Raw genomic sequence first — 113732 nt, forward strand, 5'->3', positions numbered from 1 at the left:
GGGAGTCGACGATTTGAGTTCGAGGACTCATATCACCGTGCATGTCAGGATCATCGCAATCTTGGATGGCGCAAAGGTGGCCTTCCTTGTTGACGAGCTAAAATGCAAAAGTCGGCGGGGAAAAGTACTCGAGAAGTGTGTTGGTTTTCGAGGCGTCAGCCGTCCGAGTAGGGGCTGCTTGGCGTATGAAATCGTCCAAGGCACCCAGAACCCATTCCTCGAAGAGAAACATGTTGTCGGGGTCATCGAGGGCCTCTCTGAAGCTATTAAATCGATGTAGAAGCTCCCCTTCGCCTTCCAGCTTTTCCGCTGTAATGGTGACAATGAATCGGGTACCGTCGTACAAGAACGCGTAAATAACGTCGTCGCCATGCACTGACAGTTCCAGCATGCAAAAAGAGGGTGTAGTAGCGTCGGCTTCCAGAGGTTCCATTCTGAAGGTTCGGAAGATGAGCGTCTGCAGTATGGTTCCACTGGTGATGGCCAACAATGGCAATTTATTTGATGAACAGGTCAAGCTTCTAGTAGTAGGCTTGAAAAGAAATGAAAAGGTACGTAGTAGCATGTCGGTCCTTCGCCACAAACCTCGTCGCCACAACGGGACTAGCGTTAACGGAAATCAGCTTGCTTTCTATCAAAATCGATGATCCTCTGTCCGCCCTGTGAATCTTTGATACGGCTACAGAGCACTACGGCTCATATAAGTATACAGCAGAAGCAAACGACCTTGATCAGTTTCTTCACGCCACCCCAATATTTCTTCTGGCTAGTATTTTAGCCTGTCAGCAGTTAATCAGCTTGTCTTTTCAGTCAGATTAATCTCACAACACCCTTCTTTCCCACATGTGTGGACGAAGAAAGGTCCAGTTTCGATGTGGTTGCCAGAAGTACACTGGTGGAATTATGTACTGCCCGGACGCAGGCAGATCCTCTAGTGGTCGCCCAGTCATGTGTGGCTACCTCTACAGTTATATCTACTGATAACTAAATATACATACTTACAACTATAAAAAGAAGAGTATATAATAGACTTAAGCTTATAGCTTAAGTATATATAAAGCACTATATTAGTACTTTATTAGACTTATTAAATACTTATTAATATATATATTAAAACTTATATATATATAATAGCATAAAAAAAGAGAGCAGAGAACTTTCTCTTTTTCTCTCTTTTCTCTCTAAGTTTATAGTTAATACTAGTAATACTTATATGCAATTGCCTATGAGGCTAGTCCTTAACACTTAACGCAAAAAAATATATATATTATAGATAAGAGGCTTAAAAAAGAGAGAAAAAAAGAAAGGAAATTAAGAGAGTGTAATAGACTGGCCCTATTGGGCCATAGCGGGTGCCAGCCGCAGTCATCCCGGTGGTGTGCCGGACCCTTGGCTATTGAGCTAAAAGAGTACGTAATGAACAAGCTACCCAAGCTCGCTCAATCTGGCACTATATAGGCCACAGGCTATGTCCCCTATCCCAATGCATCGCATCGCATCTTTAAGGTCGAGGATAGCTCAGACTATAACAAATATATACTGTTATAGCTAAATATAAAATATATATAGCTATAATTAAGCATTAAGCTAGAACTAAGCTAGTATACTTAAGAGATAGAGATAGAAGTTATATATTATATAGAAAAGATATATCTTTAGTAAGAAAAAATACTAAAGTAGAAAAATAGTAAAGTAAGTATATAGAAGCCTTAGTATAAAGCTAGAAGTAAATAAGAATTATAAAGGTATTATACCTCTTAGAATATAGCTAGCTAAGCTAGTAATAACTTTATATATATAGAAAATAAGCAGCTTCTAGCTAGCACTAAGCTAGAGCTAGCTTAGAGGTAAGATAAAGAGAAGTATGTAGAGTTTTTCTTTCTATTAGAGAGTTTTCTGCGCCTAACTTAAGAAGTAGATATAGTAGTTATATAGCTAAGCAGCTTTCTAGGGTATTTAATGTATATATAACTCTACACTTTTATAAATGTAAAAATCAGAAAATTGCAGTGGCAGCGTTTGCAAATGCGAGCTGATGTGCGACCGTAGACGTGGCCCACGTCCATTTCCCAGTGTGACTAGAGGTGAGCCATTAGTGATTGGTGGTGGACCTATTAATAGGTGGAGACACAATCTTAAAATAGGCAAGGTCTAGGGTTAGGGTTGTCGGGGATATAGACCAACTACATTGTGTAACAAGAATAGTCCGGTCATCTGCAGCCTCAATCGTCCGTCATTACCAGACCTTTCTTGAAGAAGATTATGAGTAACTAGATAATGGCAGACGGATTGCATGTAGATTTGGCGTCCTGAACGGGCTGCGCGGCGGCTCAGAACGTCCTCGGCGTCGTGCTTTGTAGACGCTCTAGATGAGTGCAATAAGACTCAAGTCCGGGGCATGATGATAAAAACGGTCAATCAAGTGCTATGCAATCAATAGTCTCAAGAGAAGACAAGATTGGTACTCGTAATGACACAGCAAATGTAACGAGTCGGTGAATTGATAGACAGTATAATCTACTTGAGTAGCCTATAATGTTAGGCGTCAGGCCAGGAAAAGCGTTACATGTTACACGGAAAAACCTCAAGCACATGACTAGCTGCAATGCACAAAGGCTGCAGCTATCACGATGCCCTCATAGGCCGCCAGTGGGCTCAGACACTAAGGCATCAAGGCAATAAGGCACAAAGGGCATCACCCCTTTGTTGCCTACTCAGGTTACGCACGCAAGCACCATCATGTATATAAAGCCCTCAATGATCGGGTCTATCAGATTGAATAACCAAGTACTTTTGAGACCCCACGATATTACGTGTGAAAATGAGCCATTCGCTCCAAGCCCTGGTCTCCAAGACCAGCCCTTGTTACATTACACGACACCAACAAAGGCATCACGGGAACAAGACGTTCCAGCCGGCATACAATAACTGCAATACATCTGCACCCGCTGCCGGGTTCAACGTAGGCTGCTAGCCTAGCTTTTTAGAAGCTGATTCCTAGGCTTAGTTGCGTCTAGTTAGTTGGATGGCTGATGTCAAATATCGAGGCTCATGTGCACACCTTGGATAACTAGAGATTTTCGTTGATAAAGTCGGTATAGTAGCCAACGCTAGTATATACCGAGGGAGACTTGTTGCACGCAGATCCTTCGCTCCATTGCATCCGCGACGCAATACCGATCAACTCTCCCGTTTCCGGACTAATAAGAGGGCCGCTACTGTCCGTATAGCACATGTTCTTTCCCTCGCCACCAGCACACACCAATGAGTTGTTGTATGCGTCTTTGACAACCTGGCTGCCGAATCTCGGCAGGTTTTCGTCCGTCTTTGCACAGTCATCACCCGGATGGACTGGAACGACGACCTTGCGAAGATGATCAGAAGCCGAGTGATTAGGAGTCCCGTCGAATGGGATTGTCAGGCCCCTTGCTAGCTAGTTGGTCATCTTGTTTCTCAGCACATTCTGTCGTGCTAGCCTGAATAGCACTTACCAGCCGGCAACTATTGCAGTAGAACTGGCCAGGGGAATGGGACCTTTTGGAGACGGTTTTGCAAAGACAATCCTATCGCTCTCTTGAATCGCAGAAACTAGTTTCAACATGCCAATGTCATGGAGAGCGTTGCTTTTGTAATTTGGGTGCTTCTTTCCCGATGCAACCTTTACAGTCACCCCGCAGGCCTTATGATTCTGCAGATTTGTTAGCCTCCTGCCGCTGGTAAAGATTCCATCACTTTGCACCTAAGGCACCAGGGCTCGTAGGGGCGACGGAAATAACGGTGACAAAAACCAAAGTAAACTTACCAGGGTTCCTGCCTTTACATGATGAGCTTTGTCAACGCAATGAGCAGCAGTAACAACAGACCTCTCATTCAACAAAGTGCCTGCACAAAAACGGTCGCCTTTCTCGTCATAAATGGCAACTATGTATCGGAATTCACCCTCCTTAGCAGCCACTCCGCCGACAATCCTCTTGTCAATAGTTGCTGCTGCTGATGCCAAGACGGCAAACAGAGCGGCCGATGTAATGGCGACGTTGTGTATCATTGTACAGATAGGGGCTCATAGGTTGTAAAGGGATAAAGAGGTAGGATAGCTCAGGTCAAGCATTCACTTTTGGTGGCATGTGTTGCCAATATTTGAGGAAAGCAGCCAGCTGTATTTATTCGCAGCTACGAAGGTTAATGTGTGGAGTATTGTGGGTGGAAAAATTGATCGTGGCTTGAGGCGAGTCAGCGACTGGAACACAACAAAGGCACATAGCATTAACCCCTAATATAATGCCTTCCGTCATCTATGCTAGGCTTACACACGCAGGAGGCCTCTTCTTGTACATAGCTCTTGCTAGTCTAGTCCTTCAGAGTGAGGAATTCAGAACCTCGACAGTGTGCGATATCATATGCTCATGTGAGTCTTCGCTCCAAGCTCTAATCTTCGTGACTGGCCCTCATTATGTGGCCTGTCATGATACTACTTGCATGACGACACCTCAGGATTGCTCAAGATGACACGCGCTGTCCCACCTCGTCTTACATTTATGGCCATCCATGCCAAGCAAACATGGCTCTTGGCGGCATGGGCATGTAATCCACGCCACAACTTTTAACTTTTGCGGCTTCGAAGCATGAACGTCCTGCAGAGAGGACTGGTTTCTATGACTAGAGCTTAGCGCATATTAGTCTTAAAGATGCTTGGTTACTTAATCTAAAGGACCTGGCCAACAAGATACAAGAAGATTACCTGTGTGTAACCTGACTAGATAAGTAAGGCACAAAAGGGTTAAGATATGTTAGGCTATAAGGGCATTATAATGCGTGATAGCTGCAACCTTTCTGCACTGCAGCCAAGTCATGTGGTTGGGGCTTCTGACCATGAGTTCCGTGTAATACGGAACTTGCCAAGCTCACAGCGTTTTGGCAGCGCCGAGCCATGGCATGAATCGCCGCTGAAGCACGGCAAGCTGCGATTCTGGAAACGGCCACGTTTGGCCACACGACTGGCACTCGCAGGAACTCGCCGCGGCAGCCGTGGCCGGTGGCAGCTAGTAAACGATGAATAAATGAAATAGAACGTTGCACAGAACTTGCGGTCAAGACTCAAGAGCTGCGATGCACTCTGGCTCTAAACAGCTTGGCACGAAAGCCTGAGGCATCAGCCTCAGTCACCCAGGCCAAGGCTACACGCTGACATCTGGGGTCCCTTCGACGGGAGAACCAACGACCTCGAGACCACACGGATATTGACTACGTGGATTGAGTCTTTTGCTGTGAGCCCTCCCTCACACACGCTGCGACTGAGCCCTTGGTACAATGAACCCCGTGCAGCAAGTCCAGCCGAGTCAAGGAGCAGCCCGCTCGTCAGTCACTGCCTGCCTGCCTCTGCTTAGGACGGCAACGCGGCGCCGGCGGCAAAACACGACGCATCCACGGACTCGAACGCGACTCCTGGCGGCGGGCCTTGTGCACGCCGCAAAGGGACTTGTTGCACTTTTTTCTGGCCGGTTTTCTCCTGCCGGCATTTGGGGCTAGGTCTGTGAGGCTCGGCTCGGCCTCGAGGTGTTGTCGCAGCGCAGGCGAGGGCGTCATGTCGGCACGTTGCCGGATGAAGCCTGGGACTCGACCATGGTCCATGTTGACGTGGAGAGCAAGTACGGAGCGACTACTAGGTAACTACGACACGGTATACTCGTGGCCCGCCCCGCTACTAAAGGCTCGCTGGGGCCTCGCCATCTAATAGACGAGTAGCAGATGGCACTCTACAGGTGAAGAGAAATCGAGCGAGAGCCACGTCATCATTGATAGGCTTGCAAATACGTCTGTACAAGGCATAGAGCGACGACGGCACTCGCTCGATGCTACGCGAAGTCCCTGGCCAAAGCGGCATCGTTGGACTGGACCAACGCACCAAGTCGTCTCAGTCTCAGTGCTGGGCTGAACTGGGCCTAGCAATCGGGGGGAGCGGAGGAAAACAAGCAGGCAATTCGTGAGCCCGGTCGCGCTATTATTGGGTTCGGCACGTGTAGGCGCCGGGAGGCGACGCAGCCGCCACGGGAGTCCAACTTATTTACCGTCGGAAGAACGGACAAGGTGGGAACTTGGCTGGCGGGGACAGACGGACCCGGGAGAAGACGGAGCAATCAGGTGAGGCAGAAATACCCGATGGCGTTGGTTCTCGGCACAAAGCGATCGATGCTGGGGTCGGTGGCGAAGAGGGCAGCGAGTCGCCGGGACCCGTGCTCTCGCGGGTGCCACGTGCCCAAGCACGTATCGTGTACGCGGCCGGGGCAATGGCACAGTCCGTGCAATTTCACTTGGGACTTGGGACTTGAATTGGCGCGTAAACGCCGCTCGCTGCGACACAAGCGTGGGCTGCATGCATGGCGCGGCGGGAAGCTAGAAGGACAAGCCGTGCCGTACCACGGCACAAGGCAAACTTTAACGACGCGGCCCCATAACTCACCGGCGGCGGTATTTCAGTTCGGACTACGCCGTAATTGAGCAATCAAATCATGGGGGAGGCCGTACATGGTCTCTTTCCCCCCAACTGCGGCCGGGGCACGACCGTGGCCACGTCCGAGGCCTACCGTCGCTAGACGCGTCTGGGAAAACCGAAAAGGAAGAAGCAAAAGAAGATCACTACGGTGGCAATCGGGGCTGTGTAAAGTCCAACAAACAAGCAGACATGGAGCGTGGACTGGTGAGTTATTACTGGCCTGCCGATTCGGGCGTAGGCTCATGGCTGCGCAACGATCAAAACACATGGGAGAGGACTCACTCAGAGGAGAGCAGCGGAGTCCCCAGCGGAGTCCCCAGCAATTCATCGGCAACGCCATCCGGAGTAGGCCTTTGCTTCCCTAACTGCTTTGGGGAAATCGTGCGGAGATGGCTCGACGCCGATAGCCCCGTTGACAAAAGAGCGCCACTCCGGCGGGGTGGACACGGTTTTGTTGTGGTACGTGTGCCTTTTTCGTGGTTATAATTCAGGTCCCGAGGGTCTCTCTTCTCCATTACCACCGACCAGACCCCTGCCCAGTATAAAGTCGTGCCTAGCCCCAAGTATTGACGTATCTTGCTCAAGCAGGGGGGCCTAGGACGCCGTGCAGATGCCTCTAAATGGCTTAGGTACCGTCCGAGGGAAATTGGGCAAAATATGCCGATATCATTTGTCTGAACCATCGACTTGGCGCTACGTAGTAACAGGGCGAGGCGAGCGACGCTTGCCGGTTTGTGTTGCAGCTAGCAAGTGGCTACTGCCTATCGCGAACCCTAACCCTGACCCGTGGCCAGGGTTCCTCGTTGGAAATAGTCACAAACAAGGGAGCGTCGGCAAGGATAAAAGAAACAAGACGCAGGTTGAACCATGTCCACAGACTACAGTCTTCTACGCAGCACAGGCCATGTACTACTGCCTCGAGCAGGTTCATCTGAGTTCCCGCCGGCTTCACGGCCCTCTGCTGCGTCGCGTTGACGCCCACGACTCACGACTCACGAGCCTCGGGGCGACGGCAGCGCAATCGTGCCAAGCGACAAGGCAAGGGGCCTCCGTGCCTCTGACGTTTGGCAGTTGGCATTTGATTCGAGGCGGGAAGTCTGCCCGCTGCGCATGTACACTACGGATGCGGCTGGCCCCGGGTCGCAGCGCGCATGGAGATACCAGATGCCGGCTCACAAGTTACAACAGAGTCGCACTCGAGTCCCGGGCCAACGGGCCAACGTGCCCCCGAGACAAGGAGCCCTGACGAAACACTGGGCCTACCGTCTGGTTGAATCCCTTAGCCCGGCGCTGGGGCGAGTGCGAGAACCAGCCCGCCGGTCGTGGCTACTGGCTATCCCATCCCTAGGGAGCAAGTTCAAAAATTCAAAGGTTCCATGGTCCCAAAGAAGCCATCCATCCATGTGTCTAGTACGCCTAGCTTGCCTGTGACGTAGGCAGTTAGTCGCGAAGCCTAAGCCCCGGTGGAATAGCCCATTTTCTTCTAGCCTTTCCAACATGGCCTATGTGAAACAACAGACGACTTAGTGCGAGCAGACATGGGCGCCGCAAGATGAGTAGTGGACACTGGAGGGTCTGTGGAGACACGGCAGATGTGATTCGTTTCATCGTATAGACCGGCCACGGGTTCATTCATATAGCATCATCAGCCCTGCTGAGAGATGGCATGTTGGTGTTGGAGAAGTATAGGACGGGATACGGAGACGATGCATTGAATCGAATCGGCTATATCTCCACGGGCCTGTCGCTCACCCATGCGTATATGTCGCTTGAAGCGTCATCACCACCAGCCAGCCCTCTTGTCGTCTTCTTTTTTTCTTTTTTCTTTTCTTCCGCCCTTTCCTTTGTCCGTGGACTCTCCGCTTCCTCGTTGTCCCGCTGCATCACCACACCATGACTCGCGTCAAGCCCGGTCAGAGGAAGCGTGCCAAGGCCCCCAAGGTCAGGACGGGATGCCAAACATGCAAGTAAGTCGGGGTATATCGTCGCTCTTTGCGGCTTGGCAAGCGGATGCTAACACGGCGACGTAGAGGTTGGCGCTTCCCCCGCCCCCTCCCTCCCGGCAGCCGAGGGGAGGATGGATGGATAGACGGATAGACGGATAGATGCTGACGCCGTGAATCCAGCGCGGAGAATCAAGTGCGACGAGGCGCGGCCGTTCTGCTCGCGATGTGAGACGGCATGCCCCATTCCATCCTCGGCCGCAACACACGCAAAGCGGCCTCGTTGCAGAAACACCAGCTAACCAGCCAAACCCACACGGCACAGGCACCTCGACCGGCCGCAGATGCGACGGCTACGCCGCCCAGGCCGCGTCCCCGTCGAGCCGGGCGATGCCGCTGTCGTCGTGCCCTCTGCCGCCGCCGTCCCAGGACGAGCTCCGAGCCGGTCAGATGTTCCGCGAGCGAACGCTGGCCCATGTCTCCGAGTTCTTCGTCGAGGAGCTGTGGACGACGAGGATCCTCCGCATCGCCCACGCAGAGCCCGGCATCTGGCACGCCCTCATCTCCCTGTCGTCGTACCACGAGCTCTTTCTCAATCCCGTCGACCCGGGCGGCGGCCAGGGAGCCGTGGACAGGCACAACCTGGGCATATACGCCCTGCACCACCACAACATGGCCATCAAGGCCGCTCTCGACATCCAGCGGACCCCGAAACACCCCCTCTCCCACCTCCTTTCGTGCGTCGTCTTCGTCACCATCGAGGTAAGCGGCCTGCCTAGACGTGTCCGTCATGGGCCGAGCGCACGTGCTTTACAAAACACACCGGCTGACCGAGCAGATGATCCGGGGCGAAATTATTGCCGCCATACGCCTCCTCAAGCATGGCCACAGAGTCCTCCACGAGTACCGCTCGCAGCGGACAGGCGGCCAGGTGCTCATGGGCTCCGAGGACGGCCTCATTGTGAGTTTGGTCGAGGCCTTCTTCGCCAAGCTCACCCACCACGCCACCTGTGTGGCTCATCTGACGGGCGTGACAATCTATTAATCGCCACGGCTCATCAACTGGGCCATTGGGCGGGGGGTCAGGGGGGAGTATTGTTGCCTCTCGCGACACGCAACGCGTGACTGAGGGGCGAACTGATGAACAGTACGAGCATGATCCACGACCCTGTGTGCTATTTCCTCATCTATCCCCTTCCTCTCTCTCTCCCCCTCCCTGCAAGGAAAAAGGTCACGCCAGACCCGTGGAGCCCTCACCGCTGCCCGGAATGACGCCGACTCGCCGTGACGCGTTGGACAATCAGCGTGTGCAGCTTTACAAGAACCAGGGACACGAGACCGAGGGATTCAAATTGAACGTCTCTCCCTGGCGCCAAAGACGCCGTACCAGGGAACTGTGTACGGCTTCAAGGAGATCCGGCCCGTTGGACCTCCAAACTGGCACCCACCGAAGAAGCCCCCCTTTCAACGATCCCTCCAGCTAGGAATATCGCCGTTGCCTTCCTCACCGCGGGCCATCTCGAGCCAGGACAGGACGCGTCAAGAGGGTCACGGATTGCACTCGCCTCGTCCGACGTGCAACACGTCTTTACTTATTTGCGTGTTTGCCTAATTCCTAGGCAGCTTCCCCAAGGTGTAGACTAGTATCACCGTCTGGGAAAAAAAGCCCACGACCTGCTAGCCAGTTGGCTAGCAATGGATCCCCAGAGATTCGAGAAAGATGCTCGAACAACAGCCGAGCATGGCCAGCCGCGGTCATTCGCAAAGTCGAACCAAAAATAACAGCACAACAACATGCCGAGAAGCCGAGAGTAGACGAAAACCGGTGCCAAGGAGCCAATCACGGCGTCCCTGTATTTCACCATCTGATTTTTCCAAGTTTAAATTCTGCATGGATCAAAAGCGAGAGGGGGTTTTTTTTTTTTTTCCTTCTGTATTTTCATCAGAAGCCGAGGCGTTGGGCCGGGATCGAGGTCGGCCGTGGACGCATATAGCCTGGGCTTTTTTAGAAGCATTTTGGAGGCGTTTTGATTTTCGCGTCGACTGGGCTGCCGGCGACCAGCGAGGACGTGGCTGCCGTGGGTATTTATGCCTGGCACGGGGGATTTCATCAGACGCTGGATAGACATCTGGGCCCGCGAGCATGAGCGAAGGTGCGGTCTCTTGTCTAGCTGCTTAGGCCCGCCCTGAGTGTCACACCTCAAGGCTGTGGCGAGGACTCAACAGAGTGTCTGGAGCAGCAGCTCAAGTCAAATCTGATAAACACACTTCAGCGGGAGCCTTGGATTTTCGCAAGGACGACATGGCGGAAACGTCTGGTTGAGGCAGCAAGTCCGCTTGGGACGTGTCTCGTGGCCGTGTGACAAAGGAAGCGAGAAGAACCCGGCAGAGGCGGGCAAGTCGGAGCTGTGGTCTACCGTGTTGCAAGTCTTGGTTTGGTCAGCCAAGCTTGCGGAGAGCCCTGTTAACCTGTTGCTGAAGTGAGAAACCGTGACTGCGCATGTATAGGCTTCTGCACACGCGGGCTGGGGGAACACGGGGTGCTCTGTCTGATCACAGTTGCTGTGTTGTGCAAACAAGGAGACTGTAGCTGTTCTACTTGTATTGAATAGTATTTTGCGTCTTCTTGTATCTTGTCTGTCTCTGGCTTGGCTTGTGCATGGTGCTCCGTTGAGCGTTGGCCAGGTGCAAGCAAAGCTGAACCTTGCCGCCTCGCTTTCATTACCATGGCCAGAGCCGGAGTAAGCGGGCTTGGAGCAAGAAGTCGGTTCAACAGTCGAAACGGCTCGTGATTGCGTCGCCGTGTGGCCTTTATTCGAGTCGCTGGGTGCTGCGATAGGTCCCAGGTGGGTTGTGAGTTGTAACTTGGTGGTTGGTTGATAGCCTCGGCTCTTGCCTCTCGGGCCAATCAGATGCGACCAGCTTCACCGTCTTGAAACTTGATGCCTCCATGCTTGAACAAACTCGGCGAGTCAACCGCAACTCCAAGGTGGAGCCACGGTTGGCTAGAGAGTCGTGCACGAAACGCCTAGGCCTGAGGCTGAGCAGCAGTGTTCGTCAGCCGGCCGGTGCATTGTTGAGAGTCGAGACGACGTGGCGCCGGCACGGAGTAGCTTCGACGCATAATCCATGGCGGGACCCCATGAAACGAGCTAGGCGATGGTGATGATGTCGCCGAATCATGATGTCCCGGTCCGTCCGCCCGGAGCCACGGAACACGTCAACGGGCCGAGTGCAAGGCATGACCAACTCGTCGACGCCGCGTTGCACGGCGCTTCTGTTGAATCGAGCCCCGAGGCCCAGAATCCAGATGACTCGCCCGTCAGTGCGTTGGATAAAGGGGCGCGCCATGATGCAGAGTCAAGAAGCACAAAGGAGCCCCGGACCTGGGACCCAGCACCCAGCCTGGGCTCCAGAGCACGTGAACTGGAGTGGAGCCACGACGCGCACGTTGGGGTAGGTAAGCGCTCGCCTCGCCAAGGCAAAGGCCATGTCAGACCAACCGCATTCGGCAGGAGCAATCCATCAAGACCAGTCAACCACAATGATCAGGCCAGATCTGAAACCCGGCTGCTTGAGTGTCGTGTCGCGACATTTTTCCCTCGAGGGCACATTACGGCCAGGACCAGTTGGTCTTTTGGTAATTGCCCGCCACCTTCCGCTCTGCTGTTTTGTTTCAGACTTGTTGACTCGTGTGGTTGCAGCCAGCCGGCCGCATCATGCGCCTTCGGTTGCGTGCATGAAGCTCCAGCTCCAGCTCCAGCTCCAGCTCGCCCTCTGTCTCGATTCATTTCCGGCCCCGTGTTTCCAACGGTACACTGAGTTCCACGCCCGTCGATTTGCCCGCCGAATTGCGTAACCGTGGCGGAACGGGGTCCCCCGCCCTGCACGGTTTGCGTTTAATATCATGTACATGGTTTCCGGAGACTTTGTTACGGCTTAATATCAATCCTTGTGCCCGCGTACCCACAAGCTTGTTCAGTGATATTTTCTCCGACGACGCCACCAGCCCCCTTTTTCCTTTGACAGCAGCAGGGACATCTGAGATGGAGGCATAGCCGCCGGCGTCGAGACTGCGGCATCTCCAAGACTGTGCCTGTGCCGGCAGCGGTCCCTGGCCCCCGGGAATAGCTGAAGCGTCTTCCTCTGCCTCTGCTTCTGCTTCTGCTCCTTGTCCTCTCCTCACGCGAACAGGGCGTACTCACAAGAGGCATAAATTTCGCGCTATCCCACCCTATATCAGCCACCCGAGACCAGGTCACTCCTGTCAATCTTGAAACCTCGAGATGGGTCTTTTCGACATTCCCTCAGCCACGAGGGGGTCGGCAAAGCCAAGAACTTGCTGGGCGGCTGCGCCCTGGCGCTTTCACTGACATGTCCGACAAGATGAGATGCCCGGACAGTAAATAGTGTGTAGGTAGCATGGATGATCCTTCTCCCTCTGCATGACCTTGGACCCTATGGCACTTGGGTCCTTCTCCTGTCACGCCGATATTTTGTATTAAAGAAGCCCGTCTCTTGTCTGGCCATGAGAACGCTCGACTCAGAACCCTTCGGTCCAAAGAACCGTGTTCTGTCTCTCCCTATTTTCTCGTCTGATCTGTTTTATGGTCCTTTCTTTTTTCTTTTCCTTTCCTTCTCTTCTTCCTTCTCTTCTTCTTCGTTCATCCATTTTTCTCTCAAGCCCGAGCTGAACCACACCTGTATATCCTTATATCCTTTGCCCGCACATAGCTTGAAGCAGTCATCATGGTGATGTCGCTCGCTTTCCTCCTTGGCCTGATGGCTTCGGCTTCCGTAGCCAGCCCCCTAGCTGTAAGAGACGGGGCCGAGCATCGCTGCGGTGCCCGGGAGATCAGCCTGACGGAGCGCCAGCTAGGCCCCGGGCAAGGCTCGCCCGGTGAGGGACAAGGAGTCAATGACGATGGAAAAAACATCACCATGGGCACTTATATCTACTTCTGCCCCAGCAGATGCGGCAAGTTCCCTCCGGTAAGCCTCCGTTACAGATACAGAGCACACGCGAGGGGAATGGCTGAAGACATCCATACTGATATGCCGCGTGAAGGACAAGTCAGGTCAGGACGAGATTGAGAGGATAAACGTGGCCTTCCAAGGGTCAATAACATTCAAGCTCACAAAGATCACCCATGTCGAGGATCCGCGGTGCTCTTCCGGCTTGGTAAATGAAAACGACATAGATTCGTTGAAAGAAAAGATCTACCTTGGCAACGTGGGCGACGCCCATATTTTGTACGTGGATACGAACCAAGGCGCAGGCGTCAAGGGCGTGGCTCTTATGCCAACTTCCGGCATGGACATTGCCGCGTCCATACAGAGGAAGGACGGAGCCGCCGTAGCCATGGACACTCTGCCCGGCTACAATGAATTCTGTTCAGGAGGAAGAAACCGCGCTCGAGGACTATCGGAAAGCTTCCTCGGCCGTCTTCTAAGACGTCAAGGCGGCGGCGACAAGGGCGGAGCTTTAGAGGGATCTTCGATAACAGCTGCACATGAGCTGGCTCACACACTCGGCATGGCACATTTGGGAGGCAATCAAAAACGTCAGCTCGGTGGAGGTGTTAGAAACATCATGGAACCCGAGGCGGTGTATGTTTCCCCCTTTCTCCGGAGCGTTTATTGAAGAGACGACTGACTAACTTGACGCTGTCTTGTAGTTTTAGCGCCATGTATGCATTCAATTCAGGTCAATTGAAGGAAATGCGCAAGGTAGCCATGAGTCGTCTGGAAAATAAACCGGTTCCTAACATCAACCCAACTCCGGGGGGATCCCCAGATGGCGGACAAGGCCCTCTGGGTCCGACCGGTGGACAAGGCCCTCAAGGTCCGATCGGTGGACAAGATTCTCAAGGTCCGACCGGTGGACAAGATCCTCAAGGTCCGACCGGCGGACAAAGCCCTCAAGGTCCGACCGGTGGACAAGGCCCTCAAGGTCCGTTCGGTGGACAAGATTCTCAAGGTCCAATCGGTGGACAAGGCCCTCAAGGTCCAATCGGTGGACAAGATTCTCAAGGTCCGACCGGTGGACAAAGCCCTCCAGTTCCAACCGGAGGGAGTGACGGCCCCCAACTTCCAGGTGACGGCCCTCAACCCCCGAATGGAGTACAAGGCCCTGGATTTCCAAACGAAGGAGATGACAACGGCCGTCCGGGGCGACCCGGCCCCGGCGGACCCACCAAGCCCAGACCCGGCTCCGTTCATGGCCCGGAACAAAACCCACCACGTCCTCAGTCTATGCCGTTGCCAGACTCACCCGGAGACAATAGCCTACGTCCCCTTGGCGAGAACTCAGGAGCCCCACAAAATCCCGGCGGCGTCTTGAGACCCATTGGATCCGAACCTGGCTTGAACGATGGCCCGAGTCAACCTCAGCTAGAGTCTCCCGGCAACAATGGCCTACAAGGGCTCGGCTCCGGGAAACCCATTGGATTCGGACCTGGCTTGAACGATGGCCCGAGTCAACCTCAGCTAGAGTCTCCCGGCGACAATGGCCTGCAAGAGCCCAGCTTCGGGAAACCCATTGGATTCGGACCTAGCTTGAACGATGGTCCGAGTCAACCTCAGCTAGAGTCTCCCGGCAACAATGGCCTACAAGGGCTCGGCTCCGGGGAACCCATTGGATTCGGACCTAGCTTGAACGATGGCCCGAGTCAACCTCAGCTAGAGTCTCCCGGCAACAATGGCCTACAAGAGCTCGGCTTCGGGGAACCCAATGGATTCGGACCTGGCTTGGACGATGGCCTGAGTCAGTCTCAGCAGGCGACTTCTGGCGGCTACGGCCAAGAAGGACCCGTCCTCTGGGAGCCGGCTGAGTCAGCACCTGACATGGGCGATTTCATGGCACTGTACTCGCCAGGTCCTGACGAGCTTGCACCGCGGGCAGACTCTCCCGGAAGCGACGGTACAAACGACTTTTCTGAATTCATCTCCAACAACTTCCATGTCCGGGCCCAGCCAGAAGAGGAAGCAAACGAGTCGGATCTGGTGCACATCAACCGACGTGACGGTGCCGAGACTGCACCTGACGAGCCCGCTTTGGTTCACATCAACCGACGTGACGGTGCCGAGACTGCAACTGACGAGCCCGCTTTGGTTCACATCAACCGACGTGACGGTGCCAAGACTGCAACTGACGAGCCCGCTTTGGTTCACATTAACTGACGCGGTGGTTGCAAGACTCGCCCTGACGGGTCCGGTTTGGTCCAAATTTCCCGCCGTGATGATGCTGGAGAAATCAGATGATTCTGAGCTGGACCATGTTGCGCTTAGGTAGATAAGTTGTATTTAGATATGGGGACCGGCGGCAGTCACGCGGGACGGGACGCCGACTGGCCACCGCCTCTCAAACTAGCAATATGACCATTTGCGCACGTATACAAAGTGTGAATCGTCATGGTTTCTCAGATATCATTTGAATGCGGTGCTGGAAACCCACACGTTGCTCCTGAACAATTCCCTCGTGGGAAAGGCTTGGCCGCCCCACCAACGCCTGCACGGCATTGCAAGCAGTCGAGATACCTTCAGTCTTGAGCATTAAGAGACAGCTAGAGATAGTCCACTACCATAAGAGCTGTGCCGTGACCCGTGGAGCATCTTTGTCGCGCTTCCAGGCGAAAAAATATAAGTGGACAAGCAGTAGTGTTTTCTGTAGAAGAGGCAAGTGCTTCTTGGTCTGTTGGCAGCTCATGGTGGATTTGTACATGTCGCGCATAGTTGAGCGTTGCATAAAGAGCCATATAGCCCGAGGATGCGGGACTGTCACGGCATTGGCTGGGCGGCGGCGGCGGCGGCTAAATAGGATGAGGCGTGCATCAAGGACTCGAAGCTGCTGTCGCGTAGAATTAAGGCGGCATAACTTACCACCCAAAATACTGTGGTGTGGCACCCGTTCTTTGGTGCGACAGACAGCTGCGACTTCGAAACGGAACCTGTATCGGCGCAGCAACAGGATCGGCACGACCAAAGAAATCATGATCTATGACGGCAAGCGACAGGGAAGGAATCTGTCACACCAACAAACGGCGTGGCCACGCCACGCTATTTTGTTTGTGCCACCTAACCACCCTATGCGACAGAATCGACAAGGTCGGGTGGAGCGACGGAGAGGTCGAGATGAGGAGGCTTGCAAGAGCAATCTGCGCATCTTGGACAGCACCCACTAATGCCCATGTGGCTCCACCACACAATATGGCTGCGCCGTCGGGCTGCAGAGTGCATCGAGGACATGAGCTTCTTGATCTAATTGCCGAAGGTAGATGCCTTGACTCGGAGTCGAGTCCAGTGTGTGTTGATAGTTCCAAGACAGAGAAATGCCAAATCACCTCGTTTCACTCGACGCATCAATAACATCTAGGCGACTTCGATGTATTTGTTATTGACTAGACGACAACGTGACGAGCTATAATATTCACAGAGTCAGATGCGCGAAACCTAGTAACCATGGGGAATTTCCCGTCAACAAAGACTGGGAGGATAAAGACGTGAAAATTGTGGCAGCACGAACCGCTGTTCCGCAGCGTAGTTCTGTTCCATCTCGTACCAACGCCAAGTCGACAGTCCGGACTTAATGTCGCGTACGAGGGTTATGGAGTCGTCCATTGGCTGAGCGCAGTTATGGATCTTCAAACCGCACTCACAAACATGGGCGTGGGATCAACGAGATAATGAGGGATGCAGTGGTTGTGCTCCGTACGTTGAGGAAAATTCACTCGGCAAGGTGAGTGCCGTTACCGTGGTCACGTGAGGGCGCCTTGCAGCTGCCAAACGCGGGTTTGGGCGCGGTCTCGACAGCTGCGAGCAGATGACCGCACCAGCGACCAATGGCAAGATCCACCGTCGACAAAAGCTTCAGCCCCTTCCATCGTGTACTTTATCAACAAGTGCCCTGCTCTCCACGTCAAGTGCCATGGCATCGCGTTCTCGATCCCCCTCGCGGGGCCGTCAGAGATCCCTCACGCGCTCCGTGTCGTACCGCTCTGGCGATTCGCGCTCTCCCCGACGACGACGCTACGGCTCGCGCAGTCCCTCGCGGTCCATGACCCCGCCTCCTCGTCGCAATGGACGATACGGAAGCGACGGTCAAGGCTGGAGTCGAGACCGTGTAAGGGATAGCAGAGAGGTCACTGAGTCTCCGTTGGCGAGAAGCACAAAGGTCGGCTCGGAAACGCGTCGCACGTCTGTTTACTGGAACCGGCATGCTAACCTAGTCTGCAGATTGTCGTGGAACGCTTGTCCAAGAACATTAACGAAGATCACCTGTACGAGTTGTTTGGCCAGTTTGGCCCCATCAAGGATCTAGACCTCCCCATGAACAGAACTTGTACGCGTTTCCGCTTGCTTCCTTTTTCGTGCGGGAAACCTCTTGCCGAACTGGCACTAATTTGCTTGTACAGTTGGGACAAACCGAGGGACCGCATACATCCTATTCGATCACGAAGCCGATGCAGAAGCCGCAATCTCACACATGCACGAAGCTCAAGTTGACGGGGCCACCATAAACGTGTCTATTGTCCTGCCACGGCGGAAGCTCTCACCGCCGCCCCCGACAGCCCGCCGGGGCGCCAACATTGATCCTCGAATTCCCATGTCAGGCCCCCGAGGCGGCAACGGTCCTCCCGGGCGTGGAGGAGGATTTAATGCTGGCGGCGGCCGTCGTCGAGGCTCGCCATCTAGCCGATACGGCCCCAGATCGGACGTGTACAGACCTTTGTCGCGCTCGCCGTCCAGGTCTCCAGGAGGCCCTCCTTCCCGTGGCGGCGGAGGTGTTCGATACCGCAGCAGATCCAACGCTTCCTACTCTTCTCGTTCTCGTTCGAGATCACCCGGGCCGCGGCGACGAGGTGGGGTTGGTAATGTCGCGGGAAGGTTCGATGACGTCGATGACAGACGACGCAGCCGCAGTTATGACAGCTACAGAGGCCGAAGCCGGTCTCGAAGTCCGAGGAGCCACCGATGATGACTTGGCGGAGTGTGGTGTTGTGCGGTGGATGCGGAATTATGAACCGAAAAAAAAAAGGAAGAAGAAAGGAAAAAGGTCGCCCGCGTTCAGGTCCTTCGTGCAGTCAATCCCCCCCCCCCGGGGCCGGGTTGGGGCGGGCGTCTTGGTAGATCAGCCGTGGATGTCCAAATCTATTTCACAATCAGTTGGCGATGACGACGTTTCTCAAGGTTTATGAGCATGGTCTGCGTTGCAGCTTCTTGCTCTCGGGAGGTATGGACAGTCTACTTTGGTCATGTCATGTTGCCTGCCCTGCCTCGGCTGAAGTACGCGATTGCACCCAAAGAGTGATGATGGATGCAGTAATTTCTCAATGACCCTGTTTAAAGGCCCAACATACACGCACAAATAGCATTTCACGTGCCACTCAGCCCAAATACCATGATGCATCACGTTTCACCTCGCTCGTGCTGCTACCAGAGGAAGACCTGGCCTCTCGGTAAATGTGCCTACTTTGGACCACGGGGGTAAATAATGCAATCGTTGTGCTTGCTCACCGACAACAGACAGTGGGCAGCTTCTCGCACACCGGGGTCCTGAAGCACTTCACCTTGGGCGCCTGGCTGCTGCTTGCGTCCCTCGCGCCTGAGTCTCTCTCTCTTGTTGTCTTGGACCCCTCTTGACGCGTTCCAATCTCGCTGGCCTCTGAGCTTGACGGCTCGGCCGACATGGAAAGACGCAAGCCGGTCTTGCACTCTGCGTCCAGGCGCGTCGTGACAAGTTTCCGCTGACCTGTGTGTGGTGCAGACGTTTCGTCACACGCCCTGCACGGCCAACACCTCGAGTCCGCCCACAAAGAAGGAGAATATATGTAATAAAACCGAGTCGGAGCCTCGTGCCCTAGTCTGGCAACGGACCGCCTCTCGAAACACAACGTCGGCCCCCGGCAGCAAATCTGAGAAACGGTTCGGTGCGCTCACCTCGCACCGACGCCCGTCCATATAACGTCCGGCTTCGTCCTCGACGCACCCAGACGGGCTGCTCGTTACATCCAGGCCACGCCGGCCCCCAGACCAACCATGCCGACGGCGGCAACGACCAAGTGCGCGGTGCACCTCGGCGCGGCGGCATGAGAAGTACGGCTTCTCAGCGACGGGCCGGCGGTCGCGGTCGCGGAGGTCGTGGTCGCGGGCGCGGCCTCTGACGGACCGCCGCCGCCAGCGCTCCCGCTCGCCGTCGTGCTCGCCGGACAGTCGGCCGTGCACGGCAAGGCGCTCGCAAAGACGCCCGAGACGGTCGACACGGCAAAGACGGGCGCCTGCGTGGCGAGGCGGGGGTCCGGGACGGCGGCGTCGGCGGCAGCGTCCGGGTTCAGGACACTGCCGATGATGTGCATGACGCCGTTGGCGATGAGGATGTCGGGCTGGACGATGCGGGCGGCGTCGACAAACTTGCTGTTGGCGTGCTGGCGGACGGCGACGCGCGCGCCGACGGCGAGGGTGGCGTGGCGGGAGCCGTCGGCGAGGCGCGCCAAGGACAGGACCTGGCCGGGGATGATGTGATAGCCCATGACGCGGGCGAGGGCGCGGGCGTCGAGGCGGCGCAGCGTGCCGCCGACGATGCTGTACGCGTCGTCGTGGGGCGCCAGGATGGTCACGTTCTTGCGGTCGGCGGCGTCGGGCATCATGCGCGCCGCGTGCAGCGACCCCAGGCACGACGTGAGCCGGAAGGCGTCGGCCATGGCGGCCACGCGCGTCGGCGGCACCAGCAGGTTGTCCACGACCTGCACCAGGCCGCCGGCGAAGGGGATGTCGGCCTGGACCACGGAGCAGCGCGCTCCCTGGCCGCTGGTCAGGACGACGGCGTCGCGCTGCTTGCTGACGAGCACGCCCTGGCCCGCCGTGACGTTTGTCAGGGCCGGGCTCGTGAGCCGGCTGGTCTCGAGGTACGTCGGGCCGACCTTGAGGGCGGCCACGGAGACTGCGCCGCCGAGGATGTGGTACTGCAGGATGGGCATCGTCTTGTCCCTGTCCTCGGGGTCCCAGAGCGGCTGGAGCGCCGTGTAGGCAATGTTTGCCATGGCCTTGTCCGACGGCGCGACAATCTGGGCCAAACGTTAGCATCATGATCATCGACCGCCCTGATCGCCGATTGCCGCGGTGCCTGCGCCCGAGGCCCATGGCCGCCCGTCTTACCGTCACTCCGTCGTTGCTCGGAAGCTCCAGCAGGACGTCTGGATATTTCTGCCGGCCCCAAGGCGCGCACATTTCCACGTCAGCCGGCCGTACATGTCGTGCGGCGCAAGACACGCCGGGGAGGGGAGGAGAGGGCGCGCTGCCACACGTACCTTGATCAATCCGTAGAACTGGGTCAGGTCCTCGTTCCCGGCCAGCACGGAGCCAAGGTCCTCGTTGTCCTGGCCTGCCAGCGAACCGGCGGCCAAGACGGCCAAGCTCAGCGCGAACTTGGCAGGGAGCAACATTGTGGCGATGGACTGGGCAGGAGCAGCGTCAGTCTGGCTGGCTGGCTGGAGGGGGGAAAGCGGAAGAGAAGAGTGAAGAAGAAAAAGAGCGTTCTATTCCGCTACGCTGCCGGGGCCCCGGGAATGCACCAATATCCGAAGGCTCCGAGAGGAAGGGGGGGGATGGCGCCGAGACAAAGGACCGAAAACAAAGAGGGAATATCAGTCCGGCGCCGCCATCAGCCAGGCCAAGTCCGGTCCGCAACAGCAAGTTGTGACAAGACAGTCCGAGCATGGAGGCGTCGAGCGCTGGCCGGTGCGCGACGCCATCCCAGCAGCCATCGCATGTGGCAAGCGACGGCGGCCAAGTTACAAAAACATGAAACAAGCAGCTCGATGTGATGGCGAGAGCAGAGACGCCAGCCGCCAGCCGCCAGCCATGTGCATGCAAGTGAGTGAGTACTGGGCAAGAAGCAGTCGCAGTCGCAGTCGCAGTCGGCCGGCCAGCCGCCGTCCACCGTCCACCGTCCACCGTTCCCGAGCGCCACCGTACGAGCAGCTCGCGCGAGAAACCGGCCGGCGCGTCGGTGACGCAGACCGACGCCGGCGGTCACGGGACCAGTCGACGGGCGTAACCGCCGGCCGTGGATGCATGCACGCACGCGCGCGCTTCAGCATTGGAACTGGCTGGTCCCCCGTACCCTGTGCTCGGCGTCTCCAAAGTTCCATGCCTTTTCCGCGCACGCCCGCGTCCCCAGAAGAATAGGAGACTATCCTGACGCATCTGCCGGATGAAATTCAACAAGTAGTGCAGGATCAGTCGTAAGTGTAATAGCTGCATGATTATTCCTCGTATTCTCGCCCGCCCGCCCGCCCATGCAGGGCAGAGCAGGGCAGGGCAGGGCAGAGCAGAGCAGACAGGAGACACGGCCGCCTGCCCGCATGCCCAGGCGTGGGCGTGACCGTGACCGGGCAGACGACCCCGAAAACGTCCAGCCGTACCGAGTACCAAACCACCAGGCGGCCAGGGCGTGCATGCACCACGACGCATGCTCCATTCCGCCACCACAAGCTGCTCCGTACCTCTCGCAGCGTCGGGCCCAGGGCCTCCCCGCCCTCGACTTGGGAGCGCAGGCAAGGAAAAGAGGGAAGAGCGAAGAGAGGAAAAAGAAAAGCCGCCGCCGGGCGTAACCCCTCCCCCGCCCCCCTCTCGATCGTCCGGTCTGGTGCGACAGGCGACAGGACGACACGAAGAGGAAAAAAGCCCACGTTCAGCCCCCGCGCCGCCACGGGGTTGCCCCAACAAGTCGCGCGGCAGCGCCGGCAGCAGCATGCGACGTGGCTGCTGGAATACGAGGGCTCCCGCCCCCGTCAAGTCGTCAGTCAGCCCTCGCGCCGTCGCCACGCTTCGTCTCTCGTGCCGTTGTGATTGCTGGCCGCAGAAACCGGGACGCTGGGAAGAAGAGGGGCGTCTCGTTAGCGGGCGGTGGTCATGCCGAATCCTTTCCATGGCAGGCTGCGATGGGAAGGGCTTCAGACGCATGGTGATGTACGGAGCACATGGCCGTGGAGGCGTAGCGCCGCTGTGCATGCATGGGTCCTCCGTAAGCGCCGGGCCCCTCCGGGTGGGTTTGCCGGCCCCGTAAATCGCGGGCCCGGCCCTCCCCGGCTCCCCTCCCGCGTCGCGGCTTGGCGGGGAGTCGGCGGACGCGGACGCGCCTGCCGGACCGGAGTATACGCATATGCCTCTTTTTTTTTTCAAGCCTGATGCCTCTGGTGGAGAGCGATGCAGGAGGGCACTGACGCGTAGCCTATTCACGGTCAATCGGGGCTGTGATGGACAATGGGTGACGTACGGTCTTGCATGTAGGCCGTTTGATTTTCTTCAGTTTACGTGCACACCCCCAGGTTTCGCAATCTCGGTGCCAGGGTAATGGGCAAGAGAAGACACGCGTGGATGGGTTGTCCATGGCGGCCACGGTATTGAACCGGGTTGGCTGGCATGCTGTGCTTTGTGGTTACTGCGCACTGCGCTGTCGTCCTGGGTTGTTGGTGTACTCTGCACCCTGTTTGTTGCATGGAAAAGAGAGATTTTCGCAATGGCCAAGACGGGCTAGAGGGATCGCCGTCAAGGTATCAATCAGATGATGGCTCGCCTGAGTCCGCTGGGCCGTCTGGACCTGATGGAGGCCCCTGTCCTGTCCGCAGGCGGGTGGATAAACTTGGCATACGTACGGAGTACTATCGAACAAGTTGCGCTGGACTTGGACCCCGGTGATGCCGGACTAGCTACCCTCTTTGTTTTTTTTTTTTTTTCGTTTTTCGTGCGTATGTGCGTGCTCGTGTCAGAGTTGACGTGGACGTGGTGGTGTTGACGGCCGGCCGCGAGACCGTGTGCTACACCGTAGAGGGGGAAGGATTTTGGAAACCTCTTCGTATCTGGGCCCATGTCGGCGAACTCTGTTTCGTACGTGCCGGCCCAGCGTTTGCGAACCAAGGGGCCGGGACAAAGGCAAAGGGGAAAAGCAGAGTCGCACCAAGTTTAGCTTTCATGGCCATGTGCCGATGCCATCCATTCGGGAGTAAAGTACGTATGTAGTATTTGGCCATGTGTCGGCGCCATTGCCATCACGTGCTTGGTTCCCGCCATTTACCTTGATACCTTGAAGCTCTCCTTCGGCTTTCTTCTCTTTTCCTTCTGGCGGCCGCATATGCACGACAAGTCGGACACGGACAAGAACCATGATGCCGACACACCAACGACAACAGCAACGACAGCTCTTGGCTGGCAGCCCAACAGCACGCTTACTGTGCCACGTACACATGCGAGTGGTGGTGTGATTCCGCGATGCTGCAGCGCAAACATCAGCAGTCGCGTTGAACGAGGGCGGGGGCGCGCAAAGTCGCAATATTGCCTCGAGCTGAAGACGCTGCCGTGCGCGAGAGCGAATCGAGGCCTCGCTTGGCCCTGCCTGCCTGCCTGCCTGCCTGTATGGGCGCCGCTGGCTCGTGAGCCGTACGGTATGGTATGGATGGATGGATGGATGATGCATGCCGGCTGATCTGTCCATGTACGTAATAAATATTGCAGGACACCGCGGGCCCGTGGACGACGGGGAGAAGCGTCCCGGACACGTTGTGCTCTGCAAGCACCCACCAGGACAGACAGACGGACCTGAGACGACACACAGAGCCGGCCGGCCGTGGCTCAGCCTCCAACGAGCTGGTGCTGGAGGGCACGGCGGCGTGCCCGGTGGTGATGCAGCTCTGCAGCTCGCAGGCCCGGTCCCAAGATGCTCGTTCCCATGGTTCGCACGACATGCGGACGCTCCACGTCGTTTCTGAGCGCCTTCCCTTCTGGCGAGCTGCAGACGGCAACGGGGCCCTCGTCGAAGCGGCAGGGGGCGTGTCTCTAGCGTGGCCGCGGGGTCAGGGGTGGGAGGGGATCGTGGGCAAAGCCACACACAAGCACACGCACACTCCTCGATCGGCCATCAGCCACACTGGCTGCCGCTTTTGCGATGCCCTCTTCCGCTCCGTTTCTTCACCCTGCCTGCTGCTGCTGCTGCTGCTGCTGCTGCTGCTGCTGCCCCACCCCCAAGACCCAAGACGAACTCAAAACTAACCTTGCTCGGGAAGACGACTAAACGGGCACGGGAGCATCTAAGTGGCTGGGGTGCCTGGGCAGGGACGTGGGTATGGAGCACGGAGTGGCTCGTGCAAAAGCTAGCTCGTCCGTCCTTGGCCGTCATCGCACCACCACAACAGCAAAGAGATGGGGAGGAAAAGGGAAAAGGAAAAACGGTGCAAGGACTCAGTCAGGACTCAGGGGAGAGAGACAGCAAGGACGGGTCCGCACGCAAGGGACCTACGCACAAGTAGTTGTTTAAAACTTGCATGTGTCAGTGTCGCAACTGACGACCAGTCTCAGATGTGATGGAGCCCAGAGTCCCGACGGCGTGCGGTATCTGAACATACGTACTTCGGAGTACGGAGTACTTGAAAACAATAATATACTAACCAAGTATTCAATGACGCGCCCCCGTCTGACCACCACATGCCGAGGAGGAGCGGTGGCGGGAGGGCTACGTACTGTGTGCTTGGGTACCAGGTGCGTGGCACTTGCCCGGGAAATCATACCCGACGGAAGCGCCGGGGGTGCTCGGCTTGGCAGAGACGGCGCGTTGCCGCCGGCCAGCCAAAGCCAAAGAGGGGAGGATGGTGCTGACCGTATCGTACGCACGGTCAGGGTCGGCCAGTCGTACAGATATTCATCTCTACATGCGCCGAGCCTGGCTTGGAACACGAGGACGAGGACGAGGCCGCGCAGAAATGGCAGCAGGGAAGAGCCAGCTGGCTCGCCTTGCGTGTGTCCTCGATGGCCGAGATGGACTCGATGATACGTAGTGAGCAGGCTGCGCCGTGCCGTGCATGGGACGGCGACGGCCGACGATGCAGATTCAAGGGCCGGGGGACCGGGTCGAGCCGAAGCTTTGGGAGGCATCGTGCGAGCCTTGGAAGCTGCCAGGATTGATTGCAGTATATTTATTGCTCCCGCGCCCGCAGGCCACGGTCGGGTCGGTCGACGGCATGGGCAGAGACGGAGACGCGAAAATTGTGGAAAGGGGGAAACAAAAACGCAAAAATTGAGTTTTACAGAAACCCGGATTGCTCAGGGCCAGGGAAAGGCCGCAGGCATGGACGGATCTGTATCTGTATGGAGGATCACGAGAGACTAACTTTCAGGCCCGGCGACAGGGGCACGCTGGCCCGAGCCTCGCTCGTTCAAACCGAGACGCTGAGCAATCTAGAAGTAATCAAACGACAGACGAGTTCAATGTTTTTATTAGACTCTCGAGTGCTGGCAGGCGGAGCGCGAGCCGGGGGCCCCCTTCCTTCCTTCCCCGATGGAGATCCACCGCGAGCTGCCCAGCAGACAGTGCAGTTCGTCGTCTGGAAGTGTCTTGACTTGACAGGGACCCCAGCGCGCTGCTCGGGCGAACTGGCGGACTGGGACGGGGACTAGGACTGGGACTGCGAGCCGGCGAGCTGACCGACCACGGGCGGACCACCCTTGTCGGCCCAGGCGTCAGCACTCAGCGGTGCGCCAGTGGGTCCCAGAGCGCAGTGAGATGTACTCCGTACTCCGTGCCATCTGTCCGTCTCTCTGGTCTGGTCTGCGGCTCACACAGTCTTTTGTTCTTCCATCATGTCCCGCCCGCTCGCTCGTCTGCAATCCGTGGCCTTGCAACTCTTCTTCGCCTGCTTCGTTCCTGTAGCCCATCGGGGGTCGACAACCAACGGTCTCGTCACTGACACCCCGGTACCACAGAGCCTCTCGCCCTATCTTGACTGACGAGGACATCGAGCTCGAGCATCACCACCTCGGCCTCTGGGACCCACGACCAGACATCCCGCGGTGCCGCCCCGTGTCCTCTGTCGGGCGGCCCCTGAGCCCGTCTCGTCTTCTCTTCTCTTCTCTTCTCTTGTCTGAGTTTTGATTGTCTCGTCATCTCTTCGTGACTTGCTCCTCTCGTCCCTAGCTTTCGCGTCCCGGCGCCCTCACGGTTTGGCTCGCCATGGAGCAAGACCCGTACAGCCACGGCTACTACGGCCATCCAGTACCGTCTGTGACAACCACCGTCAATCCCACGCCAGTCCGGTCCGGAACCCCAAACACAGACAGCGGCCGCAACCCGTTCGGCGACAACGACGCGGCATCCTTGAACCGCCCCGGGAGAAGCACGAATCCGTTTACTAGCCCCGATGCGTCAAGGCCGGCGTCCAGCTTCGGCTCCTCGAGCGTCATGGGGCCTCGATATGGGGTCAATTCCCAGCTCTACTTCCATTCTAGGCGAGTGAAGAAGGGGGAGGTTGAGAAGCCTTGGTTGGAGAAGAAGGATCCCAAGGAGAAGTGGGTTACCATCCTGCCAATCCTCGGCATCCTGATAGGCTTGGGCATTTCTGGGTTTCTGGTCTGGGACGGCCTTCGCAACGTCGTCCACCACAAGTACTGCCCTCTGTTGGACGAAAATTTCGCCGGCGGCTTCAACACCGACGTCTGGACCAAGGAGGTCCAAGTCGGCGGCTTCGGGTGAGTGCCGGCCCCTTGTTTATCTTGCACCCCGCGAGCCTTGGCTTGGCTTGGCTTGGCTTGCCCGCTGACACGCATCCCCAGCAACGGCGAGTTCGAACAGACCACCGGGGGCGACGAAAACGTCTTTATCCAGAACGGCAACCTGGTGATCAAGGCCACGCTCCAGGATGCCAAAAAGGTGGAAAAGGACAACGTCATCGACCTGCTCAAGGACGGGACCTGCACCTCCAAGGACTGGCACAGCTGCGTGGCCGCCACCAACACCACGGCCGGCAACTCGAGCGTCGTGCCGCCCACCAAGTCGGGCCGCATCAACACCATCAAGGGCGCCCGGCTCAAGTACGGCCGCGTCGAGGTGACGGCCAAGCTGCCCGAGGGCGACTGGCTCTGGCCGGCCATCTGGATGATGCCCGTCAAGGACACGTACGGGCCGTGGCCCGCGTCCGGGGAGATTGACATTATGGAGTCGCGCGGCAATAATTGGACCTACGAGCAGGGCGGCAACAACATCGTCTCGTCGGCCCTCCACTGGGGCCCCGACCCCGCCAACGACGCCTGGTGGAAGACCAACAACAAGCGGCAGGCGCTGCACACGACGTACAGCAGCGGCTTCAACACGTACGGCCTCGAGTGGTCCCAAAAGTACCTCTTCACCTACGTCAACAGCCGGCTGCTGCAGGTGCTCTACACCAACTTTGACAAGCCGCTCTGGAACCGCGGCGGCTTCCCCGACGCCACGTCCAACGGCACGCGGCTGAGGAACTCGTGGAGCGAGACGGGCCGGGCCAACACGCCGTTTGACCAGGAGTTTTACCTCATCATCAACCTGGCCGTCGGCGGCACCAACGGCTGGTTCGAGGACGGCAAGTCGGGCAAGCCGTGGCTCGACCGGTCGCCCGGCGCGCGCAAGGACTTTTGGAACGCCAGAGACACGTGGCAGGCGACGTGGAAGCAGCCCCAGCTCGAGGTCAGTCGCGTCTTGATGATGAAGCAGTGCGATGGCGGCGAGGAGTTGTAATTGTGTAATTTACCACCGCGGCGGTGGTGGGCCACGTCGTCTTTGGGGGGCTGTACATGTGATTCGATTTTCTCTTTCCTTCTTCTCTCTCTCTCTTTTTTTTTTTTTTAACATGTGACGCACGTCACTTCTTCCCTTTGTCAGGGAGCATTGGTAATATCATATAGACTTGAGCGGAGCGGGATACGTAATTCACATTTCGTCTAGGATCGTTTGCAACGGCATCACTCGTCACTGTACTGCATCGTTTTTGCGCCTGATTCATCTTCGGTCCCACGTACTGGTAGCACCGCCCGACGCCGCTGTCTGCTCTAGCCTGTGCACTGCAGCAGTCAAGTCCGGTGGTGACGGCTGCAACAGCACACGCCGACACTCCGTAGATGGTAGCCAGTGCCAGAAGAGAAGCCCGCCACTGAGCCCTAGAGGGCGGCGCAAAGCAAATGAAAGTGTGAAGTACAGTACAGCCACGGCCCTTCCCGCCAGGGCACTCGTCTGCTCCGCAAGCACGCAACGCACGCGTTGGCTACTGTAGGGCCGAAGCCGTCGTGCAGTTACCAAGTTCCGGGACAGCAGGAGCACGCCGCACGCTGTGCGCCACGAGTGTCATTTGGCAGCCAGGAAAGCCGAGATTAGTATTAGTCGCGTAACTGGGCGGCCGTCCGGGCCGGCGGCGGGTGCCACGCATCCAGCCTCCAGGCGTCTGGATCGAGGGGATCGCTCACCGAGGGCTCCACCGGCCAGCTGTACGGGGAACGGAGTAGCTGGCCTGCCAAAGTTGCTGCTAGTTAACTACCAACTTACCACACGTTCGGGAGGGGGGGGGACCTTTGATGCGGTGGGCGCATTTCAGCTGCGCTGCGGACCTGGACGACGCCAGGCAGGCAGGCAGGCAGGCAGGCAGGCAGGCAGGCAGGCAGGCGGGCAGGCGGGCAAAAAGGAAAAAAGGAAAAGGGTCGGACACGACCTCGAATGCCAGGTACTGCATCTGCCCCCTCATCGACAAGGCAGGTTGGCAGGTGCCAAAGACGACGAGGAGTATCTCCGCACTGCTGCTGCTTGTTGATCCGTCCAATCTGTCCAGGAGACAGAGATAACGCGCCAAGGGCGAACCAATCGGCCAGGGCCGTTGCGACATGCTCACCTTCAGATTCGGACGGACCTGATAACGGGCGAAATGTCATATTTCATGACGGATTTATTCCCCGTAATGACGGCGTTCCGGATCCTCCATCTCGTGTCATGAATCATGATGTTAGTCTCCATCTGGCAGGCCGTCTTGGTAAAGCGCCGCAAGTTGCAGCAGCTGACACTCGACTTGCATCATTTTAAGCCGCGCAAAGCCTGGCAACACCGCCATCGTGACTCGTCGTTGTCGACATGCATCGCGACAGAGAAGCACCAGACATAGACATGGTCATTGTCCCCGGCCTCGGGCTGCCAAAGCGACTCGCGAGTGAGTGTCGACTGACCCGACCGTGGCGACCAAGGGGACCGGCTCATCGAGTCGTACCGAGTAATTCCAGTGCGTCTCTTGGGCAAAACCTATTCCCACGACGCGGCCGGGGGGCGAAATTGCAGCCAGAGCCTCACCGTTCAATACATCATGGCTATGGCTACTGCTCAGCAGCCTCGCATCCCCCCCACCCCTTCCACCCAACCCTCCCTGCCTTGCAGTGTCCCAATCGTGTCTTGGTTGTACAAGGCCTTGGCCAGCATTCCACCCGGTGAATTACCAAACCCAGCAGCCCTGACACCTCACCAATCGTCATCTCTGGCAGTTGGCGATATTCCCGACGGAGCCCTCTGGCCCGTGTCACAATGGCAGTTTTTGGCCGATCCACTGTGCTGTACATGTCGGAAATCGTCATCCAAGCCAAGTCGAACAACCAGCCAAAGTCTGTTATATTTCTTTTTGTTTCTTTTTTCGCCGCCGTGTGTTGGTAGCAAAGTGATAAGTGCACGGGTCCAGCTTTCTCCCGCTGTCCTTGGCCGTGGGTCAACCTCACACACAGGGCTTGTGCGAACAATCGTGGACCGTGCCAAATAGGAACAGCGGACAGACAGCCCATAGCGTCGGCGGTCGTGGCCGTGCTCATATATCTTTAGCACTAGTACGAAGCAGCACTGCGGAATTGTTTCACCCTGAAGTTCGCAGGCCGTCAGTGGTAGTTTCAATGGTTTCACTCACCGTCAAAGATGATGCCTACTTTGAAATCCGACTCTGGAAACAGTACAGAGTCGGTGGGACGACAAGTAGTCTAGAGGCGCAGGCCTGCCGTGTACCTTGGGGTCGCAGCGCATGTACGGAGTACTGGCTGTCTTCGAAGAGGGTCCGCCTGGAAACACAGTGACCAGCTTGAAGTTGCTTCTTTGATACGAGCAACTGGTCTCCTTCGCCGTCGAAGCCAAGTGAAGAATTTCGGGTGCAGACAACACGCCCCTCCCCAACCGTCACAGAACGCTCATTCATTGTTGTTCGCGCCGCCCAGACAAAGGGCCCCCGGCTTCAGGTTCAGGAAGCAGCTCGTGCACTGAGGCGGCAACGTGCAGCAATACGAGCCCAAAAATAGGATTGGTACGTAGCGGCCCGATGACTCACGCCCATGCCGATCCTTGCAACGTCTCTCACGCCCCCCCTTCTCCCCAAAAGCACTTTCTCCTGCTGTGGTCTTCAGAACCCTGAACACCGGCGACTGATTGCCCTGCAGCTTGTCGTATTGCGTCAGAAATCAAGACAGCCGCACGCTGGAAGTACGGTTCCGATCGCCGCCAAAACGAGGACTTCGCAATTGATTCGAATCTTTTGGTCATGGTTGATGTCTTGAATCCAATACAGTTTGGATACATGATACATCCAAGGAAGTGGGAAGCGACGAGGGCCTCGAGCGTGCGCGAGGGCAGTCCCTGTGCCCTTTGTCTCTTATTATGCCACCGATCTCTAGCGGCGGCGCCACACGAACGGGTCAGGCGTTTGGAACGGCACACTTCAAACGGTCCTGGCACCACCCAGCCTTCGTTTCGCCATGCCACCGGTCCAAATTTCAGTGCTGTGAAGACGGAAGATGCGGACCGCAGTGACTGTCACGTCTGGCCGGCAGCAATAGCGTCATTATTGTCGGGACGCATTCTCTTATTGTCCGTCTGGATTCCGATCATGGCATGCAGGTTTCAGCCCGCCAGTGGCTTTGACTGAACCTTATCGGCAGGCTTGGAAATGCGGCCGGATCGGCGTTTTGCAGCAAAAGCCAGCCGGTAGGGCAGGACATGGAAGGATACGGATAGGTAGGGCCGCCCCCCCCCCCCTTTTTGGTGGGATGCTGGAGCAAGCGGACCGAGTTGGCAGCAGTCAGTTCGATGCTGGAATAAGCAGCTACAGGCCGGTGTCTGTTTGCCTGTCAAGACGCTTTTGTTGACGGTGAAGGAAAGAAAGTGGGTGATGCGAGGTGCCCAAGTCTCCTGTCAAAGACAGGGCTGTTTCCAGAAGATGGCGAACAAAGGGCAACAACAAACAACAAGCCAGGCTATAACGGAGTCGAGTGGGTGCCTGCGTGCGCGCTGCGTCGGCGGACGACGAAACGTCGAGGCGAGGGTCGCTGCGCCGTGTCGAGCCAGGCAAGACGAGAGGCTGGAAATAAAATTGTCGACATGTATGGTGCAAGCGTTTGCGCCACAGACGGGCGGCGGGGCTCCATCTGGAACTTCCAGGGACAGCCGAGGAACGGTGGCCCTAGTCCCTGGATGCTCAGGTGGGAAAAGCGTGCATGGCCGCTTTTACCGAGCACGCCGCCGCCGACGGAGCAGCAGCCGTGACAAATCCCGCCCAAGCCACCCCACTCAGGCTCATTAGCAGCAGTGAGCTGCGGGAGTTCCTGGACGGACGGCTCCGGCCCAGATTCTCACCCGGTTTTAGATTACTTTCTGTCAGAGCTCCTGTGGCGACGTGGGAACTCGAATCAGCGCCGTCCCTGTCGCCCAAGCGCCCCATGGTTTGCCTACGCCGGCGACGTGAACGGCGCGTGCAAATGAGGTGTAGTGCCAGGAGTGCGCTGCTGCCGGCGCCTGCGAAGCGCTCCAAGCCCACAAGACAATGGCCTCCCTTTTCTCATTTGACCGATAAACCGCGGCGGCCAGGCGTGTGTCCATCCATCCATCCATCCATCCATCCACCAGGCGTTGGCATCTCGAGACTCGACTTGCCAGCCCGTGGCGGCGAGACCTACGTATTTTCGAGCCGAGTGACCAGACGCTCGCTCTCTGGGACGGCACCCGATTCCTGTAGGGCCTGGGGCCCAAGAGTCTGCCCCAATCATGGCAACGGCAACGGCTGTGGCTGTGGCCGGGGCAAGCCGCAAAGCCACGGGCAAACGGCGATGACGAGGACGAGTCTTCAGCGCCGCTGGGACACGCAAAATTTGGGATCCCATCTCTCAGTCGCTGCTGCCCCCCAAGACCGAAGCCCCGAGCAGGGGTGTGCGGTCTGTGGTCCACCCCCGGGAAAAACGTGGGTGGACCGGGGACGGGGTGGCCCTTGGACCTCGTCTCTGTCCCTTGCCCCCCCTCACACGCCCCCTCTGGCTCTTTCCCTTCGCCCCAAGTGAGTCCCCGAGCGGGTGTTGCAGGACACGATGCATTGTCTAGCAGCTTCACCACTGACTCTGGTTTCATTCTCCCTGGCCACCATGACACCGAGGCACCAGCAGGCAGCAGGGCTCTCGGGCTCCGTCGATTCTCACCGCACATCAGTGTAGCCTGCCGCCTCGCCGGTCCATGTAAGCGTCGCTTTCTCGCTCTGCACACCTCTTTCACAAGCGCCATGCTGAGGGACGAGCAGAGGCAAAGATATACTCCTCCTGGCCGGCGGATCCGTCTTGCCGACATCAAGATGACAGGCCGTCCCTTGCTTCCATGCTTCCTCGCTCTCTTGCTCTGACCGAACCCCGTTTGCTCGACCTCTCTATCAGGGTCTTCTGTAGTCGGAACTAGACAACCAACCCCGGAAGTGTCCGCCCTCTCTCTCCGTCCTTGGTCGTTGGTCCTCGGGACGAGTCCAGTCTTTCGGGGAGCCTTGACGAGAGACACACTCCCCCCTGTGCTTATCTGGGCTCCCAGTCGCGACGAGAGATCGCACAGGAGCCACCGATCTTGTAAGTCCATACCCACCTCTCTCGCGCGGCCTGGCCTGGATCCCGGGTTGACTTCCAGACCATCATCAGCGCTCACCGTCCCTCTTTTCTTTTAATATCGTCCCCTCTCCCGTCCCTCATTGCTGGCAGCTTGCGGTTTGCTGAGCTGCCAGCCTCCAGTCCTGCCCCAGCCTGGGTACATTTGGTCGACGATTCGCGTCCCTCACTCTCGTTCCACCGCGACCATCCCTCTCTGTAACAGAGCCGCATCGAAAACATTCGCTACCCCTTCCACACCCTTCGCTGCCTTGAATTTTCGTCGGAGGACATAATTTCTGCGTCTCCGTCTTCGTTACTTCGACATCTGCTGGTGGCCGACTGTTTGTACACATGATCCAAGTGTGTTGAATGAATCCAGCAAAACGACAAAGCATTTTGCTTCGAGCCGACCCCAGTGCCGAACGTCTTGGTTTCACCATTCATCACTAGTTGCGTCCTTCTCTGCGAAACAAAACATAAACCTGTTCGAGACTGAACTTCACACAACTCGAGTTTCGGGTCAAAAGCCCACCATGGGTCTTGCCAGCTACTTCAAGGCTGGTAATAAGTCGGAACCTGCTCCTTCTCAACCAGGTCGACCGGCTTCCAGGCCCAGCCGGAGTCAACAGTCTTCTGCCTTGTCAGAGAAGCGACCGGCTTCTTTACAAATCAACAGAAATGACATGGAACTTCAGCCCCCCACGTATCGCTTCCACTCGAGGCCGCAATCCATGTCTGGTCGATCCACGCCGTCAACAGCAGGGAGCTCCATGTTCCTGGACGACATTAAGCATGAGGTCATGGTGAACTACCTGTATCAGCAACAATGCTCCCAACTCTGGGTCAGTGATGGATCGGGTGAGATTGAGGGTGTTCTTCTTAGAAAGGTGCGAGGCCACTACATGGCCTGCCCTCCTCAACTTGGAAGCTCGCCGTTCGCCCTGGCCTGCTCCGCCATGAATGTGCAGTCAGCCATGACGGTCAACTCTCGGGTTATCAAGACTTTCCTGCAGTGGTCCCCCGACGCTGTCGATGTGCCACTGATGAACGGCTTGCGGGTGCAAATCCTGCCCACAATCGAGGATCTTCCGCGTGCGCGCAAACATCAATTCGCTGCCTTTGTCGCTTCCGAGGGTCTGCTGGTTGTCTGGGATGATGATCCGCTCCACCTCATTTCGCGTGCCAAAGCCATTGAGTCTGAGCTCATGGAAATTGTGTGGAAGGCGGGCAATACGGATGACGAAGAGGACGAAAAGAGGGGCGGCCACGTCGTCGAGGCCGAGATTGATGAAGAGAGCGGCGAAGTCAAGCCCGAAAAGCGACCCATCCACCTCCAGAACTCAGTCTTGGTGTCACTGACACTCATACTCGTGACCGTCTCTCTTGGGGCCGCCTGGCGCGAGCTGGCCATCGAAGTCTCCGTCGATGGCAGCTATATTCGTTTGGCACTCGTGGCCTTGTTCCCCATCCAAATCTTCTTCACTCTCTTCTTCGCCCAGGTCATCGTCGGTTGCTTGGCTCAGATCTTCGGTCCCATCCGGCAGCTCACCATCAACTCCAAATTTTACTCGGCACGACCTCCGCCCCGCCTGCAGACGCTGGTGCTGCCTCACATCACGATCCAGTGCCCTGTCTACAAGGAGGGTCTGCAAGGCGTCATCATCCCCACCGTCAAGTCCATCAAGCAGGCCATGTCGACCTATGAACTTCAGGGCGGGTCAGCCAACATGTTTGTTAATGACGACGGTCTGCAGCTCATTTCAGAGGAGGATCGCCGTGCCCGTATCGAATTTTACGCGGACAATAGCATTGGCTGGGTCGCGCGTCCCAAGCATGGCGAGAACGGCTTCCTGCGCAGGGGCAAGTTCAAGAAGGCCTCCAATATGAACTATGCTCTCATGATTTCTTGCAAGGTCGAGGAGAAACTGCAGGCCATCAACCGGCCCCATGAGTGGAGTCAGCACGACGAGGCACAAGCTTATGAACAAGCTCTCAAGGAAGTCCTGGTCGAGGACGGCCGTGCCTGGGCGGATGGCAACATTCGTGTTGGCGATTACATTCTCCTCATCGACTCGGATACGCGTGTCCCTGCTGATTGCTTCCTGGACGCTGTCTCCGAAATGGAACAGTCTCCAGACGTCGGTATCATGCAGTTTTCATCTGGTGTGATGCAAGTTGTGCACACCTATTTCGAGAACGGCATCACATTCTTCACCAACCTCATCTACTCGGCCATCCGATACACCGTGTCCAACGGTGACGTTGCTCCGTTTGTCGGCCACAATGCCATTCTCCGGTGGTCTGCCATTCAGCAGGTTTCCTACCGAGATGAGGACGGCTATGACAAATTCTGGTCCGAGAGCCACGTGTCTGAAGATTTTGATATGTCGCTCCGCCTGCAGTGCAATGGCTACATCATCCGTCTTGCCGCGTGGGCTGGTGAGGGCTTCAAGGAGGGCGTGTCGCTGACCGTGTATGACGAGCTTGCGCGATGGGAAAAGTACGCCTACGGCTGCAATGAACTGCTCTTCCACCCCATCCGCACTTGGCTCTGGCGCGGCCCCTTTACCCCTCTGTTCCGCCGGTTCCTCTTTTCCAACATTCGTTTTACCTCCAAGATCACGGTTGTGTCGTACATAGGAACGTACTATGCCATTGGCGCGGCCTGGGTCATGACGACCGTCAACTACTTCCTCATGGGCTGGTTCAACGGGTACCTGGACAAGTACTATGTCGACTCCTGGAAGGTGTGGTTCTCCATCATCATCGTCTTCAACGGCCTCGGCAATGTCGCTCTGGCAGTGATGCGGTATCGTGTCGGCGAGCGCAGCATTCTTTACGCGCTGATTGAGAACTTCAAGTGGACCATTATGCTGGCAATCTTCTTGGGTGGCCTGTCGCTGCACGTTAGTCAAGCGCTGCTGGCTCACATGTTTGAGATCAACATGACCTGGGGGGCCACGAGCAAGGAGGCGGAATTTTCCAACTTTTTCATCGAGGTTCCCAAAGTTTTGAAGAAGGTGAGTTCTGATGTGGGGAGAGAGAGAGAGAGAGAGAGGATCTTTTCGTTCCGTCGGTGCCCGGCCCAAGTGGGGGATTGTCGTAAAGGATTTCTCGGAAGGAGTCCGTGGTCCCAGAAAAGGAAGCCTCGTTGGCAATATCGAAGTGCCACATCCCACCGGCCGAGCCCATTGTCGGTGACACAGACGCATGAATTTCTCACTACTTGAGCGGGAGGAAGCAACAGACCCGAGGAAGAAAGCTGCTAACGTGTTACTGTCCAACAGTTCAAGTTCTCCATTTTGTTTTCGCTCCTGGCCACTGCCGGCATGATCATCATGGCCGTCGCGCCGTTTGTGCCTCACGACTGGCGCATCACCGACTTTGTCGCCATCCTGCCCATGGCCACCGTCGCCGCGAGTCACTTCCTGCTGCCGTTGGCGCTGAACCCAGCCCTGATGACGTTTTCATGGTGAATGTGGGCGGATACTGTCGACGAGTGTCTTTTCATTATTTTGTCTCTTCACTTATTCACATATAATTTTATTTTTTTGGCTGCTCTTTTCTCTCTTCCCTCCACCACGTGACATTCACCGGGGGCAGGGGGGCATTGCGAAAACCGTTGCTGACTTTTTTCCTTTTTTTTGTCCCATTGCATAGCCATCATAGACGGATTGGAGTTTTCGAGCCTTTTTTTTTTTTTTATTGTTCATCTTTTGTCTGGATTGTCTGAATACCCACACGGCGCGTTGACCGATGCGCCATCGACTCGACTTTCTACCCTTTGCAATAATCTAGCCGTTTCCCCACCACGTCGAGTCGCATGCTACTTATTGCACGTCCTCGGACACGCGTGGATGGCAGGTCAGAGTGTGCTCGCTGGTCGTCAAACACGCAGTGCTTCCGCGCATCGATGCGCCAGGCCAGTCCGTGCGGTGGGTGGTGGTGAAGATCAAGAGGGTACATAATGGGAGTGCTCGCGTGGGAGTGCTCGCAAGCAAGTATAGTATATAAAGCATAGACAGGATAGGGCCTGAATTCACTCCGTGTACAAAGTCAGGGGCGCCGTGGCAGTCGCGCACGTGAATGCACGACGAGATGGCATTTGAGTCTATCAGAATATCTAGTGCGAGCGCAACAAACCGCAACTGCGGCCGCGTTCCATGCAAAAACGCCATCTATTCCCCCCCCCAATGGGGTTTACTCGTCTATACGCGTCTACTGTTTGTTTCCAAGGTACGCAATGCGGCGGGACGAAAGGGACGAAAGGGACGAAAGGGACGAAAGGGACGAAAGGGACGAAAAGGACAGGACGGGACGGGACGGGACGGGACGGGACGGGACAAGACAAGACAGGCGCGCCCCGACCGAAGCAACGGTCGACCACCAGCGACTGACTACTCCTCCTCGTCGTCGGTGTCGGGAGGATGCGGCGTGCCCTTGGGGCTGTTGAGCCAGTCAATGTGGCGCAGGCGGCGGCGGACCTCGCGCTCCTTGAGCTCGCGCTTCGTCATCTTCTTCTTCCTGCGAGCGCGGAACTTCATGTCGGCGCCGTTGTCCTCGACGCCCGAGTTGACGGCGCTGCTGACGACGGAGCTGGCGGCGGTGCTGCTGGCGACGGCGCTGCCCGGGCGCGAGGGCGAGTCCTCGAAGCGGTCGAGGGCGACGGCGGCGGCGGCGCGCTGCGCGACGCGGCCCTCGCTGACGCGCCACTGCTCCGAGCACAGGGCGCCCACAAACTCCTCGTTGTGCGAGATGAGGATGACGCCGCCGCGGAACTCGCGTATGGCCACGGCCAGCCCGCCCAGCGAGTCGCGGTCCAGGAAGTTGGTCGGCTCGTCGAGCACCAGCAGGTGCGGGTTGTTCCACATGGCCCCCGCGATCACCACCTTGACCTTTTGCCCGCCCGACAGGGACCCGATCTCGTTGTGGTTGGCGATTTCCGGGTCCAGCCCCAGGTCCTCAAAGTGCCTCGAGATGACGGACGGCTGGAGCTCGCGGTACCCGAGGCCCTCGCGGGAGGCCTCGTGGTCGTCGAACTCCTGGACCATCTTGTCGAAGCCGAGCCCCGTCAGGGTCTCGCGCGACATCATGGTGTTGTGCTTGGGGAGGAGGCCGCGCCATTTCCTGCGTCGTGTTGGTCACAAGCCCAAGGAAGGGAGCGGGAGCGGCACGAAAGCAAGGGTTGGTTGGTTGGGTCGACTTACACTTCGTACTGGAACGTCTTCTTGTACTTTTGACGGCCGACGAGGGATTCGACCTGTCTGGGGGACTTGCCGTCCTTCAGGTCGACCCACCTGTCCATCTGCTCGCGATCCTTGTCGGACAAGACGCGGGTCTGCTTCATGTGCACCTCTCGGTCGTCGCCGTAGGCATACCGCCATTGGAGGTACTGGTTGGGCGTCTTCTCCAGGTGCATCTCGACGTGTTCGAGGGCGTGCTGCTTGATGTAGCCGATGCGCAGGTTGGGGTGCTTCTCGACCTTTCCGGAGCTGGGGACGGTTTCGCCGGTGAGCAGCTTGATGAGAGTCGACTTGCCTGCGCCGTTGGGGCCGATAATGGCCACGCGAGACGACAGGGTGAGCTGGCACGAGACGTCTGACAGCGAGGGCTTGGGCGCGTTGGGATACGTGTACGAGACGTTGGTCATGCGGATGATGGCACGGGTCATGGACTTGACGCCCGTCAGGATCCCGGGCGGAGGGAACTTGAACTGCACGTTGGACGCCGACAGGGTGTAGTAGGCCTTGGCTTCGGGGCGGATCTTGACAAAGGCAGCCAGGTTGCCCTTGTAGCAGGCCAGCTTCTTGTTGGGCTCGTAGTGGTAGATGTCCGTCGTGACGTTGTCCAGGAATCCGGAGTCGTGGGACACAATCAAGCTGGTGATGTCGGTGTGAGACTTGAGGTACTCCTCCAGCCAAGCAACGTTGGCCACATCCAGGTGGTTGGTAGGCTCGTCGAGAAGCAGGACGTCGGCCCTCTTCAACATGGCCCGGGCCAAGGCCAGCTTCATCTTCCAACCGCCCGAGAGGGAGCCGACCTTCTGGGCCTGGCGACCCTCGGGACCGGGCGTGAAGCCGAACTCGGTCAAGACTTGCGAGATGCGCTCCGTGCCCTGGGGTCCAATTTCGGGATCCTTTGCGACGAACTCGAGGATGGAGATGTCGGCATCTTCGCCCTGGTTGTGTTCGACGTAGCATGTGCGGAGGACGTCCTGGGGCGGGAACCCCTCGAGCTTGCCATTGGCAATGGATCGCATGAGAGTAGACTTTCCAGCGCCGTTGCGACCACACAGACCGTAGCGGTGGCCCTTGAGCAGACGCAGGTTGGTGTGCGAGAGAAGCAACATGCCGCCGTACGCCAGTGAAAAGTCGGCGTTGACAATCTCGACCTCTCCGTCATCCTCCTTCTCGGGGACGCCGAACCGGCCACGGTCCTCATCAACGTAGTGCTGCTGAACACCATGGGCGATCTTCTGGGCGGCGTCGGGATCCTGCAGAAGGGGCTGCAAGTAAGGCGCAATGCGAGCAGCGATGCGACTGACGAAACGGTAGTTGACATTGGTGGCGACCATGTCACCGATATAAGGCCGCACCAGCTGATAGATATCCTGCTTGGGGGCCGCGACGCCACGGTGCTGCTTGACGTGCTCGTCCACGAGCTTGTCGACATCGTCGAGGGTAGTCCGGGCAATGACGTCCTTGTCGTTGGCCATGGCCTTCTCCATGATGGCGAGGGCGCGCTCAGCAACTTCACGGACTTCGGGAAGCGAGGCCCGATCGGCGACAGCCTTGATGCCGGGCGAGAGCTTGGGGAGGAAAGTTCTGGCTTCGATGGGGTCGTGGACCAGTTTGGTCAGGTTCTCGGTGATGACACAGGTCTGGCGCAGGACTTCCTGGGCGGTGTTGGGCGAGTTGAGAGAGCGTTCCAGGAAAGGCGTCAAGAGCGCCAAGACGGGAGAGGTGACAATGGCCACAAAGGTGGTCTGGGAGAGGGCATGGATGGCCCTTTGAGTAGCCTGAGCCGAAGGGTGCTGCATCGTCTGGACGAGAAGCGGGATTCGGGGCGCGACATCGTCGTTGGAGAGGAGCGTGGTGAGGGAGTTCATGGTCTGGACGGCCTGCTTCTCGACCTCGGGCTTGAGATCGTGCATGCCGCTCTCGACAATGGGGATAAGCCCGGCAAGCTTGGAGCCCATGGCCTCGCGGAGGACATCCTTCTCCTCAGCCTCGTGCTTGGTGGCGCCAATGACGAGCTTGGCCTTGTCTGCCATGTTCTGGAGCAGCTTGTAAGCACCGACCGTGCCCTGCCATTTGCCCGTCTTCCTGTCCAAGTACTTGACCAGGACGGGCAGCAGGCCGGTGACGAGAGCCTCTGCGGCCAAATTATTAAACAGCGCGTCCAGGCCGTACTGAGCAGCCTCGCGCACGACGGCGCCCTTGTCGGCCAGGGCGTCCAGCGCACAGGGAACAAGGTCGTCCTCCTGGACGAGGAAGACGACTTCGGAGACGGCCTGTTTCGGGGGGAAGCGCTCAAAGATGGCGCCCAGGAGGTTCTGACTGCTCTCTCTCCGGAGGCCATTCTTCTTGTCGGCAGCGGCCTTTTTGATCTCGGCCAAGACGCCGTACTGGTTCAGTCCCGCGTAGCCGACCGAGTTGAGGAGCAGCTCGCACAGGCCGTAGCTCGCGTCGACAGAGGCGGCCGAGGTCTGGGCATTGAAGATGGTGTTGAGGAAGCCGGAAACGTCCTCGTGAGACGGCGGAGGGGCGGCGTCTTTGGACACGACGGTCGGCGGCGAGACAGGGTGAGGCATCGTGGGCCTGGCCTCGACAGGTGAAGCCGGTAAAATGATGCCTGTTTTTTTCCCTTTTTTTTTCTTTTTTTTTTCCTTTTGGTTGGTTTTCAAATCTTGTGGCGTCTCGTCTTTAATCCCGTCGTCGTCGTCGTCGTCGTCGTCGTCGTCGTCCCCGTCGGCGTAGCCAGCCAAGCAAGTACCTCAAGAGCGAGCGCAAACGGAACTTGCCGCAGTACACAAGCACACACTCTCTCGTCCTGGCGGAGGAAACGATGGAGGAGAAACGTAAAGGTTTTGCACGGCCGGACCGCGAGTAGCTAAGAAATACTAAGCCTTGCTGCGCCGCGCCAGGCCACTCGAGTCGTTGGTTTGGGCCGCCGCATGAAGTGGATCCACCCACATGCATGTGCCGACTTTCAATGTTTGAAATTTGAATTTTTTTTTTTCATTTTTTCATTTTTTCATTTTTTTTCTGCCCGGGCGGTAAGCACGCAGGCACGTACCGAGTAACTGTGTACCTCGTGCCACCATGTGTCGATGTGCATGTACATGTGCATGTGCACACGCACACAACTTCCACGTGCCACCGCTTTTCCACCTCGACTCAAGTTCATCCTGAAGTATACAAACGTACATCAAAGCTGGTGGTATGGTATTTACTCGAAATCTGCTCCAAGGCCCAACGGCCGGCGTGGCGGTACGCTTGCCCCCTTTCCCAAACATTCTACTTACATTCTCTCCGCTTCCCATCCTCCTCCCCATATCTCTCTCCGCTTACATAGTGGAAACTCAGGTCGCTGAGGGTATAATAGACGAAAGAAATGGAGAAACAATGAAGAAAAAAGCGTACCCAGCACGTCTCTTTTGTACACCCCCGTCCGCCACGCTCCTCGCCAGACTCGACAATCCATGGCGATCCATTACCTCCTCTTTCTAGGTCCATTAAACAAGGTTGTGGCAAATAAAGACAAAATGAAGTAGAAAAGGTTGTAAGATACAGCTGTGCTCCCAAGATGTGTGCACCAACAATGCAGTCATTGCCAGACATGGATACACTTGTCAAAGAGTCACTCATCCCCGGCTCTCTCCTCGCAACGCAACCGGCCCTTGGAATCCGCGTGAGCCAGGTGCCACCACGTCTAATTCGAGGCCTTGCGGGTTCTTTCGTGTCCGCAGGCTGTAGTGCTGGCCAAGTCGCTGATCCCCGGGCCGATATTTGCCCTTGAAGCGATAGTATGCGGGGGATCGAGGGCGGCAGAGAACGACCATCAGGTTCTTGAGCCAGTTGCCCTGGCTGTAAGCCCTGTACCGTTCCTTCTTTGCAAACTTGTGCGAGTTGATGTATTCTCGCGTCGTCTCCCCGCGAGCCATGAGGAATAAGTGGTAGCCCGTCAACCCGCCGGGGTACACGATTAAAGCCACTCCAAGAATGACGAGGGCAAATGCGACCCGAAAGTGGTCGATGGATTCGCCAAACGAGATGTTTGCACGATTCATATGTGTGAGGATCAGTGTCAAGCTCGTGCCAATCAGATACGCGGCCAGAATCGTGGAGGACGTGACAAATGCAAAGAAGTAGCGGTAGTTGCGTTTGCCAACGCAGTTGTTCAGCCACACACAGTGGTGGTCGTGCGTCTCGACGCAATTATCGCATAGCCGGCAGTGGTGAGCTCGAGGCGGCCGCCAAATGTTGCAAGTCCGGCAGTGCTTCACCGGAACTTCCATGGCAGCTGCCGAAGATTCGGCCGACTTGACCAGCGTCCAGTCATTCGTTGGTGGTCCAAGCCGAAGAGGGTCATCCTGGTCGGAGACTGGCGGGAACTGATGGAGGTTCCGAGGCAGAATCTGTACTCGGTCAGCATCGCACGGCAATGACAAAGGGGGATTCCGTCAAACACAACTCACACCAGGGTCTGAAACGGAGGCATGAACAAAGGAAGAGAGGCATAGATAGGTCAGATACGCAAACGTGACGGGAATGGCAGGCGAGACGTTGTGCCACAGCCAGGGTGCTTCAAAGCCATAGAACAAGGCGCATGGGATGACGATGAGTGCCCCGGTTGCAATATTGATGGGTGTGTGTCTGGTGTTCTGCCACCTACCGCCAAGGCAGAACACCGTATTGCCGTCAAAGTATTGGTGAACACGGCCGCGGCTCTGTCCTTGCGGACGCGTTGCCGACGGCTGAGGTCCGGAGCGCGACCCTACCCTGGGCAATCGCGGTGATGAAGCCGTAGAGGAAAGCTTCTCGGCACCTGCGGTGTCCCTGTCCCTGTGCCGGCTGGGGTGCGCCTGCTCCGCCTTTGCTGGTAAAAGAAAGCTTGAGCGGAACGATTTCGTCGACCTCACGGGGCTGGCGTGGTTTGCGAGGTCTCTATAGCTCTTGTCCACGTTTATAGTCAGGTCCCTGCTCTGGCCGGCTCGTGCCTGCAGGGGCCGAACACTGTCGGACATGCTGGCGGCGGGAAAGTGCGCCGTGGTCGGGCTCGCATTGGCAATGAAACGATCCAACATGTCCTCGTCGGTCACTTCAGTCCCTCGCGACGGCGGGGGGCGCAGGCTTTGTCCTGCACTCGCTTTGCGCTGGAGCTGGGCAATGTTGTGCATGTTCCCGCCGCCACTCGCTCCGTCAATGAGGCTGCCGCCCATGTCGGTTTCATTGTCATCGAGGTTCGCAGGCGGCGGACGTAATTGCTGGTTGACGGGGACAGGTCTCGCGCCGGCCCCTCGCTGTGCTTGTAGCTTCTGGGAACTCATGGGTCGAAGGAAGGCACCAGATGTCAGCGACGGTACATGGCTCCGCGTCGTCAAACTAGGTGTGCGTGCCGGTGCCGAGGCACTTGTGCTTGCAAGACTTGCTCTGTTTGATTGAAGGCCAGGCGCCAGAGCCTTGCGCGCAGCCGCTGCCGCCCAGGTAGCTTTGGACGAAGCACCGGTCCTGGCGGTTTCTGGTCGCGATGGATTGGCATTCCCGGCCGTTGCCTCGCCCCCATCGTCGCTGGCAATGTCCGTCATACGTGAAGAGACAATACTTGCAGGTCGCTGATGGCTGGTCCCGCCGGCGTGAGGGAGAGCGCCGTCGTTGTCCCCTAGTGACACGGCCCTGCCGGCCGGGTCCTGGGAGCGCATGATGGTGATGCTCTTTACCTTGCGATCTCGTCCGATGGCGTTAAAACATGACCGAACTTCCGCGTCGTTGCACAAAAGGCCCAATGTCGATGGCTTGGTTTACCGAGCGGGCGCGGCCGTGGTTATTGCTCCAATCCGAGGCAGGCCGCCCTCTCAGATTCAGGGAGTATACGTGGTGTCCAGCAAAGTCCGAATTCCAGCGGAGGTGGGTTGAATAAACTAGGTTCGTCGAAAAGGGCGAGAGCAATTTCCTGAGGGAGCCAGATAGGTCCTGATGCAAAGGTTGGCTGGATAAGAGCGCATCGAAAGGGAGCGGAGCGAGGCGACGACGACGACCAGCGGAGCAGATGTGACGAGAGACGTATCAAGTGTCGTGTCGTCGTGTTTGCCCAGGGCCAGTGCGACGAGGGAAGGGAGCGGAGCGGGCGGTCGCAGGCCGAGAGACAGGACAAAGGGACGGGCTTAGGTCTGGAGGAATGCAAAGGGCCACGACACGGGCGACGATGGACGATGGACGATGGGCGTGTCACGGAGGGCTCTGCCAAGGTGGGTGAGGAAGGGAAGGGGAAAGGAGGCCAAGGCGATGAAAGTCTGGCGGGAGTGATGGTGGTCCTTTTTCCTTTTTCCGCGCCGCAGCAGCGCCAGCCAGTGCGCAGGCCGCGCCCACGCATTACCTAGGTAATTAAGTCGTTCGTTTGCATTACCAGTTGTTGAACAAGGGGTCAACCGGTCGTGGTCCAATCTGGTCTAGCACAACGCCTTGCGCGCGCTAGTGCGCAACTGTCCGCGACCAACACAAGTACTCAAGTACCTAGGCACTTGAGTGCATTACTAACGTACCTTAAGTACCTACCCGGGTACTTAGGTAGGTTCTTACTTGAGTGCTCGGTACCTTCATACTGCCAACATCCAGACAGACAAGAACGGTACACACGTAGCGGCCCAGAGGCATCCCCCTCCGGGCCCTCCAGCATCGTGTCGGCATCATCCGGCCCCGTCAATGCCGGACTCGCCGGCCGGCCCTCGCCACACCTCCCATGATGCCACCGCGATTGCGCCATACCCACACCGCATCCCCTAGCACAAGACAGCCGCCATCCCCCATCCCAAGCAGCAAGCAAGCAAGAGCACGAATTGACACACACGCGCCAAAGGGAACCCGTAGCCATGGACCCATGACGTCCTCGTCACACGTCACCAGACCGTGCCCTAACGTGACCCCCCACGTGACACATCCAATTGGCCAATAGCATTCTTCGCAAGCCGTGCCCTCCTCTCACCTCACCCCAGAGCCCAAAGACATCAAGCTTCTCAATTCCCACAGACCCCGTGAACCCGCCACCTCGATCCAGCATCCGCCCTCGTCACCGCAAAGAAGAAGAAGAACAGTAATAATGGCCTCCCTAATCCCCCGCCGTCTCTTCACCACCACCGCCCGTCGCCTCCAGTCCAGCGGCGACCTCAAGAGCGAGTCCAAGCGTAACCCCGAGCTTATGGTGCGTCCTCCTCCGGGCCTCCTCCAACGCGACAAAAACCCCCCAAGCTAAGAGACCAGATCCTCGGCGGTGTCATGGTCGCCGCCCTCGGCGGAGCCGGCTTCTACTTTGGTATGTCTACGTCGCCTGGGCGCCCCGTCCCCGTCCCCGTCCCCGTCCCGGCAGCGCACACACGCAGCAGCAGCACACGCGGCTAACCCACGCACGTACCGTACCGCCCGACCGGCAGGCCGCTCCCCTACAAAGTCCACGTCCGAAAGCCCCGTCACCATCGCCAGCAGGCCCTGGGAGGGCGAGGGCCAAGGGAAATACAAGTACCACCCCGGCGGCGACCTTTCCAAGGAGCCCAAGGACGCCCCGAGCGCACTCAACGTCGTCGTCGTCCCCAACGTCACGCTGCCCGCGGAGCTGCACGACAAGTACAACAAATGGGGCAAGGAGGGATACCCTTGAGTCCGCGGAGGGGGGAGGGAAGAAGGGCGGAGGGCGCGCTGTATATTGAAGCCGTGTAGATTTGAGAAATGGCGGCCCGGGATGCGCGGCTGCCGGCAAAACAAGGCCAAGGATGGGCCGTGGGGTGTCCACGTAGAGGTAGATGTGTAGCTGGGCGCCGGATGAGCCCCGTTTCAACAGGCAACGTATTCTTTTTGTGTCATTGCCTCGCTGCTGCTGCTGCTTCTGTTGCTGCTGCTGCTTCGTTGCGATTCTTGCGCGTCCCGTCACCGACTCTGGGAACAACGGCAGGTTGAAGAAGAAAGCTGCTTTCTGATGATGCATTACAATGGCTCCTCCTTAACCCATGCTAATGAAAAAAAAATACGCTAGGCCACGACACGAGTCCCCCGCGTCCCAAATAGCTGCCCACCGTCAAAATGTGGCCGCTGTTTTGTTTTGTTTTGTTTTGTGAATGTTTCTCACACCTCCGTACACAGCATCTGTATCTCTTCAGCCGTAAATCCAAACAAGTACAGCAAGTCCAGCAGACTGTCCGAATTCAACCTCGCATCCGCCTCCATCTGCACCCGCGGCTTCGCATTCCACGCCACGCCCAGCCCGGCCTCGCGCAGCATCAGCAGGTCGTTTGCACCATCGCCAACAGCCACCGCCTGTGACAGGTGAATACCCTCCTTGGCCGCAATCTCGACGAGGAGATCGCGCTTGCGCTCCTTGCCGACAATCTTGCCCTTGGCTTCGCCCGTCAGTTTGCCCTCGTCGACGACAACCTCGTTGGCAAAGGCGTAGTCGATGTCCAGCTGCCCAGCCAGCCAGGCGGTTAGCGGTTGGAATCCGCCAGACAGCACCGCCGTCTTGACGCCCAGTCGCTTGAGAGCCCTGATGAGCTCGGGGACGCCCTTGGTGACGTCGACAACAGGCCGCAGGTCGTCAAACACCGTCGCACTGACACCCTTGAGCAGGGCGACCCGTTCGCGGAACGACGCCTCAAACTCCAGCTCGCCCATCATGGCTCGGCGAGTGATCTCCGCTACGCGGGCCGCCAGGTCCGCGGGTTCTTTGATGGTATCGGCCATGAGCTCAATCACTTCCTGCGTGATGAGGGTGCTGTCCATGTCAAAGACGACCAAGCGAGGGTGTCTACGCCAGACGAGGTCTGGCTGCAGCACAACGTCCACGCTCCACTCCTGCTCGAAACGGTAAATCATCTCGTGCTTCCGCAGGTCAGACAGACTGAGACAGTCAGGCGTTGGGGTTGGCGAGAGTGTGAGCTCTACAATGCGCGGTGTCTCGGGGTTGTCGAGGCAGCGGTGTGACGAGTGCGGTTCCCCGGCTCCCCGGGACTGAGGAAAGGTCGACATGAGGTGCAGGAAGGACGCTATGCAGAGTGGCGAGATGTACGAGCCGTAGATGTGGTCCAGCTGCTCCGATTCCTGGGTCGGAGGCTCCAGCGGGAACTCGTCCATGTTGCTCGTGGGCGCCATGTTGGGCGGCAGCGCGTCGTTGCTCTCCGGCAGGCCAGCCGATCTCGTGGAAGCAGACGGAGAGCCGGCAGCAGAGGAAGAAGATGAAGAGCCCCTGTAGAATAAGGTGGCCACCAGGCGATCCGACTTGTGTCCAGCCGGCGGCGCGCAGTTGGGATGCGACAGGCCGTGGCTCACTCCGCTCTCTACTATGGTCGCGGGCATACCGTCCTGGGGCACGCCTCGGAAGGGCAGCAAGGTCTTGGGAGAGGAGGCCAAGGGCGACGGGCGTCCTCCCTCAACCAGCTCGTCGATGCCGTGGTACGTTTCTGGCTTTGGCGGTCTGTACTGCTGGTGGTCGCTCAAGTAGGAGCTGCTGCGGCGCATCCTGTCCATCTGCGGACGCTCCGCGGACGGTTTGCGTCGGCCGGATTCAGCCATGGTTGAGCTCTGCTGGATTCGCGGTGAGGCGGGGGAAAACACAACCAGGCCAAAAGGTGTTGAGTATGTTTGCGTGTGCGCGTCGTCGGCGGCGCAGCTCGTCAAGCCGAGTTGTCTTCTCTTCTGTTCGCAAGCGTCCCGATGGCAGGGCCAATGATGCTGCTGCCTTTTTGCACGGCTGGGGTCCGAGATGTGCTCGCTGGAGGAAGGGCAACTTGAAAGCTCAGAAGGAGGCAATTGAATGATGACTGTGCCTCGTGAGCAAAATACTGTGGCGGCACCTGGTGAGTAAGTCAAGCAAGTGCCTCCTTGTCTCAAATTTGCTTGGCCCGGCTTGGCACTTGAGCGGACGCCCCACCGCTGAGCTTGACAGCAACGTCATGTCCAGGTGTCCAAGGGTTAGGGTTGTCGCTCGTGCAGAAAAGGTCGCCCGTGCAACTTCGCGGCGCTCGGTGCCATGCGCCGACTGCCGCACCAGCGCCGACCAGCCGAGGCCTAGTTTCTCGTCTCCCCGACACTTGATTGGTCCAAAATCTGGTATTATTATATAGCGAGGCATTCGGCGTGACGGCGGAATTGAAGAAATTATGGACTCGCGGTTTATTTCCACCAAGCGCCATCTATTGATTTTTACAATGCGTAAGTTCATACCGTCTAGCTAAGTTTAATTTGGTTCGGAACATCGGCACATGTCAGCGAGCCTTGGCGGCGTGAGGTGAGTCCCTGGTCGAATGTTGCAAACGCTCAACGTTGCCGCGGGCCACCAAGTCCATGCGCTGCGAGGCGGGAAAATAAAAGAAAACCACGTTGCGGTGGAATTGTCAGCACAGCGTGTTTACTTGGCCCCCCTTCTCATCCCTCGACGATGAGATCATTGCGAAGAGCCGCCATTTCTCATCCACCCCAGAAAAAAAGAACCGGGGGACCCATTCGGTAAAGGAAACCTCCGTTTTGCGTGGTGATGGCGTGCTTGACCAAGTACTCGGTACATGGGTCCAGGCAAATCCCGCCGGCCCGCCAGCCAATCACATTTCGCCGCTCACATCGCGGAAGCAATGGCGTCGATGTCGTGATCGCTCCCAGACGCAATCTGCTATCCCTTGGGGCCGCCAGGCAAACCATCGGCGGTGGACGGCCACCTGGGACGGAAAAGGTTCTCGGAAAGGGCATGGATGTGTGTGTTTTGGAAAACCATTGTCAATGCACAAGTAGGCAATTAGTCAGGGCCGAATAGACAATTGTCTCCCTCTTCGTCCGCCGTTTGAACTCACACACTTTCTCCGACTTAATCCACCTCGAGACTCCTTCCTCCCATATCGGTGTGCCCGTCTTCTGGTTTTCCCCTTCATCCCATCTATACAAGGCGGTGTCGTGATTACTGTCCATTCGTCAGCGTCAGAGTCATTCTTGTAGTCTCCACAGCTTGGTATTCGAGTTTCAGCAAAGGAAGAGGCAGAAATACCAGAGCAAAAGATACGGACGGGCACTCGTCTCTCGGCCAGGCCCATTGTTCACCACCAGACACAAACCACGGCTTCTGCGTGTCCCTCTTGCTGCTCCCCCTCGTCCGTCGTCCGCCGCGGAAACACTCGGTTCCATCCAACGCCGCACCAGCAGCGCTCCCAGCATGCCGTCAGTCATGTCAGAAGCCGCGCCTCGGTCGTCCTTCGTTGACGAAAAGGCCGAGCCCGAATCAGGATACGCCTCAGGGCAGTCCGACTACTCGGCCGAGGAGCCCTCGCGGCCAGAAGTCTCGCTGACAAAGGCCCACGTCGAATACCTCAACAGGCAAATGGAGCCCATGCACCCCATGGACATTCTGCGCTTCTGCAAGATCCTGTTCCCCAACCTGTTCCAGTCGACGGCGTTTGGCCTCACCGGCCTCGCCACCATGGACATGCTCTCCAGGATCCAGGACGAGAACCCCGAGTCCAAGCCGGTCCAGCTCATCTTCCTCGACACGCTGCACCACTTCAGGGAGACGCACGAGCTGCTGGACCGCGTAAGGGCCCGCTACCCCAACGTGCCCATCAACGTCTTCAAGCCCGACGGCATCGACACGGCGGAGCAGTTTGAGGCGACGTACGGCCGGGAGCTGTGGAACACGGCCGACGACATGTACGACTGGATCGTCAAGGTCGAGCCCCTCGAGCGCGCATACCAGGAGCTCGGGGTCGCGGCGGTCCTCAACGGGCGCCGTCGCTCGCAGGGCGCCGCGCGCGGCTCCATCCCCGTCATCGAGCTCGACGAGGAGCGAGGCGTCATCAAGATCAACCCCATGGCCACGTGGTCCTTTGCCCAGGTCAGCGACTACGTCAAGGAGCACAAGGTGCCCTACAACGCGCTCCTCGACCGCGGCTACAAGTCCGTCGGCGACTGGCACTCCACCTCGCCCGTCAAGGAGGGCGAGGACGAGCGCGCCGGCCGCTGGAAGGGCAAGTCCAAGACCGAGTGCGGCATCCACAACAAGAAATCCAGATACGCCCAGTTCCTCGCCGAGACGGAAGAAAAGCAGCTCGCTACCGTCTCGTGAATCACCACGTGTCTCCACACATGCTCGCGAGAAGTCGTGTGTGCTGGTGCTGTGCGGCGAGCCAAAGATGTATCTCCCGTGACGATTCCATGGCCCTGTTTTTATTTTATTTTATTTTTTCCTGTACGCAAGGAGTTTGGGGGTGTTTGACAACCAGTGTGGCAAGTCCTGCGCCTGAATGAATGGCAATGTTTTCATTTTCTCCGTTTTCTGCTTTCCGTCTTCGTCTTCAAAACAACATGTCGGGGTGCATCTTGTCTGGCACGGCGTCATCGTCTGCGTCTGCGTCAGCGTCGGCGTCGGCGTCAGCGTGCGTGGATAGACGTTTCGACCAGAGGGGACGTACTCTGTATACGTGCACAGCAGGTAGTTGGCACGACAAGGAAGAAGTAGTAATAAAATAGAAAAAATTCTACCGTTTTTGATGCGCCAGCCACCCGCCATGTCCAAGTTGAGGTTGAGAACCCCCTTCTCCCCCCCCGCGTCATGTCAAGTAACTCTGTCCACCCCCGCGCCGCAACCTGATTGGCCGATAGACAGACAGCACCAGATGCCCTTCTCTTCTTTTCTTTTTTTCCTTGGCTGCGCAGCGTGAAGATCACGAGCAGCAACAAAACAAACAGGAGGAGGGGCTCCTGTCTACTGGACACCTCTACACCGCCCGACAAATGCAGCAGCGGCGGCTCCCCAGGCCGCCACAAGCCTTCACCGCCAAAAAGACCAGGATCCTGCAGCAGCTCGCGGCGCCGGACGCCGAGTACGCAGACCTCTCGCCCAAGGGCAGCGTCGACAGCGGCATCCGCCCCTTGATAGACGAGATCAACTGCGCCGATGGCTTCGTCACGACCAGCAGCTGCGCGGGCCGAGTCAGCGTCTTCCTCGAGGGCGAAAGGGCAACCTCGACCGGCGTCGGGGGCAAGGGAGGGGGCGGAACCTGGCTGTACGTGTCGCACGACGCGGTCGACGGCCAGGACTGGCTGCGCAGCCTTGGGCTCGAGGACGGCGAGGTCCCGGGACCACAGGGGTGCCGGGGCGGAAGGCTGATTCACTTCAAGTTTGAACCCATGGTGAGGACGACTTTGTGCCGGACCCGGCGTACGTGCTAGCGAGCAATGAGCTTACGTTGAGATTTTATTCTTGGGGAAACCACAAGATCCTGCATGTGCTTACGGCTTCTCTTGCGCACGCACAGCTTCTGCTGCGATCGGCTTTGCAGGCTGGCTTTCGGGAGTCGGGGGCTGTCAGTCTGACGTCGGGGGATTCGCGGACCACGGGGCCGATGGTCGCCGTTCGGTCGATGGGGCTGGGGTTCGAGTCTCTGATCGGGTGCGAGGTCGATGGGAGACGGTGTGCGCTGGTGTCTGCTTCGTACCTCCGGACGCTGATGGACATTGGGAACGAGCGGTTCGAAGAGAATACAAGGCGGATTGAGAGGTTTCGCAGCGCATTCAGGGACGATTTGGCTAGCTTGGGGACTGGCGGGCCCGAGTGGGAGGATGCCGCGGCGAGGAGGGAGAGGATGCGAGCCGAAGGGCTGCTGCGGAGGAAGGATGCGAGCGCGAGAGCCGCGGTTGGTGCCGGGGACAATGCCGACGACAATGCCGACGACTTGTATCAAGGCATCATCTTGGACTTGGTTTAGCTTAGGCCCTTCTGGGGACAGAAGCGGTTGCGGCGGCAGATGTCGACGGGCTTGTTGTCACACGACAATATCGGGGTTGCTGTATAATACATTGGTCAAGGCATCAATAACAAATATGCGTGTACAGGGTACTGTACTAGATCAGCAGACAATGGCAATATAAGCCCGCTGTATAATGCATTGGTCAAGCCACCCACAATGTATAAACGTGCACATGGCTCCTGTACAAGATCAGCAGACAATTCGGCCGCAAGGACCCAAGTTGCCCGAGTAGGCGACTCGCCTAGTCGACGACATCAGCCACAATGTACTCCGTACAGGACGAGTTCAACACAACCGGTTTGTACATCTTTATTCTCTACGCCCCTTCTCCAAGGCGGTAATGTACACGGCTAGCCTTTCCTCTACTTGCTTCCCATCTCGTAACCCCCACAGGCGGCTGGCAGCTGGTGCCGATTCAGTGAATCTTCACCAAAAAAAAAAAAAAAAAATCATCATTACCACCACCTCTCTCGTCCGCATGGCATGCTTGCAAAGAAACCCCAGCACCCAGTTTCATGACGTGACCCTGTCGACCCAAGTCCTCTCCAGCTTCCTCACCTCGGCCTTGAAGTCCTCCACCTCCTGCCAGCAATCCAGGGGCCGACGGTCGTGCTCCCTCAGGCACCGAACCACTGCGCCGCGAGCCCTCTCGACGCCCTCTGGTAGTTGGCGGACGTTTCTTCTCCCCTCCAGCTTGCGCCGCAGCTCGTCGACCTCCTTGCCGAGCGAGAAGCTGCTTGGCTCGTTGTCGTCGCTGCCTCCCGACGACGCAATCTTGTCGTGGGCAGCACCCAGAGCCTCGGATTCCTTGTCCTGCAGCTTCTTGAGCTCTTCGGCCACGCGCGCCTGGATATGCTGTTCGATCAACCTGGCACGGGAGGCGTCGGTCTGGGGTGGGGGACGGCGGCGAGCGGCATCTCTGTTAGCGGACGACGGCATTGACACATGTGGCGATTTGTGGATTTGACGGGATGACGGATGACGGATGACGGATGACGGGATGACGGCAGATACGGCAGATCGGGGAGGAGCGACATCAGGCAATTGCAACCCGTACCTCTGGGCTGGACTTGAATGAGTCGAGAACTTCGACAGAGACGCTAGGGGGCCCGGAGCTGGTTTTTTGGAAAAGACAAGAGTTAGCAGCGACTTTGGGGTAGCAGGGGATTTTGTCGCGTTGGACTGACGCCTTCCACTTGTACTGGCCATTGGCCTCTTGCTTCGACGCGTTGGCGCCCATCTTGTCGAGCTCAATGGGGGTTGCGACAAGTTGTTCTCCCGCAGCTCGTGATGCCGGGTCCGCGGCCTGGAAATTTGCGGCGCACGATCGGCTGCGTCGCTCACGGGACAAATCGTCAGTGCCTGAGGCTGAGACGTGCGGGGGCCGGGCCAATCACTCGCAGGCCCCGCCGTGGCTGGGCATGTTCATGTGGCTGTGCGATGAGCAATGAGCGCCTTCGCCATTTCAACGTCGAGTGTGCCGTCATACTTGCGCGTCGGCGTCAGATTATTCCAGCTGTGGTCTGACTTGATGAGGTGTCGAGGACATCAAGGGGAGTGTTTCCCGCACTCTGCACCACAACGTTCCTTCATTGATATATTGTTTGAGGAGAAACGTGGCCTTTAGGCTCTGGCTTAGCCCCATTGTTGCATGACCAACCATTGTCGCATAGCGAATAAAGGATAGTTACTAATAACACACAAAAACTATGTGGCGTGGGCCACGCCCAATTTTTAGTGTGACGACAATCAACATCCTGCAAGCAGCGAGTCGGCCCGTTGACAGCTGCTTCCACATGCCACAGGGATGAGCCAAGCCGTGCTCTCATTAGAAGGACAACAGAATCTTGACAGGAATCATTGGAGCCTGCTTCGCCGCTTGCATGGATCAAATATTCCGCCACAAATAGAAAGCTCAAGGGATGAGCGCCAAAAGAGACCCTCTGAGCACGAAATGAAAAGCGAAAAACAATATTCTTGGCGTAACTCTACCCTGCACTGCCCTTTGGCGGACGCAACGATCCATGTGACGAGTTACTAGTAATATTAGTAGTTGCCTTGGCAAAAATGTCCAAGGGTGGTACCTGCCAGTCATGAACACTAGCTTCCGTCCCTACATGCGCTGCCCTGCGCGGAACTGTTCAAAGGGAGCAATTAGCGGAAGTATCCCGAAGACCCAAGGATCTCAGACATGGGAGCCGGCGAACTGAACGTTGGGAAATACCATTCGCCGACAGCGCGCCATGTCGAGAATGAATTCGTTGCCCCGTCGGAAAAGCGGGCATGGAACATGGTTGAAATGATTTCGCCAAGAAGGTGTCGGATCGACTGGACGGAGTGTGGTGGTGAGCCAAATTCGGGGGCCTGGTTTAATCAGGGCCATGCGGATTGATACGTCGTTGCTATTACTCCTGCGTGTACTCGGAACAATCGCAGTTCCATCGCACGATGGTGACTCGGTTTGGCGATGGGGTTCCACGGATCACGATTCCCGACCATGTTGGTGTGGACTCTGCCTCAGCCATGAAGGAGATGGATATAGGCCTGGAACTGCGGCGACTGGCGAGCGATGGCTCGTCGGATCCACGGCAAAGGCCGGCGGATGGGGGACTTCATTTCCATAGCTTCAGGTGGTTTGAGGACGGCGGATGACTGGAATTAAGACGGGATGACGAGGAGACGGCCACGTCTGTGTGCCTTGTGCCTGCAAGAGGCTGGCGAATGAAGGGCTGGATGGAGGCGATGTCGATTCTTTTGGTACCAGACGCTCCCCTGCATGGATGGCCCCGCCTTCCCTCCATCGCTCCTGCCCTCTGTTCTGGCTGCCTGGTCAGTGGTGGCTGGCCCTGCCCCTGCCCCTGACAGGCTGGGACGGGAAGCGGCTGCATGGGGGCGGTTTCAAGAATTGGGGTGAGCAGCTGGCGCAGATTGGGCAGACGGGGCAGCCAGTCAGCGACGGCCTTGGCCAGGCACTCGCCAGCCACCAAGACCACGGCCATTGGAGCGTGGCCATTGACTGGCCATTGACGAGCTGCCTGCCGAACATAGCTGCAGCCGCCGAAATGGTGGCGTATGCACGCGGACAATCGACAGCCATGACGGTTCCCGTGGCGCTTCGACGAAACGTTGCAAAGGCCAACGAACAAAAGACGTGCATGCGGGCATGGTCAACGGCGAAAAGGATAAACGGTAAAAGAGAAGCAAGAGGGCAAAGAAACCGGCCATGATGATGGACAAGACAATGGTGCCCAGGGGCTGGTGAAGTCTTCAACACCCTCTTCCGGCTGGTCTGTGCGCGCTCAATTTGTTGGCCCTCGCTCGCTTGTGAATTTCATCAAACAGACGGTGACGTTGCCAATGAACACCAACACGGATGACCTTTTTGACGGCGACGAAATGCTCGTGGCACCCAACGCTCCATGGCCCTCCCTTTGGAACCCCTGGCATCGTCTGTCCTTCCTTGGATCGACTGCATCCTGACACGTCCATTGTCTGCTGCTGGCATGACGGCAACAACCTGGCTTGACTTTGGTGCAGAAGGCTATGTTGGATGATGGCATGTTCGTTCGTCGAGCCTCTTTATCCCTGCCCGCCCTGCCCATCCATACAGTACCTGGCATGTTCAAGGGCAGCTGGGGCAGGACTGGTAGGACTGCTGGTCCGTACGGAGTAGATGACCTCGTATTGATTGCCCTTGTTGTTGTTGGACAGGCCATCTTCTCTTTGAGCACCCGACGTTTTGCCTTGCCTTGCTTTTTTTTTTGTCTTCATATGCGACTGAGTAGCATCGCCCATCTTCTTCATCTTCTTGATTTCCGGGTTTCCTGCCCATGGGGTCTTTCTCCCCCTTATTTTCTTTTTTTCCCTTCCGTCAAGTCCAGCCCAGCGACCGCATTTGTGCTTTCGACGCTGTGGGCGGATTTGCCCTATTTCTCCTCGACAGTCTTCAGTCTACATTCCTTAGCAGGTTTTGGCTCCCGCGTTCGTCTCAGACTCATCCACCGACCCTGGCATTTCTCTGCACGGCTGGACGCAAGCCTAGTGTCGTTTGCTTCATTCTGATCCACGCACTTGGCGTCACCAGACATTCGGACGCTATCTCTTACATTGGGTTGGACAAGGGCAATATCGACGGCCATTTGGGCTCTGGCTTCAATCGTCGTCGGCAGTGCTTGACAGCCTCTGACATTGCAATCTCCGTGCTACGTACCCTGTTGCCCTATTGACTGTCTGTTGCATCCGCATCCCCTTCTCACCACTGACCAGCGGCCCGACGCTGCTTGAAACTCGCCTCTCGCCTGCCTGAGCTCGACGGAATACTTGTTTACGGAAAAGGAAAAAAAAAGCAAAAAGGAAAAAGAAAAAAACCCAAGACCTTGACCGCATCTACTGCCCCTTCTCATCAACTCGTCGTTCCGGCACGCGCATCGTACACCGTTTTGCCCATCCTATCTCGTGGCTGACGACACTTGGATCGACACACGCTATCCGACGCCATCGTTTCGCCTCTTGCGCCGCAGGCCATCTGCCGGAGTGCGCCAGACGAACCCAGGAACTGGAACTTTCATCTGGAGTCCGGTCCCAGAAGTCTGCTGCGGTTTCGCGCGGAGAATTCCGCCACATGCCAGCACCCCCTTGCTTCTTGTTTACCCTCAACATCGGCCTTGGCCTCACTTCCCCCAGCTGCCCCCTCACGTTCACCTCACCTTTGGGCCAGGGCTTCTCGGTTTCGGATCCACGGCTCAGTCACTCAGTCGCTCACTTGCCTTGCAACTTTTCTTCTACACGGGCGCGGCTGGCAGGTCCGTGCCGCCGTCTCCTCTTCGCTCCTTCCGTCGTTTCCCATTTCCCGCCGCCGCTGGAAGTTTGGTGCCGGCGTCCGACCGAAACGTCCAAGCGACGCCTCGTCTCGCCGTGAATCGCCTTGCGCGCTACTCTCGTTCCCGCTCGTCCGTTCCCATCACATATGCATGATGCGAACCGACGTGCCTACATAAAGAGCCTCGATCAGCCTTTTTGTGAGCGGCGGACTGCCCTTTTTATCCGTAGCATTCTTGGAGCGACGGGGCGCGGCATCACGCGAGAGGCAGGCTTCTTCCGTACATTCTTTGCATCTGCCCATTCACATTCTCTACACCGTCTTTGGGAACCACCCACCACCCTCCCTTTTCTTCTATTCTCCTTGTCCCTCGACGCTTCCGATTCCCCTTCCTCCTCCTCCCCTCCCCCCGGGCTTCCGCTGGCGCTGGCTCGCCACGCTTTGCACTTGAGAGAGATGGACGCAACCCAGACTTTGGAGTCAAGGGCAGCATCGCATGGATCTGGAGAGGTACAGCCCAGTTCAACCATTGCCCCTTTTTACACCGCGCTAAATGGCGTCGACCAGCCTATGAACCTATTTTTTCGTGATGTTCTCTGGTGGACATTGGGCCTCGCCGGCCTTGCAGTGCTGGCCATTCGCATCATGGAGATTCTGTGGGCAAAGCTCCGACAAGTATCAGCCATGTCGACTCCGCGAGAGAAGCAAGGCTACTGGAAAACCTCGCAGTGGAGCTGGATGCCTGGCCTCAAGAAGCACCTCACCTACGCGCCTCTGTGGAATAAGCGACACAACCGCGAGTTCAAGCTCTCGTCCGCCGTCAACGTGGGCACCCTGCCGTCGCGCCTTCACATGTTGGTCATTTTGTGCTACCTCGGAAGCAATGTTGCCTACATGTTTGTGCTCAAATGGTCAATTGAGAACAAGTACTCCCTTTGTGCAGAGCTGCGAGGCCGCTCGGGCACCTTGGCTGTTGTCAACATGGTGCCACTGATTATCTTCGCAGGTCGCAACAACCCCTTGATACCGATGCTCAAAATCAGCTTTGACACATACAACCTCTTGCACCGTTGGATGGGCCGCATTGTTGTTCTAGAGGCCGTCATCCACACCATCGCATGGGCCATTCCAGCAGTAGCCGATATAGGCTGGAAGGGCGTTTTCCAAGACGCGTTGGGCGCGCCGTTTATAGCGTCTGGTTTCGTAGGTACGCTTGCCCTGGTTGTTTTGCTCATCGCCTCCGTCTCGCCTCTTCGCCACGCCTTTTACGAAACGTTTCTCAACCTCCACATCCTGCTCGCACTCGTCATCTTCGCTTGTACCTGGATTCACTGTGCAACCGCTTCTCTGCCCGGTGGCCTGCCGCAGCTGTCGTGGATCATGTGCATCATGGCCTTGTGGTTTGCGGATCGGTTTGCTCGATTTTTTCGACTTGTGTACGACAATTGGTCAAACAAGGGCTTCACCGATGCCTTTTGTGAAGCCATGCCCGGTGAGGTGACCCGTGTCACGCTACATCTTCCACGATACAAGAACATCGAGCCCGGCACCCACGCCTACCTGCGCTTTTCAGGCATCAGATGCTGGGAGAGCCATCCGTTTTCTGTCGCCTGGGTCGACCATTCCGCCGCGTACTCGCTGCCTATTTCCGAAAAGGAGGAGCCTCTTTACGGGGGCATGGACAAGAAACGCGCCACGACCTCTGTGTCATTTGTCATTGGAGCACAGACTGGGCTCACGCGACAGCTCTTCAACAAGGCCCAAAGGTCACCTGGGGGTATCACAATCAGAGCGGCCATGGAAGGGCCCTATGCCGGACATCACAACCTCGACTCGTACGGACATCTCTTGCTCTTTGCCGGCTCCACCGGCATCACGCATCAAATGTCCTACCTCAGGCACCACCTAGAGGGCTACAACGCAGCAACGGTAGCTACCCGACGAGTGACCCTGGTGTGGATCATCCGAGAGTACGAATCTCTGGAATGGGTGCGTCCATTCATGGACCGTGTCCTGCGGATACCGAACCGCAAGGATATCCTTCGCATCCAGGTGTTTGTGACTCGTCCGCAGAACGCCCGCGACGTCATGACCAGCAGCTCCACCGTCAAGATGTTTCCCGGCCGACCAAACATCCCGCTGCTGCTCTCAAAAGAGGTCCAAGAGCAAGTCGGAGCCATGGCGGTGACGGTCTGCGGACCCGGCGCTCTCGCAGACGACGTGCGAGGTGCTGTGCGGGCGGTCCAGGGCGAGACCGTGGTCGACTTTATCGAGGAAAGCTTTACATGGTGACCTGTCGGTACGCAGGGTTCTCGGCGGCGGCGGCGGCGGCGGCTTCTTGGAGGGTTGAGAAGGCGCACGCCATTCTTTCAAATATTCGGCAGTATATATTCTCGAGAGAAACATGCACAAAGGGGAACGGCATTTGTGTGTCTGCCAAGTTCTAGCAGCAGAGGAAAGAGAAGAACCATCCATCTGTAGAAACGGTTTCATAGACTTGTACATTGAAATGTTGTCGGCGGCACAAGACGCCATCGGAAATAGAAACAGCTCTTGGGAGCCGTGCAGAGCCCGTGGCGAGGGGAGCAGTCCCCGTTCAGGGTTTCGCAGTACAAAGGATACAACCTTGTCATTTTGACACCAGCCACAAGCCAGGCCAGGTCCCGATTACGCAATGCTCAAATAGCCCAGGCACCGAGGATACATTCATTCTCCACAGAATGTCGGATGCCCAGGTGTGTGCGTGTCACGCCCAACTTCCAAGTCCAAGTCCAAGGAGTGCCGAGTCCCGACTCCCAAGGTATACATACATACATGACATGCAATGAACGCAGCAAGCAGCAAGCCCGCTATCGGCCAAGACGCCCAGTGTCGACGGTGATGAAATACGAAAAAAACAAACAGCCCCCGAGCGCGTGTTGTGTTTCAAGAACCGCCCCCCACAGCGGCGGCCTGCAGACTGGCGGTCCACTGCTCCTCGTCGGCGTCGAGGTCGAGCCCGTGGAAGCCCTCCTCGACGACCCACGCGGGCGGCGGGCTGTCGAGTGCAGACGGCGACGGCGACAGCGCCTCGCACGCGGCCCCCGCGACAAGCAGGCCGGGCGGGCGGCTGCCCTCGGCCTCGACGGCCTCGACGACGTGCCGCAGCGTGGTGCGGATGACGCGCTGGTCGGGACAGCTGGCCCTCTCGACGACGGCGCACGGCGTCCCCGGCGGCCACGGCGCGCGGCTGCCGTCGCCGCCAGTCAGCTCCGCCGCCAGGCCGGCGACGCGATGGAGCGCCATGAGAAACACCACCGTCCGGCCGGCCACGTACTCGGGCGGCTGGGGCGGGCGGCCGTCCCTCCCCGTCCCCGTGCACAGGAGCACCTGGTCCGCGACGCCGCGCTGCGTCGGGGGGATGCCCGCGAGCAGCGGCGCGCTCAGGGCGCTCGTCACCCCCGGCAGCACCGTCACCCTGTGCCCGAGCCGGCGGGCCCGGAAGAAGGCCACCTCCTCGCCGCCGCGGCCGTATATGAACGGGTCGCCCTGCTTGAGGCGCAGGACCGTCCTGCCCGACTCGACGGCCGCCAGGGCCGTCTCGAGGAGCTCCTGCTGGGCCTTGTCGGCGTTGCCGGGGAACTTGCGGGCGATTTGGACGGCGGTGCGGCGCGGGACCAGGTCCAGCACGCCCGAGGGCACGAGCTTGTCTGCCAGGACGAGGTCGGCCGTCTGGATGGCGTGGAGCGTCGCCGACGTGAGCAGGGAGGGGTGGCCCGGTCCCGCGCCGGCCAGGATGATTCTTCCCCTGGGACGCTTTGTGGCTGGCCCGGGCTCGGGGAGACGGACCGGCGGCGAGGAGTAGGCGAGGAGCAGCTTGTCCATGTCGCCGTCGGTGACGGCGGCCAGGCGCTTCAGCGGCCAGTACTCGCACATCTGGGCGAGCCAGCGCATGCGGCGGGTGCGGGAGCGGGCGTCGTCGTCGTCGTCGTCGGCGTCGTTTGCCGCGGGCACGAGGGTGTTGAAGAGGGCGCTCTGGCCGAGCGAGTCGTCGAGGTCGCCGGCCGAGACGGGGGCCAGGGCGTGGTGGCGGTCGTCATGGCGGTCGGCGTCTTGCTGGATGATGCGGCGCCGCAGCTCGCCCAGGCGGGTGCAGGCGGCGCCCAGTCCCGGGGGCAAGCAGGAGGCGACTTCGCGCCTCACGCGCGAGGCGAGCTTGCAGCCGCGGCCGTTGGTGGTGACGCCGACCTGCAGCGGGCCGTCGGTGTGCGTCGACAGCAGGCTGAAGGTGCTGAGGTGCGGCGCGTCGACGACGTTGACGGGGATGCGGTTGCGCCGGCACGCCTCGGAGATGCGCGCCGCCAGAGGCTCTCTCGGCCCCGAGGCCACGAAGACGGCGTCGACGGTGCGGCCGACCTCGTCCCGGCCCAGGGAGAACAGGTCCGCCTCGTCAATCGTCTTTTGGTGCCACCGCACCAGGCCCTGCTCGATCTTGGTCTGCAGGTTGCAGTGCAATTCTGCCGCGGCCGGGGCCACGAGCACGGGGTGGGCGCCCGCGGCGAGGGATGTAGCGCACCGCGCCGCCGCGAGCGGGTTCGTCCCGATGACCAGGTGGATGTTGTCGGTGCAGTAGATGCCTGCGAGCATCGTGTTGTGGCCAGCCATGGCGACTGGTGTGTTCATGTTTTGAGGCCTCGTTTTTTCTTGTTGTTTTTCTTCTTTTGCCCCCTTCCCAAGTGACCACGCGGATGATTTGACATGAAGCTTTCGGCCCGATGGCCCGGGAAACTTTTCGAGCTTGAAACCAGACTTGCCCGTCTCATCAGAAATGTTTCTTGCCTCCTACTCCGTGGTCGGCACATTTGGCCGACTCCCGCGATGCCCCCATTTTTTTGGCTTGCCAAATCTGCGCCTGATGTGACGCCATAGGGCTACCCCCGGAAGCCCTGCCCCATCGGACCAATCATGCGCTGAGGATTATGAACTCTGGCAGACGACTTGTGTGCGGGCCGGCGGGGGTCGTTGATGGGCATTCTCATTCTTATCCTTGTCTCATCTGCAGTTTCTCGTCCTCGAAGATGCTTGTTCTCAATTTTCCACCATGCCATTCGGTAGTTTGTCACGTGTTGCCCTTTGGAGCAACATCTATTTCCAGTGCCCTTTATTGCAAGGCCTTCTTGTACAGGTTGTTGCACAGAGAGATTTTGTCAGAGTTGTGCCCGTCTCTCCGCCTCTTCCAGCTCTGCTTCGGCCTCCTCGTCGAGCTCCCTGTCCAGCTGTGCCTCTTCTCTGGCCTCGGCATCAAACAGCTCCTTCATCAGGTCGCGCTGCTTGGCAGCCTTGCTCTTGGGCCGCCGGTCCTTGGGCGCATGCTTCTCCGTCGCCGCCAGTCGCCCGTTGTCCATGGCAACCTCGACCTTGCGACGCTTCTTTTTGTCGGCCGCCGCCGCACGCTTCCCTCCATCGTCTTTGCCGACGCCAGCCCTCACGTTGCGCGCCACTCTTGTCTTTGCCCCTAGTGCCCACAAGTCTCCCCATCTCGACTTTCTCGCATCGTGGTAGGCGAGCTTGCTGAAGCTCTTGGGCACTGTCCACCGCTCAATCTTCCCTTCTGCCGTGCAGACATCCAGTGTGACGTGGCCTTTGCGCTTCAGCGGCGGCAGAACAAGCCGCGGCAGTGTTTGCATGTCAGGCCTTTCCTGTGATTTTTCGTAGCCTTGGAATGCCAGCGCCGTGGCTTCCGGCCCCGCGAGATGGCTGCTCCTGGGCGAGCCTCGCTGGATCGCAACGTAGCTGAACTCGACTTCGCCCTGGTTGTTCGCGTGCTTTCCCAGCATCTGACTGTAGAATGATGGCTGTACGAAGCGTTGATTGAAGCGGCAGTAATCCTTGCGGCCCTTGCTCTGCCCGGGTTCCTGGTACATGGGACATGGGCCGTGGTTGGAGCATGGTGCGACGATGTGACCTGTCTCGAGTTCCCGATGATATGCTGGGTTGAGATCTTCGGCGCTAATCTTGGCCTCTCCAGACTCTGGGAGGAGGAACTGGTTCAGTACGGTGTCCCGAACGTGAGCTACCGCCTCGAAGCCCCTGGGATGGGCTTTTTCGAGGACGATCAGAATGCCGCCATTCTTGTCAAGTAGACTCCACAGATTGTTCAGAATCGCCTGTCTGTAGTGATCCTGCTTCTCCTTGAGGAACAAATGCGAAGCAATGATAATGTCAAAGCTCTTTCGGGTCTGTGGCTTGGCTCCGGCGTCAAGATGTTCGCCTTGCATTTCGCCCGAGTGTTCGTAGTCGGGCAGCCGCGGCAGAAATGTTGTGTCGTGTAAAAAGTGCTTGAGGCGGTGCCTTAATCGATCTGACGCGGCAACGACTGTCTTCCTGCCCGTTGGTCGCGGCCCGATGACCTCGCCTTTCTCCTTCAGCAAGCACCACTCGGCCTTGACGACTTGCTCCCAAGCTACTAAGCCTGCACCGCCAGCACCGGCATCCAAGACGCTGAAACAGCCTTGTTGGCCCTGCTTGAGGCGGGACTGTATCCATCCACCGCCTACTCGTCTTCGAACTTCTCGTAAAATCGACATGACCGAAGCGTACGCTGGTGGTAGATAGCCTGCGAGGAACGCATCTGCTTCGATTTCAGACATCTGTCGTTGGTCAGGCGGGAGCCCAACTCCTCCCATCAAGCCGTTCTTTCGTCCTTCGGGCGTGGAGGGCGAGGTGGGGAGTCCTGGCCCGCCAAAGGCTGCCTCCGCGGCTTGTTTGACATGCTTCAAGTGACTTCTCTCGAGAAGTTCCCGGATAGGCAGTATAAATTCGTCTCTGGGGAGGGGGATTTCAACGGGGCTGCCGTGAAACCTGCCCTCCAGAGTGTATTGATGAAATCGTCTAGTTTCTCCCAGTTCCCGCTCGCCAGAGACTTGTTCCTCTTCCGGTGGCCAGGAAGAGCTCTCGCCCTGCTCCATATGCTCTTGCTCTGTTCCCGCGCCCTCATCCTCTTTCAGGACTCTGCTGTTCTGAGCGGCCTCGAAGTCTTCAGCCAGTCTCTTCAGAGCATCATGTTCCCTCTGGCTTCGAGCGATAACATCCACATACCCAGGACGCTTTTCAACCGTTTCGCTTCCTGGAGTGCAAGGATATTCCGCATCCGCGTCATGCGACTCCTCTATGTGCTGTATTCGTTGGTCGATTTTGTAGGTCACCTCTTCAAACTTGCCACAGTCAAGCTGTCGTAGTAGGGTGCCCTTGTCGTCCGGCCGTGGAGAGACGTGCCCCATGTCCGCATGAGTATCGATTCCGACGTCTTCTGGCCCAGTTTCTCGCAGGGGCGGTCCATAGAGTCGTTCGTACAGCGCGTACTCTTTGTCGTTGAGGTAGCCTGGCGGTAATGTGTCACGAAACCGTTGCTTTGCATCCCGCACTACCTGTTCGATATCTACCCCGGCTATTGTTTCAGGTCTTGTCGATTGCGTTTCTCGCAGCAATCTGGAGACAGAAAAATTTCGCCCGGCGGGAGCTTTGCAAAAGGCGCAGCTGCCATGGACATTTGAAACCGAGCCCCTTGACGACAGGACGAATGATGCATTTGAAGAGGGATTTCTTAAAGACAGCGACGTGACATGGACACATTTAGTGTGTGCATGTCGAATGCCTCGGTATGACAGCATTTTTTGTAGCATGCTATACTGCGGGAGAGAGGCGCGTAGGGATGAAGCTTGGGGATTTTTCATTCATCGCGTCATCACGTGATCGCGATACTTTGTAATGCTGGTCGCATGATTGGGTACGTAGTTCAAACGGTTGCGAAACGTAGTTTCATAGCAAGATACTGCCAATTGCAGAAAAACGATTTGGAATTGTTGGAGTTTGAGAAATTGAGCCTTGCCAGGGACTACGTATGGAGTGCTACAAGGCTGTTGTATTTCGAGTTTGATAGCGAGCTGCGGCTCCAGGTTGGTGCACTCGCCTGCGAGGCGTTGTTGTTGAATCCAATAGAGGACCTGATAAGATATATTTTACCTATCCCCAAATATACACGGAGAAAGTAAAGTATATAAAAGTTTAGCCCGCGACGACGACACAACTTGCATGGTCAGATATTCTTTCATCCCGTTGTGGTTATTCACCTGCTTCAACGAAATAGCCTGGAAGTTGAAGCAGCACTTAGTTTTCACATCGGGTCTGTCCCATAGCCATTTCTTTCGCATTCTGAGTGCATGGAGAAGTACCATCATATCCCCAAACGCCTTGTCAAAAACTAGAACCGCTCACGCTTGTCCGCCTCAATCACAGATCAGCCAACGTCTTAAACGTGGCCCTCTGCTGCGGATGGGCCGTACCCCCCGGAGCTCTCGCACCCGATCCAGCCCCGGCCCCGGAAGCTCCTGGCGACGCGCGCGGAGGGGCAGGTCTCTCCGGCGCTTTATGAATGTTGAACCGGGACTGCTCAGCAGCCCTTTGCGCGTCGAACTATATAACACCCCTAGTCAGCAACTTCACTGCCTTTTACGACTAGTCCTCCTTTTGGTTACGTGCCGAAAACAGAGACACCAGGTACAGGCCAACGAAGGCGATCAAGGCGTTCAACAGGCTGCTGTAGTTGAAGCCGCCCGCCGACGCCGCGGAACGTGCGCCTCCCCCCAGAGTCCGACCGGGAGTCTTGAATAGCCCATCGGCAGATTTACCGCCGCCGGCGAGCTGAACTGCCTTGGCAATGGCCTCTGAGAGAGCGGCTGGGTTGGCCCCTTGGATGGTCTCGATGCAGTTGCCGTTGTGGAAGACTTTGAAGGTGGGCATAGCAGACACGCGGTTCTCCTTGGCGACTTCGGGTTGAGAGTCGACGTTGACTTTGGCAAAGGCAACCTTCTTGGGGGAAGAGTGCTGGCTTGCGAGGCGCTGAAAGTGAGGTGCGATCATTTTGCACGGCCCGCACCAGTCGGCGTAGACTATCATGAATTAGTTAGCCCTTCGGATAGACCCTACGCCGCAGAGGAACGGGCGGGGCGGGAGTCGTACAGTCGGCGACGACTACGGAGGTGCTGGAGAGCAGAGTCTTCCACTCGGAAGGAGACTTGATTTCAACAAGACCACTCATGATGTTCACAGTGAGTGAGTATGTAAAGCCTGCGGTGAGATGAAGGACGAGATGGAGGATGGAGAAATGGATAACGTGATGCCCTCTCCAGAACCAGGGTGACCAACCAACAGGTGGCGTGAAGCCAGGATCGGCAGGCGGTGGCCCGTAGTTGGCTGTTTTCTGCCGGACCTATTGAGCTGTCTCGACTTTTCCAAAATTCACCCTCACCGACCGGGGATCTCAGCTTCCACAGCAACCACGGCTTTAGAAAAAATAAGCCGACATGTCCTTTCACGAGCGAAAAAATAAAGTAAGTGCACATCATCAATGCGCAAACGGCACTGAAACCTGACCGGACAACTAGAAGCGCAAGACGGCCCACAATGGCCACCAGGATAGAACTTCATTCAAGCCCTCCGCCAGCTTCACTCCCACCCCAGGCGGCAGAGATTGGACGATATCCGTCGCCATCCCGACCAGCATCCTGACCAAGTAAGCCAGCCAGTTTCCCCGATACTCTGCCCACGTGAAAGCTGAAAACACTAACAACACGCTCCCAGCCTGGCGACCGCAGACCAACGCATGTCCATCCCAGGACGAATCGCCCGCGCCCTCGCCGTCTTCTCCGTCGATGAAGTCGTGGTATTCGACGACTCACCAGCCTCCCCCCGTCCGCGACAGACAGACACGGCCGGGTACACGGGCGACACCGACCCAGCCCACTTCCTCACACACGTCCTCTCGTTCCTCGAAGCGCCGCCGTTCATGCGCAAGGCCCTCTTCCCACTACACCCGAACCTCCGCCTGACCGCGCTCCTCCCCAGCCTCGACATGCCTCACCACCCCAACCCCAAAGAATGGATCTCCTACCGCGAGGGCGTCACCATACCCGGAAAAACCAGCACAGGGAGCGGCACCCTCGTGGAGGTTGGGCTCGACGAGCCCGTCGAAATCGAAGAAGACATCCCGCCCAAGACGCGGCTCACGCTCCTCTTCCCCGACGACCAATCCAAGCACCCCCAGTGCGTGAATCCCCAAGTCCCCCGGACAGAAGGCGGCTACTACTGGGGGTACACTGTTCGCAAATGCCCTTCTCTCAGCTCAGTCTTCACCGAGAGCCCGTACGAGGGCGGCTACGACTTGAGCATTGGCACTTCGGAGCGCGGAATTCCCGTCTCCAAGGCCCTCTCGTCCTCGAAACCCCTTCATTTCAAGCACCTGCTCGTTGTGTTTGGCGGACCGCGCGGGCTGGAGTTTGCGTCCATGAACGACGAGGAGCTGGCAAAGATGGACGCCCAGGGCGCCAGGACAAAGGAGCTGTTTGACCAGTGGGTGAATGTGCTGCCGGGGCAGGGCAGCCGGACGATTCGGACGGAGGAGGCGCTGTTCATTGCGCTGACTGCGCTGAGGGGACTGTGGGAAGACAAGTAGGCGACAGTAGGCGGATTGATACCCGATCGAGCCTTGCAATAACGTTTTTTGGTGGCGTCGCCATATTTGCTCCAGCCTCACGGAATACAGGCCATTCACGCAGCACGCTCTTACTTAGTCTGATCTCAGACCTCGCTACGCACCGACGTGCATGGTGCATGAGACTTGTGTTCATCTTGCGAAAGGCCACTGTTCATTGTTGAATGCCCTGCCTCTACTGTCAAGTACTCCCCGCAACAAGAAGAAAAACGCCATCTATGCTGTTGCGATATCGATGACTGCGGCCGCGTTCCATAAAAGGGGTCGACCTGCAGCACCACATCTAAATACTGTGACCGCAGGTCACAGCTAGATGGCTGCTTCTTTTCCTTAGAGACACACAGATAGACTCATTAAATATATTAATTTCCCTATAGCATACTATATATTCTCTTATTAAAAACTAATAGGGAATATATAGCATGCTATACGGCAATCAAAATAAGTCTGTCCATGTGTGTCTGTAAGGAAAAGAAGCAACTATCTAGCTGTGACGTGCGCTCCCAATATTCATTTGTGGTGTAGCAGGTCGACCCCTTTTACGAAACGCGGCTGCAGTCATCGAAATCGCAACGTATGCGAACCCTTGCCGCCGATGTATACATTTTCTTCCGACTCCCTCATCTGAGATGCATTCCCACCCGCCATTTATCCCATTACCCAAAATCATCGCGTCTCAGCATCCATAGCCACTGTTTTGGCAATGCTCTCCTCGGCCGTGGGTGACGCCATGCCCTTCTCGCCGGCTCTCTTGCGCAGGACATTCTCGATGAAGGCCTCGCCGGCCTTGTAGGAAGAGCGCACAAGGGGCCCGCTCGCACAGTAGAGGAAACCCATATCCAGGGCTCGCTGGCGCCACATTTCAAACTCGTCGGGGGTGATGTACTTCTCGACCTTGAGATGGCGCTTCGTGGGGCGCATGTACTGGCCAAAGGTGACGACGTCGACGCCTGCTTTTCTGAGCTCTACAAAGGACTGTTAGTGGTTGCGCGTAAAAAAAAAAAAAAAAAGGGATTTCGCACGCACCCCTCAGAGCATCCACAACCTCGTGCTCCTGCTCGCCGAGACCGAGCATGATGCTGGTCTTGGTAATGACGCCCTCCTCGCCACGCACATCCTTGACGTGCCTCAGGACATTCAGACTCTGTCGGAACGTGGCCCTGCGGTCACGCACGTACGGGGTCAGAGCCTCCACGGTCTCGACGTTGTGCGCATAAACGTCGAGTCCGCTCTCGGCCACCATCTTGACCATGTCCAGATCGCCCATGAAGTCGCCCGTCAGCGCCTCCACCAGCAGTGACGACCGCTTCTGCTTGATCTTGCGGATCGTCTCGGCAAAGTGTCTGGCACCCCCGTCGGCCAGGTCATCTCGGTCGACGCTCGTCAAGACGACATAGCCCAGCCCCCATCGCGCGAGGGCCTCCGCAGTATGTTCCGGCTCGTGGGGGTCCAGCGGCGCAGGGGCCCTGTTCGTCTTGACGCTGCAGAAGCGACATCCTCGCGTGCACGTGTCGCCCATGAGCATAATGGTCGCGGTGGCGGCGCTCTTGTCTGAACCGCCCCAGCACTCGGAGATGTTGGGGCATCGTGCCTCCTCGCACACTGTGTGGAGGCCCAGGCCTCGCAAGTCACTCTTGATCTTCTTGAAGTTGTCGTTGCCGGCGGGAATGGGCGTCTTGAGCCACTCGGGCAGTCGGGTGATTGTTCTCTTCTTGCCGGCTGGTCCGACCTCGGCGGTCCGGAGAGAGTAGGCCTCGGACGTGGAGAGCTGCTGGGCTGGGGACGAGGTGGCGATGAAGTCGGAGAAGGATGCGAGATCCGTATCTTTGAAGTAGGTCTTGCGCCTGGGTTTGGGGGCTTTGGCCGAGTCGCTAGGCGAGGGGACGGTGGCAAAAGATCGGACGGCGGTGGGCGCGCTGCACAATGCCCGGCGAACTGGAACTTGTGCTCTCTGCAGAGATGAGGCCACGGGAGCCATGGTTTTGGTTGATGGATCAAGATGCAAAACAGGCACTCTGCCGCAGCACTTGTCATGCCACAGCTTTCCCGCGCTGCGATGGAGGAAGATGCTGTGTTGTGACGGCAGATGGAGAGTTGATGGGGATAACTCCGTAGACGTGCGTGAATCTGGTGGAGGAAGATCCACTCTGCCAAGGAAATTGGTTGGGTAATAGTGGGGTCTGGTGGGAGACGGCAGACGGTTGCACATCAGTACGTACTCCGTACTTCGGACAATAAAGACGTGATCATAAAAGCCGTCTTTGATTAATGCTGTGTGGTCTAGCTGCGTGATTGAGCAACTGCTTCACACTGCTCGCCTGGCCTGACAAGCAATCGGTACCTACAAGTACGCATCTAATATTCCGCAACACATGACCTCCCTCACACGCTCAACTTTTCAACTGCAGCCGCAGCCGCAACGCTATCCACCTCTCCACGGACAATCCCATCGGCCTGAACAGCGGCATCACCGGCAGCACCCGAAGTCTTACCAGGGTAGCGTGAGCCCTTGTTCCTGACCTTCTTCTCCTTCACTGGCGGCGGGTAAGCCTTGACAGCAGCGTCCTGCCAGTCCTTGGAATTCTGGAAAGCCTCCTGTATGGGGGCAAGAAGCTGGTTCAGAGCCTTGGCGACCGCGGGTTTCAGTATTTGCGGGGTAAGCTGCAGTTTCTCGGGTCAGCATCTGTTCTGCGGCTCGAGCCGTATATGGTGACGTAGGCATGGGAGGTTTGCGCAGCGAAAGAGTTAGACATACCACGTCATTTCTGTAGTCGTCCTGTATCTGAGCAATATTGTCGTAAACCAGAGGTTCCAGGCCATCTTGCTCACGGGCTACCGTAAACGATCTCTTTTCACCCTTTAGACCAGAGGCTGGCAACAGTACGAACTCAACAAACGAAAGCACACCGTTTTCGTCAACAACCCGTGGCAGAGCAACGGCTTTCTGGATCTTCTTGGCGACAACTTCTGGGGGGTCCAGAAGATCAATCTTGCTATCTGTGTTCTTGTAAGCTCGTGGTGGACTGGGCGTACGCGGCTGGGTCGAGTGCTCACCTTGATCGCTCGAGCTCATCTTGCCGCCATGAAGACCAGGTACCATGGGGTTGAGCAAATGTGCACGCTCGAGATAAAGTCAGCAACAGGTGCTTGGCGCGGCTGGCCCACGGGCTGGTGGTGGCGGTGTACACGTACTTCCTTGTAATTGAGCTTGGGTAGCCACTTCTTGGCCGCCGTGAACAGTTTTCTCTGGTCCATACCGCCAAACTGCGCGTCAACATCCAGGTACTGCTCGTCCAGCACCTGCAGAATAGGATACAATGTACAGCTGGCAGGGGGGTTGGCAGTCTGCTTGACAATCTCGGAGCCGGCCTTCTTGACGTCGTGCTCTGAAACCAACGCTGACAGACTGAGCATGTCCATGACATAATCAGACTTCAACTGGTAAGAGCTCCCCTTGACGAACCGCAATTTCTCGGTCGACACGCCGATAGCTTCCAGCATAGCGGTGATGACATACTCGTAGAAGCGGACGCGCTGCTCGACAAGCTCCCTAGGGGCTTTCAAGTTGTCGAGGATTGCATGAATGTCGGCGAAGAGAATCTTGACATCGCACCCCGCGGCGAGGAACTGGGCGATCTTGATGGCGGGCACGAAATAGCCACAATGAGGGCGACCGGTGGTGGCAGTGCCTAGTTTAGGAGAAGGAGGAGGCGCATGAGCATTTCTTCTCAAGACTGGAGAGTGTATGGGAGGAACTGTACAAACCCCAGTAAATCTTTGGGTGCCCCCCCTTGTCGAGAATCTCTTGAATGATTTCTGGGTTGAGGACTTCCGCGAGGTTCTCCCGAATGAGATCGAACCTCTCCCTGGCGTTCGCGACTGCCATGATGTCGGGGTATACGTATGTGTCGAAAATCGCAGTCGAGGAGGATGAAGAAGAGAAAGGGGGACGCCGAGGAGAGAGCTGTTCCCGAATGGAGGACGATTTTGGACTGTTTTTGCCTGGAGATCAGTTGTTCGAAGTTGACTCACGCATTGGCATTGGCTTTAAAGAATTTTGGCGGGGCAAGTCAATGGTGGGGGGGTTTTCGAAGTCGGCCGATGGCGGGGGTGGATGTTGCACGGCACCACCAATCAAGTTTCTTCCTCTCGGTCTGGCCGATGGTCGGCAAAGTCTTGCAGCAACCCTAACCCTTTTCCCGCGCTTGCACTCTTGGTCCGTCGCAACTTGCTACTTTGACCTGCACCTATTGGCACGTTTACGTTAAGCTTGAATCAATTATAAACTTGATTACTTTTTGACAACCGACATGCCGAGCCTTAGCTTGATCAGCTCAGGCTCATGTGGCGCAAGACTCGGAAGCATCCCCGGCGAGCCTGAGAGTCGTGATGATTGGAGCGGAGCAATTCGGGCAGGCCAAGACCTACCAAGGTATCCCGTGTTTTATACGCCTTCACTGCGGCCGCCACACCTCCCCACACGTTCTACGTCTGATGGTGATTACTAGTATATGGGACGAGTGACACAGCGCTATCTACGGGTTCCCCCTCCCGGAGCCGCTCGGGGTTGAAAACACCGTCTCGAGACCAGGTTGAAAAGTCCGTTCTGCCGACTTGGGAACCACAGTCACATCGTTCCAACTGCCACGTAACCTCAACGCAAACCCGACTTTCCATCTCCCTTGCGGCCCTCTTCAGTCTGCTGTGCTACAAATTCGCACAAGAGCCGACGAACTGACGGCAGCAAAGCCTCTGTGCCGCTCATTCATTCACGGGCCCGGCTGTGCAACCAAGGTGTGACCATGTCTCCGAGTACGCAAACCCTAACCCTGTCGATGACTTGGTGTTTCAACGTCCAACTGCACTTCATCTTGGCTAACCCCACGAACAATTCGAAGTGCCAGCCGGTGTTTTGGCCGCCGCGGGAGGAATTACCGCCATGACGGCCTACCTGGATGCCAAATTGCATATTTCCAAGGACTGGCAGTGTCTGAGGCGTACCCGACAGGGAATGAGAAACTTTGATGCCGCTGGTAAGAGATGCCCGTCCGACCGTTGCGGACTGAAAATACTAAAGCTTCACCAGTCAGGGCGAAAAAGGCGTCAGTGTACTTCTTATTCGAGGCTGCTGCGCTTCGACAACCAAACGATGAGTGCATCTGGTCCCGGCAAGGAGTCTACACTTGGGCAGAGACGTACCAACGCGCGTCCCAGTATGGCCACTATTTCCAATCGCTGGGCGTCATGGCCTTCCAGTACGTGGGCCTGTACATGTACAACTCGCCCGAGTTCCTCTTTATATGGCTGGGACTCTTGTCCATAGGGGCTGCCCCGGCGCTGATCAACTACAACCTCGCATCCGGCGCGCTGCTTCACTGCGTCAAGGTTTCAGGCACAAAGGTCTTGATCTACGACAGCGCCCCGGACTGCGTGTCGCGGATCCAGGCGTCTGGAGCGGACCTCCGCAGCACTGGCGTCGAGCCCGTCGTGCTGTCGGACGGCTTGAAAGACAAGATCAGCCAGAATCCAGCCACCCGGCCCGTCACGGCTTGTTTCGAGGACACTGGGAGGGTTCTGCCCTTCGCTTTGATGTACACCAGGTATGTCGACTCCTGCAGCCCCTTGGACGCGCGGGCACAAGACCGTGGCTGACCGAGATGTCTGTTGGCGTGTTGAGCGGAACGACCGGCATGCCAAAGGCTTCCCCCCTGGCCGTTCAACGGCTGTACATGAGGGCGTCTGTATACCCGAGACTGCATGGACAGGAGCCTGGGCCGGGAGGTGACAAGAGTTACTATTGTATTCCTTTATACCATGGAACCGGAGGGATAGGGGCCATGGAAGACATGATGACCGGAACGTCTGTTGCGCTGGCGCCCAAGTTCTCGCTGTCTCGGTTCTGGCAGGACTGTGTGGACAGCAAGGCCACAGTCTTTGTCTACGGTACGTCGTGTATGACCAACTTGCGCCGCCGTGAGAAGCTGACTTGGGCAGTTGGCGAGCTCGTGCGCTACCTGCTGGCCGCTCCACCGTCCCCGAACGACAAGAGTCACCGGATACGTCTTGCTTGGGGCAATGGACTCAGCCCCGAGCTGTGGCAAACGTTTCAGGTATGTCCACGGCGACCCCCTTGCCCTCTTCTTTGCAAGCAAACAGCACGGCTCGATTGACCGCTCGGCATATGCAGAGCCGCTTCGGTGTCGCTGAGATTGGTGAGTTCTTCGGCAGCACGGAAGGCGTCGTGTTTATGACGAACCAATTTCGAAGCGGACTTGGCTCCGGAGCCGTCGGCCACCACGGCTGGCTTCTCCGCAGACAATACCACAAAGTGCTGGTCCCCGTACACGTTGACCCAGAGACGGGTGATGTGTGGCGATCACCAGAGACGGGCTTTGCCAGGCGGTTACCGTACGAGCAAGGCAGGGAACTGCTGGCGAGGCTGACGTCGAGGGACGACTGGGCGGGCTACTTTGGCTCGGAGGAGGCGACCAGGCAAAAGCTCCTTCAAGACGTCTTCGAGAAGGGCGACCTGTATTGGCGAACAGGCGACGCGCTTCGCCGGGATGGGGACGGCTATTGGTATTTCATGGACCGGCTTGGTACGCACCTAGTCGGACGTACGCGACTGAACAACTTGCTCACGCCGTCTTGTAGGAGATACATATCGATGGAAGGGAGAAAACGTGTCCACCACAGAAGTCACCCAGGTCCTGGGCACGCATCCCCAAATAGCAGAGGCCAACGTCTACGGCGTCAAGATCCCCTCGCACGACGGCCGGGCGGGCTGCGCAGCTCTGGCCTTGAGGGACGGGGACCCGCGCAGTTTCGACTGGGCGAGCGTGGCGGCGCTGCTCCGCAAGGAGCTGCCTGCTTATGCCGTGCCCGTCTTCATCCGAGTAAGACGAGGGCTCGGCAGTATGAGCACCGCCAATCACAAGCATAACAAGGTGTCGCTACGGCTCGAAGGCGTTGATCCGCGGGCGCTGGGCACCAAGGTCCCCGATGGCAAGGACGACGCGTTGTTCTGGCTGCCGGCCGGGTCGAACGAGTACGTTCCCTTCTCGCAGGGTGATTGGGACAGGCTGGCGCAGTTGCGGGCGCGTATTTGAGAAACGTGTGTCCAGCTGTCGAGTCGCGAGATTTCGGGACATGGCGACTTATGCTTTTGAAGACGGAAGATGCGGAATGACCTCTTGATGTGCTTTGTGATGGGCGGCAACGTCATGGCGGGCAAAACAGAGCTGTCTTTATGACTGGAGACTCGGCATGTACATTGATTTTTCTCCAAAAGGCTGCAGCACTGTTTGAGTCGACTCTCTGACGTTGGCAGAATTAGATGCTACTTCAAGCCAACATGACATGTCGCTGCCTTGCAGGGGTAAAACGGGCGTCGGGACTCGTGAATGCCATTGCCCGAATTGATATTTGCCCGGCATACGGGCCGCAGCAGGACCTGTTGCCGGGAATTGCCTTGATGACATGTATTTTGTCCTCGGTCAGCGAAAGTCGGGCCTTGTCAACGGTTGAACCAAAACGTCCCTCGAGGATCCTGACGTTGTCGTGTCGATGGCATGGCTTCGTGCCCAGCAGCCATATGGAGTTGCAGTCGGGTTCCAGCATCAACATAGGCCGAGTGCTGGGGAGTACCAAGTTGCCATGGCGGTGCTACGACAGCAACAGCAGCCACCTACCTGTGACGGCGGAACGTATGGAATGGCCTCGTTCTGTTTCAAGCTAGTCATCAGCTTTGGCTCGAAAAGTCCCCGCATGATTCTGAGTCCCAAGGCCTCTGGATGTACAGGAGCAGCACCCGCCTGATTCCCCGGGGCATCGGCGACGCCTCGTACAGTGCGCCGTTTTGGGCTCGCGAGCTCAGGCTCCTATCGCGACCTCGTAATCAGGTCGTGTCACGTTGCCTGGTTGGTCCATCTCGGTGGTTGACCGTGTGACAGACATGCTCGATACCAATGCCAAGTTCACGAGCCTGCCCACATGGCCTTGGACCTGCTCCTCGCCGTCGCGCAGCGCCCTCTCGGAGAAGGCGTACGACCCCGGCGGACAGCGGGTACACGCCGTTGAGCGGATCGACGGAGCCGAGATGGCTGGGACCCCGTGGCAGCCGGGTGTGACCCGACGGCTCGGAGCCGTAGATGTCCTCCCACGCCCGCGCCGCGTTGAAGCTCAGCTCGTCGGGGGCCACGCGGACAACAGGCCCGTGCTTCTCGTGCAGGAGCCTGTTCTTGAAGGGCACGCGGCCTCGCGCCATGGAGCACACGCAGGGCACGGCGCTGGCTGCGTGGCTTTTCTCGCCGGGAAACCGCTGCATCTGCATCCCTTGACCTGGTAGTCCCACTACTGTATGACCACAACTACAACTATAAATCTAGTAAAGATCGCGGGAAGACGCTAGCTAGGCTCACCAGAGAGGCACGCAACTACAGTGCCATGCCTAATAGCGGCGCGCCAAGTACCGCTACCACAGACAGCTGCTTGAAGAAGCCAGGTTTACACATTTAAGAACACGACTACCCTGAAAGTATCCTCACGCTACAACCATTCCAGCTTTCAGCAGCTCTTCTAAAACATGTCAGGACTTCCCATCCTGAAAAGCACTCAGCCAACAATCAGTAGGGCGCGCGATATCCCGCGCAAAAGTACAGACATGTATTGCCATCGGGGCCAAGAATTCCTCAACGAGACGGGACAGGGACAACTCGACAAAGAGTTAGCAGACGGAAGACGGCCTACAGACCTGTCAAATCGCCACCGAGTACGGCGCAGGTCTGCCGAAACAGGCTTTGTGTACTACGTAGCTGTGGGCAAGTAGCTGAGCTGCCGAGGATGAGTGCACCATCTTCCACCAAATCTCTGTACTGCTGCCTTTCCGTAGACCTTGCTGCTGCTTTCTCTGGCTGTAGCGTCTATATCCACGCTGCGTTTGAATAACAATAGACGGCTAGTGGCAGTTCTCATCTCGTCTCTTTGTTCTACTGCACTGGGCAGGCTTTGCTGCGAACCTCGTGGCATTCCTGTAGTCGTTCCAAACTCTAACATCTCCTGCCCTGACCGCTCTGGCCGATTTGGTGTCCAGCCCCCCAGGTTCCGGCTGCGATCAAAATGCGCTTCTTGTAGTGGCTGGTGGTGGTGCCAGCTCATCGACGGCAGGACAGTTGCGGCCTCCTTTGCGTGCGCGGAATTGTCAGGCAAACCTCATTCATCGTGCCTGGCTATGACCACTCTGAAACGCATCTGCACCATTCTCCACGGCGAGTGTTTGCAGCACATGTTCATCGCATCATGGCAATCCTCTGCCTAGTTGTGGCCTGTCATGTCATCAGTCCCAAGAGACCCCATCCCTGAGCTCTATACCAACTCGACTTCCTGGTGACAAACGCCTGCAGATGACGCATGGTTACCTCATAATCTTGGACGAGGTCCTCCTCGTCATGTTTCTCGGCTTCAACCCTCTTGTTGATGCCCTTTATGAACACTACGCCACCGCGTAGACCGGCCTCTTCTGTCACCCAACCACTGCTTCGCTGCGTCTGCGTACATGTAAAAAAACACGGAAATGACAAAAGATGACGCAAAACAAAGACGTTCTCGCCCTGTCCCGAGAAACTGACACCTCGTTGATTAATGTTCCCAAGACGCCTCGACCGACGTGGAAAGCCACGGGCAATTGTTGAATGTACACCATTTAATGACCCATTCCATATCAGACTTGTCGTGCAGTGTAAATCGCAAACATGTCTCGCGAGAAGCCCTCTGACAACATCTCCCGTCAGCTGGTACAAGTTCCCGCGGGGGCCTCATTCTTCCCATTGCTGGGATTGGCGAGGTCCACCTCGCGGTATAAATTATGCTCGTATATGTAATTGATGACGTCGTCGGGAATTCTGGGCAAAGAACAATCAGTACAGATTCCGGTCTGGCTTCAGCGGTGGCGACCAACAAGTAATCAATAGACATGGACCGACGTAAAAGTAATCGGACCTTGGTGGAGCTAATGTCGTTTGATACAACCTGCGGTCAAGTATTAGCCGTGGCAAGATGAATTTACAAAAAAAAAAAAAAATGATGCAACGCAGCCAGGCAGACGGACCTGCCGAATAATGTGTATGTTTTTCTCCCATTGCTTCAACGCTGCCAGCGCCGAGTCAAGCTCGGTCCCGGCCCGCTCGATGACAAAGGCGCCAAAGTTGCCCAAGATGTGGTCTATGTCTTTGGATTCCCTGCGGCAGCTGTTAGCGAGCGCAACAACGCTAGATCCTCCGATTGGGAAGCATGACTACCTACCAGATGGGGGATCCGAAACTCTGGATCAGGTCCGCGCCGGCGAGTAAGACGATCTTGGCCGGTTTGCGAGTGCCATCGGTGCATTCGATGCCTCCCATGACGTGGTTGATCTCGTAGTCAAAATGGTCCAGCACCCGGGCGGTAGGGATGTATGTTGGGCTTTGAGCCTCCCACGGGTCCACCATTAACCACTTAGACGAATTCTCGGCGGCGAGCTCGCACATCCGGATGCGGTGGTGCGCGGGAATAAGACCCTTTTTCTTGTAGGCGTCTGACACCGGTGAGAGATAGCCCCCAACGACGTCGAACCCTGTTGCCGTTGCCATCCTGGTCAGTGACACGCTCTGGCGAGGATCTCCCAGAGGCTTCGAACAAGTCGGGTGTGGGACACACCTTCACCACGAGCATGGTCGCGCGCCATGGGAAACATGCGCAGATGGAGGAATGTGACGGGAGAGACTATTGGCAGGTATTAGCAAAAGACTCGTGCTCGAGCAACGAAGGGGATGGTTGTTGCCGTGTCCGCCACGGCTAGTTTCACGACGTGTCAACACTCACATGAACCACAAGCAACCAGAACCAAGGGGGTTTTATCGGCGCCGCAAGTTCGGCGCAGCCTTTGAGACGGAAAAACGTAGCCCTCGGGGGTCATCTTGTTCACGTAGGGAAAGTCGGAAGCCATTGCGGGCACCAGTCGTCGACGAAGCGGAGATGAATAGGCGATTACGGGAGACGGGCTATCAGCGCGAAGCAGCAGACGAAAAGGTGTGGCGTGCGTGCGTCAGTCGTGGTGCCTGCAGCAGGGCTGGACGGGGCCGGGAATGGATGTATTGGACTCCAAGTTGGGCGTGCGAAGTGGCCAGGAGGCGATGCTGGCAATGCGGACGATGCGACGATGCAGCGACGCAGGCGATGCAGGCGCTGAGCTGTGGTGATTGTCGTCGCCCGTCGAGATCGTGTGTAGAGAGGAGAGGCAAGTCGACGAGCAACGGCCGGAGAGGGAAGGATTGCTCGTGCTCGGTGCGCCGACGGGCTTTTGCTCGAGGCGCAACAGCCCCACCACTAACCGTTTTGGGCTAGCATCTGCACTCCCACGCCCACAGCACATCTTCAGCGTCACGGCACGGCAGCGGCAATTGTCTTGTCAAAAGACGAAGTGAATTTCTTGCGAGAGTGAGCAAGGCCGGCTTCCGATCGCCCCAGAGCGCCATTTCCCAATTCTTCCGGCCTAATGATCCGAGGTTTGGGGTCCGGCAACCCCGCCTGTCACACGGACACGGAAATTGCCGTCGAGCCGCAACCTCAACCATATGCCCGGCCGCAACGCATAAAGGTTGCAGCTGTCACGAGTCACGATGCCCTCATAGCCAACACGCGGGGCCGCGCCAAGGCATTTGCTCTTCATGCCACAGTCATCCAAGTCAGGTCAGACACGCATTGCATGTTCTCCCATCATACAGCTCTGTCAGTCGGGTCCTCTAGACGGAGGAACCAACGACTCATGACAAGCCGAGTTATTTGCCCCGAGCCTAATCATGGTGACCAGCCCATATTGCACCACTTGCATGACTGCGGCCGGCACCCGCCATGGACCCCATCAGGCTAGTCTACAACACACTGCTATAATAACTCGGCGGAGGGTTGCGTCCTTTATCTACGGCCAACCCCTGCCGTCAGCCGGTACATAACGCCCCTGAGCCATAGCTCCCGATGCAATATGTGACAGCATCACGGGCTCGGGTCGGGGCAACAGCTCCATTCGGCTGATGACCGCAGTGTCAAGGGTCAGTCTTCCAAAAGCCCAGATGACCCAACCAACGGGCCCCGTGTACGCAAGAAACTCGACGAGACCCTCGTGCGCCGACTGTCGTGGCCATGGGAGCAACGCTCACACGACTCCGGGCGGACTAGCATCCTGACCGTGGCGCCACCAACCGTGCAAGGGCGGCGCTCCGCACACAAGAAGGTCCAACGGCGTGTCGAGGATAAATCTGGTCACAGTCTCGGGCGGTGCCACGGTCAAGTCATCGAGCCGGAAAAGGCGCTGGCCGTATCTCCGCAGAAAGGCGGAAAAGTTGGGCTGGATCTCGGGCCTGCGGAGGAGATTGTACCCCCTTTCCAAGAAGCCGGTGCCTTTTTGGAACTCCATCTCCGGAAAGGCGGGTGCTAAAATCGGCCCCCCGGGCCAGGTCAGCCCCTGTTGCTGTGCGCGCATGGCCGCGAAGCAGGCCCTACTTACCGATGCCGAATCGGATCATTTCTCGCTCCGTCTCCAAAACTGCGTACTTTGAGAAGACGGAGCTCACGGTCTCTAGCTTCCGCGCCACAATGTGCAGGTTGTAGAGGTTGATCTCGAACGGACCGTGGTTCTCGGTCCAGACGGACCAGAAGTCGCGGCCGTGCGCGGCCTCGACGTACCGCACCATGTCGCGGAGCACGTCTCTCTCGATGATCCACTGCACGCTGCGCCGGGGCGCTTGTTAGCCGTCGAGCGGGCATGCTTGGGGAACCGAGTCGGCAGCCCACCTTTCCAGAGTCCAGAGCAATGGGCCGAAGGAGTCGATGGATCGGCCGAGCACCTTGGCCGAGTTGTTCATGATCTCTCCCATGAAGTCTGTGTTGCGCATCCTCGAGCGGAACACGGCCGGCGCCTTGATGTGCGTGTCGAATGTCTGGCGGAGCCGAAAAGGTCGAACGGCAATGGCTTCCGAGTCGAGCCAGAGTGCGTGGTCGTACTCGAAGTGCATCGCCGACGCCAGTTTCTTGATGGACTGGTAGGCGAACTTGCCGTACGTATCGAGGATGTATGACGTGCTCTCCCGAGTTACGTTGTCTCCGCGAAAGAACTCCGGCAGGATGTCATACATGTTGACGATTTCAACCTTTGGCGCAGGTCCATTGATATTACTGGGGGGTACGTCCCAGCGGCCGAAGGCCTGCCCACAGGGCTGCAGCGCGTCGAGGATTCCTCGGAAGCTCTTCTCCTCGCCAGAGTCGGAGACGATGGCATAAAAGTCGACTTCGGCATGGTCGAGGCAGAGACACATGATGGACCGAAAGAAATCGGCGGCGAGAGAAAAGTGGCCAGTCTAGAGGACCCGCGCGTTAGCCTCGTACCGGCAACAGGTGATGAAGCGGCGCACAAATGTCGGGAGGAAGACGGCATATCGAAAACTTTTCAGGTCCGCGAGCGCCTGTCCGTCGAGGACGGGGACGGGGTCGCTCGTGTTGAGAGCCTCCAAGCGGTCCTGATAATTGTCATGGGCTGTTAATTGCGGCGTGGGACCGGAGAGGACAAAGTCGGTTTCTGCTGCCGGTTTGGCCGGCCGCGGAAACGATTTCGTCGGCAGCACGAACAAGTAGCCAGTGAGGCCGAGGGCAAGAAACGACACTCCGGCGCAGGCAGCTACAATCCGCAACAGCGCATTCCTCCAGCTAAATTGAACAGTCGTCAGCTCCAAGCTCCCAGCAAAGCTGCACCTGCACCCCGCCGAGGGGCCGAGTACCTTGGACCTCGATTTGCAGTGTAGTAAAGGCGCATTTCCAGAAGATCTCGCGAGGTCGTCGAGACTGGCCAAAGATTCAATAGTTTGCAACGACCTTGGACAGACGGAGGCGAGGTGTGACGTGCGGTGTTGGAGTTGGAACAGGCGAGGAATGGCGAGTGGATCACAGGGTGGAGAAGTATACGAGGGCTGAAAAATGCATCTATACTGAGGATGTCCCTCGACCTACTCGAGTGTTGTGGGTTGAGGAATTGACGAGTATTGAAGCCATACCTGGTGCGATTTCAAGAGAAGGGCGGACGAAACACGTGGCCGACACGGAGCCGAGCCGTCCGGCTGCACGGCTGTGTGAGTCGTGCCTCCCTCGCTCGCACCTGCATGCTGAAACGGCCACTGCTCGTGCAACGCCCCACTACTAAAAAGGCCCGCTAGGGCCCACCCATGTAGTCGTCGTCGCGCGACCAGCCGCTGCCGCCACGCACGCCGACGCCGCAATGCACGGCGCTTACAGGTGGGCTCGCCGCTATTGACAAGCAAAACACCAAGCGCAAAGGGCAGCCTCGTCATCGCGTTCCATGGTGTTTGGGCGTGCTATAATTCAGGGTGCCGCTTTTGTCACCTGAGGCCGCGACTCGCCAGGTGCCGTTGTGGAGCCCGTCACCGTGCGCCGTTGATACACCATCGATCCCGCGATACCGGGCGTCGGCTTGTCGGCGTGGTGGGCAAAACGTGGCCATGACCTCGGGTCATGACTCTTCAGTTTCAGACACCAAGCCTCAAATGAAAGATGGGCCCGGCTGGACTCTCAACAATGCCAAGATAAGCCGCAGCAGACGTGGGATCTTGTAGCTGTGGCGACGCGACTCGCAAGACAATATCGCCATGATGCCGTCTTTTATTGATTCACTAGACGATTCTCATGAATAAAAAAGAAATCGGCGCCTCTGTCGCCAGTATATTGGCTATTTTGTGACTCACTCGCATGACAAATGTGACTAGAATCTCACGTCGACCCTCGCCATGGCCGACTACCTCTTGCGTCGACTCTACATCGGGGCAGCCAGGGCTCGCTCCTTTCTCAGCCGTCCCCCGGGCCGATCCGACCAGCCCGACGAGCTCTCCCTGAGCCTCCTCTCCAGCTCGGACGATGGCGAACTCGGCGCATGCCAGCGAGGCCGTAGGTCCTGTACCGAAATCACCCATTCCCTCTCCCTCTCCCTGCACAGGGCCTTGGCTCTTGTCCGTCCATCGCTCGTCGCCGTCGCCCCCAGCTTCATCAGCAACATCTACTACCCGTCCAAGCCGCGGGCGCTGCACAAGACGTCGTTCCTCGATGGACTGCGAGGGTACGCCGCCTTCATCGTGGCCGTCTTCCACCTGGCCGGTATACAGCCAGACAACGTGTGGGTAAATGAAACCTGGGGCGTCAACGAGCGGGAGGGGATGGGATCAAATCTCCTGCAGCTCCCCTTCATACGCGTCCTCTTCCTCGGCGTCCCCATGGTTGCCTTCTTCTTCCTCATCTCTGGATTCGTCCTGTCGTACAAGAGCCTCCTCCTGATCCGGTCCGGCGAGCACGAGAGGCTCTCCGAGTCGCTCGTGTCGCTCATCTTCCGGCGCGGGCTGCGCCTCTTCCTGCCCAGCATCGCCGGCATCACGTTTGAAAAGGTCGTCGTCCCGTGCGTGTACTCGGGTCCGCCGCCCGTGTCGACCATGATGAGCGACGTCTACGCCCAAGTGAGCGCGCTCGTCTTTTGCTGGCGCTGGGACAAGCACAACGCTGACCTTTTCACCATTCCCATCGAGTTCTGCTGCTCCATGCTGCTCTTTCTCGTCATCCTCGGCGTCTCGCGGCTCCGCACGGATGCGACTGCTCGTCGTTGGCGCCTTGGTAATCCACGCCTATGCGAGCGGCCATTGGGCGGTTGCCCTGTTCATGGTCGGTCTCTTTGCCGCCGAGGTCGAGGCCGTCATCGAGGAGCGCAGAAGAGGCCAGCGGCAGGAGAACGGGAGCAGGAGCGCGGCAAGGTGCGGGCCGTGGACGTCACGACTCCAGTCGGCTCTCTGGATCGCCGTGTTCCTCGTCGGCCTCTACCTGGCGGGGTATCCCATGGAGCGCGCCGAGATCTCGCCCGGCTTTCGCTGGCTCCTCTCACACACCCCGAAAGTCTATCGAGATGGCGACGGATTCATCTTGCCCGCCAAGTTCTGGTGCAGCGTCTCCGCGGTGCTGGTGTGTGCGGCCCTCTTCCGGGTCCCGACTCTGCAGAGGGCCTTCACGACGCCGGTCGCTCAGTACCTGGGGGACGTGTCCTACTCGGTCTACCTCGTGCATCATGGCATTCAGATAACTGCCGGAGCGGACATCAAGTCCAAGGTGCACTCCTGGTTTGGGGCAGATGACGGCCAGTGGAAGAGAGCGGCAGTCTTGGTGGTTGACATTGTGCTTGTAATGGGCCTCACCGTCTGGGTTGCAGACATCTTTTGGCGCTTGGTCGACAGGCCAGTAGTTCGATTCAGCAGGTATTTCGACGAGGTGTGTCGAAAACCAGCCATCAAAGCCACGCCAGTTGCCAACATGGCCTAACAATACACGTATACATGGCCACGGGCAACGTGGACTGGACTGCGTAGCTCTAGATCGTCACACCCAAGGGATAAAGTAGCCGTGCTTCATCTTGGCAGACACACCAAGGAGTCATCTGGGCGGTTGGACGTCACGTCTAGTCCTAGACACGCCAAAACCATGACCGGGTCGAGTTTTGGTTTCACCAAGTCGTACGCCGGACGCCGGTGTAGTTTAGTTTGTGGTTGTACTAATTACATGTATAAATACACATCTCTTCAATACTTGATGAACTCCTTTACATTGGCGTCTCCAACCTCCATCGCTATTGGTATTTCTTCAGCAAGGATGCTTCACTCGCCAGCTTTGCAAAGAAGGCGTCCGTTACCGTCTCATTGCGGTAGTCCAGACGATGGCCGCAACGATGGCCAAGTACGTCGCCCACGGAGGGGTTGGAACTGCAGCAGTCACCCCAACAGTCGCTGATCCCATCAACGACTGGCCTGTCGGGGCTTTCGCGGCGGCTGTTGTCGATGATGTGGACGATTGTCGGTATCGCCACCTCGTGGAAAACGTCGAACCGGGGGTCGGAGAAGACCCGGGCGAGGCGGATGAAGTCTGCAAAGAACCGCCTCGGTATGTAGTATATGTCGCTCCATCCCAAGCACCACTCGCCGTCGTTTATCGTGTAGTTTCGGGTCAAGACGCTCGACTTGGCTGCCGAGACTGCTTCCAGCGCCTTTTTGTGGATTCCCTTCTCCCATCCCCACCACTCCTGCTTCGCCGTGTCCTTCATGCACACGGTAAATGGCCGTTTCGTCTTGTCGGTAAAGGCGGGAAAGTGGAGCTGTTCCAGGTTTATGTCACTCCACGCGAGGGGGTCGATCCAGGAATCGAAGTGAAAGTAGAAGAGACCGCTCACGTCAGGCTGGCTGTCCAGAATGACTTGCATTGTCAACGCCACCTGGCGGTAGATGGTGAAGGTGATGGTGGCCGCGTCCTGCCCCAGGCTTTCGTGGTTCAACCCCTGCCGTGGAGCCGTCTGGTTCGGCATGGAGATGTGCAGAGAGTGGAAAAAGGGTTGGTATTTCATGACGTGCGGGATGCGTTCCGGGCGCGCCTCGTTCCAGAGAACGAACCCGAGCGTCTTTTCAAACGGTGACCTGACGGCTGCGGATTGACCGTTCTTCTCGCCGACAATGTGGGAAGCCGAGAGTCCGGACCTGGACATGGCAGCTATCATGGCCAAGGCGACGAGCTGAGCTATCCCATACAGGACCGGATAGAGTCTTCGCACCGCTGGCAGCCGCGTCCAAGGGCGGTGCTGGGAGGTGCTTGCATGCGAGCCGTTCTGGCTGGGCTTCGTCGGTGTTGGACTCGGATTCGTGGCGTATAGCCACGAGGCGCCAAACACGACTACGGATCCGGGGACGATCAACAGGTTGAAAGTCGTCCCGAAGAATATGGGCGACAGAAAGATGAGTATGGCCGTGGCGATGGCCGTTGCGAGACACTTCACGATTGCGTCGGCGTCTGCTTTGTCGTTGGGATTCAGTGGCGCCGGTGACGGATGCCCAGGGAGCGGAGCACTTACATTTATACACTGCGTTCATGGCGAGGCCGATCAAGACGTTGTTCACGATGATCAAGACGGCGTGCAGGCTGCCGTAGCCCTCGAAGAATCCCGGTTCGTCGGGCTTGGTGCTTCTCATGATCACGTGGCACAGCAAGTTAGTCCATGCGCCGGAGCCGTACAGGATGATATTGCTCGCATGTAAGCTGGCGCCGCTCGCTTGCAGGAGGCCCTGGTTGACAACGCCAGATACTGCACTCAGGAACACTTGAAAGATCAGGAGGAGGTAGACCCCGACCGAGTATGCGCCGCCGGCCGTCGGATCATATTGCGTGACGAACAAGCCGCAAACCTGCGGCCAGTCAGACAACGAGCTGCTGCAGCAAGAGACGTGGTAGCCCGTACCTGCAGGACGATGGCGAGCCACTGTACGCCAGTGACCTTGGTGTTGAGGGTGAATATCAGGACCAAGGCCGTGACGCACGTCACGCCGCTCTTGGTCAACGAGATGGTGGCCGGGTCGGCAACTTGGTAGCTGACGAAAACCTGCGCACAATGTCAATAACCACGGGCAGCTTTGCACAGGCACTCTGCTCCCGGCGCCTGACGAACCAAGTTGTTGATGAGGACGTAGAACAGCGACAAGAGGCCCAGCCCGAACGCTATGTCGGTAGAGACCTCCCTCCTCACGGCTGTCAGAAACGAACGCTCTACCCAGGGCCTTGTTTTCCGCAGAGCCTCGTCCCCCGTTTCGTGCTGCTCGTCATCCTCCTCGGCTCGTCTTTCCGCCTCGTGTGTCAGGGGGACAGAGTCGTCAGATGCGGAAACCGGCAGATAGGCTCGCCCTGCGTTTTCCGCAACCCTTGCCGCCCACTCGCGATAGAAGAAGCCAATGGCCAAGAGCATCTTCAGGTACTCGGAGATGGTGACGGACGACGACGGCGAAAAGGCATAATGATTGTCCGTCTGCGCCGCTTTCAGGACGATGCCTATCCCGACCTGGATCGAGACGAGGGCAGCGGCGCTGTACGCGGCATACCAACGCCTGTGAGATAAAACCCGAGCCAGCCCTCGCGCAAGACTGGTGGCATTTTTCGATGTAGCCATGGCGTGGGCCTGCTGCCGCGGTGAAGAGGCAAGCGATGGCAGAGCGGAAAGCGAAACTGGTGCCGACTCGCCGATGACAGTAAATAAATTGCTACAGATGTAAAGATGGCTTTGTGGGATGGGATTGCAAATTCAAAGTCAACTCGAGAAGCTTGGCTTGGCTTTGGACGTTGACTGTCTCATCATGTCGCTCCACATAAAAACGGGTTTCCGAGACACGGTCTCGAATCATGCTTTATCTGAGCGGTGAGCAACTCAGTTTAAAGGGGTCTCCAATCACGCACGAATGGACACGAGTCAGCAATCTGCAAGTATTCCGAGACAATCGAGGCACCCCTAGGCCATGGACCCCTGTCTTGACACGTGGTTAGAGCCGCACAGCTCTCTCCGTGCAGCATTGCTCGGTCTCTGGCATTGCCCGAGCGTTACTCCGTACCTGTGCAAACAAATATATGAATGGACGTAGCAGCCTGGGGGTGTGGGCTTAAATCAAGGGGAGGCGGAGGCGCCTCCGGCAACTCCAAGCAGCCCCCCAGAAGCAAGGGCCGGTTTCCATGCGTCTCCGTCGACTTACAAGTGTACAAGACAAGCTGGTTCCCTGGATGCCACGTAGAACCATAGCCAAGCGACGAGACGTCAGTTGCGCTGGCACGAATTCACGATGCCTTCCTCGAGACATGACCAAGCGCCGCTCAATGTCATCATCCCCATCGGCGGCAATGGCACGCGTTTCTCCGAAAAAGGTTATCGCTACCCGAAACCACTGATCAATATAGTCGGTAGGCCGATGCTTCTGTGGATCATCGATCATCTAAGCCTACGGCCCTGCGATACGTTGTGGGTGGCCATCAACAAGGAGGTTGACGACAACTTCCAAGTTGGACAGCTGCTGGCCAAGTCGTATACCAAGTTGGACGTTCGCCTTGTCAGATTGCTGCATCAGACCAAAGGTGCGGCCGAGACTGTGAGTCGTTTTGAAAAAACAAAAACAAAAGAAAAACAAAAGAAAACCTGCACATGCGGCGCAACCTAACAGCAGACACTAGCTTTACGTGACGACGCAGGGCATGCAAGTCGAGCATTTGCATCGCAGAACGGTTTCGCTAGACTGCGACACCATCTACTGGACTGATGTTCTCCAACTTGTCAGGGACCTGCCGGCTCATTGCGGCTCTTGCATCTACTTTCCTGACAATGGGGATCGCCCAATCTATTCCTACATCAAAACAAAAAACGAGTATGCCGTCCCCGCCTCCACGTTCAACAGTGTGCCACTATCTGACCAGTCCAGGGATGGCCTGGAGAGAATCGTCGACATCCAGGAGAAGACGGCAATCTCAGACAAGGCGAATACTGGTGCCTATGTGTTTCCCTCGGCGCGTCAGCTCCAGGCTTGGGCAGCAGAGTACCTAGACAGGCCAGAGCATCTCAATCCCGACTTTGCAGAGTACTTCACCTCTAGACTGGTCGGGCTCATGCTGGAGAACGGCATCCCGTTTCTGGGAGTCCCTGTGAACGAACAAGACTTCAACGTCGTGGGCACACCGGAGCAGTTGACGAGCTTTCTTGCCAGGGCCAAGTCCGGCAGTCTGCCTTCCAGGCTACCCCAAAGGAAGAGCCGATTCTGTTTCGACTTGGACATGACTCTGGTTGGGGCCCCTGCAATAGCGGGCGACTACTCGACTTGTCCGCCCATCGAGGCGAATATCAAGTTGGTCCAGCAACTGTATCGTGCTGGACATCACATCATCATCGTACGTATCTCTGCCCGGCGTCCCCACTGGACGAGGTCGTCGCTGACGTTCCGACAAGCAAACCGCCCGCCGCATGAGAACACATCACGGAAACGTCGGCGCCGTCATAGCGGATGTCGGCTCCACGACGTTGCAGCAACTGGCAAGGTACAACATACCGTTTCACGATGTCCACTTTGGCAAGCCCTACGCAGATGTATACGTCGACGATCTCGCCGTCAATTCCAACCTTGACACGATCCAAGAGGTGGGGTGGTTGCTGGACGAGCCCGACGACTCTTCCGCTCACCAAGTGGGCAAGGTTGGGACTGGGATGGTGGCGGCCCGGGACTTCAACACCATTCAAATCATCAACAACCAGGTCATCAAGTCAAGCAAATGCGACCACATTCTCGGAGAATTGTTCTTCTACTCGCGCGTCCCGCCGGGCATAGCACGATATTTCCCGAGCATTTACAGCGTTGACTACATCAAGGACACGTCGACATATGTAATTCAAATGGAGAACTGCCCCGGCCTGACATTTTCCCACCTGCTGGCCGGTCGATCCATCACCAAGGGCCGCCTGCATTTGTTTCTCACGACCCTGAACAAGATCCACATGGCCGAGGCTCCCTCGGCCGAGACCCTCGAGATTTCCCCCGCGCTAAAGGAGGAGTTCGAGAAACACGGCCCGGAGAGCCCCGACGCCGAGCCGGACATGTACGCCAACTATGGCCAAAAGCTACGCCGGAGATACAAGGAAAATGCGGACCGCTACGCTGGTCTGGGTCCACTTGCCGCAGACCTCTTCGGCCGCATCGAAGAATTCCTCGACAAGTACGAGGCGGAAAAGACGGCCGTGCCCGCCGGCGTCATACACGGCGACCCCGTCTTCAGCAACGCCATCCTCTCGGCTGACGGCAAGGCGGTCAGGTTCCTGGACGTCCGGTGCCGGCTCGGAAACGTCTTGACCACCACCGGAGATGTGAACTACGACCTTGCCAAAGTCCTCCAGTCGCTCTGCGGTTACGATCACGTAGTTCTTGGCTGCCAAGGAAATTTCAAAGACGCGCATGAATCCGCGCACGAGGATTATCCGGTTCTGACGGAATCGGATCGTGCGCTGCTTGGGGGCTTGAGAGAACAATTCTTCCGGTTTGTCGAGGAGACGTATCCCGGCAGCCCACCTCCCAAGACTCTTTATGGCCTGGCCGCGGCGCTCTTTTTCAGTCTCATCCCGCTTCACCGTGCCGCGCTCGGTAAGGTGTTTCTCAACTTGTGCAAGGAGACGTGGGACAGGGCCACCGACGGACCGGACTGTTGAGGATGCAGAAAACACTGGAATTGGCCGGTTCGTCAGTGGTATTGGGCGGACTACTTGTCTGAAGCCGGGAATATTAGCGGAGGCATCGGGGCGAGGGAATTAATAAAGGGCGAGAAGCCAATTGTATTAGACGTACTGTAAGAAATAGATGCTATAATTCACGTCAATGTAGATTCGTAGCTCCTACACGGTCCCCGACTACTACCACGTTCTAACTGCTCTCTACTTAAGTATGCCGTGGGATTTTGAAGTTCGAATGTATACCGGTGCATCGTCCGACTGTTAAAAGGCCCCCGCGGGCTCACTATCTAATAGATGGTGCTCGACACTAAGGCGGGCTACCTACTGAGGCAGGCTAATTTCCTATATCAATATACTAAACTACAAAAAATAAGTATAACCAGTGTTGCGATGTCGATGACTGCAGCCGCGTTAGGCGGCGGCCTTGCCCCCCCCCCCCCCGTTCAACATAGCTCTGCGAACGACGAGTTATTATCGGGTCCGAGTTCCGGCATAATCTGCACGTGCGTGTTCTGGCTGGGAGTACTTCCTATTTATTCCTTGTCCATGAGGCTCTCATAAGCCTCGAGCTTGCCTGCCCAGCTGAGCCCTAGTACTAAGAGATATATTGTCCACACGAAAAAGTCTAGAACATTCGAGTGGCACTACTTTTAAGTTGTGTCCGTTGTAAAACAGCACTGCTCATTTACCTTGTTGCTCTGCTTCTTCCTCCGTGCTTTGCATTGTCTCTTGCAGAGTTATTAATTAATGCATGGGCACTCCACTCGCCGCATCAGCTTGTTACGCCCTCGGTTTCACCCTGTCTCGTCCATTCACCTTTAGCTAGTTATTAGACTTTGGGACAAAGTTTTGGACCCTGATTCTCGACGGCTTCTAATACTCCGTCAGCGTGCTGAGGTTACCAAAATAGCAGGGGGTACTAAGCACTCTTACAGTTGTTGTACTACTGACGTTGTAGGCGCCCTAGACTACTCCACTTCCAATGCCGTTCCACTCAGGATTTGGTAGCACTGAAACCGAACGGACATGAAAGAACACGTCTATGATTCAGCCGTCTTGGGTGCGCATCGTCTCAACTCTAACCCAGCGTCCAGCGTTGAAGTATACCAGTTCTGTTGCTGCGGATCCCTGTCACTGCTGTGCTGTACTTGAGCCAAAGCCGTGGGTGATGGGGGACTTGCAATCCTGACCAACATGTGCCGAGCGGCGACTTTTCCCTCGTCTTGTAGTTGCGCGATGCAGCTGGCCTGGGGCCCGCAAAGTATCAATCTTGTCGCCCGGCACAACAAGCCCGCTGGCTAGATTGGGCATCTGTCCGGCCACGTGATGCGCACTGGATGTGATGATGCGCACACGAGTCGAGGAGCGGAGCGCCCGTTTTCAGGGGGCGCACATGATTCTCTCTTTTGTAGCTCAATCAATTCAAGGCCTCTCCCTGTCACCTACATCTAAGCGACGATGATGACGAGAAAAGTTAGAGCCGTCAGAGTATGCCGCAATAGGAAGCCAACGAGGGAGCTAAGCAAAATTAGGAGAACTAGTTTGTGTCGCAAAAGCTTAAGTGAGCTACAACAGGGGCAGGGGCGCTCGGGTCCACGATTCGTGTGCGCATTATCCTAATTCCGTGCGCTTACGTGGCCAAATACCTGAGTGGGTACGGAGTACGGAGTACGCCGTGCCGTGCGACAGTTTGAGACCATATCCTTTGGCATCGACAGCCTCTTTGGTGGAAATTGTAAAGAACTAGCCGTGCAGGCAACCGCGTGTAAGCGTTACCAGTATTAGCTGTACACTCGAGGAGAAAAGAGCAAGAGGAGAATAACTACACGCGGTCGCCTGAAATGAGCGTACAAGTATGCACAAGGCACCATAGTAGTGCCTTGTTAGATAATAGATACTCTTCAGATGCACGTTGGAGCTAGGATGTATGTAGCTGCATGAATCAGAGAGGAGCCTCCCTCGTTTATTTCCAACATTGCAATTAAAACTGGCAATGCTTGCGCGTACGTAGTCGCCTGTAAGACTGGTCCTTAATATACGGTTACGAGTCAGGACATGGCGCCTCCAATTCCTCTATAAATACCCGAGGTTCACACTGGTTCAGTCGTCTTCTTGTTCGCCGGCACTCCACGCACGACTACCGTTGTCATCTATCAAGTCTCGCTTTCAAGCATCACTTCTAGTCCTACTTGTTACTGCCGCTCTACCTATCCGCGCTAGCATCTACATCTCAGAGCTGAACCCCCCCTCCACCATGAAGTACGCCGTCTTATTCGCCTGCACGGCTGCTCTAGCCTCTGCCCTACCCCGGCATGACCAGATACCAGGCGACCCGCAGAAAAGTTGCCTTGAGCAGGGGGGTAAAAAAACACGTATGTCTTCTCAATGCGGCGAAGGCGAAGAGGATATCGCCCATGACCTGCGTGGCGTGCGCTGCTGCCGATTTCGAGCCAAGGGCACGAATTGCCTCGGCCAGGGAGGTATATTAGGTATATCACGAAATGGGAACTGCCTGCCAGGCGAACATGAAGTCGAACCTCTCGGCATCCCTCTATTATACAAAGAGGAGCTAGTGAAGTCTCGCTGCTGCGCGAAGAATGAGCCTGAGCCGCCTAAGACAGACCCGGCGAACCCTGTCGAGAATGAAAAACCGACTGTCCCTGACGACAACGGGATTTGCGAGCCGGGACATGTAGAACGACGTGGGGGATGCCTGAAAGACGAACATAAAGTCGACCCTTTCTTCGTCCCTCTATTAAGGGTAGAGGACCTGCCTAGCTGCTGCGCGAAGAATGAGCCTGAGCCGCCTAAGATAGTGCAGGGCGATGTGACTAAATCTTGCGAGGACTAGGGAGGGAAAGTACGAAATAGGAATTGCCTGCCAGACAAATATAGAATCGACCTTAGAGGAATCTCTCTCTTATATAATCTGCCTTCCTGCTGCTTAAAGTTGAAGTCTGAGCCTGACCGGCCGATCGACCAGAAGATACATTTCGAGGAGTAGGGACGTTACGTAAGGGGATAATCATGCGACTGTTACACTTCATAAATTCAGAACAGGCAAGCCGCTTTAATGGCAGCTGGTTATATTGGCTTGAAGCTATGAAATGTCGTTATGCTTTGCTCTTATGCAGTAGACCATCTTATTACTATGATGAGCGAGTAGCTATTTCAGAAAGAGCACCTTCAATAGGAGATTATATCTTTTACATTCATTCTTTCGTTCTGCTTCATCTTGATAGTGAACAGCATAGAGAGTAGTCAGTTGTATCAACTCATCAGACGCCTTTCACAAAATTGTCCAACTTCTCCTCATGCAAGTAGCGCAAAGCACGAGTCTGGTGAATCGCTTCCCTTGTTATTCAGCGCGAAAGGGCCTTCTATTCGGTCAGAAGGTATCGAGCACAAGTCCTCTTCTAATTAGCCAATCTGCTTGGCCTGTGCTCAACTCATTGGGGAATGAGTCGACGTCTTCTCTGGCAAACGCCTCCACATGAAATTTCGCCTCGCCATTACCCATGAGCGGTGCGTAGCTAGCTGTTACGTAGCAAGACACACTGCCACCGCCGAGCCGCTGTAATTAGGTACTCGGCCTACTTGTACCAGCAAAGCGAGGATTTGGAAGCACATGCCTATGGCCTAGGCAGGCCTGGCCTTCTGCAAGCACAGCTGATTAGCACTAGAAATTCTTACACCGTCATGTGTCGCGATGCCAGGAGTGGCGATCAGCTCCCAAGGCAGCCCGGCTGGTCCTTTCACGGCAACCGCTGCGAGACAACGCCCATGTTGCTGCCTACCGCTTCCGTAAACGCTATAATCTGTTCAGAGGTGTCGTGAAGCAACAGTTGAGCCGGGGACTGGCCACAAACACGGCCATCCCGAGTCAGTCCCGACCACGACGAGTCTCGAAACGTCTGTCAACACAGAGCCTCGGCGAATACAAGCCATGGGCCGGAATCCCCTACCATCTTGGACGAAGGGGGACTACTCGAAGCATGAGGTGAGCCACTTGCTCCCGAGTTTGCCACTGCAAAAAGGCTCACGAAACCGTCTAGGTACATGCCGACTTCCGGCTTCCTCGGCACCCACGTATAATACAGACACCGCATCCTCCGTTTTTCGGCAATCGTCGTCATGGCATCGTACGTACTTGCATAGCCCCCCGATGCCCATGCTGGAGCCCTATTTCCCTCAGACCTCCATGTCGCATGCTGAATCCTCCATGGCTCGGAGCTGCGTGGCCAGGGGAGTCATCAGGCGCGGCTGAGCCATCTGACTGAGCCGCCAGCTGCAATGTATTTATAGCCTCTTCAGCTGCGCGCGTCAGGACGGGTTCGAGGCCCTCCGCCGAGGGCCGTGGCGCATCCAGCAGGGGGGGCCCTTGGGGGCCGGGCGTTGGATGTCCTGCTCAGGCCATTGAGGATATTGATTTCAGCCCCGGCAGTCAGGATGGATGCGCCGCCGCGGGAAGTCGAGGGTCGAGGGTCGAGGGCGGCCAAGCTGCTATTAAACGCGCGCGCCTCGTCTCGACGTGAGGCGCCGAGCACCGCCCAGGGCAACTCGCGCCGGAGACCAGAGACCAGAGACCAGAGACCATGGCGCCGACAGACCACGAGAGCCGTTCGAATCTGCGTCGACTCCGGAGCCGGCCGGTATGCATCATCTGCGGCCGGCCCGCCGAGGCACAGCAGCTCGCGCACGCGCTCGGCATCGACGACGAGAAGCACCGGCTCAGCGGCCACGACGTGTCCATGGTCAGAGACGGCCACACGTTCCACCTGGGCGAGTTCGAGCTGCCCTCGGGCGACGTCCTCAAGTACTACATCACCAGCTCGCTGCGCCAGGGAATCCAGTCCTTCGCCGTCAGCGCCGCCCTGCTCCTCAACACCCTCTCCCCTCGGTTCGTGCTGCACGCGGTAGTCTGCGCCGGCTTCCATGACGCCACGGGGAAGCTGAAGCTGGCCCTGCGCCAGGTCGTCTTTGGCGAAGCCGCCATCAACTACGAGGAGGGCAAGTGGGAGGCGCAAGAGCCCGGCGGCAAGCCCGTCTTCCTGCCGGACTACAAGCCCGTCGCCGTCGAGGCCGGCGACATGCAGGGCTTCACCAAGTCGCACCAACATCAGGGCATTTGCTACGGCGAGTACATCTCAGGCTCTGCTGTCCGCGGCGACGCCGCCCAGGTATTTGAGAAGATTCGATCGTCGGTGAGTCGTCCGCGGATGGTGCTTCGCCGCCTTTGACAAAGGTCCGCGAGAACAACTTCTGACGCCCGGCCCAGGTCGGCCGAAACGCCATCGCGCTTGACATGGAAGCGAGCGCCTTCCTCCAGCTCTGTAAATACTTCGAGCCCAAGGGCCCCATCTGTCTGGGTGTGGTCAAGGGCATCTCCGATTTTGGAGACTCCAAAAAGGGCCAAGACGCGTCTGCGTATTCCGATGCCCTCGACAACACGGCCGTCGCCATCAAGGCCTGGCTCACCCATCGCATCCCCAACACCAGATGGGAAGTTGATGAGAGTACGTCCCAGAGGACCTGCGCGGCGCGGTCTGACGAGCGCCGAGGGGGCTAACTCGTTTCCGGCAGGCGACGAGCCCGGAGCCAAGTTGGTTCCCGGGTACTACGAGAACTTTGTCCGCCGCGTAATAGATAACTACTTGGAGGGGCTGCCCATTGCATACAGGCACAGGCCCGAGGTCGCGGTGAGTTCCCCCCGGGGACGGGACGGGACAACCAAACCAAGTGCTAAACACCTGCAAAGATACCCGCCAGCGAGATCAAGGGCTTCATTTCGGTTCTTCCCAAGGACCAGGACCCCCAGTTTGTCAAGGAGATTGGCCAGATCCAGAGGACAATTCTGGATCACGGCGTGGAGGAGATCAACATCGGAACGGTAAGACTCCTCCCCAGACGTTTATTTTTTTGTCTCCTCGGCCGGCATGACTGACCGGCTGACGATAAAAGAATGCTGCCCAGCGATATGTGCACTACAAAGCAGGGTACTTCATCGACTGGTGCCGCACCGTAAACAGCCTGGTGGACGAGGAAGACGCCGAGTATCAAGTCGGCGTCTTTGGACGAACCTTGGAGAAGCAGGCTTACTATAAGCAGGCTGAAGCCAAGGGCCCGCTCGCACGAGTCCTCCCGTGGGAAGAGGCGATGAAGTTGCTGACCGACCTGAGCGACGACTCGCAGACTGTTCCCGGACCAGAGGTCGAGTCGCTTAGAGTGAAGCCCGAGGAGGAGACGCCTCGCGCGGACACGCAAAGGCTCGTCCCGGCGGCAAGGACGCAAAGAAAGTCGTCGGTATCAAACCTTTTTGCGTTTGCAAGATTCCGTCGACACCACAAGGGCGACGGCAACGAACGGCCAGCGAGTGCGGCTGCTCTGCCTGTAGTTGGCTGCAAGTGAGCCTCGTTTAATTTTCATTTTCCTGTTCTTTGGTTTGAGAGCGTTTCTTGTGGGATGGACGGCAAACAATGGGTAGCTACTGGGCGGTTCCTCTAGCACGACGTGGAATTAAACAACGTGTGAATGAATCCAAGTGTGAATGCAGGACCAGAGAGGCATGCACGACAAGTTTACCTTGATTGATATAGGAAGCGGACGACATCTAAACCTGCTTCTTCTGTACATTACTTTGAATTTCCATGTCAAGAAGTTCCTCTACTGTGCTCATGCGAGCGTGTTCAAGCACAAGCACCTGCAGGTGGAAACAGCGGGCTGAAAATTGTGGCGTTTGATAGTGTCGACTCGTCAGCTTCATTGTCATGATTGTGAGACATGCGAGCTTATGTACCCTTCCGCGCGGCTCGCCTTGCCACCCAGCAAGAAACTGCGGATGAGCGGACCGTGGTCTCGAACGTCTAACCCTGTTGCCCCTTTCTCTCCGTAAACACCGTTGGGCCGAGCGCCTCACTCTACATTTCCATCTACATGTTGGTGCTTTTCAACCGCAAGACGTTGGGCCGTCCCTTGTCAAGGCATCCGACTTGTCGACCCTGGACGCGACGGCTACTCATCATCGTCAGCACCATGGACAGCTCCGACAAGAAGAGAAGGCTCAGTGTGTCTAGCAGTCCTTGGGCCGAGCCGGCCTCGGCGAGGAAACGACACCGTCTGCCTCGGACGTGCGAGTGGGTTCGTGAGGAGCCGGCCTACCAGGCATGGAAGTCGTGGAACGAGAGCAGCTCGCCGTCGCTGTGGATTCAAGGACCAGTGGGAATAGGAAAGTCATTCCTGGCCGACTTCATCGCTGCCGATGTCCAACAAGCCAGCCCCGAATCAGCAGTGCTCACAACGCACTGCACCGCACAGTCTACCCCGGCGTTGCTGGCAGGCGATCTTGCAACCCAGCTGGTGCAATCTTCAAAGACGAGCGACTCGCTCAAGTCCCAGGCTGCCAGCGTCGTCGCCGACAGCTCGTGCGCCGACTCGGCGACTCCGCCATACGATGCCAGCTTCAAGACCTGGGACCGGTGGAGGCTCGTCGTGCAGGAGTCGCCGCGCCTGACGCTCGTCGTGGACGGGCTCGACGAGTTGTCGGACGACTTCTTGTCACGCCTCAAGTTTGACCTCGCGTCGAAACTGGTCGAGCTGACGACGATGCTGGCCGGCAACGTCAGACTGCTTGTGCTCAGCCGGCCAGAGGCCAACATTCTACGCGCGCTCGGGGACTCGCCCACCATCCAGGTGACGGCTGCCAAAGTCGCTCGAGACATGGAGCGGTTTTGCTCATCCGAGGCCTCCAAATACCCGAGCCTAGACGCGGCGGCCGAGGCTGTCAGCACAGCCGTGGCCCGCAAGTCCGAAGGTATATTCGTCTGGGCGGCCCTCGCCATCAAGGCTCTCGCAGACGAAAGCAGCCCCGAGGATGTCGACTCGCGGCTGGAGCGCCTCCCTACTTCTCTTGACAAGCTGTACCGCGACGTGTTTGAGCAGCAGTCACGGACGCTCCCCGAGACGCGCATCATGCTACGAGATGGCGTGTTGCGATGGCTGGCCTTTTCATCGAGGCCAATGACCGTCGTGGAAGTGGCAAACGCCTTGGCTACGGAAACCAACACCTTCATCGCGGACCTGGAAGCCACGGCGGCGGAGGTGTGCCCGTCGCTCGTCAAGCTCGAGAATGGTTGTCTGAGGCTCGTCCACCACTCCCTGCGGCACTTTCTGCTGCACACCCGGGCGGCGGCGCCTGTGGAGGAGACGGTCGACTGGGCCGGCGAGCAGCATCTCGAGATGACGAGGACTCTCCTGAACTACCTGATGCACCCGTCATTCCGGCGCATTGGCGACTCCCTGGGCTCCAAAGACCTCGGCGAGCTTTATCCGCTGGCAGAATACGCATCCCTCTACTGGGTCCACCATCTGAGCTTGAGCAAGGAGGACGAGGGCCTGAGAGAGCAGATCGAGCGCTTTTTTCAATCCGAAAACGCAAAGCAGTGGATCGTCAAGCTCCTCCCCGAACTGCTCGCCCGTTCTGTCCTGCCCGTCCCGCCGCGGCCGCCAATCAACGCCCGCTTCTTCTACATTTCCATGCTCAAGTCGCAGATTGTGAACTACTACGGACAAGAGAGACGGCATCAAGTCCGTCGGAATCTCGAAAGCTGGCTGGAGTCGGTCTACGAGGGGCTCGTGGCGGAAACCAGCACCGGCGGCACACCTCGTGCCGAGTGTCTCCGGCGCCGGGTTGAGCTGGCCGAGCTGCACAGCTGGCTACCGGAGCGCGGAGGCCGCGTCGAGCCCCAGCTGAGAGAGGCAATCGAGCGTTTCTCGCCGTCCTCGGACGAAGATGGCTGCGGGGACTTGGTGGCGGCGGCTCGACAGGCGCTGGCGGACGACCTCAAGCGCAACGGACGCTACGCGGAAGCGGAAGACGTGCTCAGGAGCCTCGTCCGGGATGTGGAGAGCACGCCCGGCCGTGACGGGAACGCGCTCCCCTTCGCGTACGACAGCCTGGGCTGGGTCCTGTCGCGTCAAGGCAAGCTCGACGAGGCGAGCGCGTTCCTGCGCGGCGCCCTCGACGCCTCTCTCGAGCAGTTCGGCTCCGGATGTCCCCATACGCTGCGGTCGCGTCTGGCGCTCGCAGAGGTCCTCGCGAAACTTGGTCGTCACGACGAGGCCCGCGACCTGTACGGCTTCCTGGAGAAACAGCTGCAGCGGTGCGAGCGGGACGGGCGACGGGCGACGAGCGACCTGCCCAAGGACTCTGTTGCTCACTTGAACATCCTCGCCGGCATCTACATGCTGCAGGGCAAGTACGGCGAAGCCAGGGCCACGTTCCGCATGGTGTTGGACGAGAGGAAGACCATGTTTGGCGACAACAGCCGCTTGACGCTGTGGGCCGAGATGCAATATGGCCTTGCGCTCCATGCGGAAGGGGACGTTGAGCAAGCAGAGCATGTGTTGTCGGGGCTGCTTCCGCGGCAGATAGAGGTCCTGGGTGTCGAGCATCAGGATGTAAAGGATGTGACGAAAGCGCTGCAAGATGTAAAGGGGGGGAAATAAGGCCCCCCGCGTCTCTGGGCGCATTTCACTATTCCGACTCCGGGTTGTGTCCGAGTCAATCTGTATGCCGTGGCTACAAGACAAAGCAACTCGCGAGGGAGGAAAAGACGGCTGCCAGGGACGTCTGCTTTGGGAGAGTCGTCAACTTGAAGATTGTAGATGTTGAAAGCCACAAATTCAGACACGAGATGCCGTCGAAAAACGGGTGATTTCGTGCAGCACGTGTATATCCATACACTATGCAGAGGATTGATTTGAATAACGTGTCACGGGAACAGCGTAGCCGGACCGCTACCAAAAACTTGCTGAAGCTCTCAAGTGCACTATATGTTGTGTTTATTTTAAACATTGAATAATACGCACTTGTAATGTTTTCCACATCACATCTTTAGTAGACTACAACAGTGCGCATCAAAAACCCTGTCAGGATGACATGTGATTCTAGACACAGCCTTTTAATGTCACATGGGGGAAAAGAGGCTCGCAGCCCAAAGTTACGCCAACCTCACCTCTTCACCTATCAATCATGACGCACGTTAGCCCAGCGCATACGGCTTCTTCTGCATAACGACGGTCTAAAAAAGGTTCGATCGCACATTCTTGGCTTGGACGAACAGAGAGATCGACCTTGCGTAGTTTACTACTTAGCGCAGGGTCGAGACCCTGTAGCGTATAAGTCTTGTGTGCCCCTTGCGTATAGGTCAGCGTCTTTTCCGATTTTGTCCCCCAGTGCAGTGCAGCACAAGTAAGCTTGATAGCAACTTACCAGCCTACGCCCGTTGCCTTGGAACCTTGCTCCGGGTCCGAATGGGGTTTTGATAGGCTTGCAAAGCGGATCTTTTCGCTCTTGTTAAATCCCCGTTCCATGGACACTAGGTAATAGCTTCAAACTAAGCGCTTAAGAGTAAGCTTATCTAGAGGGAGAGCTAGTGTTATATAAAACTTGCAGTTAACAAAGCCTTGATTATATAACTAGCGGTGATGAATAAAGGTTCTAGCTGCTGTAATGCTCTTATAAGCTGCACACAAGTCTAAGCCCTAGAAAACCTTAAAGGTACTATTATGGACTCGGACTAGCAAGTCCGAGTCTATGCAAGACTCTACAGCAGCGCATCCTTAGACACTCTTCGGATGCACGTTACCGAGGGAGTGTATATAACTGTATATTAAGGGAAAGCAAAGGAAACTTTTCTCCTCTCTCTCCTTCTCAAGTTTGTAGTTAATATCACGCGTACATGTTACACGCCACTTGAGGTCAAGAGGATCAACCACAAAACTAGCTGTAATGCACCAAGAATACAGCCATCACGATACCCTCATGAGCTACTAATAGACTCAGGCACCAAGGCACCAAGCCCATCTACTCAGGTTACACACACAGGCGTCTTTTTGTATATATCGCTCTTGTTGGTCGGGTCGGTCAGATTGGGGAACCAAGGACCTTGAGACCATACGACATTATATGTTGATATGATTTATTTGCTCTAGGCCCTAATGAATAGTCCTCCATATGTAATTACTACACATCTTTACTAGACCATGTATCAATATACATGAAAAACTCTATTAGGATAACATTGAATTTTACGCCGCCTTCCAGTTCTTGATATCCAGTCTCCGCAACTGTCGCTAAAGCAAAGAATGAAAAATAGGCAGCCTAACAAGTATAGCCGCATGCACGGATAAGTGCGCATCGTAGAAGAAAGATGTTGCTAGCAAGGAATTTTCCTGACAGGTTCGGTAGCCCAAGTTCCCGCCTCACCAGAGTCGCAACTCTTTACCGTTGGGTTCGAGTCAGTCGCGCGCGCCCAATATCATATGAATGGTTGGTTGGTTGGCCACGACTTCCGTCCGCTCCCTCCCATGGGTGGCTTCCAACGGCCCCGGAAAGTATAGCCTGCATTGACGGTGCTGCCTTCATCATCTTTGTCTCTGAAGAGGCCCGGAGGGACTAGGGGTTTCCTTCGCTGGGCGGCTTTCGAGGCATCTGGGCGCCCGGGATGGGATTTGTCTTCAGGCAGCGACTCATCGGGCTTGTTGTCGGGCTTGTTGTCAGGTTGGCCATCAGGCTGGTCGTCAGGCTTGTCTTCAGGTTTGTCGTCAGGCTTATTGTCAGGCTTGTCGCCAGGCATGTCGTCGGGCTGACTCTTGCCGGCAGGCCGAGCGCGCTTGGCCAACGGGGACCGGAAACACATGTTGCTCGCGGTGAGAGAATGCGTTGAGAGAGAAGTAGAGAGATGACTTGTTCTTGAGATGCAGAATCTGGACGGTGACGAGAATCGGCCGCGTAGGTTGTTTTGGTTTGGAGGCTAGAGCAAGTCCTGGAATATCGCAATCGCGTAGGCCGACATTATATAGACGTGCTCGACAGCTGCCGGGAACGAACATGGCTCTTGAGCGCGAATAGTGAGGTTGTCGAGTATCATTGAGTTCACGCTGGCACCGTCCGAAAACGAGGATACATGATGGACGGGTCGCATTCGAGACTTGTTAGTAGAGCGCGCTGGTGGCTATTCAGTGCGTGTAGTGGTTGTGGACGAACTGCCTGGACGCGGGCGACAAGTTGTCCAGAAGCTATGAATATCTGGACTTTTTGGTCTATGAGCGGATTCCTCTGCGCATGAGGGCTGTTTTCTGGATCCGGGACCTATTCACGTGGTTTGAGAGTAAACACAGCAGGGCGCAGAGAGATGACAGTTGATGAACGGTGAGGCTGGCGTTACACTACCACACAGTCTAGGGTTACACGGGCCGGTGTATTGCGCATTGATAACCCTAGTGTCCGCATCCGCCGCTACGTCATCACTGCCCATGTATGCCCAGGCATGACGGTATGTCACCGCTTGACGCGCCAGCATGCGTGTTGAGTGCACTTGTCTGTCTCCATGACTCGATTTTGTTCTGCGACTGTCCGAAAGAAGAAGACAGACTCCGAGACGTGTCCATCCGACGCGCCGAGCATAGCAACCGCGACTGAATCAAGAGGCGGGTAACTTACAAAGAGGTCGTTCATCGGCCACGGCCTCGGACGTGGCTTGAAAGAGCGTCGCTCCCCGCAGTACACACGAACTTGACTCAGTGTGCGAGCAAGTCCTGGCGAGACTCGGTTTGCTTCAGGTACCAGGTACGCCTGTTGTTCGGTCTTGCGTGCAGCCAAAACACCATGCGCCGTGTCGCACTCGGCGCCTTCTGGGGTCTGGACTCTGCAAAGGTGTAGAGGACCGTCTCCAATCGGCCGTAACGCACTGGACACCATGCACCATGGGGCCACCATGGCATGTCTGTTAGGAATAACGGCCTCCCCAGCCACGCGGCGCATCTTCGTACCACCACCACGCCGTCACGGCCCACGACACCAGCAAAACGTCTACGGAATACTACAGCAATGCTACCCGCTGTACGACAAGTTCCACGCCTGGTTGAGTCCTCCACTCTTCTCTTGCAACGGAAGACGGGCTGTCCCAGGAAAGAACATTTGTGGCGTGGAAACGAACAGATTCCCACCGCACAAGGGGATGATCTGCCATCACGGCGGGCACCGAGGGCGCCGCGGCTGGCAGCCTCGTGAGGAGAGCAATCCCGGTGGGACATTGATATGCTTGACGAGGTGTTCACCGTTTGGCGGGGGGCACACCGCGAGTGCATGCGGAGTTACGGGGACAGGTTTGGCGTGGGTGTGCCGACGAGCGTCCCGGTTCCCGACTCTGTACTCTGTACGAGAAAAGGTGAAATGAAGAATGCCTGCAACAGGCCCCCTGCGCCGGAATTTCCCACGCCTGCCCGGGGGATGGTGAAATGGACCCGCGCGAGGCAACTCGGGTCGGCCGTGAGGAGGACGAGGGAGGCTCGGAGCTGCTAACGTTAGCCGCGCCGTTTGGCTTGAACTTTAAATTTTCGGGAACCAGACTCGAGACACAGATGAGAGCTGCTCGTACGGAGTACATGATACGTGACCACAGCCCGCGGTGAGCTTGCGTGGACGCCACCGTGCCGTCTGGAAGCGACGGAGCTACCACCTCTGCCTCGTGCCCTGGGCGGAGTTTTTATTTCCCAGAGTGAGTGAGTCGGTCCAAGGTCAAATTTTGCTTCCCTTTCAAAGAAAACTGTGCCCTCGTCCCGGGCATTGCATCTTTTGCCGCGAGTCATGGCGCCAGAAGCGAGCGGCACGGCCAACGGCTCCGTGTCACAGAGGGTTGTCCTCATTACCGGTACGTCGTCCCGACTCCCAACGCGATGCGGTGTATCGTCACGTGAAGAGCCCGGCTCGTCGAGCAGAGCCGCCGAGTCCGTGGTGTGGTGGTGGTGGCGGCGGTGATGACGATGAATGCTGGCTTCCGAGGTCGCGAGTCCTGACAACCATCGCCAGGCGCAAACTCTGGCATTGGCTACGACTTGTCCGCTGCCCTTGTGGAATCGCCAGAGAACCACGTCATCATGGGCTGTCGCAACTACGAGCGAGGCGCGAGGGCCCTGCAGCGGTTGCAGGCCCAGCCTCACGCCGGCTCCCTCAGTCTCCTCGAGGTGGACATCACAGACGACCAGAGCATCGGCCTGGCCGTGGAAAAGCTCACCTTCGAGTTTGGCGTCGTCGACGTGCTCGTGAACAATGCCGGCGCCGTCATGCGCAACTTTCCGGATCGACGGTCCGAGATTCTGGACACCATCAACACAAACTCCGTCGGCCACCTCGTCTTCACGGAAGCTCTGGAGCCGCTGCTCCAAAAGTCCAGCGACCCCAGAATCATCAACGTCTCCTCGGGGCTCGGTTCAATCAACGCTCGTCTTGATCCGAACGATTCCACCTACCGCATTGCTTCTGAGGCGTACAGAATGTCCAAGGCGGCGCTCAACATGGCCACCGCCTGCATGTACGCCAACTACAAGGTATGGGGGGCCAAGGTATGGGCCTACTGTCCGGGAAATGGCATCACCAACTTGACGGGAGCAGGGGAGTCCAGGGGACGCTCAGAATCTACCGGCGCGGTGAGTTTCGCGGCAAGCGCTGCCGGCATTGTCGACATCGTCCAGGGGACGAAGGACGGTGACGTGGGCCGGTTTTTGCAAGTCGGTGGAAGGATACTAGACTGGTAGGTCTTTTTTTTCTGTCTTCCTCGGCCACAGGGCGCATGGGATGCTTCTTGAGGGAGATGTTTGTTTCTCGGCTCGATGTCATAGATTGGCTTCACCCCAACTATAACCCTAACCCTAACCCACAAGCGCTGCTGCTTCTAATTCTCTCGTCTGGGTTTTTCATGCATTTTGCGATTGGCGGTATTTTGAACATGGCGGTGTTTTTCATGATTGAGTTTGAGCGGGCCTCACTTGCCCAGAACAAAGCCAAGAACAGGTTCCATGGTTGTGCCTTGACAAAGAATGTGCTCCTTTTTTGTGAAACTCGAGCCATGATCCCGGTCAATTACGTTAGTTGTATACTTGAAACGGTTTCAAAATCTTTTCACCTCACGCAGGCAGCCATGGCAAGGCCGTTGCGGTGGTAATGGCAGTCCATGCCAGCTCGGAGCACTCAAAAGACTCGACCACGAACCCGCTGGTGATTCTATCTCGCCCTTTGATTTCACCAGCTAGCCCGACTGCCTCCTGTCCGCGAGCCATGACATGGGACGATGCAAAGACCGAGCATACTGTAGGGGCCTCCCGGTCTGTGAAGAGAGGGACAAATAAAGCCCAATGTTTCAATGGTTCTGTAGATCGAGTCGGCATCATGGTGGTTGTCGACGAGACGAGAGCCACAGAGGTGGCTTTGCCAACACTACAGCAAGCCTGGAACTATGCTCCCGTGGAGAATCCGGAACCGACAACGTGGCAGCCTACGTGGTGGCGCTGACGATGGCCCGGGTCCTGACTGATTCGATGGTGACGACGAAGCTCTTCAAGCATCAACGCTGAAACGCTGAAACCATTGCTGGCCGGAAAGTCCGTGGACCAGCATTGCTCTGCTGCCGTCGCGATGCAACTAGCGACTCTGGCTGGACTGGAATGACAAACACGGCCAGACTCGACCCGTCTCCCACGTCCTTGAACAGAATGGAACAGAACAGAGCCATACCACACCGGACAAGGTCTCCATAAAGCACGCTAAAGGCTCTGTGCAAACACGTGGCGGCTCGACCTCTCAACATGTCACGGCCAACTTGACTCCCTTCACTACCAACCAAATCTGTCCACCCACGCGGTGCATCGCCATCTCCGCTCCGTCGCCAAGATGCCGTCGTGCTGCGACAACAGCTCGCAAGACAGCCCGCGGCCAGAGGCGAGGGACGTACACGACTCGTCACATAGGTGGGCGCGGGTGCGCAATCACCACCTCGCGCCGTTCATATCCGCCCTTCTTCACAGCTCCTGCTGCTGGCTTCCGGTGAGAGGTGGAGCCGTTCGTTGTCAGCGTCTCTCCCCTGCACGTCTTGCTGACTTGTAAAACGAACGGTGCTCAGGCGCTGCTAGACGTCCTCGCCGTAGGGTCTGCCTCGTTGTCGACGACGACGACGATGCATCGTCTGCAACCTGTCTTTCTGGCCGTCACCTTGGTTCTCCTCGGGGACAGATTCCGTCGCAAGGGGCCGACGGGGGCTAATTTGCTCCATCTTGCATTCACCTGCGTACTGTCGGGCTTGCCACGGGTGCTCGAGGCCTTGAAGAAGCCTCAGCCGGTGGGCGGCCACGGCGGCCGATGCCACTAGGGCGCCGGTTCTGTCTTTTTCTTTACCGCACCCGCGTGTAGGACTGAAGCGGGCGAAGCGGACTGTTGTCTGTGGCGAGGCCACGACTTGCACGTCTGTCATGTATTATTCTCGGGCCCTCATCTGCCCTGCGCTTGATGCCACAATGGAACAAAATTGGCCTTTGCGGCGTATAAAACACTTGCCGAGGACGCCTAGGTGCTGATAGACTACATTCCTTTGGATGTGAGGGCTAGAGACGACCAGAGACACTCGTCAGCGGCGTACTTGGTGGTGCCTAGCACTTAGTCCCGGAATGCCAACCTTGAGACGCCCCGTGCGACCGTTGTTGTGAACCCAGCAGCAGGAAACGCGTAAATCCGATCCAACAAATATAGTGGCCATGGTGCTGCGATAGGATTCGCTGACCTTTGAGTTTGGCGTCGTCGACGTGCTCGTGAACAATGCCGGCGCCGTGATGCGCAACTTTCTTGATCGGCAGTCTAAGATTCTAGACAATATTAACGTAAATTTTTTTAAAGACTTTTTCCTACTGTTTCTATTAAAGTATTTTAGTTTTATTTTTATAGAGTTATTTTAATTACTTCTTTAGTTTACTACTATAAAGTTTACTTTATTTTTATATATATATTAATTACTCTAGATAGCTATAAAGCTATATAACTAGTATATTAGCTACTTATTTTAGATGTAGAAAACTCTCTAGCTAGAAAGAAAAACTCTATCTATATCTCTTTTTACCTTCCTAGGCTTGCTCTAGCTCTATGTTAGTTAGAGGCTGCTTATCTTTTGTATATATATAGTTATTGCTAGCTTTACTAGCTGTATTTTATAAAAAATAGTGCCTTTATAACTCTTATCTACTTCTAGCTGTATGCTAAGGCTTCTATTTCTATATGCTTACTTTACTTTCTATCTGCTTTTACGTCTTTCTATTACTTTTTCTTACTAGAGATATATTCTTTCTTAGTAAAGTATATTATTTATCTCTATCTAAAGAGTAAGCTAGCTTAGCTCTAGCTTAGCGCTTAACTACTACTATATATATTTAGTGTTTCGCTGTAATAGTATATATCTTTAGATTTACCTTACTGTAACAGTAGCTTAAGTTCTAAGTTACAGTAGGTCTGTTTCTTAGGAAGTAAGTTAAGTTAAGCATTACTAAGTAATAATATAAGTAGTATAATAATAAAGCTATTAAGAGTATAACTCTTAATAATAAAACTATTGCTTAGATTAATTAATAGAGAACTAGACTATTTACTATAGTAAAATACCTTCTTTTTAAGTACTTATCTATCTCTCTATTATAAACTAAATTAACTAGCTTATTTATTAATTTCTTTAAGCCTTAATTAAATAGCTTAAGGTTTAGTTAGTTTAATTCTTCTTAGTTAATATATTTAAATATTAACTTTTTTAATTACTTTCTAAGTTATATAGCTAGTTATATGCCTCTGCCTTCTTTTTATACTTATAAGTTATGCTTATTCTTACTAGTGTAGTTTTATTCTATATTTTATATAGTAATATTTGTAATATTATACTTCTTCTCTGCTAGTTTTATCCTTAAAGCTATTAAAATAAGCTAGCTAAGTATTATATATTTTCCTTCTTTTATTATTATATACTATTATATTAGCTAACTATATCTTAAAATAGTAGTTTAAGGCTTTATCTACTTCTTCTCTTTATTAAAATAATTTTCTTTCTATAATAATTAATAATTTATTTTTATTCTTTATAAAGGCTTATACTTACTATACTTATATAGAATTTCCCTAACTTATAAGTTATGCTTATTCTTACTAGTGTAGTTTTATTCTATATTTTATATAGTAATATTTGTAATATTATACTTCTTCTCTGCTAGTTTTATCCTTAAAGCTATTAAAATAAGCTAGCTAAGTATTATATATTTTCCTTCTTTTATTATTATATACTATTATATTAGCTAACTATATCTTAAAGTAGTAGTCTAAGGCTTTATCTACTTCTTTTCTTTATTAAAATAATTTTCTTTCTGTAATAATTAATAATTTATTCTTATTTTTTATAAAGGCTTATACTTACTATACTTATATAGAATTTCCCTAATATAAAGCCTTTATTTCTAACTTAAGTTATTACGTAAAGTATATAGTAAATAAGTAAGAGAATTATAATATTATAGAGGTAACTTCTTAATAGCTTTATAGTATTAAAAATTAATATTATAAGCTTAAGAGAGAGCTTAAAGAAGCTAAGAAGTATACTCTAGCTAAGAATTAAAAAGTTTTATATTTATAGAAATAAAAGAAATTATAGTTTAAGAAAATAATATATATAGTTATATATAGTATTAATAATATTAAAAAGTTAGAATATATAGAGCATAAAAAAGCTAAATAGCTTTAAAAAAATAGTAGTATTCTTTCTACTTCTTTAAATAAGTTAAATTCTATATTAGTTTATTTCTTAAATACTAAGTTTAATATTAAGTTAATAAATAATATTTAAGTGTTAAATTAAACTATATTTCTTAGAAATAAAACTACTAAAGTAATATTAAGTAATTTATAAAGTTCTCTATTAATTCCTAGGTGTTTTCTAAGTTTAAGTATTCTTTTTATTTAATAAAATAATATTAATTCTTTCTGTTTTCTTTTGCCTTAAGTATTTATTTAACTTTATATTTATTATTATTTTTTATTATAATATTTATAGTAGTTATCTCTAGATAGCTATAAAGCTATATAACTAGTATATCTTCTTTTTATATTAAGCCTAGAAAACTCTTTAGTAGAAAGAAAAACCCTGCCTGCTTCTGTTTTTGCTCTCTAGAGCAGCTCTAGCTCTATGCTAGCTAGAATCTGCCTATCTTCTGTATATATATAAATATTGCCAGCTTTACTAGCTGTATTCTAGAGAGGCTAATAACCCCTAAAAAACTAAGCCTGCCTCTAGCCTTACGCTAGAGCTATACTGCTTTTATTTATTCTCCTACTATATTCTCTAGCCTCTAATTATCCCCTCTCTCTAGGGATATAATTTATCTCTATATAGTATATTATTTATTACTATCTTAAAAGTAGGCTAGTTTAGTTCTAAGCTGTTATATAACTACTAGTATAAATATTTAGTATTTAGTTATAATAGCTTATATAGTTAGATTTACCTTACTTTTATTTTATATATAAATTACCTCTTAGCTTTACAGCTAGCTATAGCTAGCGCAGCTGCTATACGCTTATTCTACGCCTGCTTAATTCCCTATTCTATCTATTAGTCTCTAATTATCCCTGCTCTCTAGGAACGTAGACTATCTTAGTGCAGTATAACGTCTATTGCTCTCTTAGGGGTAGGCTAGCCTAGTTCTATGCTGTTATATAGCTGCTAGTGTAAATATCTAGTATTTAGCTGTAATAGTCTATATATTTAGATTTACTTTATATTTATCTTATATATAAATTACCTCTTAGCCTGCTACGCTAAATCTAGGCTTTTATTAAATATAAAGCTAGCTAGACTCTCTTTAACTTCCTTCTCTTTTTTCTTTCTCTTTTAACCTCTTGCTCTTAATATATACTAAATCTTGCTAATATACTAGCCTTACCTGCTGTCTAGCTAAGCTTAAGCTAGTCTCTATATAAATCCTAGCTAACTTCTTGCTAGAACTATTTTTATTGCCTCTACTGCTGCTGCTATTGCCTTTAAATATAGTTAGAACTTATTATTTATATATATATACTTTATATCTACTTTATATTAAGCTTAACTCTAGAAAATTGCTAATTATTATTAGTAGCTATTATTATATCTGCTTTTTAATTTAATAATATAGAGAAGGTTATAGTAAGTTTAAGCTAGCGCTAGCTTGTTCTCTACCTAAAGGCTAACTACTATAAAGACCTTTAGTGCCTTTAAGAGTAAAATAATAACTAAGTCCTAGTCCTAAAAAGTTGCTAGTAAGTCTATATATATCTCTATTTCTGCCTTTATTCTAGCTCTAACTTTATATATAGCTTAGTTCTATCTATAAAGTTATATATATTTTATATATTACTTAGATCTTAGCTACTGCTACTACTACTAGCTTAAGGCTAAATAAGCTCTAGGCTTATTTATGCTAGGAAATTATTAAGTTAAAGATAGTATTATACTTTAACTATTATATTTATAATAATTATTATATTTCTATAAGTAGTCTTAATATTAAACTTTCTCTAGCTTTAATCTAGCTATAGTATAATATAATATCTAAGACTTATTTTATTTTTCCCTGCCTTTAGAAGAAGCTAGAGGCAGTTGCTAAAATAATACTATTTTATATTATAGTAAGTAGTCTGCTTTATCTCTAGCTTAATATTACTAACTAGCTGTCTTAGTTTACTTCTTAATTTTTTAAGAATCTTAAGGCCTTAGAGAAGGCTAATAATTAGAAGAGAAAGAGTTAGGCCTAAGCTAGCTTAGCGCTAGCTAGAGGTTTTAATAATAGCATAGACTATTATAAGGAGATTCTAAAGCAGCTAGAAGAAATTACTATATTAGTAGCTGCTATAGCTAAGTCTAGAGCAGAGACTATTTAGATTTTAAAATAATATAAGAGCTATTTATTAGTTATAAAGATTACGCTTTAGACTATAAGTGCCTGCACTATTATAATAGAGCAGAAGGGCCTTATAGCTAGACCTAGCGCAAAGAGGCGCTAGAGGGGTTGTAACTCTTCTTAAGATAGAAGAGGGAAAATTTTAGGGGGGGAAAAGTAGGTAGGTAGGTAGAGAGCAGCCTAAGATTAAGCTGCCTCTAGCAGTATTACTAGCTATAATACTATAGGCTTAGTGTTTCTTGTTTTTTGTTTTTTCTATAGTAATAAACTTAATAACTTTTAGCTTCTCTATTATTATACCTATAAACTAGCATTCTACTAGTATTACTATAATTCTACTTTAGGCATTTAGTTAGGCAGTTATACTTTCTACTCTTTAGCTAGTTTTACGGCTAGTTAGTAATAAGTTATTTAGCCTATATTAATAAACTACTAAGTTAGCCTTACAGCTAGCTTAGAGCAGGCTAGAGCCTATTTAACCTCTTTATTATTCTGCAGCTAATTTAGTAGCTTTATATCTATATAGAGTAGGTATAATAAAATAATATAGTATATATCTTCTTTCTTAGTTCTATATCTATATAGAGGCAACTCTACGCTTAGTATATACTTATAGTAGAGAAACTTATTTAGCTCTATCTTGCCTATTTATAGCTAGATTAGTATAGTAGTTTTATGCTTATATAGGCTTTTATGCAGCTAGGTTGTCTATTTTAGTATACTTAATAGAGGTATATTCTTAGTTGCCTTCTAGCTATACTATTAGCAGGCTAGCTTAGTGTTTTAGTGCTAGTTATTTTATTGCTATTACTATTCTTACTATATTATAGCCTTAGTAGCTCTAGCTAAGCTCTAGGCCTATATCTACTGCTAGTCTTTCTTGTTTAGTTTCTACTAGAGCTTCTTCTTTTTCTTTAGGACTCTTGCTATTACGCTATAAGTAGTCTAGATCTAACTTACTATATCTATCTTCTTTAATTAATCTTTAAACCTACACTTTAAGTAGTTAAAATAGAGGTCTAGTAGAGAGACTACTGCCTCTGCCTCTAAGTGCAGAATTAGTATAGCTTTATACGCTTTAGTAATAGCCTAGAGGCACTATAATTACTTTACTATAAGTTGTTTAGTAACCTCTCTAGGCTTACTTTAGACCTAGGTAGGCATATAGAATATATCTATACTATAAGTAATAACGCCCTAGACTACTGCTATATAAAGAGCCTATCTACTAAAGTATATACTGCTCTAAGCTAAGGCTAAGAGTATAGTAAGAGCAAGCTGCTATATAGCTAATTTCTTCTTTATTTAAGCTTTATAATAGTTCTACTTTAGCTTTCTATTAATCTAGACGCCTAGGAACTTATAGCTCTTCTTTAGTGTAATTTTATTAGCGCCTAGCTATATCTAAGTTTAGTGCAGCTCTCTAGCCTAGCTAAAGTATAGTAGCTTGCTTTTTGCTAAGTTAAATTTAACTTCTACTTCTCTTACCTAGGCTATATATATATTCTAAGCGCTCTTAAGCTGCCTCTAAGTCTGCTCTATATTTCTCCTAAATGCTAGAATGTTTATATTATTAGTAAAGCTTACTACTATAGTTGTATTAGCTGCCTAGAGCTAAGTATATAGTAGTGCAGTATATAAAAGAAAGAGAATAAGCAATAAAGGCAAGCTTTATAGTACTCTAGCTAGAATCTAGTATACTCTTAATATTTATTTATTAAAGTAGAGCTAGCTTATTCTTAAGTTAATAACAGCTTAAATATAAGCTATAAGCTATTCTAGTACTTCTACTTTAAGTAATATAGTAAGCAGCTTTAAGTAGCTAACTATATTAAATACTCTACTAATATCTAGCTATAGTAGTAAGGCAATACTATACTAGCTCTAAGCTATCTTTACTACTTTAGTAACTACTCTTAGTGCAACCTCTATTAACTTATTAGCTCTATTGCTTATCTATATATCTAGTAGTATGCTTTCTGCCTTAGCAATAGCTGTAATCTAGGCTGCTATTGCAGCTTTTAATACCTTGCCTATAACGTTAAGCAGCAATATAAAGTGCTACCTCCTAGCCTGCCTTAGGTCTATAAGCGTTTTCCTAGGCTTATAGAGGATAATTACTTTAGCAGTCTAGAACTAAGCTAGAAAATAAGTATATTTAGCTACTCTAGTTAGTAGGTAAGTAAGAATATCTATAAGAGGGGCCTTATAAGCTTTTAGAAAGCTAGCTAGCATTTTATTGTCTCTAAGAGCTTTCTAGCTTGCTATCTTTATAAAAGCTTTATATATATTAGCATTTATAAACTATTAGTCTACTAGTATAAGCATACTATTAAGCTAGCAAAAAGCTAGGTCTACTATATTGCTAATATTAGCAGTTAGCTCTAGAAAGAATTTTATAGTAAGAATATCTGCCTTCTCCTCTAAGCGTACAGCTAGGTTAGCTGTATTAAGTTCTCTATTATAAAGTAGAGCTAGGAGCTATATAAGTTTAAGTAGAATATAGCTATATAGGCAGGCTTATCTTTCTAGCTGCTATATCTTATTATTTCTTATGTTTATATAGTAGAGAGTTTTACGCTAAGCGCTTTTATATTTCTTAGTAGTAATTTAGCTTATTAAGTTAGCCTCTAGGTAGTATTTCTAGTTAGCTATTATTTGTCTGTAGTGCTATACTTATTTTGCTCTCTTTGCATTTAATACTACCTTTATTATACACTAGCTTTACTACTATTTCTAGTAAGAAGGCCTTAGCGCTCTCTTTAGTATAGCATTATCTGCTATCTTCTAAAGTTATTATACTATCTAGTCTATATATTTATTAACATTAGCCTAAGTATAAAGTAGCTATATTACTGCCTTACTTTAAAACTATACTTTAGCCTCTACTTTAGCTAATTTCTTATTAAGCTTCTTCTATAAGTACTTTATAAGCGCTAGGGGCTTATTATCTACCTTTATATTAACCTAGATTAGCTATAAAATATAGTTAGATCTAGCTAGATTTATAGCTCCTTAGTATATAACTCTAAGGCTTTATAAGGCTTAAGCTAAGTTAATAATGCTATCTCTATCTCTATGTTTTTGCTTTATAAGTTCTTCTTTTAGTATTACTAAGCTAAGCTGCTATTAAGCTGCTATTGCTAATAGTTCTTTATAGCTCTAGCTAGTTCTTTCTAGCTTATTCTAAAGTAGGTACTTAAGGTTAAAGTCTCTAACTAATATATACTTATTCTAGGCCTCTCTAGCCTCTATATTATATAGAGGTATATTTTACTTCTTGCTTTTATAGAGCTCTAAGTATAGTAATATAACTTTAATTCTCTTAATTCTTATATTA

The 113732-nt window shown here is 55.3% G+C and overlaps 32 protein-coding genes across 32 annotated transcripts; 16 read left to right on the plus strand and 16 right to left on the minus strand.

Moving 5' to 3' along the window:
- Positions 1-3392: 3392 nt before the first annotated feature.
- Positions 3393-4045, minus strand: MAM_02144 (Peptidase cysteine/serine, trypsin-like protein; the record flags this gene model as incomplete). Its single annotated transcript, XM_040820943.1, has 3 exons — positions 3393-3429; positions 3492-3688; positions 3803-4045. 3 exons carry the CDS (start codon positions 4043-4045, stop codon positions 3393-3395), a joined length of 477 nt encoding a protein of 158 aa, XP_040681286.1.
- Positions 4046-8383: 4338 nt separating this feature from the next.
- On the plus strand, positions 8384-9478 carry MAM_02145 (C6 zinc finger domain protein; the record flags this gene model as incomplete). Its single annotated transcript, XM_040820944.1, has 3 exons — positions 8384-8457; positions 8778-9195; positions 9272-9478. The coding sequence occupies 3 exons, from the start codon at positions 8384-8386 to the stop codon at positions 9476-9478; spliced, it is 699 nt and encodes a 232-aa protein (XP_040681287.1).
- A 3704-nt stretch (positions 9479-13182) lies between these two features.
- MAM_02146 (Metallopeptidase, catalytic domain protein) lies at positions 13183-15615 on the plus strand (the record flags this gene model as incomplete). The annotated part of the gene is made up of 5 exons (XM_040820945.1): positions 13183-13425; positions 13502-14043; positions 14112-14163; positions 14231-14649; positions 14721-15615. The coding sequence occupies 5 exons, from the start codon at positions 13183-13185 to the stop codon at positions 15613-15615; spliced, it is 2151 nt and encodes a 716-aa protein (XP_040681288.1).
- A 1744-nt stretch (positions 15616-17359) lies between these two features.
- MAM_02147 (Nucleotide-binding, alpha-beta plait) lies at positions 17360-18409 on the plus strand (the record flags this gene model as incomplete). The annotated part of the gene is made up of 3 exons (XM_040820946.1): positions 17360-17554; positions 17668-17773; positions 17847-18409. The coding sequence occupies 3 exons, from the start codon at positions 17360-17362 to the stop codon at positions 18407-18409; spliced, it is 864 nt and encodes a 287-aa protein (XP_040681289.1).
- Positions 18410-19436: 1027 nt separating this feature from the next.
- On the minus strand, positions 19437-20873 carry MAM_02148 (beta-Ig-H3/Fasciclin; the record flags this gene model as incomplete). The annotated part of the gene is made up of 2 exons (XM_040820947.1): positions 19437-20495; positions 20739-20873. The coding sequence occupies 2 exons, from the start codon at positions 20871-20873 to the stop codon at positions 19437-19439; spliced, it is 1194 nt and encodes a 397-aa protein (XP_040681290.1).
- Positions 20874-26431: 5558 nt separating this feature from the next.
- Positions 26432-27967, plus strand: MAM_02149 (glucan 1,3-beta-glucosidase; the record flags this gene model as incomplete). Its single annotated transcript, XM_040820948.1, has 2 exons — positions 26432-26946; positions 27031-27967. 2 exons carry the CDS (start codon positions 26432-26434, stop codon positions 27965-27967), a joined length of 1452 nt encoding a protein of 483 aa, XP_040681291.1.
- A 5695-nt stretch (positions 27968-33662) lies between these two features.
- Positions 33663-36605, plus strand: MAM_02150 (Glycosyl transferase, family 2; the record flags this gene model as incomplete). Its single annotated transcript, XM_040820949.1, has 2 exons — positions 33663-36149; positions 36417-36605. 2 exons carry the CDS (start codon positions 33663-33665, stop codon positions 36603-36605), a joined length of 2676 nt encoding a protein of 891 aa, XP_040681292.1.
- Positions 36606-37526: 921 nt separating this feature from the next.
- Positions 37527-40942, minus strand: MAM_02151 (elongation factor 3; the record flags this gene model as incomplete). Its single annotated transcript, XM_040820950.1, has 2 exons — positions 37527-38256; positions 38337-40942. The coding sequence occupies 2 exons, from the start codon at positions 40940-40942 to the stop codon at positions 37527-37529; spliced, it is 3336 nt and encodes a 1111-aa protein (XP_040681293.1).
- A 1053-nt stretch (positions 40943-41995) lies between these two features.
- MAM_02152 (Palmitoyltransferase ERF2) lies at positions 41996-44053 on the minus strand (the record flags this gene model as incomplete). The annotated part of the gene is made up of 2 exons (XM_040820951.1): positions 41996-42769; positions 42830-44053. The coding sequence occupies 2 exons, from the start codon at positions 44051-44053 to the stop codon at positions 41996-41998; spliced, it is 1998 nt and encodes a 665-aa protein (XP_040681294.1).
- A 1394-nt stretch (positions 44054-45447) lies between these two features.
- On the plus strand, positions 45448-46002 carry MAM_02153 (uncharacterized protein; the record flags this gene model as incomplete). Its single annotated transcript, XM_040820952.1, has 3 exons — positions 45448-45549; positions 45597-45660; positions 45779-46002. 3 exons carry the CDS (start codon positions 45448-45450, stop codon positions 46000-46002), a joined length of 390 nt encoding a protein of 129 aa, XP_040681295.1.
- Positions 46003-46463: 461 nt separating this feature from the next.
- MAM_02154 (phosphoserine phosphatase) lies at positions 46464-47906 on the minus strand (the record flags this gene model as incomplete). Its single annotated transcript, XM_040820953.1, has 1 exon — positions 46464-47906. One exon carries the CDS (start codon positions 47904-47906, stop codon positions 46464-46466), a length of 1443 nt encoding a protein of 480 aa, XP_040681296.1.
- Positions 47907-49545: 1639 nt separating this feature from the next.
- MAM_02155 (phosphoadenosine phosphosulfate reductase) lies at positions 49546-50439 on the plus strand (the record flags this gene model as incomplete). Its single annotated transcript, XM_040820954.1, has 1 exon — positions 49546-50439. The coding sequence occupies one exon, from the start codon at positions 49546-49548 to the stop codon at positions 50437-50439; it is 894 nt and encodes a 297-aa protein (XP_040681297.1).
- Positions 50440-51107: 668 nt separating this feature from the next.
- MAM_02156 (tRNA wybutosine-synthesizing protein) lies at positions 51108-52081 on the plus strand (the record flags this gene model as incomplete). The annotated part of the gene is made up of 2 exons (XM_040820955.1): positions 51108-51506; positions 51632-52081. The coding sequence occupies 2 exons, from the start codon at positions 51108-51110 to the stop codon at positions 52079-52081; spliced, it is 849 nt and encodes a 282-aa protein (XP_040681298.1).
- A 555-nt stretch (positions 52082-52636) lies between these two features.
- MAM_02157 (DUF1690 domain-containing protein) lies at positions 52637-53363 on the minus strand (the record flags this gene model as incomplete). The annotated part of the gene is made up of 3 exons (XM_040820956.1): positions 52637-53011; positions 53181-53238; positions 53311-53363. 3 exons carry the CDS (start codon positions 53361-53363, stop codon positions 52637-52639), a joined length of 486 nt encoding a protein of 161 aa, XP_040681299.1.
- Positions 53364-57398: 4035 nt separating this feature from the next.
- MAM_02158 (ferric reductase) lies at positions 57399-59234 on the plus strand (the record flags this gene model as incomplete). The annotated part of the gene is made up of 1 exon (XM_040820957.1): positions 57399-59234. One exon carries the CDS (start codon positions 57399-57401, stop codon positions 59232-59234), a length of 1836 nt encoding a protein of 611 aa, XP_040681300.1.
- Positions 59235-59867: 633 nt separating this feature from the next.
- Positions 59868-61586, minus strand: MAM_02159 (uroporphyrinogen methylase; the record flags this gene model as incomplete). The annotated part of the gene is made up of 1 exon (XM_040820958.1): positions 59868-61586. The coding sequence occupies one exon, from the start codon at positions 61584-61586 to the stop codon at positions 59868-59870; it is 1719 nt and encodes a 572-aa protein (XP_040681301.1).
- Positions 61587-62128: 542 nt separating this feature from the next.
- MAM_02160 (Ribosomal protein Rsm22, bacterial-type) lies at positions 62129-64201 on the minus strand (the record flags this gene model as incomplete). The annotated part of the gene is made up of 1 exon (XM_040820959.1): positions 62129-64201. One exon carries the CDS (start codon positions 64199-64201, stop codon positions 62129-62131), a length of 2073 nt encoding a protein of 690 aa, XP_040681302.1.
- A 1234-nt stretch (positions 64202-65435) lies between these two features.
- MAM_02161 (Thioredoxin) lies at positions 65436-66018 on the minus strand (the record flags this gene model as incomplete). Its single annotated transcript, XM_040820960.1, has 2 exons — positions 65436-65869; positions 65940-66018. The coding sequence occupies 2 exons, from the start codon at positions 66016-66018 to the stop codon at positions 65436-65438; spliced, it is 513 nt and encodes a 170-aa protein (XP_040681303.1).
- A 265-nt stretch (positions 66019-66283) lies between these two features.
- Positions 66284-67431, plus strand: MAM_02162 (deoxyribose-phosphate aldolase; the record flags this gene model as incomplete). Its single annotated transcript, XM_040820961.1, has 3 exons — positions 66284-66310; positions 66365-66492; positions 66561-67431. 3 exons carry the CDS (start codon positions 66284-66286, stop codon positions 67429-67431), a joined length of 1026 nt encoding a protein of 341 aa, XP_040681304.1.
- A 705-nt stretch (positions 67432-68136) lies between these two features.
- On the minus strand, positions 68137-69448 carry MAM_02163 (lipoic acid synthetase; the record flags this gene model as incomplete). Its single annotated transcript, XM_040820962.1, has 2 exons — positions 68137-68435; positions 68497-69448. The coding sequence occupies 2 exons, from the start codon at positions 69446-69448 to the stop codon at positions 68137-68139; spliced, it is 1251 nt and encodes a 416-aa protein (XP_040681305.1).
- A 404-nt stretch (positions 69449-69852) lies between these two features.
- Positions 69853-71356, minus strand: MAM_02164 (tyrosyl-tRNA synthetase; the record flags this gene model as incomplete). Its single annotated transcript, XM_040820963.1, has 4 exons — positions 69853-70131; positions 70226-70591; positions 70663-71159; positions 71236-71356. 4 exons carry the CDS (start codon positions 71354-71356, stop codon positions 69853-69855), a joined length of 1263 nt encoding a protein of 420 aa, XP_040681306.1.
- Positions 71357-72409: 1053 nt separating this feature from the next.
- MAM_02165 (isopenicillin N-CoA synthetase) lies at positions 72410-74579 on the plus strand (the record flags this gene model as incomplete). The annotated part of the gene is made up of 5 exons (XM_040820964.1): positions 72410-72503; positions 72557-73070; positions 73112-73580; positions 73658-74069; positions 74125-74579. 5 exons carry the CDS (start codon positions 72410-72412, stop codon positions 74577-74579), a joined length of 1944 nt encoding a protein of 647 aa, XP_040681307.1.
- Positions 74580-74986: 407 nt separating this feature from the next.
- MAM_02166 (uncharacterized protein) lies at positions 74987-75736 on the minus strand (the record flags this gene model as incomplete). The annotated part of the gene is made up of 3 exons (XM_040820965.1): positions 74987-75106; positions 75162-75350; positions 75518-75736. The coding sequence occupies 3 exons, from the start codon at positions 75734-75736 to the stop codon at positions 74987-74989; spliced, it is 528 nt and encodes a 175-aa protein (XP_040681308.1).
- A 1518-nt stretch (positions 75737-77254) lies between these two features.
- MAM_02167 (putative nicotinate-nucleotide adenylyltransferase) lies at positions 77255-78451 on the minus strand (the record flags this gene model as incomplete). The annotated part of the gene is made up of 6 exons (XM_040820966.1): positions 77255-77369; positions 77426-77496; positions 77576-77705; positions 77770-78079; positions 78163-78228; positions 78328-78451. The coding sequence occupies 6 exons, from the start codon at positions 78449-78451 to the stop codon at positions 77255-77257; spliced, it is 816 nt and encodes a 271-aa protein (XP_040681309.1).
- A 1206-nt stretch (positions 78452-79657) lies between these two features.
- Positions 79658-80816, minus strand: MAM_02168 (uncharacterized protein; the record flags this gene model as incomplete). The annotated part of the gene is made up of 3 exons (XM_040820967.1): positions 79658-79935; positions 80009-80232; positions 80296-80816. 3 exons carry the CDS (start codon positions 80814-80816, stop codon positions 79658-79660), a joined length of 1023 nt encoding a protein of 340 aa, XP_040681310.1.
- A 1479-nt stretch (positions 80817-82295) lies between these two features.
- MAM_02169 (Acyltransferase 3) lies at positions 82296-83936 on the plus strand (the record flags this gene model as incomplete). The annotated part of the gene is made up of 3 exons (XM_040820968.1): positions 82296-83080; positions 83187-83811; positions 83916-83936. 3 exons carry the CDS (start codon positions 82296-82298, stop codon positions 83934-83936), a joined length of 1431 nt encoding a protein of 476 aa, XP_040681311.1.
- Positions 83937-84166: 230 nt separating this feature from the next.
- MAM_02170 (Nucleotide-sugar transporter) lies at positions 84167-86521 on the minus strand (the record flags this gene model as incomplete). Its single annotated transcript, XM_040820969.1, has 4 exons — positions 84167-85077; positions 85139-85766; positions 85820-85960; positions 86027-86521. 4 exons carry the CDS (start codon positions 86519-86521, stop codon positions 84167-84169), a joined length of 2175 nt encoding a protein of 724 aa, XP_040681312.1.
- A 661-nt stretch (positions 86522-87182) lies between these two features.
- MAM_02171 (protein phosphatase 2A A subunit (ISS)) lies at positions 87183-89581 on the plus strand (the record flags this gene model as incomplete). Its single annotated transcript, XM_040820970.1, has 3 exons — positions 87183-87485; positions 87568-88275; positions 88334-89581. The coding sequence occupies 3 exons, from the start codon at positions 87183-87185 to the stop codon at positions 89579-89581; spliced, it is 2259 nt and encodes a 752-aa protein (XP_040681313.1).
- A 4616-nt stretch (positions 89582-94197) lies between these two features.
- On the plus strand, positions 94198-96010 carry MAM_02172 (Phosphorylase superfamily protein; the record flags this gene model as incomplete). The annotated part of the gene is made up of 5 exons (XM_040820971.1): positions 94198-94806; positions 94881-95118; positions 95186-95301; positions 95361-95492; positions 95564-96010. The coding sequence occupies 5 exons, from the start codon at positions 94198-94200 to the stop codon at positions 96008-96010; spliced, it is 1542 nt and encodes a 513-aa protein (XP_040681314.1).
- Positions 96011-96634: 624 nt separating this feature from the next.
- MAM_02173 (NACHT and Ankyrin domain protein) lies at positions 96635-99106 on the plus strand (the record flags this gene model as incomplete). The annotated part of the gene is made up of 1 exon (XM_040820972.1): positions 96635-99106. The coding sequence occupies one exon, from the start codon at positions 96635-96637 to the stop codon at positions 99104-99106; it is 2472 nt and encodes an 823-aa protein (XP_040681315.1).
- A 1814-nt stretch (positions 99107-100920) lies between these two features.
- On the minus strand, positions 100921-101301 carry MAM_02174 (uncharacterized protein; the record flags this gene model as incomplete). Its single annotated transcript, XM_040820973.1, has 1 exon — positions 100921-101301. One exon carries the CDS (start codon positions 101299-101301, stop codon positions 100921-100923), a length of 381 nt encoding a protein of 126 aa, XP_040681316.1.
- A 1949-nt stretch (positions 101302-103250) lies between these two features.
- MAM_02175 (short chain dehydrogenase) lies at positions 103251-104197 on the plus strand (the record flags this gene model as incomplete). The annotated part of the gene is made up of 2 exons (XM_040820974.1): positions 103251-103314; positions 103473-104197. The coding sequence occupies 2 exons, from the start codon at positions 103251-103253 to the stop codon at positions 104195-104197; spliced, it is 789 nt and encodes a 262-aa protein (XP_040681317.1).
- Positions 104198-113732: the final 9535 nt, after the last annotated feature.

This window comes from Metarhizium album (genome assembly GCF_000804445.1).
Source record: "Metarhizium album ARSEF 1941 chromosome Unknown scaffold_3, whole genome shotgun sequence".
Taxonomy (NCBI): Eukaryota; Fungi; Ascomycota; class Sordariomycetes; order Hypocreales; family Clavicipitaceae; genus Metarhizium; species Metarhizium album.